Source organism: Haliotis rubra, unplaced genomic scaffold (genome assembly GCF_003918875.1).
Source record: "Haliotis rubra isolate DU_JTF1 unplaced genomic scaffold, ASM391887v1 Scf1014, whole genome shotgun sequence".
Classification (NCBI taxonomy): domain Eukaryota; kingdom Metazoa; phylum Mollusca; class Gastropoda; order Lepetellida; family Haliotidae; genus Haliotis; species Haliotis rubra.
Window position 1 is genome coordinate 89,703 of NW_025764909.1, and position 144,179 is coordinate 233,881.

At 40.9% G+C, this 144,179-nt stretch overlaps 3 protein-coding genes across 3 annotated transcripts; 2 read left to right on the top strand and 1 right to left on the bottom strand.

Moving 5' to 3' along the window:
- The first annotated feature begins 208 nt into the window (after positions 1-208).
- On the top strand, positions 209-22,867 carry LOC124269478. Its single transcript, XM_046704484.1, has 20 exons — positions 209-343; positions 1,065-1,445; positions 2,873-2,935; positions 4,440-4,493; positions 4,804-5,033; positions 5,549-5,638; positions 6,138-6,270; positions 8,434-8,642; positions 9,926-10,011; positions 11,710-11,773; positions 11,963-12,145; positions 13,007-13,230; positions 14,372-14,525; positions 15,188-15,269; positions 16,242-16,408; positions 17,907-18,172; positions 19,090-19,192; positions 20,662-20,770; positions 22,112-22,230; positions 22,633-22,867. Exons 1-20 carry the CDS (start codon positions 247-249, stop codon positions 22,801-22,803), a joined length of 2,985 nt encoding a protein of 994 aa, XP_046560440.1. The 5' UTR covers positions 209-246; the 3' UTR covers positions 22,804-22,867.
- A 24,197-nt stretch (positions 22,868-47,064) lies between these two features.
- Positions 47,065-79,471, top strand: LOC124269505 (glycerol-3-phosphate acyltransferase 1, mitochondrial-like). The gene is made up of 22 exons (XM_046704535.1): positions 47,065-47,533; positions 49,168-49,280; positions 50,803-50,916; positions 51,308-51,378; positions 53,325-53,432; positions 62,449-62,502; positions 63,546-63,695; positions 65,581-65,677; positions 65,769-65,810; positions 67,634-67,763; positions 67,909-67,991; positions 68,321-68,434; positions 68,867-69,065; positions 70,001-70,071; positions 70,538-70,686; positions 71,021-71,112; positions 71,627-71,772; positions 71,907-71,990; positions 74,559-74,681; positions 75,604-75,730; positions 78,056-78,124; positions 78,583-79,471. The coding sequence occupies exons 1-22, from the start codon at positions 47,524-47,526 to the stop codon at positions 78,780-78,782; spliced, it is 2,346 nt and encodes a 781-aa protein (XP_046560491.1). The 5' UTR covers positions 47,065-47,523; the 3' UTR covers positions 78,783-79,471.
- Positions 79,472-88,314: 8,843 nt separating this feature from the next.
- LOC124269481 (sodium-coupled monocarboxylate transporter 1-like) lies at positions 88,315-104,003 on the bottom strand. Its single transcript, XM_046704498.1, has 14 exons — positions 103,847-104,003; positions 103,357-103,408; positions 102,842-102,909; positions 100,990-101,070; positions 100,769-100,842; positions 100,031-100,168; positions 98,019-98,154; positions 96,922-97,010; positions 95,750-95,862; positions 93,746-93,816; positions 90,682-90,768; positions 89,837-90,054; positions 89,330-89,436; positions 88,315-88,790 (listed from the first exon to the last, which is right to left on the bottom strand). The coding sequence occupies exons 1-14, from the start codon at positions 103,877-103,879 to the stop codon at positions 88,594-88,596; spliced, it is 1,464 nt and encodes a 487-aa protein (XP_046560454.1). The 5' UTR covers positions 103,880-104,003; the 3' UTR covers positions 88,315-88,593.
- Positions 104,004-144,179: the final 40,176 nt, after the last annotated feature.

A 144,179-nucleotide genomic window follows, 5' to 3' on the forward strand; every position in this document is an offset into this window, starting at 1 on the left:
CTGCTAAATTCCACGCTTCTTACTTGCTCCTGTGTATTTAGCGAGGGCGGCCTTTATGTTTGCACATATGTGGTAGGTGGGGACAAATCTGTGACCGCTGGACGAGCTGCAGCCACGTGCTACGTGTACATGCCACTGCCTACCACCTTAACGCCAATCTCCCTCTGATAGAGACATGTAAACAAGCATATATATGTTGCACTAACTATGGACTAGATTTACAATAGTGCGCCAGTCCGTTTTACCATGCTTATCAGCTGCATGTGCCGTGGGTTGAGCCAGAGATTAATCCCTACTGAAATGAGACACGCAGTGGGTGTTTTGTGTGTCCTCTTGATTGCAGGTATGTAATTTGAAAACTTTAGTGAGTCCTTAATTTGAGCATATTACAGCATGGTACAACGATGAAATGACTGTAGTAGCTACATGTGTATTTACATTACTGAGATCGAAATACATACATCATGTGTTCTAGTTCTCTATCTGTTGTACTGTGTTGTACTGGTGGTACAACAGATATAGAACTAGAACACAACGTTACATTCTACTGGAACAAAGAGCCTACATTATAACGGTCCAACTTATATCTAATCTCACCTGACGGGAAGGCCCACCTCTGACAAACACCTGTTTTACAAGCATATTAGAATCGATTATAATTTATTAAAGTTTTCGTTCGAAATTGTATGAGTAATAACAGATGAACTTTTAATGATATTTGACTTGTTGATGTTGACATTATATATGCAAATTCATTTCCAATGGTGAACCATATTTACAACCATTAAAGTATTTAACAAACCAGATGTATATTTTCAAGTCCAGTTTCTTTCCCTTGATCTGACAATCACTCACGCATCTTTCCTGAAAACGGCATTTGAAAAAACCCCAACACCACCCAACAACAGAAGGTCGTACAAGCAAAATGAATGTATGAATGAAGGCCTTAGCAGCAAAATATATATGAATATATGAATAGGTAAATAGGTGAATGAGTGGGGGTGAATGACTGAATGAATGAATAAGTAATATGAATGAATAAGTAATGTTTGTACTTCTTCCAGGTGCAAACAGTGCCTCCGATCCCTGTCTTTCCTACACGACGCTGGATGGGGGTGTCAGGGACAAAGACGTCATTACTAACCCGTCCCGGGCGTCACTGTGTGACAAGTCACTGGCTCCAGGGTGGTACAGGTTTACCGGTGCCGAGGTCGCCATGGCCAAGGTCGACAAGTTCCACTGCGGCGCCGAGTCAACAATCTGGATGGATGACCAAATCCCGCCAGTCGGCACATCAGCCGACCGGAAGTTCTGCTTCAACAATCTTGGTATCTCGCCAACAGGATGCCTGTGGTCGGAACAGGTCCCTGTGAGGAACTGTGGGAAGTACCTGGTGTATCAGTTCCCCCTCAAGACCATCATGTGTCCCATGGCAATCTGTACAGGTAATTTACACCCCCTTCCCCCTCTGTTATGCCTGTTCTCATGGATCGACGCTCACAATATCAGTCACTAAATTGTTCAGACTTGATTATGTATGCCGTTATACAGCTGGAATACTGCTGGCCGTTTAACAGAAAACAAACAACACTGTGTATACCAAATGATGGATATACCTTTCTAGAAGGATCATGCTAGTTTTAGACATTTCCTGGTTTCTTACAATAACGATTCAGTGTAGGATGCCAAGCCAAAAATTCTAATAAGCACGAACCGTGGATTCGAACCCACGATCAGCTCGAGCTGCCACGACTAAGGGACACAATTCTGTATTTCTCTGAACATGAACCAGCCGTACTCCCTGGTGGTTGCGATTGCGAGTCTGGGGTCCGAACCCCCGACTTGCTGCTGCTGCTACGGGTTAGACACGCAACAGCTAGGCCACCTGTTCTACCAGTATCCTTCTTTAGATAAGTCACTACCTTCACCCAGCACATCTCCCGTATATGTTCCTCACCCAGCACATCTCCCGTATATGTTCCTCACCCAGCACATCTCCCGTATATGTTCCTCACCCAGCACATCTCCCGTATATGTTCCTCACCCAGCACATCTCCCGTATATGTTCCTCACCCAGAACATCTCCCGTATATGTTCCTCACCCAGCACATCTCCCGTATATGTTCCTCACCCGGCACATCTCCCATCCTCACCCAGCACATCGTATATGTTCCTCACCCGGCACATCTCCGTATATGTTCCTCACCCAGCACATCTCCGTATATGTTCCTCACCCAGCACATCTCCCGTATATGTTCCTCCGTATATGTTCCTCCCAGCATCTCCCATGTTCCTCACCCAGCACATCTCCGTATATGTTCCTCACCCAGCACATCTCCCGTATATGTTCCTCACCCAGCACATCTCCCGTATATGTTCCTCACCCAGCACATCTCCCGTATATGTTCCTCACCCAGCACATCTCCCGTATATGTTCCTCACCCAGCACATCTCCCGTATATGTTCCTCACCCAGCACATCTCCCGTATATGTTCCTCACCCAGCACATCTCCCGTATATGTTCCTCACCCAGCACATCTCCCGTATATGTTCCTCACCCAGCACATCTCCCGTATATGTTCCTCACCCAGCACATCTCCCGTATATGTTCCTCACCCAGCACATCTCCGTATATGTTCCTCACCCGGCATCTCCCGTATATGTTCCTCACCCAGCACATCTCCCGTATATGTTCCTCACCCAGCACATCTCCCGTATATGTTCCTCACCCAGCACATCTCCCGTATATGTTCCTCACCCAGCACATCTCCCGTATATGTTCCTCACCCAGCACATCTCCCGTATATGTTCCTCACCCAGCACATCTCCCGTATATGTTCCTCACCCAGCACATCTCCCGTATATGTTCCAGATACTTCAATACAACCATGTCCACAATATCAGGTGTCCCAGTCTGGATTCACACCATGTCAAAGCAAGTATCCATTTTAGTTCTCAAAAGATCTGTTCGCCTTTGTTTCATGAATATTGGTCAAGTTTCTTTTACCAATTCAGGCCACAAGGACGTTGTTCGAAATGCACCTTGTATTACAACCTTGCAGATATCGCTTACCTAAGTGGAAAGGAAGTGAGCTTCTGGCATGGCCTGGTTGTCAGTTAACATCCCCCAGCTGAGAAACCCAGAGACCATATACCGAAGTAAACTTGAATAATGACATGCCTTTTACCAGGATGACAAATTACCAGGAGATACAAAAGTCAGATATGCCAGTTTAAACTCTATGCTCACTTGTACTGTAAATTTAGAGACCTCGAGGCTGATTAGAAAGACGCACTTGACGACCTCCAATAAGGGTGTCCTTCAGATTTTACGCAGACAGGTAGGAGCAGAAGATGAGAAAGAAATGAAATTCAGTACTGTTTGTTCGAAATGAAATGAAATTTGGTATATTTTTATGTAGTGTGGGATGTAAAAAATCCCGCATGCGATGTTTTAGATTTGGTCTTTATTTGGCCTTTGCGTTTGCCCCAAAATAAAAGCGTTTAAGGCTATGTAAACTTAATTTCCCTTAAATCTTTGAACAAATGAAAGAGAAATTCACAGACTCTCAAAACGATGCGTACTGCTCTATAGTTCTCTCAGAATGATGCGTACTGCTCTATAGTTCTCTAGAAATGATGGGTACTGCTCTATAGTTCTCTCAAAATGACGCGTGCTGCTCTATAGTTCTCTCAAAATGAAATGACTCGCGTGCTGCTCTATAGTTCTCTAGAAATGATGCGTACTGCTCTATAGTTCTCGTAATATGACGCGTGCTGCTCTATAGTTCTCTAGAAATGATGCATACTGCTCTATAGTTGTCTAGAAATGATGCGTACTGCTCTATAGTTCTCTAGAAATGATGCGTACTGCTCTATAGTTCTCGAAATATGACGCGTGCTGCTCTATAGTTCTCTAGAAATGATGCATACTGATCTATAGTTCTCTAGAAATGATGCATACTGCTCTATAGTTCTCTAGAAATGATGCGTACTGCTCTATAGTTCTCTAGAAATGACGCGTGCTGCTCCATAGTTCTCTAGAAATGATGCATACTGATCTATAGTTCTCTAGAAATGATGCGTACTGCTCTATAGTTCTCTCAGAATGATACGTACTGCTCTATAGTTCTCTCAAAATGACGCGTGCTGCTCTATAGTTATCTTAAAATGATGCACACTGTTATATAGTTCTCTCAAAATGCTTCTTCTTTGTACTTGCCAGTGTGCGGAATCCATATGAAGACCTGTATTTATCACTGGTTCACCTTTGACCGGACCTATCTTTCATAAGATGTAGATGGTATGAAATGTCGTTCAAACTGTATGAAAATGGTCTGACCTTGACCTGCAAAGGATAATTGGGATGTTTCATTAGTTTCCCAAACAAAATTCTGGAAATGCTAAACCAGCCTTACATTTTGTGAACCTGATTACAGAAATCCCCTGTCCCGCCGGCCAAGTGTCCGCATCTGGGTTCGAACCCTGCAGAGGTAACGTATGTCATACAACCGACACAGAGGTAACAATCACACAAATATGCCGAGCCAGACATTGACAAAAATGCAGTTGTCGACTAAATTGGAGAACGTTACATAAAATAAAATATCAATAAGTAGCCCCAGGGAACGAAATTTGTGACACGCTTCAGAAATTACGTCAATATTTTTGCGTTTATTACTGCGTTAATTAATCGACATTAATCCTTAAATCGCTGTCCTAGTACCTTTGTCTGAAAGTCCAGTCTGAATGTAATTATCCTGCCTAGTAACAGACATGTAGTGACCTCCACCTCTACCTCAGTTGCCTACCCGGAAGTCACGGACAACGTGACCTTGTCCGGCCCTGAGCCGTCCCAGGGCAGTGGTTACAGACAAGCGTGCAGCTTCACGTCATCCGACACGTCCCCGGACGCGAAGTTCAAGGTCACGTGGTCTATGAACGGAGTTCCGGTGGGCACCACGATGGTGACAGGCAGCGCGAGAACGGCGTACTTCGACCTGAATCAGTGGAAGGGACATATCAATAGCAATGTGAGAGAGTATTACGACAAATGGTTTCCCATGTTTTATAATAACAGAATGAATTCAGTTTCACGCCGCTTCTAGCAATATTACAGCGGCGAACACCAGAACTGGGCTTCACACATTTCACCCATGTGGGGAATCGAGCCCGGGTCTTGACGGGCGAACGCTTTAACCACTACACCAAAATACTCGGCGCATATTGTCGCATCGGCAGTTGTGGGGGTCTATGTAACTCGGATCAAAGAAGCGGTACCAACAACTTCTACAGCTTACACACATGCAATTTGACTTACTCAAACTAATGTATGTGTCCACCACAGTTATAACATTTTCACCTAGCTCCTATTTATGTATATATGTCCAGCCTCATATGTGTATACAATATTGTACTAACTACCAACACATGTCACTGTTCTGTCTGTACATGCAACTTGTAATGGAATTAAAAAAGAGATAAAAATGAATAAAAATAACAAACCCTTAAGCTTAGAAACGTAATTAATCTGTGGCGCCGCTTTCAGCTGACCTGTAGCGTCCAGTCCTCCACCGCCAACAGCAACAACTGGAACCCCCACGCCTACACCAGCAACAGCTACTACGGTGGCATCAAGGTCTTACTATACCACTTACGGCTTTACCATCCTTGTGTTACGAATGCTGTAAACCTGGTCATCTCGAACACCGTTAACCTGGTCATCTCGAACACCGTTAACCTGGTCATCTCGAACACCGTTAACCTGGTCATCTCGAACACCGTTAACCTGGTCATCTCGAACACCGTTAACTTGACATCTCATTAACGACGATGCATTTTTGTGGTCTCGAAATCAAAAAGTACAATAAAAGTCCTTATTTCTGTGATATTTTTACCAGAAACAAAGCCGTCTCGTGCAATGTCGATACTGATTTTAAGGGCCCTTTAAACAGGCACTGACGACGTATAAAGTGTATAACTGTATATTATTATTTTATTATTCAATACAAACATCAATCATATTCAATGGCCGAGAAGCAGTCACATGTCAAGTATGAGAATGTCATGGAAGTTTCTTGAGTGCAGCTTTAAACAACATCCCCTCACATTCATTCATCATCAGCTTCTCTTTCAAGATCGAGCCTCATCCTTTGAACATTGTGGAAGGAATTGATAAGGAGATTGAGATCATCTCTACACTCCCCGTCTACTGTCAAGCCATGTCATCACAGATGTCGTGCAGCCTCCACCTGCACGTCATATCACCAGGTTCGTCATTTCAAACAGTTGCATGGGGGCGGTCTGGTAACCCAGTGGTTAAAACTTTCGCATGTCACGCCGAAGGCCCGGGTTCGGTTCCCCACATGGGTACAATGAAGCCAATTTCTGGTGTTCCCGGTTGTGATATTGCTGGAAAATTGCTAAAAGCGGTGTAAAACCAAACTCACTCACTAAAGAGATTCTTGAATCCACAAGTTTCACGTAAATATAAAACATCAGTGCATAAGAACACCTAGTCCTGACCATCTCCAGAAATAGAATCCATCAGGTGTACAGAGCAGAGAGATGACCAATGGATTTCAGTGATAACACCAGGTGTTCGCAAGAAGCGTAAGCATGTCCTGCCCGACCTGTCGCACCTGCCATTCATATTACCCGCTAAGTCAATCCCGTACTTATGATAGCCTTTATTATAAGGACGAGGGGCGGTGTGGTAGCCTAGTGGTAAAAGCGTTCGCTCGTCACGCCCAACACCCTGGTTCGATTCCTCACATGGGTACAATGTGTGAACCCCATTTCTGGTGATGTTCCCCTGCCGTGATATTTCTGGAATATTGCTAAAGGCGGCGTAAAACTAAACTCACTCACTCGCTACGAGGGTGAATGTCTGAGTGACACAGATGACAATGGTTTGTTTGACCTGGAGTCATGTGTATTTGTGTATTCGTGACCAGGCGTGGGAGGTTGGAGATAAAGATGTGTAGAATCATGTCAGTGAAAGTAACAGGTGCTGATAATACACTTGAAAAAAGAGAAATATGGGAATGTCACCAAGCAGGAATTATTAAACTGGAAATGAGGGCACTGTAATTCAAGTGAGGATTCTGGGTCAGAATTGGTACCGCGGAAATATACTAGTCGTAAGAGGCGACCAAACGGATTGTGTGGTCAGTCCCGGTTATGTTTATAGCGTGTCATAGTAAGCCGGTGGATCGCTGCTCCCTATCAATCACTGTATTGTCTGGTCCAGATTATTGCAGGGGCAACCTTTAGCTGGAATAATACTAAATGTGGCTTAAAGCAAAGAAAATGCAAAGTATTCTTGCTCAAAATGCATTTTGTTGTCCATATCTCACTTTGAGTTTGGATAGGGGCTGTAAGAAGTCTATTTTCCATCTTCGGCAGTCAGGGTCTTTTTTCTATGAAAAAATCCATTTCAACAAATCATTTGACACTATATGATAAATGTGTTTTTTAAAGTATTTATTTTAGTGTAATTTGATCTTTAGCATGGACATTGTGTGTCCGCGTGATAATTTTCATATAATATTTATTGATAACATTATAATATACAGAGTTAAACATATTATGCTTGGGTGCCTGGAGTTCAGTAGGATTTATGGAGTGAGTGAGTGTTTTTTAAGCAATATTCCACTAATATGACGGCGGGGGACACCAGAAATGGGCTTCACACATTGTACCCATGTGGGGAATCGAATCCGGGTCTTCGGCGTGACGAGCGAACGCTTTAACCTCTAGGCTATCCCATCGCCCGAGGAGTAATAGAGGTATAGCCAACTGTGTCGCCTTTTGTGAACAAAGAATATATGTTATGTCAAAGAATAAAAACAAAACATGCTTGCAAACGTGCACTCATACATATTCCAGTTATATCATAACTGTTTGTACATTGTCAAGTCTGGGCCAGTTAAATCAGTGTATGCAGTGACCCGTCGCTGGGGTTCAAACACACGCTAGTCTGACCGCCCATTCCTCTCTATGTTGGCTCTTACGACACGGAGTGCGAACCTGCCTTTCTACCCCTTATTACCAATAGGGTGAATGCAAACAATTATTATTATATGTTTATTATATAAAAATACATCACGAGAGGATTTTATTAGTCCAGGCTATCGAACATGTACTGAGGGGAAAAAATAAGAGAACATCACTTCATGGCAGGGTTCCGTTATTTATTCTCAGATTTCCTCCCACAGCGCTATTCACAGCTGGTGATGAAATCTGGAAAATATTAAAGGAGAACTTAAATTTTCCTGAGTTCCTTTGTTTCTCTCAGTATATTGTTTACGAATCCGCCGATTGAAACGCGTTGGAGGTATTCTTTTAGCATGTGTTGTTTCTAATTTAAAAAATACAGTCAAGTGCGATTAAATCCTATTAAATGCAGCACTGTACACCTCCTCCCTACAGAACTGTTCACGGTGAGTAGCTGTGACCTATCCCTTACCCCCACCGACTGGAACCCCTCCACCCACGAGGCGAGACTGACCCTGGAAGTAGCTACAAAGCTGGACCCCGCCATTAAGGCCAACTCTCAGACCACCTTGTCTCTCGAGATAATACCGGATGTATTCTCTGGCCTGGACGTGTGGAAGAACGCGACCGTCTCACCAATACAGGTTCGTTATGTACCTTCTGTATAGGTCACCCCCATGATATGACGAACTACCAACTCCTGATATGGCGAATCATTAATTCCTGATATGACTTACTGCCATGATATGACGAACCACTAACTCTTGAAATGACGAACTACCAACTCCTAATATGGCAAATCATTAACTCCTGATATGACGAACTACCAACTCCTAATATGGCAAATCACCAACTCCTGATATGACGAACTGTTAACTACTGATATGACAAATCACCAACTCCTAATATGGCAAATGACACAACTCCTGATATGACGAACTGTCATCTGATATGACGAACCACCATCTCCTGATATGGCTAAAACCAACAACATCCGAAACCAAGAACTGTCATCTCCTGATATGACGAACTGACAACTCTTGAAATGATGAACTACCAAGTGATACGGCTAAGACAAACAACATCCGAAATCACGAACTTACAACTCCTGATATGACGAACTGTCAACGGCGGAGATGTGGAACTGACAATTCGGTGAACGACCGTCGTTGTGTACGGTGTACTGACGTCCTTGTTTGAAGAAATGTCAGATCCCGACAGAATGAACAGCGACTTGATCCCGACTTAACGAACTAGTCCTGACTCAATTATTTACAGAATGCTATTTATATAGCTTGAAAATAGCGTGGCGTTAAGCATCCTATTAAGAAAATTACACCAACATTAATGCACCATAGATATTTAGGATTCGAAGAAATAAGCAATGGTTTGTCTGGTCCTAACTCAATTATGTATATGCCGACGCCAAAGTGCTTGTATATTTTGTGTAAACAAACCATTGATACCATTATAGACTTGCTCTGGGTGTTCGTTAGCATCATACCCATGTTTGCAAAATTACTCCCATACAATAGCACCCTCCACGTGCAAGAACCCTGAAGGTCCGGGTTACAATTGATCTTCAGTAACCCATGCTTGTTATGAGGCGACTAACGGGATCGGGTGGTCACGCTCGCTGACTTGGTTGACACATGTCATCGTATCCCAACTGTGTAGATCGATGCTCGTTGATCACTGGGTTGTCTGGTCCAGACTCGATTATTTACAGACCGCCGCCATATAGCTGGAATATTGCTGAGTGCGGCGTTAAACAACAACTAAATCAAACCAAACCCTCCAGGTGCAATACCCACTAACCATGCCAGATGAATCATGTGAAAGAATTCCGATGTTCCTTAACATCCTGTGAGTGGGATATATCCAGAGCAGAGAGATGTTCATATCACACGCACTTTTAACTCTACAGGTGTCGGTGACAGATACGCAGTTCAAGATATGCACCTCTGTCGGCGATCCCCACTTCCTACAGTCGTTCAACCCTGCAATTCAAGGGTAAGTATTCTAACGGCAGATTTGTCAGTTTCACAATTTAGGTTGAATTATCAACACCTACATTCCAAACACTTACATACATTCTCTCGAGCAGGACTGGAATACCCACGGGTTGCCATACAATTCAGCTGACGTGATGCATAGTATATATATATTACATTCGAAATAATATGCTACTCAAAGAAGTTAAGGTACGCCCAAATTATGGAGCTCATCTGTCATATTACTAGAGCTCCTCTGTCATATTACTAGAGCTCATCTGTCATATTACTAGAGCTCATCTGTCATATTACTGGAGCTCATCTGTCATATTACTAGAGCTCATCTGTCATATTACTAGAGCTCATCTGTCATATTACTAGAGCTCATCTGTCATATTACTGGAGCTCATCTGTCATATTACTGGAGCTCATCTGTCATATTACTAGAGCTCATCTGTCATATTACTGGAGCTCATCTGTCATATTAGAGCTCATCTGTCATATTACTGGAGCTCATCTGTCATATTACTGGAGCTCATCTGTCATATTACTGGAGCTCATCTGTCATATTACTAGAGCTCATCTGTCATATTACTGGAGCTCATCTGTCATATTACTGGAGCTCATCTGTCATATTACTGGAGCTCATCTGTCATATACTTCATCTGTCTACTAGAGCTCATCTGTCATATTACTAGAGCTCATCTGTCATATTACTAGAGAGCTCATCTGTCATATTACTAGAGCTCATCTGTCATATTACTGGAGCTCATCTGTCATATTACTAGAGCTCATCTGTCATATTACTGGAGCTCATCTGTCATATTACTGGAGCTCATCTGTCATATTACTGGAGCTCATCTGTCATATTACTAGGAGCTCATCTGTCATATTACTGGAGCTCATCTGTCATATTACTGGAGCTCATCTGTCATATTACTGGAGCTCATCTGTCATATTACTGGAGCTCATCTGTCATATTACTGGAGCTCATCTGTCATATTACTGGAGCTCATCTGTCATATTACTGGAGCTCATCTGTCATATTACTGGAGCTCATCTGTCATATTACTAGAGCTCATCTGTCATATTACTGGAGCTCATCTGTCATATTACTAGAGCTCAGCTCATCTGTCATATTACTGGAGCTCATCTGTCATATTACTAGAGTTCTGTCATATTACTAGAGCTCATCTGTCATATTACTAGAGCTCATCTGTCATATTACTGGAGCTCATCTGTCATATTACTGGAGCTCATCTGTCATATTACTAGAGCTCATCTGTCATATTACTAGAGCTCATCTGTCATATTACTAGAGCTCATCTGTCATATTACTGGAGCTCATCTGTCATATTACTAGAGCTCATCTGTCATATTACTGGAGCTCATCTGTCATATTACTGGAGCTCATCTGTCATATTACTGGAGCTCATCTGTCATATTACTGGAGCTCATCTGTCATATTACTAGAGCTCATCTGTCATATTACTAGAGCTCATCTGTCATATTACTAGAGCTCATCTGTCATATTACTAGAGCTCATCTGTCATATTACTGGAGCTCATCTGTCATACTGGAGTTCATCTGTCAGATTACTAGAGCTCATCTGTCATATTACTAGAGTTGATATGTGGTCCGTGACAGATTAGTTATAGCCCTATTACAGGATTGGACTGTCCTTTGAACAGTATACACAGAAGCTATACTGTTTTAGGTTCTACAGCCTGTACCATATCGGACACTTCAACTTGGCCGGAGACCGCAGAGCACCGATAGCGGTAACCAGTTGAGGCATTTTAACTTATGGTCATTGGAATTTTTTAAAGGGTTATTTTAGCAGTCACTAATTATTTTGTCTATTTTTGACTGATCTGCTGTTCTAAACATCGTTAATCATGGTCTAGAATAATTTGTGTCGAAGCGAATTAATCTTTGATTTCCGAAAATATGTAATATTGTTGTTATAGGTTCAGATAGAGACGAACCTCTGGCACCCGACACACCTCCCAGTCATCACAGCTATAGCAGTACAGACAGGCACTGAAACGACCATTATCGACACCGACGGGGGCAGCACGAACCCCACCGTCATCAGTAACAAACGACCGACATCGCACACACTGCAACGTTGTGGGACCAATGAGTACCAGGTAGTTTGTAGTCTATACTCATCCTCGGCAGTCAGGGGCTCTTTCTTGCACATCACCCATGGCTCAACATGTAAATTCCGTTTAACTATCACTCGTATTACTCTCTACTAGAACAACTTTGAAAGTAAAGAATACGCTTCTGGAAATGTACTGCGGAAGATAAACACGCTGTGGGTGCTCATGCGACATTGAGAAAACGAACTTGAATCATCACTGTGACAAGCGGACGCTTTAACCACAGGGTAACCCTGCCGTCTCCTGTTTTACTGGAGGTGAATTGGACATGGATTATTGCACATGTTCAGCGACGTGCATACACGTTTGTGTGTTTGTGTGTGCGTGCGCGTGTGCGCATTTATGCGTGCCTGTGTGTATGTCCACATTCTTTTACTCGTTTCCATATTGTTTAATGCTACTCTCAGCAATATTCCATCTATGTGGCAGCGGTCTGTAAATTATCGAGTCTGGACCAGACAATCCACAGATCAACATCGTGAGCATGTGTCAACCTCTTAACTCTTGAACAAGTCCTTGTTTGTCATTCTACCCGTAAAGGTCCGGGTTAGAACTGATCTTCAGTAACCCATGCTTGTCGTAAGCGGCGACTAACGGGATCGGGTGGTCAGGCTGCTGACATGGTTGACACATGTCATCGTATCCTAATTGCGAAGATCGATGCTCATGCTGCTGATCACTGGATTATCTGGTCCAGACACGATTGTTTACAGACCGCCGCCATATAGCTGGAATATTGCTGAGCGCGGCGTAAAACTAAAGTCACTCACTCACTCACTCACTCACGTATGTCATTCTGTTCCTTGTTTCATAAATCCAATACTACCTCAATCATGTTAATTGTAGATCTACACCCCCATGGGGCACAGGATCAACGTCTACCATCAGTATGACAAAGGCCACTACCTGGACGTGAAGCTCACCTTCCCCTCCGGCATTGTCTCCCTCACCGACATGGTCAACAAAACCGACATCTACCACGAAACGTGTAACATAGACACGACTACTAACGGCATGAAGACCTTGACGATCACAGGAGAGTTTAACGGCAATGTTATTGACCTATTTAGGTGAGGGGTGGGTGGGGGGAATGGTTTTGACATCGCTCTCGATTTCATAAACACCGATTTAAAAGTATTGGATCTTGGACCAAAGGGATCAAACATTGCCAGGGAGTGTAGCTGTGTCCTGTATGCGTACCAGGCACATGCGATAGTGATCCAAATCACAGATCAGCCACGATTATGTCTATTGTTTTTTCAGCAACATATCCGTCCACGTGGTCGTAACCCAAGTGGTAAACATATGAGACATGTATAACTTCGAACCCATGAAATACACAATGCCATTTTAGAAAGTGGTCAAATGTAACATATGTTATATTTGGGATTACACTTTCTTAGTAAAGTACAGATTCTAGTACTTTTGTGGGTTGAGTCCCATCCGGGATTCGAACCCACACCCTCAGAGTCAGGCACCTAATCGCCAGCACACGAAGTCAGACGCCTAGACCGCTCAGCCACCGCGGCTTATGTTTATGGAAGCCGCGGTGGATGAGCGGTCTAGGCGTCAGACTAAGTACTAGAATATGTACTTTACTAAGAAAGTGTAATCCCAAATATAACATATGTAACTTCGAACCCGTGAAGATCCAGGTTAGAATTGATCTTCAGTAACCCATGCTTGTCGTAAAAGGCGACCAACGGGATCAGGTGGTCAGGCTTGCTGACTTGGTTGACACATGTCATCGTATCCCACTTGTGTAGATCGATGCTCATGATGTTGATTACTGGATTGTTTGGTCCAGACTCGATTATTTACAGACCGCCGCCATATAGCTGGAATATTATGGAGTGCGGCGTTAAACAACAAACCAACTACAGCCCGTTTGGCTCAAAAGTGGACCCATGAATTGCAATCTAACTCAAAACTAATAAACATAAAATGCTCAATGAAACGCTGATCATAATCAAAACATCAGACCAACTCTGTGGTTTTTTTTGCAGAATATATGTCCTAAAAGTTGTTTAACAAACTATCATTAAAATATTGACACAGTTCACTATTTGTTAACTGTAACCAAGCAGCTTAGAGCTTTCCTGTAACTGTAACACTGTTGAAATTAGTGTAAAGCGAATTGACTCGCTCACAAATGACTTGCCTTGGGCAGACATACAAAGAAAAGCACCTGTTTGGGTTATATTCTCCCAGGGTGAACCCAGACAGTGACTTGTTCCACGGTAAAGACGTACACACGACGAAGATAGCGCCCCAGATCTACTGCTCCTGCCCACCCCGTAAGCCAGGACACGTGGTTGAGGTTCTGTGTCAACGAGGCTTGAAAGTCAGCGACCCTTTCATTGATGTGAGACGGTTATATATTCTTATATATATCCTAATGAAATAACTCGACAGTGTGTAGAGGCCTTTAGTGTGTGTGAGCGAGTACGATTCCAGTGTGTGAGCGATCATATTAGACTGTAATGTTTGCACGTGTGCGTGTGTGCATAGAAGTATGGATTATATAAGACTGTCAGTTAGTCTATTTATTGTTACACACCTTTCAAGCAATAGTCCAGCAATAAGACGCCGGCAAACAAAGCAGGGATTGACATCATGAGCATCGATCAATGTAAATGAGATACGGTGCCATGCATCTACCATGTCAGTTTGTTACCCCGATCCAGTCTGTTAGCTCTTACGACAAGCATGGGCTGCTGAAGACTTATTCTAACTCGGGGAATTGTCAAATTACTATTAATTTACTATTAATGCAACTTTGGATATATTTTCAAACACGAGCAAGTGAACAATAACGTAAGGCCACTAACGGGGTCGGGTAGTCGGGCTCAATGGCTGGTGGATGCGCGTCATCGTATCCCTGTTAGTAGCTCGATGCTGATGGTGTCATACAATAACCAACCAACCAAACATCCAACAAAACCCCGCCTGCACGTCTCGGACTATGCCGACTAAATCCGACTGCAATCTATGTAGTAGTGTACGTGATACTCGATGGTGTTTCAGAGGCCGACGTGTAAGGAGTTCATGCCGAAGACAATAACCGCTCCTCCAGCACAGAATCCAGCAATTACAACAACTTTCAAAGGTAATATTTAACAAAGTGAAACTAAACACCCACAAAAGCGCCAAACCACGTCACTTCGGGCTCTGCTTTTCCAAAATACTGAACTATCGTCTGTAACATATTCCGCCGTTTTCCATTTCTGTTCATTGCTGACAATGATCGTAACCTACATGCATATCCTTTCTGACTGGGGGCAGTGGGGTAGCCTACTGGTTAAAGCGTTAGCTCGTTCGATTCTAGGTTCGATTCCCCAGATGGGTACAATGTGTGAAGCCCATTTCTGGTGTCCCCCGCTGTGATATTGCTGGAATATCGCTAAAAGCGGCGTAAAACTAAACTCACTCACTCACGTTCTGACTGACAAAGTTTCACTTAATTAGAGGTAGTCATCGAGCGCTCATCCCAAACTACTTGATCCTAATACGAGATTTAACATTAGAGTAATGTTTTTATTGTCAGGTTAGTGTTCTAAACAGTAGTTAAACAAAATAACGAAGTACCAGAGTCTCATTAAAATCATATCTTCTGCTTCTGCTGCGTCACGATCTGAGGACGAAATCAGGAGGTCGCATCTGGGCAAACCGTGTAACTGCCCGTTCTAAATAAAGGATGCTTGGGTTCTGGTACTTTGACTACAATAGTATACTTTCAGATGTAATACGTGGGTATATAACAGGCACTATATATTTCTTGTATAGATTTTGGTGCAATGAATATTTTCGTGCGTCCGTCGTGACGGAAAATATACTTTTTCTGCGCACATTCATTGTTTGTGCGCTCTCAGTTCTGCAAATGTCAGTTTCTTTTCGTTTTCATGTACGAAAATGTCGTGAGAACTTTAAAGCAGATAGGTATCATATAGGAGAGAAAAAGATCTCAGTTGAAATTGCTCCAAACTGATGGTCACGCAGGGATAGAAACTTTTGTTCTCTTAACCAAACGTATTTCAGGACTGTACCTGTGCCATATCTCAACGTGATGCCCTTCTTGCAGAATACCAGCCTTTGCCGCATCCCTGGCCCACCGCGACTGGAGTCACAGAGGTCAAGGCCAGGGCAACCTGTTATGAGGCCATTGTCAACTTTACCTCGACAGAGTGCGGGTCTCATATAACAGTCAACGTCGCCGACTTCGTCAGCAGCTGTGTGGATGATGTCCAGGTACGCGACACAACAACATCGAACAACAGGAACAGGCTGTTTCTAGAACGGGTAGTTGCGGTATAGTTGGTTGGTTAACGCCGCACTAGCAATGTTCCAGCTATATGGCGGCGGTTTGTATATAATCGAGTCTGGACCAGACAATGTCACAATCCCGTGAACAACATCATGAACGTCGTTCTACACAATTGGGATACGATGACATGTGTCAACTAAGTCATCGAGTCTGACCACCCGATCCCGTTAGTCGCCTCTTACGACAAGCATGGGTTACTGAAGATCAATTCTACCCCTGATCTTCACGGCTCAGCAGTGAATGGGTAAACGGTAGGATGAGATGATAATGTGACCGTTAACCCTGTAGGTTAACCAAAGGTAGCTGGATTTGTATACTCCTTATGGAGCTGAGAATGAAAATAAGTTACGGTAACCAGGTCTGTGGTGTGACCCTTGAAGATCCCAAAACGTAGTTATAGTCACCACCTCTGAAGATCCAGACCCATACTTTAACATAGACTTACGACTGTCGTGGCGTTACGATCGCTTTGATGAACGGGTCCCTGGATCTTCAGAGGTGGTGACTACGAGGAACGGGGCTCAGGTTATAATTGTTCTTCAGCAACCAAAATTAACGGAAGAGGTGGCTAACGGGTGGTCAGGCGTGCTACCAGTTTAGTGTGATTGATGCTCATGATGTCAGTCACTGTGTTGTTCAAGACTTGATGATTCACAAACCGCCGCCATACAGCATCAATAATGCTGAGTGTGACGTTAAACAACAAACAATCAACCTCCGTGGTGTAGTGATTAGAACGTCTCTCCAGCGACCGTCGCAACGAAAGACGTTAACAGGGGGTACTTGTTTTTACCCTGCCTGGAGCAGGTCGTCAAGCAAAGTTTGGTCGGCCCTGAGTCAGTATGCCGCATCTGCATTGGGTATAGCCTCGTTGGAGTCTACCAATCTGGGATTTTGTTGCACCAGCAAAGAGGCTGTTGCAGTAATCTAGTCTTGTCATTTGAGTTCAACTCAGGAAGCCAGTTGTATGAAACTCCATGACTTGAACTCTGTCATATTTCAGTTGGATTTGGTTTGAAGCCAGACCTTTGTGTATAGTGTGAAAAGGACAGGGCCGGTTAGATGAAAACTTGCAAGCCTGACATGTTATTGTCAACACTGGAGTCTCAAGTCATTAACACACGGACAAGAGCTGTCTCAGTAAAACTTACCTGCCCACAGATAAAATATCTTACAGGACGATAATTCTTGGGTTCATCTGGATCAGATTTGATTTCTTCAGAAGAGGTTTCACTATCGCTTAGGTAGATTGGGAATTACATGTCTGTGTTTATCAATTTTAACCCCAACGTCGGGCAGGTAAGATTTGACAATCTAGCAGTCCGTGTTGAAAATAACCCGTCCCGGGCGGTCGGGTAGGCAGGTATTTCGAACGCTGGTTAAGCTGAATAAACCAAATCCCGACAATCCCAATGTTTGCAGGCTTCCGGTGGGCTCAGCTACGTGGCGTCTGCAGTCCAGGCGTTCCAGTCTAAATGCGAGACCGACATCCTCAGCAACCCGAAGAACTACATAGTTACATCGACCGGACAGCTTCAAGTACCGGAAGTCATAACTCGCCAGTGCCCTAACTTATGCAGTATGCACGGGTCATGCGTGAAAGGTGTTTGTCAGTGCGAGACTGGATGGGGATGGACCGACTGCTCTGTTAAAACGGGGGAACCTTTTGCTATCACTGGTATAACGGGGTGAGTAGAACGCTATTACTTGCTGCATCATCAACGAAAATGTTAAAGGTAACGCGGTATTATATATTTAGGTACCATTATGATCATAAATATGCAAAAACAACAGTTACTGCTTATCATACATGGGTGGAGCAGTAGCCTTAGTGCTGGGTTGCCTCCCTTAGCCGTTCCACGGCCCACGGCTTATCATGAGTTCTGTTCTTATGCCCTCACTGGTTTTGCTATATGATTTGTTTATATTCTAGTTATGGTATATGGTCAAGTCACTGTAAACTTGCATGGCTTACATAACTTCCACTTTCCTCCAAAGCTGAAGTAGCAGACTGTGTTAAAAAGCGTGACATCCAATCCGTTCACTCACTCACTCATTCACACCCCACCCACTCACTCCTCACTAACTCAATGATCTGTCAATTGAGCTAACTTATGAGTTTAGCCTTCGCGGGAATACTGTCAAAAGTTACCAAAGCTAAAACCATATTCTCCGTGACTGGTTATCTTAAAAATACAAATGTGTATTTTTTTCTATTATTCTACTCGCACTCTGTTAATAGCATTGTTACACCCAACTTACTCACACATTTATTCACATGAAGATTTCAGCATTTAACCTGCATGTTAAGCCTGTTAGCGAGATACCTCAAGGATCATTCACTGGATTTTCTTCATATTTGACATCAAGCTTTATCTGGGGAAGGCGCTGGGCCCAGTCGATTTTGGTGACCTTCACGTAATTTTCAAGGTCACTTTTAAGATTTCAGCATGTTAACCTGCATGTTAAGAATTATCAGCGACCTTCACTTTCATTACTTTTCAAGTTTAATTTCATAATTTGCGGCTGGGGATTATGACAATGCTTGTTATATATGGCCTAATCATCATAGTACTTCCTGACATCCTGGTCGTCTCCCTTCCAGCGGGGTTCGATGTGACACGTCGGTGTCCAGCGACTGTTTCAGCCCCACCCTGACTGTCAGTAACCTTGGTTACATAAATTTCTGCGTGGTGACACCTGCATCTGTAAGTATCCATTGTCAGATAATGCGGTTGTTTTATTGTTATGCTCTCTTTATAAAGGGGTTTGAGTAAGCTAGCGGTAACAGCCTTTGCTCGTCTCGCTGAATAGCAGGGTTCCATTTTCCTCGTATTCATGAATATAATGGATAGATAGATAATTATTTATTAGAGTCTCGCCTCAAAGCATATAACATATTTATAAGCGCATAAATTACATAAAAACCCATGAGCAACTCAATTTGGAGTTATGAGAGACTTTAAAAGCATAAAATGTACCAGAGCTACAGATAACTGTTTGGGTCATTGAGTTATGTATCCTAATTTTCCTTTGAGTAACTAAATAATTTGTACTCACCTCACTCAAACTCAATTGGGTATTTTGCCATTTTCCATTAATTTTAAAAATATAATAAAGTATAAATGTTAGTGTTTTTTACTTATATTTCATCTCTAATATGAGAAACGATGAGAAAGATTGCAAGTTGTCAAGTTCATGTTCTGAAATAGAACCTCTCAATATACCTCAGTTATTTTATCTATCCATCGGTACTCAAGCTAAGATTTGACATTTTCGTGTGTACACATGTGAGATCACATTTATTGAGTATTTACCAAAATTCAAGCGTACTTGTACGCAATAGACTTAACAGGAATTGAGTTTTCACATAAACATTTACGCAGATACGCAACTTATCTGTACCTGTATCTGTATCTGAATATACATATATACACAATATACAAAAATACAGAAACATAGCTATTTGTATAAAATATTACTACGAATATCTAAAATGGTATTGCAGGATTTGGCACTTAATAGAGCACATTCATTATTAGATAAAATAAACCGGATCTTATCACAGTCATTAGCTGACTAAAAGCTGGCCATAGGAAATTACATTTATCAAATAAAACTTGTCTTACTTCATTGTAAAGTGGACAATGTAACAGAACATGGCGTTCGTCTTCAATAAAATCAGTAAAATCACTCTTTCGTTCAAGGGGACCTTTTGATATATAATGTGTTTGTCTCTGGGGATAATACTAGGATATCGCGGTATTTGCACACTCTTCATAGATTTTCAAAGTACATAGTGTTATCTTCATGTGCTCCATATTCAAATCTTGACATATCCTTATTTTACTCTTAGAAAAATCAAAATCTGTTGTTAATATTTTTGTCAACCCAACCAACCTCATAAGAGATTGAGGTTATTCGCAATAAAACCAACGATCTTTCGCGAAAATATATCTTTCCATTCATGTTTAGGAGATTCAAGTGTGCATACTTTCATTTTCCACCCAAAACGTATTGGACCAATCTTGTCAAGCAGGATAACAATTCGTAATTAGAATATAGAAATATCAAATGCACTGAAGTGAGTTATCATTAGTGTCCAAAATTTTCTATTTGTACGGTCGGAGCAAATACTGACAACAATAATAACAAACCCATATACTTAATGTTGCAGTATGAACAAGGCAGGCCCAGCAAACCCCATACACCCTATACAGGGACCTACAGCCGGGAAAACGCCTTCGGCCTCACGTGTAATATGAAACCCACACCAGGCATAACAGGTGCGTAGAACCCCCGATATTGAAGTCTGTCTTACTTTCAACTTCGTTTTTTCAGGATTCGATGATCGAGTGAGTTTAGTTTAAGGCGACACCCGCAATATTCCAGATGTATGGCGGCGGTCTGTAAATAATCGAGTCTGGACCAGACAATGCAATAATCAACAGCATGAACATGGACCTATCTAGTCCAGCATATAACTAGACGACTTTGCACTATACCAAGGTGTGCTCGATGTAGGCCTTGGCTGGAATACGAGTTTATTCATATGAACTAGGACCTATCCAATTAGGATACCCAAATGACACGTGTCAACCAGGTCAGCAAGCCTGACCACCCGATCCCGTTAGTCTTCTCCTACGACAAGCATGGGTTACTGAAGATCAATTCTATCCCGTATGCTCACGGGTCGGTTTCGCAAAGAATCTTGAAGCATCACTTCCGGTTTCCCGGCCCATTAAGCTGACAGCCTGTTGACATAACTAGAACACTGTTCAGAATGGCGTTAAAGACCCTCACCCCACCTCGTTAAAGACAGCGCATAAGTCTATTTCTATCCATCCGAACCAATCAAGTCTTTTGAAAGCGCAGTAACATTCTCATAATTATGGAATTTAGTAACACAGCATTGAATACCTGGCCATCCGTACTGTTTGTTTCTCATCTCCAACCTCCTCAAATTGGAAGAGACCTTTCGGGCGGACAGAAAGTCATTAAATACATGCATATACGACGTAGATCACATTAGGGGATATATTTCAAAAGCGGAAATTAAAATATATGATGGCTTTCATTATTTCAAGTCTGGATGAAAATTCAGGGCGGGTGTGAGAAACAAGTATGGACAGCCTACATAGTTTGAAATTGGATAGGAAGAGTCTGGGGCCGGGGCTGGGTGATGAGGATGCGGACAAAGATGTGACATGCATCAGGGGTAGGAATATGATGTTAATAATAACTATTACAATACAACAAACTGCATTAAAAAATGATGCGCAACGTACATGACGAAAGAGTAAAAAAATAATAAAGATCAGCTGTTCGATTGGCATTTCTGAAGTCGGTGAGTAACACATGCAAGATTTATGAATGACCTTTCAGTTCTTTATACCGCTGTTGTAAGCAAGAGCGCTTGTGAACGGTACTAGGATCAGGCATTACATCATAATAGAATAAAGAAGTTGTAACTTGCCTTTTTGCAGTGTGTAATATGGAAATACTGTTCCGACCGGTGTTCTATCCTGCTCTCACTCTCTCGACCTAAATCGAAGCTCTCCGATCGGTCCTGTACTTCGTGACAATTACAGATCTTGCACAAATTAATGCCATGATGTACATTTCAGCCCAATCCTACACGATCAATCTGCTCACTCAGTCCAACGTCGGTGGAAACTCCATCACCTACGTCATCTACAACGGCAACTGTCAGATGTGTGATGAGCACTTCACCTGCTACCGGAGGGTAGGTCTATGTCAGTCGACACCACCCACCCCAGGGGACCCGGGCTAGCAAACTACCCATCACTACTGCTTGCCGTAAGGGGAGAGTATGAGGCAGACAGGTCGGTCAGGCTAGGGGCCGTGACTGATAGTGTGCACTCCGGCTACATGATACTTTGCTCTTAATATCAACCCAAGGTTTACCTGGCAAGACTCGATTCTCATGATTCGTGATAAGATTAATGCTAAATTCGGCGACATCCTCATCTCTCTCACACGCACGGGAGCACGCACATACACCACATTAATCGGGATTTGCAAACGTAACGCTGTTACGACTCTATCTGACCTGTAAAATAACATATATTGAAATTGAATTCTAAAAACCGTTAAAGACCTCCTCAAACAATCCGTCTATTTGCAGGCTGATGCGTGCCTTATCAAAGGTCACTGCTACAAGGCTGGCGAAACCGTTGAGATTGGTCAGCAGACATACACATGTAATCCTAAGTCGAATCTGGACGGGTGGACGCTCTTTCCCTCGGGTTCCGCGACACAACAAAACAGCACCTGTGTCTGCCAAGCGCCTGTGTAGGGACATTGCCGTTTTTTTGCAGATTATATATATTTCTGTAACAATAAACGATAAATACACTTGATCATCTGTCTTATGAATCTCTGCCTGAAGTACGTATACCGACGTCCAAGTGAATAACTATGTTATTCCTCAACTGGAGTATACGAGGTACGGAAGCTCACCTTATACCAGAAGATTCCCACTGAGGTTGTCCGAATGAATAAACGAGATATTTGCCAAAAAGTATTTTCTCCCCTATTCTGGGATAAAATAGTCATGTTTTCCCAATATTTTCTAAGCGGCCATTCTACACTTTGTTTTATCTTATAACATTATGGCGGGGCGGTGAGCCTAGTGGTTAAAGCGTCCGCTCGTCACGCCGAAGACCCGGGTTCGAATCCCCACATGGGTACAATGTGTGAAGCCTATTTCTGGTGTCTCCCGTCGTGATATTGCTGGTATATTGCTACAAGCGGCGTAAAACCATACTCGCTCACTCCAACATTGGATTGTTGAAATAAAGTCTGACTGGTAACGCTGGTAATTAAATCAAATGTTTACAGTGGCTTTTGGTCTATTACAACAATATGACAAAAGAAACTGCACACTGGCTTAATAAATTACTGAAAATCGAACTTAGATATCTTGGAATAGTAATAATGATAGTACTACTACTGCTACTTTCATCCTGAAATGATGTTCCAGAAATGTCCTGGTGAGACAAAGGTAGAACAAGAAAACCACTGGCTTCCAATTGACCAGGAGTTGCTGATATGCTTACATGTATGTGCATGTGCGATCGTGCGTATGTGTTATTTCTTTGCAGAGTGCACCGATGTGATGATTTTACGACCTCTTCAATAATATTATATCCGTCGAGACCATAGTGACATACCCTCACTTCTCATTGTCTATTATCCTTTCATCCTGAATACTGCTATGACATAATGCACCAGTCCGTCCACGCACCTTTCTCTGTAACAACTTACATAACTACATCATTGGAGAATAATCCCATGAATAAACAGGTGTTATTAAACTCACAGATCCGAACTTGAATCGTGTTTATATATTTATATGACCAAGAAAACTCTAGAGAGAGCATACTTCCTTATATAATAGCCGGGTTCGAATCCCCACATGGGTACAATGTGTGAAGCCTATTTCTGGTGTCTCCCGTCGTGATATTGCTGGTATATTGCTACAAGCGGCGTTAAACCATACTCGCTCACTCCAACATTATGGCTTGTTGAAATAAAGTCTGACTGGTAACGCTGGTAATTTTAAAATAGGCTTTATGAGTGAGTGAGTTTGGTTTTACACAACTTTTAGCAATATACCAGCAATATCACGGCGGGGGACACCAGAAATGGGCTTCACACATTGTGCACATATGGGGAATCAAACCCGGTGTAACAGGCCAGAGTATACCCCTGTCCCAGACTATACCCGGGGTTCAACTGGGCTACCCCAGACTATACCCCAGGTATAATTTGGGCTAGCCTAGTTTATACCCCGGGGTATATTCTGAACTAGGCCATAGTATACCCCCCTAGCCGAGATTATACCCCTACAGAAAACAAGTGATTAAGGATACTACTATAATTTTGTTGGGCTAGCCTATAGTTTACCCCGAGGTATAATCTTGTGGGGGGGTATTCTGGGCTGCTACACCGGGTCTTCAGCGTGACTTGCGAACGCCCTAACCACTAGGCTACCCACCACCGGCTAAATATGAAGCAAACAAGAAATGGTCATTCACTGGTGATGTATTTAATCCCGGTATAATGGCTGTGTGTCCAGTTTACAGTGCTTCTGCTACCATTTTACTATTAGACATAGATATAACGTTTTGACATCGTTTGTAATTGTGTAGCCAAATTAAGTTTTGAAGTGTTTTTTTAACAGCAATTTAGGTCAGATGCTTCCTGCAAGATACTAGGAGTGCGAAATGCATACCTACAATAACAGGGTAATAATTATGTCTAACAAACTAGAATATTATTATAGATCAATGGCTAAATTCTCTGATGTTAATGAAAACATACTTAACCCAGTATATCCCTATTGTCATGAATGTAGAATAATGATAATCTCCACCTGATTTGATAAAGGTTTCTTGTGTTTTAATTGCTCAGAATAGAAATGATCAGGATGTTGATAATATGTTTTTTTCCAACTGATAAACAACATTTCAAGTGACAAGATACATTTTATGTTTCAAATACTTTAGCAATATAGTGTTAGTGAATTGTAATATCAAGAATCTTCCAATTGCGAAGTCCAGGTTTGATCCAAATTTGAATATATCTTTTTTAACGTGTTGGATCATCAGCAGCAGCGCAAGGCGTGCTGTAATATCTTGTATATGTGACATGGGTCTGGAAACTTAACGGTTTGGAGTTTATCGCACGTGTCTAATTATCTGGCAGATTCAACCTAAACAAAAAGAAACTGTTTGATAACTAAACACGTTATCTCGTCAATGACCTTCACCTTGACATGTTATCAAATGACCTAGACCTTCGTCGAACTTCACCCAATTATCAATCACAACAATAGCCCCAATAACATACGTCACCTGTGTCAAACGTCACACAGCCTTACAATCGATCAATACCTGACCTAAATATATACATAAATTCTAGTTAAAATTGTTTGCAATCACTTCCCAAATAGATGAACAAATCACTGAATAGATAATGAATACATAATTATATCCGTAAATCTTATAATCGTAATGTGCAAGGAAGACTGACAAGACAAATATGTACATTGTATGGAAGCTTATTTTAGCGCCACAGTCTAAATATGAGTGGGTGAGATTAGTTTTACGCCGCAGTCAGCAATGCACTCTGTAAACAATCGAGTCTGGACCAGACAATCCAGTGATCAACAGCATGAACTATAGGTAGATGTATGTCTGAGAGTATCTTCTACGTAGATGTAAGTAGATGACAAGCTGGAAACCCATGCTCACTGGTGCCTGGAGTGTGTAAGGGAGGCAACTCCGCTCAACGGAAAAGTGTACTGCATGTTTAGTGTTCAATGTATTTCACATAACTACTGGTTTCATTACGTATGGGATACGCATATTTCTGGATACATGTGATATATTTCATTCGGTGCATTATTTGAATACCAATATTACACAATGCATGTAAATATTTGCAGGGTAGGGCAAGTGTCTTTATCTGTAAATTACTTGCTGAGAATTGTTCAACCATGTGCAGCATTGATAATGTGTTAAAAACACAAGGTTGAGTAGTTTTCGTTATCTGAGAAAAGTTCACCGTTGAACACTTAGATAATCCCCGGTAACCATATCTCTCCTTGTCTACTCCCATTGTAAGCATATATGCCAACGTCGGCGTTTTGACGACCGTCTGTCTTCCACACTGTCAGAACTCCCGATTCCTATATTTATAGGAATATTACGTGTGTTTGTGTGCGTGTGGCGCTCACATCACAGACTACTTCCTTCAGAATTCGTGACTAGTGTTGGTGCATATTTCCATGGGCAGCATACAAGTCGTTGAACCTACATCTGGATGTTTGTTGCTTGTAAAAATTAATGTCTGAAATCGAACGTGCTGGTGAGTACAACCCCTTTTTTTGTCCAGTTCACTAAATAGCTTGGAGAGAGAGGCGTCTCAACTGGATTTCAAGGATACATATATGAACTGATAATGGCAGTAAGTTGCGGGTGTACATTGGAGTTAAAACATCACAAGATCAACTCAACATAATAGGAGATACCGTTCGGAATATAGTCTAATTTATGTTTTGGAAATACTGCTTTAGTATTGACGTGCAGATTGTTAGGAACTGCCCTACCCTTTATTGGAGGAACAGGTATGCAAGGCGAAATACACGCTGCTAAATTGTATGTTAAAACGTGATATGGTGTTTCCATTAAAACACGTAGCTTACAGCTATTCGACATCAACCTATATGTGAACACGTGATATCAGACTTCCAGCCGACCTGGCCCTTGAAGATCCGGGATAGAATTGGTCTTCAGCAATCCTTGCTTGTCGTAAGAGGCGACTAACGGGATCGGGTGGTCAGGCTCGCTGACTTGGTTGACACAGGTCATCGGTTCCCTGATGTGTAGTTTGATGGTCATGAGGTCAAACACTGGATTGTCTAGTTCAGACTCGATTATTTACAGACTGCGGCCATATAGCTGGAATATTGGAATAGTGCGGCGTAGAAACTAAATTTTCTCACCTAGACGACCTCAGCTGACACTACAACTGCCTTTCTACTGTAACTGGAGTATCATTGGGTGTGGACAGCACCCGCAACTCATTCTTACACTTAACCATGCATGCGGAAGGTTATACTTTCCCCATTACTCGGAATATTCTGACCAGCAAAATACACCCCCTATATCTACTGACCACGTTCTTCACAGGGAAAGTCCAGCATAGCATGGCCTTCTCAGAATGGAGCCCTTGCGATCACGGACAGTTGTAGCGTGTAACCCATGTCCAAGCACCTTGGTCGCCTAGGTAAAGCCCTCTGTGGTAGGACAACTTTACATTCAACCAAAGTCACCGTGACTATCAAAACTATATGGAGGTAAGGGGTCTTCGAGGTGACGAGCGAACGCTCTAACCACTAGTCTACCCCACCACCCTTACCCTTAGGAGAATAATTCCAAACAATAAATACAAAAGAAATATTCTGATCCGACACGAAAACTATGTAATGTATTATTATTTAAAATATCAGTTTAGTTTATATTTGTGTCAACTATCGATGTGCAACAATGCATGCAAAGTAATGAGATGAGTCAGTTGTGGCACACATGTCAAAGCTGGTTATTTACAAACCCTGCCAAGTACGGACGTTTCTAGTTCCCTTCATTTTCTACTTCAAACGTTCTCGCTGTTATTATTGTATGGCTGTCATAATACAAATTTTAACATTTAGATTATTCCTACCTGCGGCTCTTTGACATTGGTCCTTCTTTGTTTCGTCGGCGTTCCAATTCAATTCTAGACATTTCGACCGAACAAGTTTGACATGCGTCACGTCTGCTTCAACATCAGCGTCTGAATTATCCGCATGAAAACTTCGTGCACTGGAAGTGTGTGCTGATTGGCTAAACTCGTAACCATGACACCATGTGACAATACTAGCGAACACCTACGTGAAATATACAACTGGTCTAGAAGCCAGACTCCCCAAATGCTGAAAATGTGGTGCAGTTCTGGCGACCAAACGGGATGTGATTTTTCACAATCAGGAATGATTTAGCTTTGATTTAAAGCCGGTTGTCATCAGCTACCGTGCGTGACTACCGTACAGAGGCCCTTTTAAGGTGCAACATGTCATGTCAGTTATGGCAATATTTTAACCGATAACTGGGTAGTTTAATTTAATAACTTTGGTTTGGAGTGACCGATTTTCATCAAAAAAATAGTTTTTGAATGCTCAGATCATGATTTAAAATTGTGGACAATAATATTACATATATGTTCATCGCAAAAATAGTTTGGTAAGGTCAAAGGTCAATTTTAATAGAAAGGGCATTTGATGAGAAAATATGAGTTGAACTTTACAAATCAAAGGTAATTGTTTCCAAAATTATGTTTTTCTAATTCAGCTATATCATTTGAAGATCATATATACCTTTGGTTTGCACTGTATGCATGAAAAAAACATTACAAGGAAACAAAAGTTGGTACTTTGTATTTAGATCAGCAAAATATTATATAATGTCTGTTCAACAGTAACAGCTCCATGCTTTACATAGTCAACGATACCAAATATGTCGATGATACTGTTGGACTATCTCTAAAATCACACAACATAACAGAAAGCTCTTAAATGTAAAATTCTATTATTCCAGATGTCTTTCTTTGCTCATCAAAGAATGATGAGTCAGCCATGTCATCATAACACAAGCATCATTTCCTTCATATCAATTCGTGTCTATTGTTCCTAATAGTCATATATTCCTAGTTGACATGGTAGCCAATGTCAACAATGTCAAGATCACGGGAACATGTTTCAAGTCCACATCCACATGCCGAAGTACACAACAGATTCAACCTCTTTGACACCTTCCTGTACATTGACTTTTACATGCACAGTTATGAAGTTGAAGAAGGTCCACGGAAACCATTTAGTCTTATTTGCAACTTTATCAATTTTACAAATTTAAGGTAATTTTACCAAACTTATGTTTTTATAATTCAGCTATATCATTTGAAGATCATACATATCTTTGGTTGGCCCTGCATGCATGAAACACAACAATTCAACTGATGTCAGATGGGGATATGTTTTGATAAGTGTCAATATTGTTTATATATGTGTCACTTCACGCTCCAGCTGCACAGACATGCTGTGAAACCCTTAAAGTTGATGGATAATAATATGACATCCTAATGAAAGGTTTACAAGTGACATTATGGTGTTCCATTTTTTCTGTTTACAATGTGAAATATTACGACTTTGGTTTTCTTTATTTATTTTACACCGGCAAAAGATATGACACACTGATCAGAAAGGCGTTATGGTATCTTACCACCAAATATACACACCCGTCATATACCTCTGAAATACACAGTATTCCCAATACATTCCTTTTGATTGTAATATAGGTGATGTAATTTCCGACTCTTTTCTAAGTTTACTTGGGTTCGAAATATGAATATTTCCTTAGGTGGGAAAACATGTGTAAATTTGCAAGTTTTCAAATGTTTTCATGGCTTAAAACCGTGTGCATCATTCCGGATATCAAGGGTATGTATTTGAACACTTTTTATATGCTCATGTTACCAGTACTAAAACAAAATGGTCACAGAAAATCTGGGTTCATATTGTGTTATTCACATTGAGGTTTGATAGTTGTTTAGGCTATGCAATATGTTATTACTCTCTCCTGGTTTATTGGGAGTTCACTGACAACGACATTACAGTTTGCAACATGTTTCGCATCCATGCATTATACATAGCAGTTCTTGATTCATGATTCAACGCATTAACGCCTTGAACATATACCTCCCATCTTTCCTCTATTTCCACTACCCCATGGATAATTGAAGAAAATAATCATCCTGATTAAGAGATCGCACAAGCAATCGTACATACAATGTACTTGGATTAACCTTTCCATATTCCATAAAATATCAAGCAAATATTCATTATCATAAATACACAACGTTTCTCGGCTACTAAGAAGCAGCCTAGAAACGTTGTGTTGTAAATAATAAAGAAGTTGTAAATCCATACCATACGTTGTTATGTTATCTTCCAACTTCTAAATGCCCATCAAGCATCTACATGTTGATCAGTTTACAGTGCAAACATTATGAAAATTTACCCATGAATAAATATAGTGATTACGATGTAGTTGTGTGGCATTTCACCAAACAGGGACACACACACGCACGCACGCACGCACGCACGCACGCACACACACACACACACACACACTGACGTAACCAGGAAAAACCGGGAGCTTATGGTACAAACAAAAAGTAGGTCTCTTCATTCGCTACTCACTGTGTTAGTGAGAAAATAATCAATTAATCCTGCTTAGGTGGATTTCATCTTGAATAGCCCCAGCCCATACAAATGCAACAAAGAATTTTAATAAACAAACGCACGCACAAAACCCAATGCCATAAAAAGGCTACAAAGCGTGCAAGTTTAATGTTGGATCTAACAACAGTTGTTTAATGTGGGAGAAATTCAGAAACATAGATATGGTCTTGAAAAAACAATTAGCATATCCGGAGCATGTTTGGGTCCATAATTACAGGATCCTGGCACGTTATACCAAGCGGAAGCCTCTGAAAATAGGAAATTTTGATAGCAATATATAACTCCGTATATACTGAATTAGCCCCAGTGAGTTCGGAGATTCAGAACTAGACTAGCTTCATTTTGGACTATTGCATTACAGAAGGGGCTGGGCCGAAAGTTTGGAGTATGAGACAGACTACTGGCATGTGTAAGGTCCCAGCGATACAGAGCGAATGTGGTTCTTACAAGGAGGGAAACGCATTTAAAAACCTTAATCCTAGTAATATTAGCATTCGTATTTCGGAAACTAAATATATAGATCTGGGCAAGCAAGAGATGTCCTTCATTTGAAACACACTCTGCTGATCACAGCTGGTGGCTTCGTTATATCTGTTCGAACAATGCAGTTGACTACAGCTGACTTGGTAATGTTCATCTAGGTGAGGTCTGTCAATATGTTAGAGCTGACGTTGTACTGTCGACGTGCATCAGCTGATGAAGATAGTGATTCACGTGAGCCAATTCCATGATGCGATAACTATTGTCAGTTCATTCACTCTCTGCTTGAAGGACAACGTAGTCATGCGACATACTGAAATCGGGAATGGAACGACAGTTCGTCTTTTAGTATCCATCTAGACGAGGTCACTCAATACTGTCAATATGTATAGACGATTCAAGGTTTTCCGCGCAAAATATAATTCTAAAGCGTCTGTCAACGTATATACCAACTTCTGTGCGTGTACGGAATAGCTGATATTAATTAAATGCAGCTTGACAATTGGCTCTCTGAGGTACGACTTATGCAGAGACCAGAAAAGATATTGGCGACATACATTCTGTTGTCAATAATAGCATTTGGAATGATCTACAATAGATATCATGATACTGACTATGCATTTATTCATTAACCATTCTGGCAGGTTCACAAATATGTTAATTGGGTCAAAATTGATCTTCAGCAACCCATGTTGTAAGAGCGAACTAATGTGATCGGGTGATCGTTCTCACTTACTTGTTTGATGCATGCCATCGTATCCCACTTGTGAAGATCGATGCTCATAGTGTCATGACCATGCTATGTGTAACTGTTTTGTGTATATCATTACATATTACTAAAACCGAGGTATGCATATTTTTATGAACGTTACAGTAGAAGCAAGATGTTTATATGAATATTGTCTAGGAATTTCTTTTTGAGTTGTCCACAAAACTAGGCACTTAATGTTTTGTATTTAAAGCAGTACGTTTCTTACGTAATAGATCTTCATCAAATATTCCTCTGTTCCTCTGTGATAAGGTTGCAAATAAGTTAAGACTAAATCGTTTCCGTGGACCTTCTTCATCATATCTGTGCATATAAACGCCAATGTACAGGAAGGTGTAACTGCAAGAGGTTGAACCTGTTGTGTGCTTCGGCATGTGGATGTGGACATGAAACATGTTCCCGTGATCTTGACAATGTTGACATTGACTAACATGTCAACTGGGAATACACTATGACTATTAAGAACAATAAATACTAATTGATATGAAGGTAATGTTGCTTGTGTTATTATGACATGACTGTGTGTATATTTGGTGGTAAGATACCATAACGCCTTTCTGATCAGTGTGTCATATCTTTTACAATGTATCAATGATTGCCGGTGTAAAATAAATAAATAAAACCAAAGTCGTAATATTTCACATTGTAAACAGAAAAAATGGAACACCATAATGTCAATTGTAAACCTTCCATTAGGATGTCATATTATTATCCATCAGCTTTAAGGGTTTCACAGCATGTCAGTGCAATACTGACACTTATCAACACATATTTCCATCTGACATCAGCTGAATTGTTGTTTCTGCTAGAATGTCAATAAACGCAAATTTGTATGATAGTTCAACAGTATCTTCGACATATTTAGAATTGTTGATACTTTGTAAAGCATGGAGATGAAATTATCTTATGTTTTGCTGATCTAAATACAAAGTACCAACCTTTATTTCCTTGTAATGTTTTTTCATGAATACAATGCCAACCAAAGGTATATATCATCTTCAAATGATATAGCTGAATCAGAAACACATAATTTTGGAAAAAATACCTTTAATTTGTAAAGTTCAACTCACATTTTCTCATCAAATGCCCTTTCTATTAAAACTGACCTTTGACCTTACCAAAATATTTTTGCGATGAGCATATATGTAATATTATTGTCCACAATTTTAAATCATGATCTGAGCATTCAAAAACTATTTTTGTTATGAAAATCGGTCAAACCAAACCAGAGTTATTAAATTAAACCATCCAGTTATCGGTTAAAATATTGCCATAACTGACATGACATGTTGCACCTTAAAAGGGCCCCTACACGGTAGTCACGCACGGTAGCTGATGACAACCGGCTTTAAATCAAAGCCAAATCATTCCTGATTGTGAAAAATCACATTCCATTCGGTCGCCAGAACTGCACCACATTTTCACCATTTGGGGGGTCTGGCTTCTAGACCAAACGCTTTTGTCCTGATTTGACACTTGTAAAGAGACGAAGCCTTGGCGGCTGGCTTGGAGTGCGCCTTGTTTCGGGGTCCTATATCTGTTATTTTTAAGGATGCGCATTCTGAATGGTTGTTTCAGTTCAACAATATCGCCGTTTACGTTTGACAACTTGAATTCTGGGTCCCGATCCACAACGCGTTCGTAACGTTACGACCTGTCGTAACTCTACAGTTTATGCTTACGAATGTCGTAGCGCTACGATCATATTGTGGATCGGGACCCAGATGACTTGATACACGAGTCAAATTTAAATATTTATGTTAGGTATAAAATACAGCGAATGATAAGAAAACCTATAACACTATAAAAATCAGGTATATACATCATTTGACTCTCATGCCTGTTTCTGTCACAGTTAAATTCTTATTTAGCCAATAATTTGTATTAATTCTTCATAATATACAACAAGAGTTTTTGTTTTAGACAGTAGAATGGTACCAAGGTACATTTGCATTTTACGCCTCTGTGGACACATACTGTATACAGGAAGACAGTGATAAGAACAGAACAGAAGATTTTCGAAGCTCTCTTAGCGCTAAGATAGTCGTAAGTGCCATACATTAACATTAACTTACGACTATCTTAGCTCTAAGACAGCTTCGAAAATCTAGGCCCAGGACCCCATTTAACAAAGCGATCGTAGCGTTAAGGTGATCGTATCTCCCATACTTTAACATAGACTTACGACAGTCGTAGCGTTAAGGTGATCGTAACTCCCATACTTTAACATAGACTTACGACAGTCGTAGCGCTACGATCGATTTGTGAAACGGGCCCCTGGTTTCTGCCTTAGTGTTCAATCTCTTTCATGATAGTATGGATGGTAGTGCGTCAGAACGCCATCTTGAGAGTACAATCAATCTCGATTCCACTGGGCAGAATATGCAAAGTTGAAGTAAAAATGACAGGAATGTATAATCGATCAGTGAGGACATACATACGTGAAAAAGGTTAACATATTCTGTTCTGACGGTAGCATCCGTCCCACCATCTGCATGATAAGTGGCTCTGTTTTGTTGACTGGCTTTACAACAGAGCTTATACCGTACGACGGAGGCCTATGAACTATCAAACCTCTACCGGACAAACAAGCGATGCACCAGGCAGTTCGGAAATAGGACAACGCATTTAATGATTTTGTTGAAATTAAAAACGATATACAGTGTAGACATATAAGACGATAGTTAGGACATGCTCACGCTTTTAGCGAAAGTGGCACTACTGATTTGGAGCGTATAACTTTCATCCGAACTTAGTCCTTAACACAATGTGTTCCGAAGTGAGTCGATGTTGATTGTTCTCTGGCATTTACGGTTTCAGTTGGTATAAACAGATATTTGACACTACAATGGGGATTATTCAGTCCCGTTATTAAGGGAAAGAGGCAGGTATGTGATATATTAAAACAACGTTACGTCTACATTGCATTGTGCAAATGTGTATCAACTGTCACTGACAACCCTAACACATAGCAGGAAGTTTTGAGTGAAAATATGAACCATGAAAAGGTCACCGATTACTTATAGTCAACAAACTACAAGGCCACACCAAACCAGTTCAGGTGCACTTATCAATTATTTATTCAGTAAGCACGACATGTAGGTTTACGGATGAAGAATGATTAAAACGGACTTTTCCCCATGTGTACGTTCAGATATATGAAGCAGTAAATATCATTTCGTTTAGTGTTGTTATAAATCTGACCCTGTCCGCCATAAATATATCGATATGTACTTTTTATAATCGCCATGATGTCTAAATTGTCAACATTATTGTCATCTGATAAATAGAATCTCACCCTCGTGTCTTCTGATATCAATTATATCAACACGAGTTGTTAAAGTAACAAATATCCGAGGCTTGACAATTGATATCAGACTGACTGACTGACTGAGTTTAGTTTTACGCCGCTTTTAGAAATATTCCAGCAATATCACGGCGGGGGACACCAGAAATGGGCTTAACACATTGTGCCCATGTGGGGAATCGAACCCGGGTCTTCGGCGTGACGAGCCAACGCTTTAACCACTAGGCTACCCCACCGCCCCATTGATATCAGAAGACACGAGGGTGAGATTCTATTTATCATCCAAAATCACTCTTCATTAATTTTCAATGAAAAATGTACATCTCTGAACACGGTACTGCCATTAGATTTGCAGTTCAGCGATGTCATAGCATTGTGACGTCATCAAGTACATGACGTCATAGCATTGTCAAGGCATTGTACAAAATCTACTGTCATATCGACATCTCCTAGGAGATATCGTTTGATCTCACACAAGCGATATCTCCTGTGGATGATAAATAGAGAATCTCACCCAAGTGTCTGCTGATATCAATTATATCAACACGAGTTGATAAAGTTACAAATATCCGAGGCTTGCCGAGGATATTTTTACTTTATCAACGAGTGTTGATATATTGATATCAGAAGACACGAGGGTGAGATTCTATTTATCATCCAAAATCACTCTTCATTAATTTTCAATGAAAAATGTACATCTCTGAACATGGTACTGCCATTAGACTTGCAGTGCAGCGATGTCATAGCATTGTGACGTCATCAAGTACATGACGTCATAGCATTGTCAGGGCATTGTACAAAATCTACTGTCAAAACGATATCTCCTAGGAGATATCGTTTGATCTCACACAAGCGATATCTCCTGTGGAACACAGTTTTGGATGATAAATATTGAATATCGCAGAACGTATCTATGTCATAGCATACTGGTGCAGCCATATACGTCAAACACAGTGCATTGTTTACTGTCACCTACGACCTTTCCATTCAACATAGTAAGTGATTGATTGATACCTAGACGCTGTGAAATCTGCATAACTATTGTAGATCCCTATAACTGGAAGAATAGCCCGTATATATGTATTCGTTAATTGAATCTCGTTTCTCAACAGACTGGTGGTATCGTTAGCAATAGCGCCCCAAATGTCGTATTTACATGTTTGATAAATAAATGATCTCTTTCGTGGTATCTTTAACTGGACAGAGCCCCGTTCCTCAAGGCGATCGTAGCGCTAAGTTGATCGTAACTCCTATACTTTAACATAGACTTACGACTGTCGTAGCGCTACGATCGGCTTGAGGAACGGGGCCCTGGTATGCAGTATAAATTGTTCGATGATACGAATTCTCACACAGACAATCAGCACTATACAAACACACAACATCTTGTTGTTTGTTTTGCTTATTGTTGTTTAACAACGCAATATTCCAGCTATATGGCGACGATCCGTGAATAATAGAGACAATCCAGTGATCAACAGCATGAGCGTAAAACAAATAGAGATATCCCTCTCATGGTTGATGCAGCATTTCTATGCTTGAGATTTAACAACCGTTTTCAGTAGCACCTGGTTTCGCACCAAGTGGGCAGTGGGATAGTATAATGGTTGAAGCGTCCGCTCGTCACGCTGAAGACCTGGGTTCGAGTCCCTACATGGTTACAATGAGTGAAGTCCATTTCTGGTGTCCCCAGCTGGAACATTGCTAAAAGCGGCGTAAAGCCATACTCGGTGGTTCGCACCCAGTAGTTCGCGTATGATGTAGCATCAGCGTGGATTCAGCGGCAACCAAGGTTCGCGCAACTCGTCAGATGGACACAATGAGGATCGGGTGATCATTGTGGCCCGTTGCTACTGTCAGACACTTGTGTATTTGATCCAGACTCGAATGCATCCACACTGCCGTAAGTCTGAACCAAGGATAACTAAGTCACTCAATACACGGATTTCATTTAATACCAATAAGACTTCCTCTTTGGTAGTAGTAGTATTTTGTTAGACCTCGGCACATCAGCCGAGAAAGCCTTAATGGATGCAGGTGTGTGAGGTTTGCCTCTTTGGTATGAACAACGGTCACAGGTGAAAAAAATTAGAAACATAATACGTGTCTCTGACAGTCCCTGGACTATGTTTTTGTCTCTTCGGCCAAGCATTGCCTTTAATGCAATTGTGGTTTAAAATGAAGACCCGTGAAGATCCGGGTTAGAATTGATCTTCAGTAACTCGTCCTTGCCGTAAGAGGCGACTAACGGGATCGGGTTGGCACATGTCATCGGTTCCCTAATGTGTAGTTTGATGGTCATGAGGTCAACCACTGGATTGGACCGCCACCATAAAGCTGGAATAGTGTTGGGTGCGGCGTAAAACTAAACTCACTCACTCACTTAAAATGAAACAAACAAGATATGGTTATTCGACGGTAATGTTTTGATACCGGTATGATAGACGATGGACCGAGTGAAGTGTTATTTTTTTAAATGTATACTTTCTTTTACACGTCAGCTTATGTAGTCCATAAATACAAAGGCATACTTCCCACAACTTTTCTTCCATACTTCATCACCTTGGAGGGGCGGTGAGGTAGCCTAATGACTAAAGCGTCAGCTCGGCACGCTGAAGACCCGGGTTCCATTCCCCACATGGATACAATGTGTGAAGCCCATTTCTGGTGTCCCAGCCGTGATATAGCTGGACTATTGCTACAAGCGGCGTAAAACCATACTCACTCATTCATCACCTTGGAGATGTGGGGTAGTCTTGTGGTTGAAGCGTTATCTTGTCCCGGGTTCGATGCCCAACAAGGTGACAATTATGCCACTCACCTCTGTGTCCCACATATTGCTACCAGCGGCATAAAACACCACTCACTCTCCCATACCCCAGAAAACATGCTGAGATTGAATCCAACCAAGTCTAGATTACATCATCATTCTCCTGGGCTCCAATGTTTATTTTCTAAGAATAATATTTCTGATAGTTAATACGATAGCTATATTTCTGACTATAAGTGTCCGTTGAACATCTTAACTACAAGGGAACACTACTGAGTATATGTATACACACATGTGAGTGGCGAACACTACTGAGTGTATGTATACACACGTGTGTGTGGCGAACACTACTGAGTGTATGTATACACACATGTGTGTGGCGAACACTACTGAGTGTATGTATACACATGTGTGTGGCGAACACTACTGAGTGTATCGTATACACACGTGTGAGTGGCGAACACTACTGAGTGTATGTATACACATGTGTGAGTGGCGAACACTACTGAGTGTATCGTATACACACGTGTGAGTGGCGAACACTACTGAGTGTATGTATACACACGTGTGTGTGGCGAACACTACTGAGTATATGTATACACATGTGTGTGGCGAACACTACTGAGTGTATGTATACACACGTGTGTGGCGAACACTACTGAGTGTATCGTATACACACGTGTGAGTGGCGAACACTACTGAGTGTATCGTATACACACGTGTGAGTGGCGAACACTACTGAGCGTATGTATACACATGTGAGTGGCGAACACTACTGAGTATATGTATACACACATGTGTGTGGCGAACACTACTGAGTGTATGTATACACATGTGTGTGTGGCGAACACTACTGAGTGTATGTATACACATGTGTGTGGCGAACACTACTGAGTGTATGTATACACATGTGTGTGTGGCGAACACTACTGAGTGTATGTATACACATGTGTGTGTGGCGAACACTACTGAGTATATGTTAGACACATGTGAGTGGCGAACACGATTTCATGGGACAATATTAACGTACTATGCATATGGATTTGGCTATCTTGATAGTTGTGATTAATTAGACACGTTCAAGTGTATATACATTCACCTTTGTGACAGGTAGGTGATAACGACACTCATTAGATCAGAAAGTAAAGGTAAACTGTGACGTAGCGAGATGACGGTCACTCCATGACACACAGACACAACACAGCACCATTATCAGGCCTAGTTATTGTCAGTTGAGTTATTAACCGTACTCTCAAAACTTTCGCGTTACCCCTCTCTTTGATTCTTTGGAACTTAACTAGCCGTTGTAACTAATAACGACCTCTCTCCCTCTTCCCCATTCTTTCTCTCTCTCTTTCTCTACCCTCTCTCTCTCTCTCTCTCTCTCTCCCCTCTCCCCTCCCTCTCTCTCTCTCTCTCTCTCTCTCTCTCTCTCTCTCTCTCTCTCTCCTCTCTCTCCCCTCTCTCTCTCTCTCTCTCTCTCTCTCTCTCTCTCTCTCTCTCTCTCTCTCTCTCCCTCTCTCCCCTATGTATGTTTTTTCTATATCCTTAAAGAGATAAATCCTTACATATGAACATTTGTAACAATGATAACAATAATCATATGTACCATTAGATGTTCATTAATTACATACATCAAGTACGAATGGAGATTGTCAGATGAATGTTTTAGGGGTACAGCTAAGGGCAGCCAGCTCAAAATGAACTTAATTTCTTAGAATATGAAAGATTGAACATCAATAGAACTGTTCACAGTAATATTACATAATATTATTAATAGTTTATTTAAAGGAATATATGTTTATAAGGTGGCCTCATTAGTGATGAATAGGAGAAAGTTGGTCCATATAAACAGGCAACAGAATTACTATTTTTGTGAAAAAAAGCACAACTCACTGTCATATCTATTTTCATCTACACTGTGCATTATTAGGATGATAAAGCTATATCTGGGCCCCATCGTATGAATACCGTATTGCATTTACTAGTTGCTGACAAAGTACTGACAAACTTTACTCTGCGCAACACACCCTGTTGCTGAAGACCACGTACCTGCAGTCCCTCGCCGACGTTCACTTCTCATATGTCTCTGTTGTTGTGATGGATTAACTCACTCGGAAATATTGCTGACGTGACTTCAACTTTTAAGTCACTTTACATTTGTAAACCATAAGAGGTGATTTGCAGAATCGAGTGACCAGGCTCACTGACTTTAGTGATGCTCATGATGTCAATCACTGGATCATCTGGTCCAGACTCGATAGCCATACAGTTGGTTCCCCGGCCCGTTATACTTAAAGACATTAAAATATGTCAGTATAATGTGTCTGAGTGGGGTATTCATGTTTAACTGCGGCATGGTATCTCAGTGGGCTAGCACTATAAAACCAGCTTAAATCTGGGCTAGTACAAGCAGCCCCACATACACATACACACGCATGCACGTCGTCATATGACCGAAACATTCTCAAGTAGGACGTTAAACCCCCATTTCACCTCACCTCACCTCACCTCACCTCACCTCACCTCACCATACAGCTGGAAAATTGCAAATATAGAGATCAAACAAATGAACAAATGTGTATATGTAAGCGTTCGTATGTGAGGGTATACGGTATGAGAGGTTTTGACAGGTGTTATCAACTGGTTAACACGTCCGATTGTCTCCAGATAATGCAGCTGATTCCCACATTGATGTAGAAAGGTCGCGTGCTGCTGCTCGACCTTCAGTGCAGGGATCACAGTAGGCTGCAAATTAATAGATGTGGACAAAGAACAGCTCGTGTAATGCTGATAGCGGCTGACATGACCTTTGACCTTGTTGACCGTCGTAGGCTCTGTCTGGTATATATACTAGTATTGCCTCTTGAACAAAAGAACACGAAAGCCATATGTCGTGTTCGACCCTAGTAACACCGTAGATTCTTTATTATCAGCCGATATGATTAACACTACCATCAATACTGCAATCGGTATCACTGTCATTCTATTTTTGTAGCATCTGTGTTTAGAATCTATCATGATTATATTTATCATAGCTGCAAAAGTGAGATTACATCTTTACTCACTGCACTAATGATACTGTTGTTTCATCTATACGTCTACAACCAAAGGTACATCATTTTACTGCAACAATCACTGCCGGCATCACTACAATCACTGCCGGCATCACTACAATCACTGCCGGCATCACTACAACCACTGCCACCATCACTACAATCACTGCCACCATCACTACAATCACTGCCATCATCACTACAATCACTACAATCACTGCCATCATCACTACAACCACGGCTGGCATCACTACAATCACTGCCACCATCACTACAATCACTGCCATCATCACTACAATCACTACAATCACTGCCATCATCACTACAATCACTGCCATCATCACTACAATCACTGCCACCATCACTACATTCACTGCCAGCATCACTACAATCACTACAATCACTGCCATCATCACTACAACCACTGCCAGCATCACTACAACCACTGCCATCATCACTACAATCACTGCCATCATCACTACAATCACTGCCGGCATCACTACAACCATTACCTCTATCACTGCAATCACTGCCATCACTACAGTCACTACCGGCATCACTACAACCACGGCTGGCATCACTACAATCACTGCCAGCATCACTACAACCACTGCCAGCATCACTACAACCACTGCCATCATCACTACATTCACTGCCATCATCACTACAACCACTGCCATCATCACTACAATCACTGCCACCATCACTACATTCACTGCCGGCATCACTACAATCACTGCCGGCATCACTACAACCCCTGCCAGCATCACTACAACCATTGCCTCTATCACTGCAATCACTGCCATCACTACAGTCACTACAGGCATCACTACAATCACTGCCATCATCACTACAATCACTGCCATCATCACTACAACCACTGCCATCATCACTACAACCACTGCCATCATCACTACAATCACTGCCATCATCACTACAACCACTGCCATCATCACTACAATCACTGCCATCATCACTACAATCACTGCCATCATCACTACAATCACTGCCATCATCACTACAATCACTGCCATCATCACTACAATCACTGCCATCATCACTACAACCACTGCCATCATCACTACAACCACTGCCATCATCACTACAATCACTGCCATCATCACTACAATCACTGCCATCATCACTACAATCACTGCCATCATCACTACAACCACTGCCATCATCACTACAATCACTGCCATCATCACTACAATCACTGCCATCATCACTACAATCACTGCCATCATCACTACAACCACTACAATCACTGCCATCATCACTACAATCACTGCCATCATCACTACAATCACTGCCATCATCACTACAACCACTACAATCACTGCCATCATCACTACAATCACTGCCATCATCACTACAATCACTGCAATCATCACTACAATCACTACAATCACTGCCATCATCACTACAACCACTACAATCACTGCCATCATCACTACAATCACTGCCATCATCACTACAATCACTGCCATCATCACTACAACCACTACAATCACTGCCATCATCACTACAATCACTGCCATCATCACTACAATCACTGCCATCATCACTACAACCACTACAATCACTGCCATCATCACTACAACCACTACAATCACTGCCATCATCACTACAATCACTGCCTGGGATCACTACAATCACTGCCATCATCACTACAATCACTGCCATCATCACTGCCATCATCACTACAATCACTGCCATCATCACTACAACCAATCACTGCCATCATCACTACAATCACTACAATCACAATCACTTCACACTGCCATCCACTACAACCACTACAATCACTGCCATCATCACTACAATCACTGCCATCATCACTACAATCACTGCCATCATCACTACAATCACTGCCATCATCACTACAACCACTACAATCACTGCCATCATCACTACAATCACTGCCAGGATCACTACAATCACTGCCAGGATCACTACAATCACTGCCATCATCACTACAACCACTACAATCACTGCCATCATCACTACAACCACTGCCATCATCACTACAATCACTGCCATCATCACTACCACTGCCATCATCACTACAATCACTGCCATCATCACTACAATCACTGCCATCATCACTACAATCACTGCCATCATCACTACAATCACTGCCATCATCACTACAACCACTACAATCACTGCCATCATCACTACAACCACTACAATCACTGCCATCATCACTACAATCACTGCCAGGATCACTACAATCACTGCCATCATCACTACAATCACTGCCATCATCACTACAACCACTACAATCACTGCCATCATCACTACAATCACTGCCATCATCACTACAATCACTGCCATCATCACTACAATCACTGCCATCATCACTACAACCACTACAATCACTGCCATCATCACTACAACCACTGCCATCATCACTACAATCACTGCCATCATCACTACAATCACTGCCATCATCACTACAACCACTGCCATCATCACTACAATCACTGCCATCATCACTACAACCACTACAATCACTGCCATCATCACTACAACCACTACAATCACTGCCATCATCACTACAATCACTGCCATCATCACTACAATCACTGCCATCATCACTACAATCACTGCCAGGATCACTACAATCACTGCCATCATCACTACAATCACTGCCATCATCACTACAATCACTGCCATCATCACTACAATCACTGCCACTACATCACTACAATCACTGCCAGTATCGCTACAATCACTGCCAGCATCACTACAATCACTGCCATCATCACTACAACCACTGCCAGCATTGCTACAGCCACTGTCCGTATCTACTACTACTACAACTACTAGTACTACTACTACTTCAACTATTACTACTACTACTACTACTACTACAGCTACTACTACAACTACTACTACTACTATTACTACTACTACTACTACTACTACTACTACTACTACTACTACAACTACTACTACTACTACTACTACTACTGCTACAACAACAACTACTACTACCATTACTACAACTACTACTACCACTACTACAACTACTACTACCACTACTACAACTACTACTACTGCTACAACAACAACTACTACTACTACCACTACTACTACTACTATTACTACTACTAATACTACCACTACTACTACCACAACAACTACAACTGCTACTACTACAACTACAACTATACTACTGCTTCTATGACCCGAAGATCTGGGTAAGAATTGGCCTTCAACAACCTAATGCTTGTCTTTCGATCAAGGGGGTCGGGTGGCCAGGCTGGATGACATGACTGATGCATTTCATCGTTTCGCGCAAATGATACTAATGATGTCCGTCACTGGATTGGTTGGTCCGACCGCGGTGGTATGGCTGGAATATGGCGGTGTGAGACGTCAAACAACAAACTACCGCTGCAACTACTACTACCTTGGTACTACTACCATGACGACTACCACCACTACCGTATCCCACCAATGTGTTTACGTGTTTCATCACACCAGAAAGCCAAAGACATATCCTGCCTTTATGTTGACTCTGTTGCGGAATTCGATGCTAATCTCGGCGGGCGGAAGCATGCAAATGTCACTCTGTCACGCACAAGAGCAGAGCAGAGTTTCTTACTTGCTGAAAGAATGCACGTATAGGGATATAGGTACAGGAAACTGACTTAAGTGCACGCTAACGATAAGATTCAGTGAGTTTAGTTTCCGCCGCTTTCAGCAATATTTCAGCAATATTATGGCAAGCGACACTAGAAATTGGCTTCAAACATTGTACCCATGTGGGGAATCGACCCTCTTTTTCGAACACTTTTACCACTGGGCTACCCCATCGCTCCTGAACGATAAGAATTCTCAGAATGTCAAGCAGGCCCCGATAGGACAACCTACCTAAGTTTTAGCCAGGTGCCTCCGCTGTTCACGCTAATATCTAGCAATATCATCTTGTATTTTTGATCAAATAACAGCATATGTCTCTCATTCTTCGTCATCCACCTGATCGAGTGAGTGAGTGAGTGAGTGAGTGAGTGTTCTGCCTATATGTATTATTCGAACTTTGGCCAGACAAACTGATAGCGCAACATCTACATTTATGCCAACTTTTTATGCCTCCATATACGCGAAAACATTTAAAAGTCATTTGTTATATAATATTCACGTGAACAATTATAATAAATTCACAGACAGCTTGCATGATTAATTATTCGCAAAGTGGAGGATTTAGATGTGAAATCTGTGGCATCGTTGAAAAAGTCAACAAAAATAATCTCACAGACTGCTTAATTCATGAAGGCAATTGTAAACATCAACAGGAATTCCGTGATATCTTCAGTGTCAACAATAATAACCTCACAGATTGTTTGTTTTATTATCAGTAGATAAACTAATCTAGGGCAACAAATCAGTGATATGGATCCGCGAAATATTACACCCCAAGCTCCGCCCTTACTAAATGAATGAATAAATAAATAGACAGAAGAAAACAGTTGTTCACCCATGAGTGAGAATAGTTTTATGACGCATTTAGCAGTAGTCAAGCAACATCACGGCGAGGGACACGGGCCGGAAACGTGCTTCACACACTGTACCCATACAGAGAATTGAACTCGGGGCATCGGCCTTAGGAGTACACGCTTTATCACAAGGCCACTCCAAAATCCCAGTTCGTTAATAATTTTCTCAGTTTGAAATATTTGTCATTTATCCTGGCATAAAGGCATTTGAGTCTTTCTATTTCATTCAGTTATAACATATGAAATATTTATCCTTTAACTGAACACCCGAGAAGATCCGGGTTATAACTGGTCTGCAGCAACCCATGCATGCTTGTCGGAAAAGGGCACTAACGGGATCGGGTGGTCAGGCTCGCTGACTAGGTGGACATTTCTCATCGTATCCCAATTGCGCAGATCGATGCTCATGCTGTTGATCACTGGATTGTCTGGTCCAGACTCGATTAATTACAGACCGCCGCCATATAGCTGGAATATTGCTGAGTGCGGCCTTAAACAACAAACCTTTAACTGAAAGAGCTGGCGAATCAGATGTGTAATGATGGAGACGTATGATTTCAAAACAAACGTGTTAGACAAAGTACATATATTTTGATGTACGAAAAACTTTGCTCATTAACATGTAATGACAGTATACAAGTTACGCCAGGCAGCTGTCACCTGCAGATCGATAAACGGAATATCAACCCGTGCGATACGTGCTAGTGAAATATATATCACAACCTACATTGTCTCTCGTCTACAGAATAGATCAATTACGTCATACTGTCTCGAGCATATGTATACATGTACGTCAGCGTTCAGGGTTGTTATCTTTGTGATTTTGAGTGACTGAGTGGGTGGATGGGTGAGTGAGTGACTGAGTGAGGTTTTAGCAATATTCCAGCAATGTATCACGGCAGGGTACAACCCCACTTCCTTAGTTCGATTTCACATTCAAACCGTGATTTGTGTCAATACATAATTAAACAGTCTATGAATAAATTATAATTGCTCAGTTGAATATTTTATAACAATGACAGAGTATGTTTTGGCGTATATGAAGGCACACAAGAGTGTATGAAGGCACACAAGAGTGTATGAAGGCACACAAGAGTGTATGAAGGCACACAAGAGTGTATGAACCCCTGGGATGTTCATCCCCTGTTGTTCCAGAGACTTGAAACAAAACACCTACTTTAGGAAAGTGGTAATCAGTTAAATACTTTTGTTCTTTTTATTCCAATAATTCACTCGTTGATTCGAATCTGTGTAATTTCATTAAAACGTTTGATCACTTGTGATTTGTCGTTCGTACCGTTAATAGATATTCTACGGTAGCCTACATTTATTGGCCCACAGGTGCGTTTATGTTATTATTGATTCATTAATCGATTATTTTAATGGTAAATTTAAGGCAAATATCCTGTATCATGAATTCTTAAATAAACAACAACACATACTCTTTTGCTTGTGAAAGTAGATATAGCTGCACCGTCAACATTCATACACAAGATAAAGGCTTGATTTACACTGATAATTAATTGATTATATAACGTATATTTTCTGTCTAAGGTTTCACAACTCAGTTCTTTCAACAGTTAAGTTACGTTATCTTATAACCCACACTTTATCAATTGTGTAATGAACATTTAATTGTCATTTTTTACTTTAAATTTTGAACAAAGACTCGACTAAGTCTAAAACGACGCCTTTTCACGCTTGCTTGTCCTATGACGGCAAGCCAATTTCTACTTGCAACGGAGTTTTCGATTGGTTGGCGTTTCCCCTTGACCAATCGTGTGTAAGATTACATGATCCTTGATAAACACATTATAATCAGCAGACAACATTATGGATACACGTGCTATCTGACGGGTGCAAACAAAGTTCATGCGATCGGACTCCTTAAATATCAGACAGTTTGAATCAACAAATTTTCTTTCGTGTTTAAGATCGACCAGGAGGGCTTCTGTGTCAGTGGATAGTTGCCTGTGCTTCTGTGTGCCGTGAGAGGGTGATGCAAAAACACGGCATTTGAGAATCATTCGTTCAATGTCAGCAAACCCATGAAGGGTGCAATTACCGGAACATTTGCCTGCAGACTGAGTCGGTATCTGTTTTTTATTTAGTGCAGGTGGCTAGAAATTAGACTTACTCGGCCGATGTTGCATGGAGAAAGCTGTGGAAATCGCTGGAGAAAACGGGTCTTGTTCTTACGAAATCCCACAGAGCGACCGATGCTTATTGATATGCCGAACATTCTGTTGGGTTAATGAACGACCAAACATTTCTCTGTGTTTATGATGAGAGGTATGTAAGTATTGATTGTTATGATGATGATGTCTATATAACAGCTGAGGGACATATAACATTACCAACAATGACAGTAGAATATCGGATTTTGTTTGCCAATCAATAACTTACAATTAGTCATGATTGGACAACATATTCAACATTTGTGGTGTATAAATACTGAACACAGGCATTTTTGAGCGCACGCACTGGATTGACCTCATTACAGTTACAGTGGAATGATTTGGGATGCACATGATCAGTGCAGTCTGTTCCCAACTTATGTGAAGTCATGCATCTAAAAATAGTCAATATCTATGTAACTTTTGAACCACATTGAATTGTATGTAAAATATCAATGTCAGTTTTGTGACAATAAGGTAAAATCCATCATTGCAATAATGTGTGTATGCGCCATGATTATGACTGATGTCAGTTAATCACTTCACTGCTTACTAGTATTCAGTTCACATACCATATTTCCTCTCATAAGAGCCTGGGTGCTTATTTTTTAACAGAGATCCAGACTTGGTTGGCACTTGCATGACTTATTAGAGACCCGATGCTTTTGTGCTTACCGGGTCTAATTACCGTAATTGTTAGTGAACTACTTTACCCTGGCGCTTATTAGAAGCCTGGCATTTATTAGAGGAAATACAGTATTCATGTAAACACCAGTCTTCAGATACTGAAATGTCTGCAGTGTTATTGACAAGTCAGTAAATGACAAATTTGAAGAGTTACAATTGCTTGGTAAAGGTTAGTTATCTCCCCTTCTGCAGGTATTAGGTAAAGTGGTGAGTTATCACTGAGTAAGCTTTTCTTTACGCAGCAGCCACCTATATCCCAGAAATATAATTATGTCCTGAAATTTTCAATTATGACACATTTTGTCAATCATCAATCATTGTCTGTTCCACATCATTGATCTGTTCCTTGTCCAGTATGTCATATGTACAGTGAGAGTCTGATACCCGGACACATTCGTTTGTGTGTAAATCGTCTGGATTTTTCGTTTTCGTACACCTCAAGGAAAATCCAAAATGTTCATGATCATCAAACTTTATTGTATAGACATTAGGGACCATTCATAATTTAGAGGGGTTGGGGGTGTCTTTTTTTTGGGGAAGAAAGAAAAAATGATGATTTCAAGGGGGGTCACCCATTTTGTTCTGGGGATCAGGGGGGCGGGCAGCAATTTTGTACATAACAAAATGTTTAAAATTATGCTTAGAAACTATGGGAAGGTGGGGGGTCATTGATTTTGTACATGACATGCAGGGGGTTCGCTTATTTTGTACATAAATTTTAGGTGTGGTCATTGACATTGTACATGCTTCTTCATAAAAATTATCATCATCCCCCCTAGCCATAAATTATGAACGGTCCCTTAAAAGCCAGCATCACAACTTTAAGCTGGTGATACATTGTTTTGCTAAATACCCTGAACTCATTCTCGACCACTGATTTTTTGTCCAGTTGTTTTTCTATAACAATTTTGCTGTCCTCGTGACATGTAAGGCGTTAGTAAGCTCCAAACAAGTTGCTTTGATACTTGTGCAAAACAAAAGTAAGTAAACAGAACTGATTAAAAATGTATGCAAACAGTTCAGTAAACCACCATCATGTTTTTGATATGTGTTATTTTACAGAGGTTGAGACTACAATGGGAAGTCGACACAATTCAGGCCCATTGACAGCCCCTGTCCAGGGGAGGAGGATGGCGAAGAGGAGACACCGTTTGAAAGGATCTTACTTTGAACAAGTGAGTATGTAAATAGAAATTATTAGCTGAGTTCGGGTTTGCAGAATGATTTTCAACCATTTTCCATTTGACTTTAATACATGTAGAAACTGCTGTCTCAGTGGTTGGAAATGACAGCCAATAGCTGTTTACTCAAGTAGGCATTGCAAATATGGTACTGGTAGCCAATAGCGGTTGGATCAAGTAGGCAGTGCTTATAGGGTGCTGATAGACAACAGATATTTGATCAAGAGGGCTGATAGCCAATACCTGTTTGATCAAGTAGGCATGGCCTATGGAGTACTGCCGCCATATAGCTGGAATATTGCTGAGTGCGGTGTAAAACTAAACTAAAAAACTATGGAGTAGTGAGAGCCAATAGCTGTTTGATCAAGTAGGCATGGTATTTGGAGTAGTAGTAGCCAATAGCTGTTTGATCAAGTACGCATGGGTATATTGAGTAGTGATAGCCAATAGCTCTTTGATCAAGCAGTCATTGCATATTGGGTACTGATAGCCAATAGCTGTTTGATCAAGTAGGCCGCCGTGATGTTGGTGGAATATTGCTAAAAGCGGCGTAAAACCAAACTCAGTCAGTCAGTCAGTTGATCAAGTAGGCATGGCACAAAAAATACTCAAACTATTTCCTACAAGGTAACTATATTTCATAAATATTGAAACATAATGGGAAATTTATTGGATTGGTTATCGCACAAATAACAGGGTATATTTTTATAAATAAACATTTTTTCGAGTAACATGTATGCACATATAAATTGCCCAACACTGGAAAACATGATAAACTGCATATTTTGCAATGAAAACATAATGTCACCATGAAACAATTAAATTAGAAAAAATGTCCCTGAAAGTCCTGTAATTTGTAAAACAACCATTATTCCTGAATGTTTAGCCATATAGTGATGGAAAATCAGTGTCACATATACATGAACTCCACTGCAACGAATGATGTAACAGAGTGCTACATGTCACTCATTCCATAACACAGATGTGTGTAACGTTTGTGAGCTTATGTGATATGTGACACACTTGGGTATCCATCACATGGACCAAATCAATTAATATTATACAGCTTCGTAAGTATAATGGTGAATAACATGTTTAGCATGGGTTCATTTCTGAATTATTTTTTTTTTCATAAACTGTCCCCCAAAGTGGAAATATTTTGAGTACCCAAAGAAAGATATCTATACTAAAGTGAATAAACTTGCCAACTTGTGATATGTGAGATGGGGCTTAGCTTAATTCCGGTACCAGATTTTGGGTGACAAGGGTATATTCAAGAACTAGTTCTGGTTCCAAATTGCGCGACCGCTAAATATGACTTTGCAAGACTGGATCAAGTGTACATTGTTTGTCACTGGTCTCATGAAGTGGTCTGACCTACTTATGGGCCCTAGTGTCCGTGGTGACCTGTTTGCATCTGATGTATCCCAACTTAGCGACTGTAAATGGAATATTTGCCCATGTGTAGCTGTTACTGTTGCATGTGACCATGGTGACAATGTCTTATGTATTCCAGTACAACACGAGCATCATAGCTGCCTTCAAGTCTGTGCCATCATTTCGCTCCGATCAGTTCAAGGTTCATCGACCGATGATGGGGCAGTGCTGCAGTTGTCTCCCTTCCAGCAAGGTCAGATATAAATGGCCATCTTTTTATGCATCATTTGACTATGTATATATATGATCGGGGCAAACTGTCTGTAAGAAGTATCAACTCAATGAAGGCTGTTTTTATAAACATAACATACATAACAAACATTGCAATAAACCATGATCAACAGTATAATTGAGTGTTAGATTTGACAGGATTCTCTCCAAGTTCAGCATGTTTTGTGAGGAGTGTGGTCAGTTTGGTTACCCTGGTTACACAAGCTGATCAAGTAGTTATGACAATAGTGATGCTTATGTATTTACAGCAGAAGAAAAATAATAATAATAATAATATTTGTTGAACTGTAACGTGCACAATGAATGACTTTTCCAGGCTCATGTGAATGTTGAGCTCTGTTTTCCTCTTACAGAAAGATCTGATTAGTGAGAGAATATGTGAAGAGGGAATCAGGGACATATTTGATGTGAGGACCGAGTTGGGGTAAGTGTGTTCACATCACTGTTGCCATGTAGCATTTGACAGTGGATGAAGCTTAATCAATTTGATATATTCAGTCTGTGATTCAGGCTTAGTCCGTGCCATAAAACGTGTAATTTTCAATAGAATTTATTTGTTATTTTGTGCACTTATTAGTGGTGTTCCGATTGTTTGAAATAATCGAAGATTGGTCGAAGTGACCAAACGACCAAGCAATCAATCACATTTTCTCATAAACGAACACATACGATTTGGGAACCACTGTAATTGAGTTTGAAATACTTGATGATTGAACATATCTAGGACATTCTCAGGGCCTGAAAACATGTTAAATTCTTAGAAAACTCACTTCACTTACTGAAAAGTCATGACTGAATATTTCTTGAAGACGCTGGGAAGTTTATGTTCACGATATATTAGTCATCACTTTAAAGTAGCAAGTTGCATCATTTTACATTAAATGTGAAATTTGCAAATGCAATTTGTTTCAGAGAACCAAATGTTTTTTTATACTTATCTGCAATAACAACCTGAAGAGGAAAATCTAATAATTGAGCCTAACCAATTTTTTTCGATGATTGCTCTTTGGTATTGAACCCATTATCAGTTGTGAGATTTCAACCAATTCCCAACACAAGGACTTACATTAACGGAGGTTACAAGACTAAACAGAATGGTACTAGACTCAAAATGCTGTGGACTAGTGACTAGAGAGTCATAGAGACATAATCTGGCAGTGTTTTGGTCTGTATTGCAAAGCATTCTCACCATGAAAGAAATTCCCGTATTTAAAGATCTGTCTGTTCCACTCAGACACTTTCCCTGTCTTGTCTTGTACAGTACTGTAGCTGTTCAAGACATCTGACTGACCAGTGACTTGCAAGCAGACCCAAGTGGAATTCCGAGTTCACAGTAGAGTTTTGTTTTGTCTGAACATGAATGAGTAGTTAACAAGCTCATTTTCATGTCAGATTTCAGAGATCAAGAACTAGCTTTTACTAGGGCTGTAACAATACATCGAACTATCGATGGATTGCCAGTGTTCACGAATAGCGTCTGACCCTCTGACAAATCCGGCAGATTTGCCAACCCGCCGGCCCCAGTGTCTGACTGTATATTTCACAATGACTTTGACTGAAGTTGTTATATGGGACATGTGACACCTGTTTGCTGTTTAAAAATCTTATGTTTGTTTATAATTTCAGTGCCAATTATAAGAAATGCTAAATCTGAAATTATTACTATTATTATAGGATACTTATATAGCGCACATATCCAGGCAACTAGTGCTTGCTCTAGGAGCTGATCTTATGTGTTTAATTTTATTCTATGGGTCCTGTGAATTTTCAGTGGGTCAGACAGACATCTGAAACTTACAGGACCCAATGTCCTGTTCCTTTGAAACACGATTCGTGAACACTGGATTGCACTTGTTGAGTCTAAGATAGAAATCAATTGATGGTAGAAACAAAACACTATCGATGCATCGATATCGATAGTTTAGTAATCGACTTACATTGATAAATGTGCAGCGCAAAATACAGGAAATACCAGATTCGTTCACTTTGATTTACAGTTATCCGCCCCTGTTATCTGTTAACTGTTTACTTGATCTGGGTTTCAAGTGTCTTGTCAGTTATTAAAAGAGACTGAAACTACTTCAACTTGTTTTCATTTCATACAAAACTATACATTGATTTGGGAAATGACTTCAAAGGAGACAATTCAAGGAAATAGTACTGCAATAGTTGGTTGCAATAGACTATTGCTATTGCAATTGTTGTTTCCCCCACAATAATAACCCCTAGTCTTTACTGTTGAAGTTGTACTGCTTCTGTAAAGACGGATGTCTATGTTGTGTTGGAGAAGACAATATTTGTTTGTATAACCATGGTAACAGTCAGAAACATGCTTGCTACATAATGTGATACATGTGATATGTTCTGCAGGTCGTGTGGATACTTTGCCAGAACTATGCCATACCTAGCCTATGCATTGAGACGAGTGAGTCAGGGAACGTTTCCTGATGTGTCCATAGCGGTACTTAACAACAAGAGGTGAGTACCTTAATGATTTGTGTCTTTATTTGCTGTTAGATGCTTCACTCTGCAACATTCCAGCCACACTGTGGCACTTAAATAATAAACAGGGATAAGAATTTTCCTTGGATCCACGGAATTCCACAGATTTGATCGCGCTGGGGTCATTCCTGGAGAAAGACCCCGACTCATTTTCCTTTTTTTGTTCACTCATACCCTTCCTCATCCCTGAATCAAGTCTTGACCAGACAATGCAGTGATTGATGTTGTGATGCTGTCCAAATGAGTTCAGCTGTGACTGTTCCCTCACATGGGGTAAAATATCTGTGACTTTGATCAGGAGATATTTAACATGACCCTGGATTACTTCCTTTTGAAAAAATATCTTAGGTTTAAACATGTGGTGGAAACTATTGAATATTAATAAATGACAGTATTATAACTTCCTTAGAAGATTCACAAATTTAATAAATTTATCCAGTGTTCGACAGTCTGATTGAAAGCACCCAGGTTTATTTTAACAGGGTTAGACAGGGTCATTTCCAGTTAGTCTGATATTCAGTTGGACTAGTGGCTTATGTAAGATAAGTAAATTTGATATAAACGATGCAGTCACTCTAAATTCTAACTATTCTTGAACATATGATTAGTGACCATGTCTATCCTTGTAAAGGTTGAAGATCTATTAGGTCAAATTCCAATAACAACATCAAAATCTAAAGGATGCAAGGACTACTTGAGGGTAAAACACTGCTGTTGTTCCCAGCCGCAACACGGAACTTGGGACTATGTAATCAGCAGCGTCCTTACGTCTGTACATACATCCTGATCCTTGTTAATGTGATATCTCATGAACTGTTGTACCCAATGTCTTCAAATTTGGTGACAGCCTACATTGGTTGATTACGCAGACACCAGTCGATTTGGGTGACCTTGACCTTGACCTTATTTTCAAGGTCACCACAACACTTTGACCACTTTTCAAATTCTTGTTAATGTGATATCTTATACACTGTTGTACCCAATGTCTTCAAATTTGATGTCAGGAATTAACATTATGGGTATCTTCAGGGTAGGAGTGGGTGGTGTATCCGGGTAGAAACTTTGGACCCGTCCCAGCCCTAACACATACTGATACTGACAGTGGATATGTGCATCTGCATCTATACATTCAAATCTGCTACATTCCTGAAATATCTTCAGAGTTGGGAGAAGATTCTGAGAACTGACCATTACTAAAAACTACATATCACACAAAAGGTAATATTCTATGTAACCAAAAGATAAAAACCGGTAAATATACCATGCAAAAAAAGTAGAGGATATTCCATTTTGCGAGCATACCACTAGCCAATGCCAATGCATATGAGAAAAAGTTATATATATATCCATACAGATGAAACATTTCTAAAGGAATGGAATACATTGTCACATTTTCCCTTAATTTCTCTTCATCATCTGTTTCCTCCTTGGCTTCATCAATTGCATTTTATCAATCTTGTAAATCCAATATCCCCTACTTTTTTTGAATGGTATATGTTATATTTCATTCTTCTTTAGCGACGAGGGGGGGACATTGCCATGTTTGTGGTAAACACTTGTTATTTTGATACTAGTCTGAAATCTACATGGTGACTTTTCTGTTTTGATTCACTTTGAGTAAAATTTCTAGGTGTGCAAATGAACTAATGCAAGGGGCACACAGTATGATTTACTATCATTTAGACACATAGTATTCCCGAGATTCCATATAACATAGGCCCCAGCATCCTGTGGGTTTGTGAGACGCACTTGGTTAATTGGGTGGTCAGGATTGCAAACACGGCTGATTTGGGGTCTTCCTACACAGACGGAATGGAACGTTCAGCTGAAAAATATCAGTTGCTGATTCGTCTTGTTCAGATTTGATTATTTACAGAAACTCAAATATTGCAGAGTGTAGCCATAATAACACACAAAACAGATAGATATACGGGAGAGGTCTCTTGCTTGGTTACTGAATGGGGCTCCCGTCCTCAATTATCTAGTGTCTCATATAGTAGGGTGAAACGGTATACTCTTGCCATGGTATGGTACGTATTGAGGTACAACGCCTTCAGTTTGGTCTGTTTCAGGTTGGTATATGATTATGAAATATATGTATGATCATAATGCCAAAAATTGACATGAGCCAAACCTTACACTGTTTAATAACATGGAAAAAAAATAACCATTATTTTGAACGAACAAAACTGTCATTTTATGACTAGATAGAAATGATGGTACCAAAACTGAAAATACCCCATTTTTGGATAATTACGGTATACTGAACCCGAAGGCAAAATACTGCGGTTCTGCTAATACCATGGTATACCGTTTCACCCCTATTACATAGTCATTCTATTGTAATATTTGCTTTCATAGGTTTGTTTTGGATGTGAAGTAGCAACCTCCCTTTCTCAAATCATTACAGTGCTGAAAATAGGACTGCCTGGCTACCTTGAGTCATGGTGTTGGATCTTGTCACTGTCTAAATATTCATTTCTTTATATTATGTTCTGACTAGGACTTCTTGACTTTCATATGTATTTTCCGACACTGCTCTTGATTGGCACAGATGTTTTCAAGTAGGGCCCGGAATAATTGATTGAAGGACTATCAAAAGCTCTGTTTGATTTGATTTAGGCTTTAGAGGAAGTATTGCTTGTGAATGGATACTGGATATTTTTCAAAATAAATTGTGAAAATATATTACAATGGATTATTGGATTGAGGGCGCTCGCAATTCTCAAAACATGTGTTTTCTATTTGACAGCATGAAAAATAATTAGGTTATTATGATCTATTTTAAGTTACATGAAATACTCAAAGTGAATTGAAATCTTCCTGTTGTTACACAGACAGCTGTGTTAGCGTGACCATGTGTTGAAGGAATGTCCCACAGTTATTCCATCATGTTGAAGTGTTGTGATGGTCAATTTGCCGTCCCCACCAGCTAGGGGAAGGACGCCCAACTGGTTGACGTGACCTTGCTATGACAATGACGTCAAAACATATCTCCATTAACACTGGTGCAACAGCTGTGAAATATTCATTTGCATGGGTTGGAATATCACTTTGAAAGAACATAAAGCATTTTTCTGTGAAAACGGTAAACAAATATATAGACATGGCATTATTGTGATTTTATCAGTTATTGATAGGGCAAAGTCTTGAATATTTTGATTTTGAAAGAATCTTCAGGACACTTGACTGTCAGTCATCCTAATATTTGAACTGCTCTGATTCTGTAGCCTTGGCTCAAATGGCAAAGTCTGAACCTCATAGGAGGTGGTTATTTTGAAAGATATAGTACAGGACACATGACTATCAGTCATCTGGTTATAATATTTGAACTGCTCTGATTCTGAAGCCTTGGCTCAAATGGCAGAGTTTCTGAACCTCACAGGAGGTGGTTATAACTGTACATACAGATATAGTACTGGTTATAACTACACATACAGCTATAGTACTGGTTATAACTACATACAGCTATGGTACTGGTTATATACACATACAGCTATGGTACTGGTTATAACTACACATACAGCTATGGTACTGGTTATAACTACATGTACATACAGCTATGGTACTGTACTGGTTATAACTACATACAGCTATAGTACTGGTTATAACTACATACAGATATAGTACAGGTTATATCTCATACAGCTATAGTACTGGTTATAACTGTACATACAGCTATAGTACTGGTTATAACTGTATATACAGCTATAGTACTGGTTATAACTCATACAGCTATAGTACTGGTTATAACTCTACATACAGATATAGTACAGGTTATAACTACATACAGCTATAGTACTGGTTATATCTCATACAGCTATAGTACTGGTTATAACTACATACAGCTATGGTACTGGTTATAGCTGCATACAGCTATAGTACTGGTTATAACTACACATACAGCTATAGTACTGGTTATAACTGCATACAGCTATGGTACTGGTTATAACTGTACATACAGATATAGTACAGGTTATAACTGCACATACAGCTATAGTACTGGTTATAACTCATACAGCTATAGTACTGGTTATAACTACATACAGATATAGTACAGGTTATAACTGTACATACAGCTATAATACTGGTTATATCTCATACAGCTATAGTACTGGTTATAACTACATACAGCTATAGTACTGGTTATAACTACACATACAGCTATAGTACTGGTTATAACTACATACAGCTATAGTACTGGTTATAACTACATACAGCTATAGTACTGGTTATAACTACATACAGCTATAGTACTGGTTATAACTACACATACAGCTATAGTACTGGTTATAACTACATACAGCTATAGTACTGGTTATAACTACATACAGCTATAGTACTGGTTATAACTACACATACAGCTATAGTACTGGTTATAACTACACATACAGCTATAGGTACTGGTTATAATTACATACAGATATAGTACTGGTTATAACTACATACAGCTATAGTACTGGTTATAACTACACATACAGCTATAGTACTGGTTATAACTACATACAGCTATGGTACTGGTTATAACTGTACATACAGATATAGTACAGGTTATAACTGCACATACAGATATAGTACAGGTTATAACTGTACATACAGATATAGTACTGGTTATATCTCATACAGCTATGGTACTGGTTATAACTGTACATACAGATATAGTACAGGTTATAACTACATACAGCTATAGTACTGGTTATATCTCACACAGCTATAGTACTGGTTATAACTGTACATACCGATATAGTACTGGTTATAGCTGCATACAGCTATGGTACTGGTTATAGCTGCATACAGCTATAGTACTGGTTATAACTACATACAGCTACAGTACTGGTTATAACTACACATACAGCTATGGTACTGGTTATAACTGCACATACATATATAGTATAGGTTATATCTCATACAGCTACAGTACTGGTTATAGCTGCATACAGCTATGGTACTGGTTATAACTACACATACAGCTATAGTACTGGTTATAACTACATACAGCTATAGTACTGGTTATAACTACATACATAGATGGTACAGGTTATATCATACAGCTATAGTACTGGTTATAACACATACAGCTATAGTACTGGTTATAACTACATACAGCTATACAGTACTGGTTATAACTGCACATACAGCTATAGTACTGGTTATAACTGCACATACAGCTATAGTACTGGTTATAACTGCACATACAGCTATAGTACTGGTTATAACTCACATACAGCTATAGTACTGGTTATAACTACATACAGCTATAGTACTGGTTATGGTTATAGTAACTGGTTATAACTACATACAGCTACAGTACTTGTTATAACTACACATACAGATACAGTACTGGTTATAACTACACATACAGCTATAGTACTGGTTATAACTGCACATACAGCTATAGTACTGGTTATAACTGCACATACAGCTATAGTACTGGTTATAACTCACATACAGCTATAGTACTGGTTATAACTACATACAGCTATAGTACTGGTTATAACTGCACATACAGCTATAGTACTGGTTATAACTACATACAGCTATAGTACTGGTTATAACTGTACATACAGCTACAGTACTGTTATAACTGCATACAACTATGGTACTGATTATAACTACATACAGCTATAGTACTGGTTATAACTGCATGCAGCTACAGTACTGGTTATAACTGCATGCAGCTACAGTACTGGTTATAACTACATACAGCTATAGTGCTGGTTATAACTGCATACAGCTATAGTACTGGTTATAACTACATACAGCTATAGTACTGGTTATAACTGCATACATCTATAGTACTGGCTATAACTGCATACAGCTGTAGTACTGGTTATAACTCATATACGGCTATAGTACTGAATGCCATTTCATTCATCATGTTAATCGTAATGGAAATTTTCATGTGAAGTTGTGTAATGCAGCTGTGGAGCAACTGCTTTGTGTGAGAGTCATTTCCTGTCCAAGCCACACATTGCTGACAACATACGGGCTGAATTGCTTTTAATTGTGACAGAAACCCATAAACCACAGACCAAAGAAAGGTGTTCACGGAGAACATTAAAATCAATGGTGTTTGTATGGGCAGCCTTCCCTGGCAGCCCTGCGTGACAATGTGTTGAAGTGGGTCAGTGACGGCTGACTGCATCATCATCATGATAGTATTACATGTTGTAAACAGCCTTACTATTGCTGCCATGTTGTGTGGAAACTGAATCTTAATGCAGGTCGTGTACTGGAGGTGGTAGTGTAAGACAGCTGGGTATTTCATGTATTAACCATAAAGACTTGCTACAACTACCGTATTTACTGTATAAAGTGCCCTGCTCCATAAGTAACCCCTGACCAAAGTCTAGACGAATCAGTAAGGCCAGACCAATTTTATTTCTTGTTTTACGGGTCTGCCGGTCATATTTTTTCAAGAATAAGAAAAAAATAGAATAATAATTTTCCCCGCTCAAAAAAATAAAATCCTGAATATTTGTCAAACATGCAAATTTACAAGAAAAGTTGTTTTTGATTGTGTTTTTCCCGATATACACTTAATAAATTGCCAAAAGTAAAATACTTTAGTATTTATATATATTTTTTTTCCCTCCTGCCTTTAAGTTTTCTGAGGACAAAAATACATAAAACAACAACTATAATTGGTCTGGCCTAAGTAATCTTTATAAGAACCCGCCACTAGTGAAAGACAGTGAACACTTCAAAACATATTTATTGTGTATATTACAGATTTGTTTAAAGACAACAGCAGGGTAGGGGGTATATAACTGCAGAAGCCATATCAGTATATGGCCTCTGATAATTGCTTAAAAAGACCTTACCAATCAGTTATAGTTACATTGGTGTTTGAACTAATTTTGTTCACTACCGCTCAATTTTTTACAATGGATTTTTGTTTATATATATATTGTCCCCAGGGATCGTGCTTAATTTGCCAAGGCATAGTAAATATTAAAATTGCACAAGTTAAATATTTTCATTGTGGTGGCACTGAGCCTAAAATTATGCAAATATTATTCACCTTGATTCATTTAATGAAAAATGTGATTATTTTGAACAACTCAAATCATTCAACTCACATATTTAGTGTCCATCTTGCTATTTATCAGTGTTACTCAATCGGCTATTTTTAAAGCCCAAGCTCATCACCATGATCACAGAAAGTCCCATTTTGGATAGCATAGTTTCTGGGTTGGCAGTAGATAATATCTGTTAAACCATGTGAGTGTCACAGATGAGAACTATGTTGAGCTTTTTCCTGTGTTGCGAAAACACTCAAGATGATCAAGTCAAACTTAAACTGAAGTCTTTTAGACAAAAGCAATCCCCACCCAAATGAAAGCCACATGCATGCTGTATTCCTCAATAACAAGTAACTGCTCTAAGGGGTGAACTCAGGGAAAGGAACAGCCAGTCAGTGGCGTTCCAGCTCCAATCAATGACTAAAACAACAGAGGGACTCTAAAAGTATGAGAATCTGTACTTTACTGAGAAAATGTAATCCCAAATATAACATATGTTGCATTGAACCACTCTCCAATAGTCCTTGTGTATTCATGATAGAGGCTTTGTGGGACCGGGCCTGGGGCAATGATGTCTGGCGTGTGTTGAAAGGGAATTGCTTTTGGACATGTTCAGGTCAGAGAGGGTGTGGCAATGATGTCTGGCGTGTGTTGAAAGGGAATTGCTTTTGGACATGTTCAGGTCAGAGAGGGTGTTGCAATGACTGCAAATAGCAGTTCTGAACTAGCTGATGGAATGTTATGTGAAAAAAATAGTCATTGTAAATGAAACCATTTGTATCATTCCACTCAACCTCTACTATTCTGTTAGAATCTGCATGGAATAAGACATTGAGACTCTGTTTTGACATTCTGCTGTTCTCATTGATATCATCTTGTTGAATACATTTCTGGGGAAATGAACACTGGAGTTGTCCAGGGTAACAGTGTCCTCCAGGGTTTTACTGCAATTGTTTGAAACAAAAACATGACATGTTGCAGGGGCGGTGGGGTAGCCTAGTGGTTAAAGCATTGGCTTGTCACGCTGAAGACCTGGGTTCAATTCCCCACATGGGTACAATGTGTGAAGCCCATTTCTGTTGCCGTGATATTGCTGGAATATTGCTAAAAGCGGCGTAAAACCATACTCACCCACTCACTCACTCGTGTTTGCCACCAAAGCACCACCTTGTTCATACCTTAGACCCCTGACAATTGTAAGTCACAGTGTTTAATTATTGCTACAATGACTTCTTACTGAATAGTGTAGGTTGTGTTACAGTCACGATGATGTTTCACTGCAGTATCCTGATGCTCCATGAGGAAGTACATGATTGTCATGTTTATGTCATCCCTCTATTGTGGTACATATACATTATATTTCATACTGACCCATGACCTTCATTAACCCATGCTCGTTGAAAGAGGCCACTAACAAGATTGGGTGGTCATCTTATCCCAGTGCACAAATTGGTTCTCATGCTTTTGGTCACTGGATCGTCTGGTCCAAACTAGATTATTTACAGACCACCGCCATACAGCTGGAATATTACTGGAGAGTGGCATTAAACAAAAACAAACATGTCATACGGTAGCAGGATACAAATCATATCGCACCCATAGTATCAAGACCCCAACATACTATTACACCTGTAATAAACATACATAAAGGTGTATATGTACAGAGCTTCAGATGAACTAATTAGTTACAGAAGGAAATGCACAGAGTAATTCATTATTTACCAAAACACTTTTTCACTCATTGGAATCGTTATGTAAGGAGGTAGTGGGTATAAAAATGATCAAAATGGTGGATCACTGGATTAAAAATATATTGAATACCTGAAGAAAACTAAGAATGTGCAATATGAAAGATATTTGAAATACCCCAAAACCCATTGACTCAAAAGCAGTATATGCAGCTGGGTTTGTCTTTTTGAAAAGTTGTCTGAGTATTTCTCCAGGTGTGTTCTGTTGTTTGTTTTCAGGGTGATGGAAGCTGTGCAGCTGACCCTTCAAGAGGCACAGGCGGGAACATGCCGGTATGTTACACTCATCTGGTTTAGGTCCTAGTTAAAGCTTGGTGGAGACTTTGGAGCAGAATTTGGCTCTGTAAACCATCCAGTGATTAATATTTGTCTATGCCAGGATACTATGGAATCAGTGTTAAATGTGAGAAAAATAGACTGAGAATGTGTTTATGTTTACCATCGTGTACTACAGGGAAAGGGAAAGTTAGGGAAATCTCCTGAGTAAAACAGATTTTCATATTTGTGTCCTAAGAGTTATTGAATTTTGTTCAAGGAATTGTGAAAATTATAGCAAGCAGTTGAAATATTCTACTGGCTAGTGAACAGTTATCACCGCTAAACAGTTATCACCAATGCATCAATATCACATGTTCACATGTGCGCAGTTCCGGTCAATTACAATTCCGGTATTTTTTCCCAACGGTATTTGACAACAATAAAGGACAGCAAAAGAAAATTCTTCACGGCAAGTAACATCAGAGAAAAATTAAAGATAAAGTTATGAACCCTATAGAGAAAAATTAACTTAGTCGGGGGGGGGGGATGTCCCACGACCTAAATAACAGGTCTGGTCAAGTTCACAAGTAATTAATTGTTTCATTCCCTATCAATCTGCTGTAAAAGAAACACTCAAATAGTCACACAATCAATTATTCGAGGTTACTGTAAGATATTAATATATATTATTTCACGAATAATATGAGAAATTCGGAATGGCGATAATTGTTACAGTTAGTTATGAGAAGACATTTATTTATACTGCCATGATTCCCTCCATTATCTAAAAACATGATCGGCGGCAGTGAACGGGCTGGACAAATCGGTGAATAGTTAATTAAGTATCATAATTAATTCTGTTTCATTAGTTTAACGAACGGCGGAGCAATTTTGTAAATACCGCTAAAATATGGTGATAACTGTTCGTTAGTCAGTATTTGTATACTAAGGCAGTCATGTGATTTTCAGCATTTACAATAATGTGATAAGTATCAGCTTTGTAACGCTTTGTGAGTTTAACTGTACAGACATGACAGCTGCCTCTGTCTTCCCACTAGATTCCCCCAGCAGCAAGAAGAGGCCTCCCCCCACCCTGTCCCGATACCAGCAGTCAGCCAAGAAGATCCTCAGCAAGATGAAGGCTTCCATATCAGCTCATTTGATCAGGTAGGTCAGCTCACTTGGTCAGGTAACAGTCTGCTCATTCGGTCAGATATGTCTCAGAATTGCTTAACCCTTACAGACTTTTGCCTTTCTGAAGTACAGTCAAGTCTCGTTAATCCGAACATTGTCTGTTGCACAGCAAATATGTCGGATTAACAAGGATATCGGATTATCGAATTCTGAGTACAGATCACGTTCATGGTCAAAAACAGGACAATCATGATTCATGTTAAGTGTGTGTGTGTGTGCGTGTGCGTGCGTGCAAGCGTTCGTTCGTCGTTCGCGTTAAGTTCGTTCGTCGATTATCGACTTTAGATCACACGTTTTACAGCTAAACAATATGTACATCTAGATACTTGTGTGTGTGAAAACTGAGAAAGTAGAACTCCAGATCTACATGTCCACTTTGATGCAAACATCAGAATAGAATGCCTATAGATCTAAGAGTAGATGTAGCAAGTATCCAAAAATCTATTTATTTTCAACCTTGTTGGTGAATTCGATGAGAACTGAGCCTTTTGCAAATACAAACTGTTTTCTTGAAGCGAACACATGCGGGGAAGCAGGCATTTTGTTGACAGTCTTGTCAGCCAATCAAACTGCTTGTTTCGATCACATGTTAATATTCTTGAGGAGTATTCATAGTTTTCAAAACCAATTCCTATTTTCATTAAACATTTACGAAATCTTCGTCAATGCTTGTATTTAAACATGGGTCTAAACAACAAAATGACCGAACAGCTGCACCCTCGGCAAGCTATAAATAGACTTGACTTCCTGTTTTACGTCAGTTATACGATGTTCAGCAGATGGCATTTATCTTACCAAACACCTTTATATTCATTTTGAATTGTTTGAAGCATGGGTTTAAATCTTTTTTGTAGCCATCGCTAGATTTTGCTGACTAGAAAAACAGATTTAGAGTGATCTCCCTTCCATCGATTTGCATTCACAAAACATCGGTAATTTCCGTACATCATACGTGATTCAATGTTATTCGAGATAAAGAATTACTACCACTAAGTAACAAATGAGTTGCCATTGATGGCGGGGTACATTGAAATGTTACTCGCTTGTAAGCGAGGTAAATTGAAAATGATAGAAGAGCGCTCAGCCAATCAGAAAGCGACATTTATGTGTGAGGTAAGATAATGCGATATGTATTGCAATATGTTGCAAGAAGTTTTATTTTAACAAAAAACTACTTACAATTATGATCGTGTTAATGCTTGATTTATGAAGCAAAAATACAACAAAATCACTATGCTTGATTAAACTTTTATAAAAACAGGAAATAATATTTGGCACAAATGAAACAAGGAAAAGAACAATGTAACATCAACACAGTGGTTACTAGTTTTTTCACTTTAAAAAAAAAAGCCCTGAGGTTTTAGACAGCAACTTGACCTGGTCAGGATATATCAGAGATCACTGGTCATTAATGAGTAAATATTTAAAACATTCAGATCCAAAACATTGCGAAACACTTGAACAAAAATTAAGAACACAACTTCAAACCAAACTTAACAATCCAGTTAAGTGTAATTTTCACCACGCTCATACCTACCACCATTGCCACAAATGCCACAAATGTCACAATCATAAACATCTTCATCACCATCATCACCACACCATGAAAAAACGGAAATATCCGAAGATTTCCGAGTGTTAGGAAGTTTTCTGAATTCATGTCAAAATAACGGTTTTCAATCAGAGTATCGCAATACGTGTCGTTTTCATGTCTGAACCGGTAAATACTGGTAACCTGGTTATATTGCACAGCCCTAGCAATCAGAACATCAGGAGCAGTTGTGCTGAATACCCTTGTAAGATGCTTAATTAATCAGATGTTAGTAACTGACTTCCAATCAGCTGGTAGGTTCAGCCTTGAATGACAACTGATCTATGTTTTTGCTTATGTGCCTTTAGGTTTACTGGATGGTTCCTGTTGAAGTTCCTCAGCCAGTTCCTGAGGACAATCCAGGTCCACAAGGGGCAGCTGGAGATGGTGCATAAGGTGGCCCAGGTACGTCTCCCCGCCGTGTGCTCACCTCTGTGCAGTGTACTGCGGTCACAGATGTAGTCTCTGTTAACTATTGCTATATCTGTATATACAGGCAGGGGAGCGTTCATCTGACAGGAGATGGTGGGGTGCCCAGGTACGTCTCCCCGCCGTGTGCTCACCTCTGTGCAGTGTACTGCGGTCACAGATGTAGTCTCTGTTAACTATTGCTATATCTGTATATACAGGCAGGGGAGCGTTCATCTGACAGGAGATGGTGGGTGCCCAGGCACGCCTCTCTCACCGCGGTGCTCACCTCTGTGCAGGGTACTCGCGTGTCACAGATGTAGTCTCTGTTAACTATTGCTATATCTGTATATACAGGCAGGGGGCCTAGGGGTGCCCAGGTAGTCATCTCACCCTCTGTGAAAACTGCAGTCACAGATGTAGTCTCTGTTAACTATTACTATATCTGACAGGAGAGGTGCCATCGATGTGTGCTCACCTCTGTACCCAGTGCTGTCACAGATGTAGTCTCTGTTAACTGTGCTATATCTGCTTATATGTTCATCTGACAGGAGATGGTGGGGTGCCCAGGGTGCCTCCCGCCGTGCGGTGCTCACCCTCTGTGCAGTGCTGCAGTCACAGATGTAGTCTCTGTTAACTATTGCTATATCTGTATATACAGGCAAGGGAGCCTCCATCTCATCGCGGCTGAGGCCTAGGTTCAATCCTTTAAGGTACAATGTGTGAGCTGGTGTCCTGCTGTGTTCTTGCTGGAACATCTGAAAGTGGCGTAAAGCCAACTCTCTTACTCCTCATCTAAATATAATGACATGGATTTTATAGATGTTTTAGAAAAAGAAAACGAAAAGTCTGAGTTTTACCTTTGGGTGCAGAGGACCAGATGCACGATCCTGTGTCCCTTTCGCCGGTGCTCACCTCTGTGCAGTGTTCACAAGTCTGCGCAGTCACAGATGTAGTCTCTGTTAACATTTATATTGCTATATCTGTATATACAGGCAGGGGAGCATCGCATTCATCTGACAGGAGATGGTGGGTGCCCAGGTACGCTTTAATTAGGTAGCTCCTCGATATCCGCAGTGCTCACCTCTGTGCAGTGTACTGCAGTCACAGATGTAGTCTCTGTTAACTATTGCTATATCTGTATATACAGGCAGGGAGCTCTGTAAATATGTTCAGATTCATTCTTCTGACAGGAGATGGTGGGTGCCCAGGCTTCACGCCTCCCTCACTGTGCTCACCTCTGTGCAGTGTACTGCGAAGTCACAGATGTAGTCTCTGTTAACTATTGCTATATCTGTATATACATTTGTTGTTGCGTAAATCGTCCGGAAAAACTGAATATCTGGATATCTGGAAACTGATGCACATTTGTGCAATAGCTTAAAATCTGGATATCTGGATTTCTGTCATCCAGACTTAGGTGTTGAAACGGTAGCGAGCATACACTTCTGGTTTAAAATCACTTCCAAAACAATGTGGTCATTTTGATTTGCCAATTACAATTCACTCAGTGTCAGATAGACCTACTAGTCACCACCAATCCTGCTGATTGGTTATTTATCCGGATTAGCAGACCTTTTCTAGTGTCAAGACGTGGGATTCACGCGCTTCACTTCACACGGTCTGCAGAGGATCAAAGCTTTGTGCAGATAAGTGAGTCAGTTTTGTGTTGATTTAGCCGGTTGGTTTGTAAAATTCACTGTCCGGAAACAGAAATCGCATATCCGTTATAGACAGTCACTTTTATGACGTGAGAGATTGTTTTTTATGAAAATTGGAAGGCGAAGTTTCCAGATATCGGGTCCTTGTATCCAGGGTCTCACTGTATATGCGGATCGAATCCGAAGGATCCAGAAACCAAACATGCGGCATTGCAGCAGTACTGTTAGTATTACGTACTGAAGAGCGATATGATGGATTGTCATGTGAATGTAAGTACTTCGTCTTCCACAGTATATGCAAGAGCTTCTAAAGAAAGGAGAAGCCTTTGAGTTCTTCATAGAAGGAGGAAGAACACGCTCAGGGAAGGCCTTGACGCCCAAAGGAGGCTTGCTGTCCATTGTTGTCGACTCATGTATTGAAGGTACATTGATGTGAATTCGTTTCCAAATGATGAAATGAAAGTAAACTACATGTATGTTATGGTTAAGAACTGACTTCATTGAAAATGTCATGAGAAGATGTATAAGAAGACATGTGACTGAACAGGATTACTTGCTACATTTCAGGTGTTATCCCTGATGCCTATGTAGTGCCAATTAGCATCAGCTACGAGAGGCTGTTAGATGGTAACTTCCACAGAGAACAGATGGTGAGTTGTCAGCATGGATCTGTCACACTGAATGATTACTGTCCTCACTTGTTATTTGTGGTTTTGAAGTAATGAAAAAAACCCAGTTGTGTACAAATTCCTCTGTACTGAAAAGAAATACAAATGTGAACATGATAAAGAAGGTGGGGATTTTAGCCACTTGTCCAAAAACCTGAGTCTGATAAAGTTGTCTTCGGTTTATGATCTTAGCAAAAAATCAGCACAATAACACTGAAATCAACTAAACATTAGAGCTGGTCAAGTACACTCAAATGTTTGTGGCATAGGCTGAAGTAGATAGCTGTAACATTGCTAAATGTATTTCATAGGGTCTTCCTAAGGTGAGCGAGTCCTTCCTTGGAGCCTGGAAGGGCATCTGGCGTGTTCTCTGTCAGAACTTTGGAAGCGTCAGGATTGATTTTGCTCAGCCCTTTTCAGTAAAGGTGAGTATTACTGACGGAGAATGTACAAAGAAGCAGGGTCTATCTCCAAACGGAAGTTGCAGTCAAATGTTTATGAAATGGGATCCTTGGTTTGAATTGACACATCAGTTAGACAGCCAAAAGCACTGACATTAATAATCGAATGGCACTGACTCGGAATGATATTTAAGTGTGTGAAATATTGTATTGTTCCAAAGTGATTTTGCTTGACTTTACCCAGACTTGCTGGGACTGCGAAAGGTTTAGCCCCTTTAATGAATTTCAGTAGAAATTGAATAACAATGTGAAAATCTGTAAACAGTATCACCTTGCTATTGGATTACTATTGGATTGGTGTAGGTTTGCAAACATTTGTTTGAGAAATGTGTTGCATTTATTTTGTTTGTGCACTATTCCCAGTTGTCCTGCATTGTTCATCATGTTTGTTCCCAGGAATACATCCAGTGCAACCCTGCCCAGCTGAACCGGCCCCTGTCCCCCATGGCGTCGTCGTCCGGTGAAAACTCCCCCGAGTCCTCCTGCCCCAGCCTCAATGGCATGACCTCCAGCTCTTCCCGAGCCAGTCTGCAGTTTGACGGCCTGGACAACAGCAGGTGCCTGGTCAAAGGCATGGGACTCCACATAGTACACAGTGAGTTGATCTCATGGATCAATCCAGGGGATTCCAGGACAGGGCAGGTGCCCTTAGTCTCCTCCACACATGTGACTGGGTTACCCTAACTCTCGTGTGGAAGTGCTATGGTTATGGGGTTACTGTTGTCCAGTCGATAGGATTGGGTGGTTAAAGTGTGTTAACCTGTTGGACCGTGGGTGAGTGGGTTACCCTAACTCTCGTGTGGAAGTGCTATGGTTATGGGGTTACTGTTGTCCAGCCGATAGGATTGGGTGGTTAAAGTGTGTTAACCTGTTGGACCGTGGGTGAGTGGGTTACCCTAACTCTCGTGTGGAAGTGCTATGGTTATGGGGTTACTGTTGTCCAGCTGATAGGATTCGGTGGTTAAAGTGTGTTAGCCTGTTCGACCGTGGGTGAGTGGGTTAGATGGCTGATTTTGTGAGCTGATGATTAGGTGCATGCGGGTTCAAGTCTGAGATAGGATTCAACCTAACAAAAGTATCAGAATCTGTACTTTACTGAGAAAGTGTTACATTTGACCACTTTCTAAATGGCATTGTGCATTAATAGCTTTAAGATGTGGGAGCCATACAGATAATTATACTTGTCTGAGGGGTACACAAAGTATGTGATCTAGGCTACCAGTTGTCCGACTTCTATTTTTGTGGAAGCAGCAGTGACTGAGTGGGTGCGATGGCTGACTTTGTGTGCTGGTGATTAGCTGCCTGATTCAGAGTGTGGGTTCACGTCCCACAATACTCAACCCAGCAAGAGGACTAGAATCTTTACTTTACAGAGAAAGTGTAATCTCAAACATAACATACGTTACAAACCAGACAGGGGTGTGTTGTAAACTAGACAAGAGTTTCACCTGTCAACATGAAGTATATACACTTGTACATGAGTGATATATAATTGCTTGTTGTTTACCATGGTACTGTTTCTACTTCCAGCTGCTGTTCACTCGACAGCTGTCACCTGTACCAATATGGTGGCATTCCTCTTCCTCTTCAAGTTTCGACAGGTGAGTGTATTGTGACACTAACAGTTGTGATTTGCGAAACTCTGGAAGTCATTTTAGTATTTTGAGTTGGCTCACATGCATATCTATTTAAGATGGTTGTAGCATTTAAGCTCAAACAGGGCCATGCTTTTTAAGGTTCTCTATCTGGTATGCTATCCCTGAATGGGTTTATGTTGTCAGGGTGTATAGTTCTTGTGACTTGTCACTGTCCTAAGTGAGTTGCTGATTTCAGGGTGTCATGGTGCTGTGGCCTGTGTATGTCTGCTTTTGTACAACTGAAATGAACGTGTTTCTGATTTCAGGGAGTCTCTCTGACCTGACCTGAATGTGTTTCTGATTTCAGGGAGTCTCTCTGACCTGACCTGAATGTGTTTCTGATTTCAGGGAGTCTCTCTGACCTGACCTGAACGTGTTTCTGATTTCAGGGAGTCTCTCTGACCTGACCTGAACGTGTTTCTGATTTCAGGGAGTCACGATGCCCCGCCTTGTGTACAGCTTCAACTGGCTGAAGCAAGAGCTGAAGATGCGTAACCGTGATGTGGCTTTCTGTGGAGAGTCTGATGCCGTTGTGGAGTATGCAGAGGCACTGCTCGGTGCCGACCTCATCACTCGGAAGTAAGCCTCACAGTCAGTCAGCAAAACAGTCTGAGAATGTCTACAGTCTACACATGCTTGAGGAATTGAGATTATCTGTCCTAAGTGGTGTAATCCCTATCCTTTGTAACAACATTCGTTCACAAGGCACAGATAATCTGTTATTCCGAGTTTCAAGTTTTCTGTATGTGTTCTTTGTCTTTTTGCGAAAGCCAATTTGTGAAATGTCAACCCAACAAAATATTTGGCAAATACGACATGACAGATTTAGATTCTGTGAATTTTAATGCTTCCTAGTAATGTCAGTGGATTGTATCCACTTTCTGTTGTAGGTGTGATGAGAAGGGTGAAGAAGTGCTCATTCCGTGCCTGACCTGCCTAACGTGTTCGAACTGACCTACTACGGCAACAATGTGATATCACCATTCCTCCTGGAGAGTGTAATAGGTAACTATAACAGAAAGTGGGGGATATTAGCACATCCTTCTGGGAGCACAGGAAGTGGATGTGCAGAGTGCTGCTTGGCGGGTGTGGCAGAAACCTGTGATCCTTGGCTCAAGCCCTGGTTGACCCTGAGTCTGTTTCTAGGATTGTCAACTGTTTACTCGTAGTTGCATAATGCTTATGCTTGGAGTCACTAGCTTGTCTGTGGCGTTGTGTGGTAGCCAAGTGGTTAAAGCATTCGCTTGTCACTCCACAGACCCGGGTTCGATTCTCTGCACGTGTACAATGTGTGAAGCCCATTTCTGGTGTTCCCTGATGTGTTATTGCTGGAACTTTGCTTAAAGATGTGTAAAACCCAACTTTCCAACTTGTGGTTTTCTCCCCTTGTTGACGTAATTAATTGGTTTTACCAGCAGATTGTGTTGACTTTCAGATAAAAGAACTGTAATTCGACTTCATTAGACAGACCTCACTGACTGTTGAAAGCTTGTACACTGAAACATTGTTTCTGTTTCAGCTAATGCCTTGATGTATGTTGGTAAATTTTCACTAACTAACACCCCTCCGGTGGAGAATGGACCAGTCCGAGTAAGCCGAGAAAGAGTGATCGGTGTTGCTGAGGAACTGTGCAAACTGCTTCAGGAAGAGTTTATTTTTGTCCCAGTGAGTGTTACATGATTTGTTCACTTGAAGCTGCACATTATATAGACTACCATTCACAAGCTGCAGACAATTTGGTGTTGACACCTTTTGTGTGGGTTGTTTCTCCTAAATTAAGTGTATGTATACTCTTTCAGCCATGTGGGAGACTGAATGAGGCCTTATCTGATATGATAGAACAGTTCATCTCACTGGAGATTCTAGCAGAGGAGCAAACAGAGGTATGGACATATCACCCTCACATAAAATGTTGAAACAGTATTGTTGTATGTTGTTATTTGCTTGACCTTAGTTGCGATGCATTTTAGCAAGAAAAGGCAGGCTGGTGAAAGTTACATTCAAAGACAATACATTTAATGCTTTCAGTTGTATTTCCAACTTTCTTATGGCTTTTAACTTTGATATGATGTGCAGTAAGCACATGGTTATTGATAGTATATAAAATATTGACAGGATAAAGTTTGTAAAAGATTGATGGACTCTATACTGCCATCCCTTTTCACTGTCTAATGTAAAACCCACTCAAATACTGATTGTTGTCAGGTTGAACTATACAGGATATGGCTGTGATCTTCTGGGACTGACTTTGTGTTGACAGTGTGCCCCATTCTGGTCGTGCAGTGTCCCCAATCCTGACAGTTCAGTGTCCCCTATCCTGACTGTTCAGTGTCCCCTATCCTGACTGTTCAGTGTCCCCTATCCTGACTGTTCAGTGTCCCTTACCCTGACTGTTCAGTGTCCCCTACCCTGACTGTTCAGTGTCCCCTACCCTGACTGTTCAGTGTCCCCTACCCTGACTGTTCAGTGTCCCTGACTATCCCCTGACTGTTCAGTGTCCCCTACCCTGACTGTTCAGTGTCCCCTATCCTGACTGTTCAGTGTCCCCTACCCTGACTGTTCAGTGTCCCCTATCCTGACTGTTCAGTGTCCCCTATCCTGACTGTTCAGTGTCCCTTACCCTGACTGTTCAGTGTCCCCTATCCTGACTGTTCAGTGTCCCCTATCCTGACTGTTCAGTGTCCCCTATCCTGACTGTTCAGTGTCCCCTATCCTGACTGTTCAGTGTCCCCTATCCTGACTGTTCAGTGTCCCCTATCCTGACTGTTCAGTGTCCCTATCCTGACTGTTCAGTGTCCCTATCCTGACTGTTCAGTGTCCCCTATCCTGACTGTTCAGTGTGTCCCTATCCTGACTGTTCAGTGTCCCCTATCCTGACTGTTCAGTCCCCTATCCTGACTGTTCCTGACTCCTGACTGTTCAGTGTCCCTATCCTGACTGTTCAGTGTCCCCTATCCTGACTGTTCAGTATCTGACCCTGTCCCCTATCTGACTGTTCAGTGTCCCCTATCCTGACTGTTCAGTGTCCCTATCCTGACTGTTCAGTGTCCCTATCCTGACTGTTCAGTGTCCCTATCCTGACTGTTCAGTGTCCCCTATCCTGACTGTTCAGTGTCCCCTATCCTGACTGTTCAGTGTCCCCTATCCTGACTGTTCAGTGTCCCCTATGTTGACTGTTCAGTGTCCCCTATCCTGACTGTTCAGTGTCCCCTATCCTGACTGTTCAGTGTCCCCTATCTTGACTGTTCAGTGTCCCCTATCGTGACTGTTCAGTGTCCCCTATCCTGACTGTTCAGTGTCCCCTATCCTGACTGTTCAGTGTCCCCTATCTTGACTGTTCAGTGTCCCCCCTATCATTGACTGTTCAGTGTCCCTATCGTGACTGTTCAGTGTCCCCTATCCTGACTGTTCAGTGTCCCTGACTGTTCAGTGTCCCCTATCTTTGACTGTTCAGTGTCCCCCCCTATCTTGACTGTTCAGTGTCCCCTATCGACTGTTCAGTGTCCCCTATCCTGACTGTTCAGTGTCCCCTATCCTGACTGTTCAGTGTCCCCTATCTGACTGTTCAGTGTCCCCCTATCTTGACTGTTCAGTGTCCCCAGTGACTGTTCAGTGTCCCCTATCGACTGACTGTTCAGTGTCCCCCTATCCTGATCAGTGTCCCCTATCCCTATCTGACTGTTCAGTGTCCCCTATGCTGACTGTTCAGTGTCCCTATGCTGACTGTTCAGTGTCCCTATCTTGACTGTTCAGTGTCCCCTATCCTGACTGTTCAGTGTCCCCTCCCTGACTGTTGTCCCCTGTTCAGACTGTCCCCCTATCCTGACTGTTCAGTGTCCCCTATCGTGACTGACTGTTCAGTGTCCCCTATGTTCTGACTGTTCAGTGTCCCTATGCTGACTGTTCAGTGTCCCTATTGACTGTTCAGTGTCCCCTATCTGACTGTTCAGTGTCCCCTATCCTGACTGTTCAGTGTCCCCTATATTGACTGTTCAGTGTCCCCTATGCTGACTGTTCAGTGTCCCCCCTATCTTGACTGTTCAGTGTCCCCTATCCTGACTGTTCAATGTCCCCTATATTGACTGTTCAGTGTCCCCTATGCTGACTGTTCAGTGTCCCCTATGCTGACTGTTCAGTGTCCCCCCTATCCTGACTGTTCAGTGTCCCCTATCGAGACTGTTCAGTGTCCCCTATCGAGACTGTTCAGTGTCCCCCCTATCTTGACTGTTCAGTGTCCCCTATCCTGATCGTTCAGTGTCCCCTATCGAGACTGTTCAGTGTCCCCTATCCTGACTGTTCAGTGTCCCCTATCGAGACTGTTCAGTGTCCCCTATCCTGATCGTTCAGTGTCCCCTATCGTGACTGTTCAGTGTCCCCTACCCTGACTGTTCAGTGTCCCCTATGCTGACTGTTCAGTGTCCCCTATCGTGATAGTTTTGTGTCTATTTCAGTATGACAATCTGTACACTACATTTGATCGTCAGTGGGCCAACCGCCTTTCAGCACAGCTGTCCTGGGCCGACGAGGAAGATGACGATTCTGATGATACATTTGTGGAGGAAAAGCCCCTCAAAGTCAGTTCACATTATCCAGTTGTAAATATTAACATGTTTGTCACATTGCCAGAAGCAGTTTAAGAAATGTGGCCACTTTGTTTTTGTGCTTATGTTTAGCCAATGGTTTTGTTTTCTATTTGATAAAATCCAGTAATCTCCCTGTCCTTTGGTGTTTACAACAAAATTTTATCTAATTTTAGGCATTCAGTTTTTATTGTGTCAGTGAAGAAGTTTGGTCAGGGCTCGATTTAAGAGATATTAACCCACTTGCACCAGGTGCAACCTAAGATAAAAACCTAGTTGCACCAGTCAAATTCCAATTGCACTGTTTTTATTGCAATATGTAACATCAGAAACATGCTATTGAATTAGTTAGATGTTTTGTTCAGAAGTTTCCCCACTCAAAACTTGACTTGCACCTGGTGCAAGTTAGACTAATAACTAGGTTGCACTTTGTAATATTGGGCTGCACCAGTGCAAGTAACAAAGCACTAAATCGAGCCCTGTTGGTGGAGATTCTAAAGCTGTTTCAAGAATAGTGTTCAGCAGCTAGTTAGGATGTGGTTCTAAAAGTTGTAATCTTCCTTGTTAGACCAGACTTCAGCATGTTGGTATTCATACTTGTTGTAACAGGCAGCTAACAGAACTAGGTGGTCAGACAGACTGACTCCATGCTGTCAATCTCTGGCTTGTCTGGTCCAGACCCCATTATTTTCACATATTTGTCGTGCAATTGATTGCGACTTTAATCAACAAACAAACAGACAGACAATAATGGATGTATGTTTGTTTTGGCAGGATAACATTTGGTTTCATGTGACTGTACTTTGTTTTGAGTCAGTGTATACTCTTATTAACTAATTAGCTGTTGGTTTATATGTAAGAAATGGTGTCAGTTGATTGGTTCTATACAGCTCTATTTGACCCTCCACTGTTTCAGCTGAACATTGAGCAGCAGAGTGTGTGTGAGAAGCTGCAGTTCTATCACCGGATCCTGGCCCCCATCCTCGAGACTTACCTGGTCACGGCCTACAGGATCTCAGGATATCTTGAGACAGAGATGCCAGGTGAGATCACTATCCTCAGTCTCCTATGGCTCTGGAACTGTTTATGTTTACACCCCCTTGCGACGATGGCAATGTCATATTGTTGAGATGAGGTGATTGGGTAGCCTAGTGGTTAAAGCGTTCACTTGTCATGTCAAAGACCCATGTTGATTCCATATATGAGTATAATATGTGCGGGGCGGTGGGGTAGCGTAGTGGTTAAAGCGTTCACTTGTCATGTCAAAGACCCATGTTGATTCCATATATGGGTATAATATGTGCAGGGTGATGGGGTAGCCTAGTGGTTAAAGCGTTCACTTGTCATGTCAAAGACCCATGTTGATTCCATATATGGGTATAATATGTGCGGGGCGGTGGGGTATCCTAGTGGTTAAAGCGTTCACTTGTCATGTCAAAGACCCATGTTGATTCCATATATGGGTATAATATGTGCGGGCGGTGGGTAGCCGTAGTGGTTAAAGCGTTCACTTGTCATGTCAAAGACCCATGTTGATTCCATATATGGGTATAATATGTGCGGGCGGTGGGGTAGCATTAGTGGTTAAAGCGTTCACTTGTCATGTCAAAGACCCATGTTGATTCCATATATGGGTATAATATGTGCGGGGTGATGGGGTAGCCTAGTGGTTAAAGCGTTCACTTGTCAGTCATGTCAGAGACCCATGTTGATTCCATAAAAGGGTATAATATGTGCGGGGCGGTGGGGTAGCCTAGTGGTTAAAGCGTTCACTTGTCATGTCAGAGACCCATGTTGATTCCATAAAAGGGTATAATATGTGCGGGGTGGTGGGGTAGCCTAGTGGTTAAAGCGTTCACTTGTCATGTCAAAGACCCATGTTGATTCCATATATGGGTATAATATGTAAAGCGGGCGGTGGGTAGCCTAGTGGTTAAAGCGTTCACTTGTCATGTCAGAGACCCATGTTGATTCCATAAAAGGGTATAATATGTGCGGGTGGTGGGGTAGCCCTAGTGGTTAAAGCGTTCACTTGTCATGTCAAAGGCCCATGTTGATTCCATATATGGGTATAATATGTGCGGGGGTGGGGTAGCCTAGTGGTTAAAGCGTTCACTTGTCATGTCAAAGACCCATGTTGATTCCATATATGGGTATAATATGTGCGGGGCGGTGGGGTAGCCTAGTGGTTAAAGCGTTCACTTGTCATGTCAAAGACCCATGTTGATTCCATATATGGGTATAATATGTGCGGGGTGATGGGGTAGCCTAGTGGTTAAAGCGTTCACTTGTCATGTCAGAGACCCATGTTGATTCCATAAAAGGGTATAATATGTGCGCGGGCGTGGGGTAGCCTAGTGGTTAAAGCGTTCACTTGTCTTGTCAAAGACCCATGTTGATTCCATATATGGGTATAATAATGTGCAGGGCGGTGGGTAGCCTAGTGGTTAAAGCGTTCACTTGTCATGTCAAAGACCCATGTTGATTCCATATATGGGTATAATATGTGCGGGGCGGTGGGGTAGCCTAGTGGTTAAAGCGTTCACTTGTCATGTCAAAGACCCATGTTGATTCCATATATGGGTATAATATGTGCGCGGTGTGGGTAGCCTAGTGGTTAAAGCGTTCACTTGTCATGTCAAAGACCCATGTTGATTCCATATATGGGTATAATATGTGCGGGGTGGTGGGGTAGCCTAGTGGTTAAAGCGTTCACTTGTCATGTCAAAGACCCATGTTGATTCCATATATGGGTATAATATGTGCGGGGCGGTGGGGTAGCCTAGTGGTTAAAGCGTTCACTTGTCATGTCAAAGACCCATGTTGATTCCATATATGGGTATAATATGTGCTCATTTCTAGTGTTTCCAGCTTTGATATCACGTACAGATCAACAAGGTTGCTGCTTAGTTTGGGTAGATGGTAGCAAGGGATGACCAACTAGGTATGGTTGGCCTGGTGTGTGTCAGTGTAGCCGGTCGGTAGGATAATGCTGAGAGGATTTTCATTCGGCAGACTTTTGATGACTGGCCAGGTTTGTCTGCCTCAGGCTGAAGTAATGATGCTCAGGCATGACATGTATCACACCTACTTGCTCAATAGGTCTGCACCATTCCACATTCTTGCCCCAAGATAAGACTCGATGAGGGTTAATTATTTTATTTTATGCTGAGAGCATTGAAGTCATATCAGGAACCAGTCTTTTGTCTAGTAGGAGGAGCATTGTTTACAGTCCGTCTTTAGTAAGTAATTTTGACTTTAGTAAAAATCTGTTCAATCTGGTAAGTTTAGCAAACTATAGTTTACATAAGAACGGAGTTTATTCGTCTACATTTGTGCTGATTCGCTTTCACTCTTGCCCTGGTCAGAGGATGACTTCATGCGGCAGCTGCTGGCACATGCTCAAGAACGTGTCACTAAGAACTCCTCCTTGTATGGTAAGTGTGGAACGGATGAGATATAAACAGGCATGTTCATTTCATGCTGGCCCTTTTCATATAAGTTGTTGACTGTATTACCTCTGAGTGATCCCTTAGCAAAGATATGCATGGTAATGTTATAATCACAGTGAATTGGATCCTTGTTTGTGAAAGGGACACAACTCCAGTCAGTAGTGCAACAAACCATGGGCCATATTTATCCAAGACTTTAATGCTGTTACGTTTCTATGCTACTGAGGAACATGTATTTAGCTGAAGAGAAGAAGGTAAAACATTCATGAATTTCAAGAATTATGTGTACTCAGCTCTTTTTGTAGGAAGCTGTGAAAATAATATCTGTATATAAATGTGATAATCATTGTAAATCTTGGCATGTGAGATCACTTTTACCTCCTAGTAACCAGTTGAGTAAAGATTCTATGACACTTCACTGATCAGACAAATTGTCTCCCCAGCTGAGAGTGCCTCAATGGACACTCTGAAGAATGCAGTGAAGGCTTACCAGAACATCAGAGTTGTGGAGTGTTACAATGCCAGCAACTTGAGGATTATCGGACTCTGTGACCATTACCAGGTCAGAGAGAGGCTTGGACATTATATTGAACTTCTGGAGACACTCAATCTCCCTTGGACCAAGGACAGTCGAACAGAGTAATCTCCCTTTGTTGAACCTCGTGAAGAGATTCCTGTTCATTTGTCACTGGAAGCGATGCCTTGTAATCAGGTACCTGATATGGCCGAGAATCTGTGATAGACATGTAGATTTCAGCTGCTTCCCTTGCACAAACGTGTGTCATGTTGTTGAGTATGTCGGACATGTACACCTTTCTTGTCGCCGTGCTGTGTGACTTGGTGTCACACTAACTGCCTCCGTGCATCACATGTGCATAATAACACCTGCTGTAGTGTCAAAATGAACTATATTTTGTGGCTTGTTTGTTTGTCATTCAACATATTGTATTTGTTTGTCTGCTGCTATGTGCAGTAATTTGTTGAAGGATATTGTACACTGTCCTGTTATGACCATAGAAGATGGGGGCCAGGACAGTGTCCAGGTAACCAACCTACTCTTACCTGGCCATACCCAGGTACCTGACCCCCTATTACCTGACCCTACACAGGTAACCCATCCCCTGTTGACCATCCTACCCAGGTACCTGACCCCCCTATTACCTGACTCTATACAGGTACCACCACCACCCCACCCCCATTGACCAGCCCTACCCAGGTACCTGACCCCCCTATTACCTGACTCTATACAGGTACCCCCACCCCCATTGACCCAGCTCCTACCCAGGTACCTGACCCCCTATCACCTGACTCTATACAGGTACCACCACCAACCCACCAACCCACCCACCCCATCGACCAACACTACCCAGGTACCTGAACCCCCCACCCCCACCCCCATTGACCAGCACTACCCAGGTACCCCCTCCCCCCCCAATCCCCACCCCCATTGACCAGCACTACCCAGGTACCTGAGCCTCTATTAACCAACCCTATCCAGGTACCAACCCCCTGTTACCTGGCCCTTCCCTACCCAACCCACTATAGATTTCAGTATTTGGGTACCAGTAGTTGGATCTTACGTCATCCCTGGCAAAAAGTATTTAGCTGCATGTATAAAACGAGTTGATGATGCAAACACTAAACCTGGCAATTTCTTCATGATGTTTAAGTCAGAAGGAAGTGTATAGACAGACAAAAATATGAATACTTCAACTTGTAGTGGGACCATGTTTTTTTTTAGTTTTCTCATTAAATAGTATATCACATGACTATCCACAGGTCTGAATAATCTTGTAGATATTTGGGTCTTCTCAGAGAGAACCACAATTGGGTCACATGTAAAAAAGCACAAGTAATATCTGTAAGTAATATATATTTGTTAAGCCTTTATTCTCTTTTACAAAATCTTAACTTATGTCACTCCGATTATCTGAAATTAAGAATGTGCAAACCAACAGTGTGCATTTATTTGATATATCTACCCACAACACATGTCATTAATTGTTGAATGTTGATGTATATCAAAGGTTTCTTGAAATTCTTCAAACTGGACCAGACTATTTTTCGTGTCTCTTTACCATTTTTACCCATTTTGGCACTTCAAGCGACAATCAAGAATAAAAGAATGTTGTGTACGGTGAGCTACAGCGCATGTGGTTCTTCATTTCTGTGTGTGTGAGTTTGTGTCCTGCACACTACTGACAAGATGAGCGTGTATTTTACATTGATGACGCCTTGGTCAGGGTTACTGTTCCTGCTGAATGTTTGTATATATATATGTTATTAGTTGATCAACTTGGGAATAATTCTATCACTATAGTCACAAATAGAGGTAATATAGTGACTTTAATTAATATACAATTTTTTGTTAGGGACCATTCATAATTTATGGCTGGGGGTTGATGATGATTTTTGTGGAGTAGCATGTACAATGCCCCTTCTAACATTGATGTACAAAGTAAGTGACCCCCTGCATGTCATGTACAAAATCAGTAACCCTCTTAGTATATGTGTACAAACTTGATGACACCCCTACCTCCCCAAGAACAAAAAAGGTGAAACCCCCATCACACACACACACCCCATCCCGTCCCTAAATTATGAATGGTCCCTTAGATATCATAAAATGATGTCTCTGTAACCATGGTAACCTTGAAAAATAGGAATTACTACACTTCTTCTGTATAGAAAGCAGTGTGAATTTAATGTGGAAGTCGTCTCAGAGAAATTGGCAGTTCAAGCAGGTTGTACTTGTGTCCCCAAAAGACCAGTTTGTTTGCTACCTCAGACTTTACGATATTACCAATAATGGCCCGGATATGTAAGGAGTTTGTTTGAGAGATTCTCACTGATCGTCATAGCAACTGTACAGTAGTGTGTGAAAAGGTCCATAGCAACATGGCTTCATTTACTAGCTTTGTCACAATTTATTGAAGACAACTTAGTGTGATATTTCAACAACAGAGACCTTATGTCTCCGCACAGGATAGGATACCCACATTTCCACATTCTCTCAGAAAAGAGACTGGGTACAATAAATGTTAGCTTACTGACTTATGGATTTTCTGTCTCTCGTGAAATAATGTTCAAAGTTCCTCACCAAGATTTGGAACTTACAAAAATTAATTCCCTTAACATGGAATCAGTCATATCTTGTTGCTGGTAGGTAGGTTGTTCTCTGTTTGGCAAATATATTAAGTGTCTTAGTTTGACAGAGGTGCTTATTGCAGTGTCCTGAAGATGACCACCCGACTGATCATCCTTATGGATGATCTTTGTTAAATTAAGTCATGACAGACCATTTGATTATAGACCCACTGAGATGAACTGTCCTTGTTATGACTTGATGAAGGCTATGCACGTTATTACTTGCATGCCTTGAACCCTTGTACAGATTGTAATGCATCCTTAACTGATTAAACTTAGTAAACACTGTCTTCCTGATCCTGATGCTGGAAGGAGATGGCACTGTGACACTTTGTGTGGTGTCTTGGCCAAGCATTACCTACATGGTTTCCAATTGTCAAAGATTTGTATTTCTTTTCAATACTGCTTCCAAGGTTTATACATCTTGCCATCCTTATTGAATGATACACACATACAGCCTTCAGGATGCTCAGTTCTCAGCTCCTAATTCGTGTGAGACTGTTCTTGTGTTCTAGCTTGACAAACTGTTCACACTGGTCCAACCTTTCTTTTTGTTCCAGCTGGTTCTAGTCTGAGCTTGACACAGTTCTGATGTTCCTAGTGGCCCCACAGATCTGGTGTTCTAGTAGGTCTGACTGTTCCTCTGGTCTGGTCAGACTGTTACGGTGTTGTAGGTTGTCCAACTGTTCTAAAGCTCTGGCTTGATATACTGTTCTAAGCAGGTCCGACTACTCTGATATCCGAACTGGTCAGACAGTTCTGATGTTATGAGCATGGCTGACTGTACTCAGATGAGCTGGATAGACAGTTCCAGCATGTCTGATTTCAGATGTTCTGGCAAGGCAGATTGATTCAGAGTACCTTATGCTTGTCATAAATGCTGACTCAATAGGTATAGAGGTTACCAAGGTTGTGTTCAAGTTCCATTGTTCAGTCTATCATTGTTAAGGGTTGATTGCTTACAGAGGAATAAATCAACATCTTGGGCAGCAGTGTCAAGTATGAAACTTAACCTAAAAGTTTACTAGCATATTCATTGTAGGACAACTAACAAAAATTCAGAATTATTTCTATTCTTCAGGATGATTTTACCATTTGGCAATCTGACTGGCTGGAACCAATATCTCTGACTGCCTTACCCCCAAACCTTTCTCTGTGACACACTGTCCCTATGTATACAGTTTATGTCTTGGGAGTCAAGGATGGCTTCCATGGTGAACTATTATGAACAAAGTTATTGAAACAATCTCCAGGGACCAGAGCTTCCAGATCAGCTAGATATGCATTTATCTGTCCTTCAGGAAATCGTGACCATGGCCATGATGAGGATGCTTATGATGGATGTAGTTGTTGAGATGTAGTTCCCAAGCTGTAGCGATATAGCCCACATCAGTTTAGATGACCGACCAGCCAACCTGGCAATGCTGCCTTCATTGATGATGTGTCTGATTGTGACTGGTACAGATCGTTATTTTTGTGTAACATGTAATAACCGGTGGATACAAGTATTTATTACTCGTCCGTGTAAGATACTGCAGTGTAATATTTTTACGGCAATATTACACTAGTGTAATAACGCTAGATGTATGATGTCATAATGGTTTACAGTTATGATGTCATAATGCTAATACATCTGTCACAATGGTATTAGACCTTGCTTGACTCGCGGAAAGCTGAGAGTCATCGTACTTTAGGCAGTTTCTATCAAATTATGTTGGAGAGTAGTAAACAGAATACTAAAACTCGCTTCCTTGAATTACCATTTTTATTAAACTAGTGAAAGATTTAGTATCAAAACGAGTGAAACCAAATCATTAACTCATTTAATAAAAATAGTATTACAAGGAAGGTTGTTTAGTATCCTCTGTGTATTAGTCTTTGTTCCAGTTTATTTCTGTTTCTATACTGATTCCCAAAGTTATCGATCATCAGTATTTAAGGGGCTATTCTGTAGTGATTAAGACAAGGCAGTATTCTCCCAAATATGTATGCTCCCAAACATTTTTGTTCCTCAAATGTTTCACAATTTATCTCAGGTTAAGATTAATGATTGCATTTCATATGATAATTTATATGTGTAATTATGGTGTATCCATCTGCATTTAGTATTATTATTTTTTTCAGTTATATTCGTAGACAGATGTATATAAACATTTTGCAGAACACATCGATGGAGATCAATTACTTTATGAGATTCGAGGACACTTGTGATAAAATAATTACTTTGACATCCAAGGACAATTCTGATAAATCTTTGATGATTCATACAGGATATATTTTTGAAAAATTTGATGATTGGAAATTTGAGTAAGTATTAATGTGTCATGATGTGTAAGGCATATCGTGTATTGTACATTAAACATGCAGTTACACATATACTTCTCTTCAAAAGTTTAGACTCACTTAAAACACTCACTATATGTTATGTACATATATATGGTTACATCGAAGATTGATTTCACCACTAACTTGGGGGGGAAACAACTGCAAACCTTATGCATCTGATTTGCACAAGGATCATGCATCAAATTGCTGAAAAGCATGTGCAAATATTGTGCATGTGAACAGCGGCGTTATGGTGTAAAGTTTTGTTAAGAATTCACAAATTTTCACTGATTTTCATCATTTACTGAACTCTTGACAATAATCTTTTCAACTTTACGAATTTGTTTTACAATACATCAGTTCATGTGTAAACAATACCTTTAAACCGTATGGCATATTTCGTAAAATTTAGTTTAGAACAGTTGCCTGAAATAAGTGGCTATATTTACACTAGTGAGTCTAAACTTTTGATGGGGAGTACATATATCATTCACATCTAACAAAGATGTCTTCCGTGATATCAGACTTAATGCTCACATGTCCATGTGCAATATGGTGGGAGGGACTGGCAGTGTTTCACAGACTAGCTGTGGCTGAGGTGTGTAAGTGACGCTTCTAGATGCTGTACTGGCACGTCTACTTGGGTGAGGCAGCTTATAGGTCAAGCAGTATTGAATGTCAAAACTTTATGAGTGTGGTGTACTTTGGTTGAAGGTATATGGGGTTTGATAGCCATTCAGAACATTTATTTTATTTTTTTTTCTTTAAATTAGGTCAGACCAATTTTATTTCTTGTTTTTTGGATCCGCCGGTTTTATTTATTCAAGAATAAGAAAAAAAATAAAAATAATTTTTCCCGCTCCAAAAATAAAATCCTCAGGTTTTTATTGTCAAAAAATGTAAACTTACAAAATAAATTTTTTAATTGTTTTTTGCCCCCATATGCACTTCATAACTTGCCCAAAATAAAACACTTTTAGTATGCAAAAGGAATATTACTTTGACTGGTGATTTTAATTTTTTCCCCTCCTGCCTTTAGGTTTTTGAGGGCAAAAATCTGTAAAACAAGAAATATAATTGGTCTGGCCTTATGATGTTAAACATGTACCTTACCCCACAACATACGCTAACTTTGTATTCAAATATTGGTGAACATCTGTGTTTGTTTGACATCATGTGAACCTCTCTCTGCTGAAGGTTGCAACAGAATTTTTTTAACTCAATCCCCAATTTTATTGAATAGGTTTTTCTGTTTCTGATATTGCAGCTTGGAAGCTTGTTATAGGATAAACTAGAACAATGTGAGGTTTGCTCAATGCCTTTGAACACTATGATAGAGAATTGGTGCATTTCATAAAAAACACTGCATTTCTAGTACCAAGATTCCTGTTACTTTGGTGTTTATTCCTAAATAGGTAAAAGGTTCTGTCAGGATGCCCCGGTACATATGTGTGTTGTGAGCCCACAGATACTAATATATACAGTGCTCACCATGATAACACTTTGATCACCTTAAAGTTGGCATTTCCTAGTGCACTATAATCCAGGTGAATATTTACAGACTGATCTCAGACAGGTTATACTGAACACTAACTGTGTGCTAGAGTGTGGATGACATTGCTGTGAAAGCTGTTCGAGATTTGCACATCGATGTAGCTGTAGTGTTAAGGGCTGTGGTGATTCACTGAAGATTCAGTGGTTCAAGACATGCTGTAAAGACTGCCTTTACCTGTATATATTACAGACATTGTTTGTTTAGTTATATCATTCAGCGTAATCATTCATAATTTGTGGCTAGGGGGTGATGATGATATTTATGGAGCAGCATGTACAATGTGAATGGCTCCCCCTGCCCAATTTATTTACCCAGTAAGTGACCCCCCTGCATGTCATGTACAAAGTCAATGACAACCCCTAGTACATGTGTACAAAATTGATGACCCCTACCTCCCCAGAACAAAATGGGTGAACCCCCCTTAATATCATCATCACCCACCTAGCCATGAATTATGAAGGGTCCCTTAGAGACATTCAATTTGGTTTGAAGCTGTGTTAAGCACAACTCTTACATTTTCTGATGGAATATAGGAATATTTGTGAAATATTTCGTTGATATGTAGAACATGTTTATGTTTGTTCACGTTTTATTTGGTATTAAATGAATTGGGAAATAATGTTTTTAGATATGCTCGAATTTACTTGTCCGTCATTGAGTGTACTATAAATGTCTTTATTGAGTAAAAACGCTTTGCAATTCAGTATTGTCTTTTGAGGTGGCAATGTTTGTGTTGCTCGTATCATCAATATTCTGTTGTATGATGGGCAGTGAATCGCGACAGCCCTCATTGATTATCACAGTAATGTGACTTAATATATTCTTTTTTTGTTGCACAAACAAATAACTTTCTTTTCATCTTTGACAAAACCATCATTGTATACCATGTGTATCAAGAGATGATGTAACTGATATTGACAATGCAATGGACACCTTCAATCATGACTAACAGTAATTAACATATTAATTACCAGAGTTTGAATGATGTACGTCCTGTGTGTTCTGATGTTAGTCCTGAGATTATGGTTCAGTGTACCTTGCTATTTATTGACTCTGTCTGTGTTTACAGGGTGTATGTATAGTACATAGGAACAGAGTCGCTCACTGTATAGTTACTGTTGTCATTAAAAGCTGATGGAAGTAGACTAGAATGTTTTGTTGTATGTTCACACCATTATTTTGTGTCTAGGTTGGTTTGTTGTTTAATGCCGCACTCACCAATATTCCTACCTGTGAAGGTCCGGGTTAGAATTGATCTTCAGTAACCCATGCTTGTCGTAAGAGGCGACTAAAAGGATCAGGTCGTCAGGCTCGCTGACTGGGTTGACACATGTCATCGTATCCCAATTGCGTAGATCGATGTTCATGCTGTTGATCCCTTGATTGTCTGGTCCAGACTCAATTTTTTGCAGACCGCCACCATATAGTGTGCGGGCGTAAAAGTCACAGGACATTGGGTCCTGTAAGTTTCAGATATCCGTCTGACCCATTGAAAATGCACAGGACCCATGGAATAAAATTAAACACACATTTCAGATTTATTATTTCTTATAATTGACATTGAAATTATTAACAAACATAAGATTTATAAACAGCAAACACGTGTCACATGTCACATAAAACAACTTCAGTCAAAGTCATTGTGAAGTATACAGTCAGACACTGGGGCCGGAGGGTTGTAGACTTCTGTCTGACCGTTGGCGAATCTGCCGGATTTGTCAGAGGGTCAGACGCCATTCGTGAACACTGACTCACTCACCAATATTCCATTACTCGTCTGTAAATCGAGTCTGGACCAGACAATCAACATCATGAGCATCAATCTACGCATTTGGGATACGATGACCTGTGTCAACCAAGTCAGCGAACCTGACCACACCTTAGTCACCTCTTACTACAAGTATGGGTTGCTGAAGACCAATTCTAACCCAGATCTTCACGGGTATTGTGTCTAGGGCTTTGGTGCTTTCCCTCACTGAAGTTTAAGAAACGCCTTCTAGGGCAGTGGTGCTGGGGTAGTCTTGTGTTTAAAGCGTCACACCAAAGGCCGGTTTGGATTCTCTACATGGGTACAATGTGTGAAGCCCATTTCTGGTGTGCCCTATTGCTGGAATATTGCTAAAAGTGGTGTAAAACCCAACTCACTGACTCACTCTTCTAGGGCAAGTGACTTTCTTTGAAATGCGCCTGCTCACCAAGCAGTAAATGGGTACCCGGTAGAATGAGATGGTAATGTGAGTTGATCTTCAGTAACCCATGTTTGTCGTAAGAGGCGATTAACGGGATCGGGTGGTCAGGCTCGCTGACTGGGTTGACACATGTCATTGTATCCCAATTGCGTAGATCGATGTTCATCCTATTGATCCCTGGATTGTCTGGTCCAGACTCGATTATTTACGGGCCGCCGCCATATACTAGTAGCTGGTATATTGTGTGCTGCGTAAAACTAAACTCACTCACTCATTCACTCACTCCAAGGAGCTGAGAATGAAAATCACCAATCCATTGACTGGGGTAGTGATAATGAGGCAATGCTTTGAGGATGTCAGTCCAAGTGTGGTGTGGGAATACAGCGCAGTATAAACGTCATCATCAATAATATTATCTAAACACCCAACATATGTTGAGGTATTATCACCAAAAAATGGAGTTGATATTTCCTTTTCAAAATATTTTATTACATTCTATTAATCATAGCGTGAAGCATGTAATTTAGATTTTTGACAAATCTTCTATACTTTTGTTTAAAACAGAAAAAAGGAATATTTTCTTCATGTAACTTTGAGTAGAAACTACAAGCAAAGAGGAAGTGGCATGTTTCAAACTTTTAGTTCAATGTCATTTCCAATGAAAGCAGATTAAATGAAATGAAGCTGAAGTGAAGTGTTGGAATGAAAACCAATACACTTTAAATTCTCCAATGAAAGAAATGAGTAAATAAACTATTCTGAGATAAGCAGGTATCGTGTGTCGTTAATATGACGTAATGTATAGTATTTTATTGTTAAACATTGTTGTAATTGTATCACAATGTCTGTTAGAATTCAGAAGAAGTGCATAACATTGTGTTGAAATGTTAATTAGTTTTGGGGAAAGTATTATAATATACTAGCAGGGAGACTCTATAAGTAGAGTATCCCTGATACTAGTAAGCAGTAATGTGGAAGTGACGATAGTTAAATATTTTGGGGATGATGTTTATTCTGGAATTTTTAGATAATCAACCATGGTCCATTTCAAAGATGTCCGCAAGGTTGTTGGACCCTTTTAATAACCAAAATAGAGATTGTATGAACAATGGTAAGTGTGACGCAAGGCATTAGGTGCAAAAAGGCCGCCAGTTATGCTCCCGGAGTGAGTGTTTCAGTTAATGGACATGGTGGTTAAAACGTCTTCCTCTTAAATCTGACTGTTTCTTGGTGCAACTTTACAGTTGATGCGACCTCAGTGCTGCTGTGTTGAAGGTAGGTACAGTTTCCTCCTGGCTGTGTTTCTGTGAAGGTATGTAAGTCTCATTCCCTGGTAAAGGTGTCAGCTGTACCCCGCTTGTACCGGATACCTTCCACAGTCGCCGGGCAAACGGGAAGAGCAGTTGCGGGTCCAGCGATTGAGGATATCTGCTTGCTGTGGGATAGATGTATACACCTCGTCAAAAGTATCGCACCACACATCTTAAAGTCAAATAAGAAAATATAATTTTCGTTTTTTTAAACTACATCTTCATATTTAATATACTACACCATCTGTGAACATAATATCACAAATACACCCTGTTCCGAGCTGCACGTGCGTGCTTGCGTTGAGCATGCTTGTTCAGGGGGGTCTGTTTAGCGTTACAAGCCCCTGTGCATTGGTGCAAAGGACTTCGATTTAACAATATAGCCGTGTATGGCCTGTTCATGTAAGTTTTATCATAAACGATAGGCACTGGGCGATCCAGGAGTGGTGGTGGGTGGGTGGTTCGACACCCCCTAAGCCCTAACTTTGACTTGGAGTTACCGAGACAATATCTATAAACGCCGGTGTGAATTCCAGATTCGACCTGGATATAGTCCGGGGCTTGCATTACGTCATCCTTTCAGCAGTGAGCGGGTACACTGTGACGTCACTGAAATCTTGTAAAGTGGTGTCAAACACAACTCATTTACTGTGTCTGGACTCACCCGTGATCAGGCTTGTGATTACTCCAACAACCATCGCTACCAAGAAGCCAATGAAGCCGTACCACATGTAGGACACATCATACAGGTGGAAGGGCACGTCAGACAATCTGTGGAACCAAGCAGAAAGTAGAGACTCATCCGAACAAGCAGTTTTGGTATCAATAGAAGAGACTGCACGACAATATTTCGGGTGTATCATGATGGCCTGTCAAAAACGGAGACAGGATCAAAAGCCTCTGACTTTGCCAAGGCTTAAGCAAACAGTAAAACAATGGACAGAATACGTTATTAACTTCGAGAGCCCCAGGTGTCATCACAACTAAATCGCCACAGATGCTGATTGTATACCAGCATTCATATAACAAAGACTTCTTATAATAATAGAAAGGTTTGTGTCGCCTTTTTGATTCCGTGTTTAACAAATTGAATTTTGACAAGACAACGTTGGCAATTAAATACTATACAAGACTAACCTGGAACCACATTGTATACATGGTTAATACTTACGTGTTGGGATGGGATATCTGAATATCATCCTGTGGGAATGTTGTATTGGGAAGTTCAAGGGTTGTGAATGTCATGGTGCTATTCGCTTGATATGATTCCACTGCGCATGCGTCTAGAGGTGCGGGGTGTAAAGGCGCGGTCGCAACTCCATGTTGTTTTTGCAGGACGCTGATTGATACAGTAACCGCCAGAGCTGAAATACCTCCACACAGAGCTCCCTACAAATGAAAATGAAACCCTTTTTAGGATGACAATTCACTTGGTCCCAGCAGCGGTGGGGTAGCTTAGTGGTTAAAACATTCGCTCGCCACGCAGAAGACCTGGGTTCAGTTCCCCACAAAGGCAAACAGTATGAATCCCATTACTGGTGTCAACCGCCGCGAGATAGCTGGAATATTGCAAAAAGCGGTGTAAAATCATACTCACTCACTGGGTCCCCAATCAATATGTCTCTCACGAAAACTCACAAACGAATTCTGGAACTGTCACTTTCCATTCCATTCCATCTTTTATCAAAATCTAACATTAATCAATTACACGAGGAAAAAAACCCAATAACATTTATTACTTGCCAAATATATTAATTTCATGGTCCTCGAACAATATTATTAATGATTTTAGAGATCCATTTAAATTCAATTTCGATTGATTGCACAGCTATGCTTTCCCTTTTGTGTTCAGTGACAGCTGTTTGGCGGATAATGTTGACTGGATATTCTTTGGCGCTGACGTTATAATAAACATGTTTTTGTCAACAATATGTGGAATCTGTTTCAGTTGTCCCATAAAGAACCATCGTCACAGTTTCAGTCATGCTCTAGAGAATCATTTAGAAATCATCTGACCACTTTGTTTGCCTTCGGGAAAACAGCTCCCAGGAAGAACATCCCCAACAAAGGACCACCTGCAGCTCCATCAACAGCCTGTATCATCTGAAACAAGGGACTCAATCTGAAGCTGGTTTGTGTAAATGAAAGGAAGCACACATAATATATGTCAAAATATAACAAATCTGAAGTGGACGTGTAAAACAGTTTAATATCTAGGAAAATGACTCCTCATTATTTAGGTAAGGCATTGTTGGTATTCATGTTCAAACCAATGATCTGAAGTAAATATCACACATACCGGGGCAAATAATGGTGTCTCTAATATTTTCCCGGTATGTGGGTGTGTCTTCTTTAGCGATTTTCAACACCGATTGCCAATTGACGCCATTTACTGCTGATGTGCTTCTTTAGAAAAATACGTGATGACGTCAACCATTGTTCATATGGTCACAAATTGATTAACATATGCCACCCAAACAATAGGAATTCACTGGAGCTTCTCTGTAGGATACCATTTCATGTTTTCTTCAATTTCTGCTTTGAAAAATTAAAGGTCACATGCAACCAAAAAATCAAACATAATTAAAACACAATTATCACTTATTCATGACTTACAATATACATTGCTGATTATGAAAAAACATATAAACAAAATTATAAGCGTAGAATCGCAAATCAAAAGTGCAATATTTTGTACTTGGGTTTACTTCCCAAGAAACGAAGCAGCCGGGATACCGAACCCAGTCAGAGCGGGTAGGTGTGCACTCAAGTGTAACGGCTGGTTCATTTGCAGATGCCCTCACGGCTCATTGTGTGTGTATATATAGAGATGTTGGGTTTTGTAAATACATGCTCATTTTTGATGTATAACATTTTATCACACATAGGGGCAAATAATGGTGTCTCTAATATTTTCCCGGTATGTGGGTGTGTCTTCTTTAGCGATTTTCAACACCGATTGCCAATTGACGCCATTTACTGCTGATGTGCTTCTTTAGAAAAATACGTGATGACGTCAACCATTGTTTATATGGTCACAAATTGATTAACATATGCCACCCAAACAATAGGAATTCACTGGAGCTTCTCTGTAGGATACCATTTCATGTTTTCTTCAATTTCTGCTTTGAAAAATTAAAGGTCACATGCAACCAAAAAATCAAACATAATTAAAACACAATTATCACTTATTCATGACTTACAATATACATTGCTGATTATGAAAAAAACATATAAACAAAATTATAAGCGTAGAATCGCAAATCAAAAGTGCAATATTTTGTACTTGGGTTTACTTCCCAAGAAACGAAGCAGCCGGGATACCGAACCCAGTCAGAGCGGGTGGGTGTGCACTCAAGTGTAACGGCTGGTTCATTTGCAGATGCCCTCACGGCTCATTGTGTGTGTATATATAGAGATGTTGGGTTTTGTAAATACATGCTCATTTTTTGCGTATAACATTTTGCAATCAACAGACATCATAACATGTCATGTGTACAAGTATCACACCTGCCTGTCTGTGTAATTGCATAATGTGACAGAGACCGAACTCGGGCCATAAATCAATGCGTTTGGCGTGTCAATGTTCATGGTGTATTGCCTGATAGGTGTTAAGTTCAAATTGCATGTGGTCAGTGATCGAAGTTGTGTATTGAATATTGTCATGAGCAGACAGGCAGGCAGACACATATAGGTGTCAATAAAACAGACATTGAGTTTTGTCTGTGACAACGACATAGCTATATCACAGTTAGAAATTCTGTCAACGCTAAATAATGACATTGCTTTTAAGTATCGAACTGAGAAAGTGACTCGGTAAGAAGAACGTGTGGTGAAATAGACAAATGAAATTATATAAACAGTTAAATCGGTAATCTACTGTCATAACATATAAAAAGCTCGCGCCTGTGAAATATCAACAAAACATTAGAAAAATAGCTCACACCAAAGCCTTCACCGAGTATTCATCGGACAACCCGCTTTCTAGCTGCGCAAACCTATTTCACTGCGCATGTGCTATGAGCACAGCCAGGCGCAGCGCAACCCAGCCGTTGAAACTACATTTCCCCCAAGCGCTGGGGGAAAATTAGTGAATCGTTGGAACTCCGATTTCGCGCGGTTTTTTTCATCGCATTATTTTTCAACTGTATAAGTTGAATTTGCATTTTGATGATTTGTTTCGGTAAGTCCATACCGATAGGTTTCAGAATCTGCAAAGTTGCGTTTTACGTTGCATGTGACCTTTAACGATTGTCTTAAAATGCCAACGAATGAATGCGGTAAATCCCCCATGAAAGGTTGGGGTTAACACTATTCGTTCACTGTTCACACATAATCCATAATTCTTCGTAGCTCATCAGTTAAATGATGTAAGTGTAATGTGTTGATTCCCAAGGTGAAACCAAAAGGTTAACCGGGAGTCCGTAAAGAAAAAAACATGAGAAAACAACACACAACAAAGAAATGTGATGTAGGTAACAATTGTATTGTAAGGTATTCGACTAGGTCCACAAGTCAATACAAATCCATTTAAAGGCATCAACCTGACAGTACAAAATAGCGTGTCAGTGCAAGTTGAAGTACAGTATCCATAGCTTATGGCTATGCCCAGTGCTCACTGCTGGTATAGTCTGTTTGGGTCAAAGTGATACCGATGAATCACGATCTAACATCAAATCGGTTCATGATCAAACATTCATTTCAACGCAGAATGTAATGAAAACATCAAACCAACTCTGGAAAAAAGTTTCATAACGTTTGTCTCCAAAATAAAAAAGTTACTGAGCAAACTATAACCATTTTGTTTTGATTTTCCGTGTGAAGTTTTACGAGGGTAAAGTAACAGTAAACTGTTGCAGGAACACCCTCAAGGGCGGAAAGCAAGGCCAGCTTAGGATGTCAACATTTAGGGGTTGTATCAAAACTCTTCCGGACTGAAATCTGAGGAAATTCCCTTGGACACGCCAGGAAGCTATGATCTCAGAAAACCTGATTCAAATAAGTGAAATTAAACACGGAAGGCAGGAAGATAACCTGTGATTAAACTCAACAATTTGTCTTCATGCTGATTTGCACCAACCTGTGTGACGGGCCCCTGGAGTGATCGAATCAGATACGCCAGTCCTATAGCCAGCAGACCGTAGAAACACACTGAAACATTCACAACACCGTGTAACAGTCTGGCTCTGAATTTCCCAAACAAATTTCAAAACACACGTCACTACGCAAATAGGAGGGAAAATGGGTTTACATTCACATAACTCATAGCTGTGAAGACACATAACTCATAGCTGTGAAGACGAGGGATTGCATTGCTTCATACTCGTCATTTTATTGTATGTGGCGACTGGAATTTCATGACAAAATGTCCCCAAACTCAAACCATAAATGCTACCTCTACTGTGAGTTATCTGACAAGCCTGCTGAGTTGTTTCTACAGTTGCTCTACTGGCGAAATTGTAGGCGAGTAGGCCATTTCGTCCTTGTTCTGTCTCAAGCAACTGGATCGGGTCAGGCATTGTAGCCCTGAGATGTCTGCCTTGGCTTCTCCATCAGACACAGGAAAATGTTCCTGGATTTTCAATTCTGTAACGACCGGCATGTATATCTATCATTTGAAAGTCCGAAGAATTAGTGAAAATTCTCCCCGTACTATAGTACTACGACGGCCAAACTAATTTAGTTTCCGTACGTTAACATCTCCACACCAAGACGTCTGTACCCTAGGATCCGAGTATTCATGTTTAAGGGCAATCCCTTGACTTTGTAATAACGGTGATGCCTTGGCGAAGACTCTGCTGCGTCTCACCAAAGTGTCTTGGTTCTTTTCGTTGGTTTGCTTACTTTGTTCTGGTTCTCAACACTTCATAAATGCTCTGCATTGACTCGGTACTGTTTCTTCTCCTCCACAATTCAGAGGTAGCCAGATAGTAGTCTCCCCTCCTTGTGTCCTGAGCACGTCAATACTGGTCACGAGGGTCTGGATTAGCTGGAAACTATGTTGCAGTCTGGGGATCACAGACATGTGTGTTCTCATGTCCACTTTCCATCTTACAGCTCAAACCTTTCCTCGAGACTCGCCAATGAAGCATAATAAGAAACTGTCTGTGGATTCATCACCGGTACACCTTGTGAAGGTGATCCTGAACCTGCCCATGCGCGGACATTAATCGTTCAGGAACACAACCCTGATCTGTTAATATAACTGTGAATCAATACCATCAAAGGTTGCTAACAGCACTATCGGATCCTTATTATAAAGTAACTATTAATCAACGTAACATACTGAACAGTACATTACATACTTTGTTATGACAATCAAATGTCAGCGTTCTCCACATATATAAGGGACCGTTCATAATTTAAGGCTAGAGTGAGTGAGTTAAAATTTATCGTCACATCGGCAATATTTCAGCCATATCGATCGTGACGAGAGAACCTTATAAAGCCTTTAAAAAAGTATGAAATATATTTAAAAGTTATAAAATCCTGTCACCCAAGGTCCTTACAACAACCAGTACATCACAGTTTATTTAAAGCTAGTGAGGGGGCATATAAAATAGTACACTGTTAAGTGACAAGACAATGTAAAGTGGGCTATAGATCGCCAGCAAATTCATGGCTGGGGGGGGGTGGGGTGTGTGTGTGTGTGTGTGTGTGTGTGTGTGTTTGATGGTGATGAATTTAGCGTCGGGGTGGGGGTGTTGTACATGCCACTCCATAAAAATCATCATCACACCTCCAAGACATAAACAATGAACGGTCCCTATGGTCGACGTGTCTCTGTCATATTAGCAGTGCATAAGTTAGTACTGCCACAATCCAACGCCCACAAAACAATATACTTATGGAAAGGCTAGTCAGTCCTTCACCTGAGTGAATTCCGAAAACGTACGGCATAAGTCAAAATAGGGAATTGCATCAGACATAATATTGAAATCTTGGTTAAAGTGGATGCTCGATTATACATTCAAGGGTGTAAACGTTAACAGTGAAGGCTGGAGCGTTTGGACTTGTGGTCGACGCGAAGTGAAAGTTGACAGTTGGAAAGGGATAATTTAAGAAGATATATAGATTATACTACCTGCCACTTTGGCAACAATGGTGGATGTCCTCTCTGAAGCTCGGCGCAGGGGGACTGCCAGAACGTCCTCCACTGTGTTGGCGGCCAAAGCATTGATTCCCGAGGACAGAGAACTGCACATATCATACAGGTAAGTGCACATGTCATACAGGTAAGTGCACATATCATACAGATAAGTGCACATATCATACAGGTAAGTGCACATGTCATACAGGTAAGTGCACATATCATACAGGTTAGTGCACATATCATACAGGTAAGTGCACATGTCATACAGATAAGTGCACATATCATACAGGTAAGTGCACATATCATACAGGTAAGTGCACATATCATACAGGTAAGTGCACATATCATACAGGGTAGCATATCATACAGGTAATGCACATGTCATACAGGTAAGTGCATCATATAAGTGCACAGGTCATAGTGCACATATCATACAGGTAAGTGCACATATCATAAGTGCACAAGTCATACAGGTAAGTGCACATATCATACAGGTTAGTGCACATATCATACAGGTAAGTGCACATGTCATACAGATAAGTGCACAAGTCATACAGGTAAGTGCACATATCATACAGGTAAGTGCACATATCATACAGATAAGTGCACATATCATACAGGTAAGTGCACATATCATACAGGTAAGTGCACATATCATACAGATAAGTGCACATATCATACAGGTAAGTGCACATGAAAACAGAAACATTCGTCATTAATTATAATATCATATGTTATATGTGGGATTACACTTTCTTAGTAAAGCACACATGGGTTGGGTCTAAATGGCATTGTGTAATCACAATTATAACATGTTTGCCATTTTCAACAACATATGCATGCATAATATCACTGGTATGTTTTTATGTCTAAAAGTTTTCAAAACGCAGTTTAATATATCATATGAAGTACAGCACCACCTTTACATGAGAGTGAGTATTCTCACACGAGGATGTGAGGCGGTTACGTTCCACATTCCGAATGAAGACACTTACATAATGAAAATATATAATATCCTTCTCCTCTCAAACTAATCTAGTCGTCGATAGTGACTTGATTGTGAGACGTGAGTATGAGTGTAGGTTGTAAACTCCGTGGTAATGCACCAGACAATCTGTAGGCTGCCACTGACGTCATCGTCTGATTCTGTACGATGACCTTACCTGAGCGCTCCGCTGAAGAGGGCAGACATGTAGAGGCCTGCCAGGCCAGGGTATGTGCTGAGGACGTCCAACACAAAGAACGGCATCATCTATACAACGACGTCATCGACTTACTATACACTGTTACTGGATGACGTTTTTAAAGAATAAATTATAGGCAATTTCATGTAAGAATATAGATATACATCCATATGATCGTCGTAAGTATGAGTTGTAAGTACGGGGCACTCAGCAATATTCCCGCTTTATGACGGCGGTCTGTAAATAATCGAGTCTGGATCAGACAATCCAGTGGTCAACAGCATGAGAATCGATCTGCGCAAATGAGAACCGATGACATGTGTCAACCAAGTCAGCGAGTTTGACCACCCGATCCCGTTAGTCGCTTCTTACGACAAGCATGGGTTACTGAAGAATTCTAACCCGGATTCTAACCCGGATCTTCACGGGTGATCGTCGTAAGAAATGCATACACTGATCCATCGGGTGTTGAACGTTAATGATGTTCATGACATCAATCACTGGTGAATTAGTTGAATATTTACTGAACGCCGATGTATAGCTTGAATATTTACTGAACGCCGTCGTATAGCTTGAATATTTACTGAACGCCGTCGTATAGCTTGAATATTTACTGAACGCCGTCGTATAGCTTGAATATTTACTGAACGCCGTCGTATAGCTTGAATATTTACTGAACGCCGTCGTATAGCTTGAATATTTACTGAACGCCGTCGTATAGCTTAAATATTGCTCAGGGTGGTGTACCACAACACATGGATTCTCTGATGTTTTAGTAGATGATCACTCTGTGGATTCAGGCAAAACAGAAGTAATACATGAGAAAATCAAATTCAGAACAAATACACAACTCGATAGCGGTATGCTTATAAAATATAATCTGACATTTAGTGAAAAGAGGGGTGTTAGACTAGTGGATACAGATGTTGCTTGGAGAAGTCAATGAGACGAGTTCAATTTCCCACATGGATTCATCAAGTACATTCTACATTCTTGTATGTCATTTCCGATAAATGTGCCATTAAATATTGCTAAAGGTGTCGTATATTCTCATATTCTCACTGGGCAGGGTGTACCTGGTTCCTGTTGGTGATGTGTCCCGCCTCATACGGATCACACTTGGTGGTGAAGTAGTAGGCGACAAGGAACAGTCCTGTGATCACCAGCAGGACACCGTACAGCAGGAGCATGGGGATGTTCAGTAGGAAGGCTCTGTAATGTCAGTCAGTCAGCGTTAAGATTTAACTTCAACCGGCAATATGTCAGCCATATCCCATAAGAGTGAGTGAGTGAGTCAAACGTTAGTGTCACACCGGCAGTATTTCAGCCATAACGTGACTATATGAGTGTTGTATATCAAAAATAAACTGAGGCAATATAAATATCTGTCAACGAAGGAAAGTAAAATATATACTATTATATCACAGATGTAAACTTAAAACTACTGACTGACTGAGTTTGGTTTTACGCCGCTTTTAGCAATATTCCAGCAACATCACCAGAAATGGGCTTCACACATTGTACCCATGTGGGGATTCGAACCCGGGTCTTCGGCGTGACGACCCAACGCTTTAACCACTAGGCTACCCCACCGCCCCTAAACTTAAAACTACCATGTAATCATATTTTTTTTTATTTCTACAGAACAATACAATATAAAACCTTGTAAATATTACCTTGTAAATTCCTTCCACAAATCCCTGTTGTCAATGTTTTTTATATTGTAAATATGACATATGTAACTTCTGGGAGAGGGCGTTCCTAAGCTGGATAACTTGTGCCCAATTCATTTCATTTACGAATAAAATATATTTAAAACAATATAAAAATGGGCTTTAGATCGCCAACAAGTGAAGGTAGATCACCATACTAGGGACCATGGGGACCTACAGTACTTTGGCTACCTGCTACCTAGCTCGGTTTACACCATCCCTTCAGCAACTGGCAACATTGAAGAATTGTAGCCAAAATTGATATGGACTTACAGTACCTCATCAGAGGGAAAATAATATCGTAAGATAAAGTTACACATTGAAAACAAATATATAATAACTAGACCAATACAGATTTACATTTAAACTAGTTTGAAAGCTATTTAACAACACAGCATAGAAACATGTTGTAGATCCCCAGTAACCGCCCTCCACCATACCGGAACATTGTGACCTATGACCCTCCTTCTAAATGCATGGTTCACCAGCAGGATCTATACCATCCAATCGGAGACTAGCGATTGTAGTCATCAATTTACATTTCTTAACATACATTAAAACTATTTTTGGAAATGATGCTTTAAAGAATGATCTCACAATAATCTCATAGAAAAAAACAATTTTACAGAAATTCAACCCTCACTGACGGTAAAGCCACAAACAATCTAATTAAATTCGTATAAACTATATCGAAATTTAATAATCAGTTTAGTTTGAATTAAATAATGATTAAATAAGAACTTATATAACTGAAAAGATTCTTGTTGTATGAAAACCTGCCTAGTATTTATCCCTTGGGATGGACACATTTACACATACCAGAAGACATCCCGATGGTGCTCTGTGAACGTTTGTAGCATTAGTGAGGTGTGGTTAGGTGAAATTGGGTTTAACGTCGTACTTGAGAATATTTCGCTCATATGACGACGTGCATGCGTGTGTATGTGTATGTGCGGCTACGTGTACTAGCCAAGACTTAAGCTGGTTTTATAGTGCTAGCCCACTGAGATACCATGCCACAGTGAAGCATGAATACCCCACTCAGACACATTATACAGACTCCGAGCCGACCAGTCCTTGTTGTACCCATTAATACCGAGCGCCAGGCAGGGACCAACAAGTACCATATTTTAACGTCTTTTGGTATGACGCGGTCGGGGATCGAACCCTCGACCTTCCATTCTCCGGGTTATAGCATTAGTATACCATTAGTAAAAGGCTAGGTAAAGAACGACATGTATCAAAAACGTGGACATTTTAAGTTGGATGGCTTTCTACGGGCCGACTTCGGCTAGAACGTATCCATTATTGTGTTAGACTATGCTTCATGGTTTAGTGTCCGCTTGTTGAGCCTTAACATCTTTATCTTTACTTACATCGAAGCTCCTTTCATTGACCGAATGGCGCACATTCTCTGCATGGTTGACTGGATGAACATGTTGACATACCAGTTGAAGAAACCTCCCAGACATATTCCCCAAACACTGTGACGAACACGGGGGTCGGGGCTTAACCTACAGAAACATTGTAATAATTCACAGAAGAGGATTATTTCTCCTTGACAAAAACATTCTTTTGATTACAGCTGTATTAGAGCTGTATGATGTTGTTTGTAAACAAATAGGGTCTGAACCAGACAATCCAGTGATTCTCACCATGCGATACGATGACAGAACATGTGTTTATGAATCAGTATTCAAGTATAAGACAAAATATTATGGATGTCACCTTCTTCTTCATTCTATAGGTCATTCACCTGACGAAAGGGCAAGGAATACCTCAGAAACGTTGTGTCAGGTGAATCACCTGACGAAAGGGCAAGGAATAGCCCAGAAAACGTTGTGTCAGGTGAATCACCTGACGAATGGGCAAGGAATAGCTCAGAAACGTTGTGTCAGGTGAATCACCTGACGAAAGGGCAAGGAATAGTTCAAAACGTTGTCTATAGAAAAAGAAGAAGTTGACATCCATAATATTTTGTCTTATACTTGAATACCAACTTCTATATGCCTCTCAAGTACCTCACTATGAAATAGTGATGATACCAGGTGTTCGCGAAAAGGTGAGATAATAATCAGCGGAAACAAACGTTTCAAGACAAATTAATTACCCACTCGTTAAACTGTATTCGTTCCTCGTGGAGGTTGATTTCCCATACTTCCTGAAGAGTCCCGATCCTGCCCATGCTCTGTTAAAAAGAAGATAACATAGTAATGCTATTTAATCCCAAAGCAGATTTGACCAACGTTAAATGTAGTTCCCAATATTATCAACAATTTGAAAGTGATCGTCATTAACACTATTTGAAAGCGGGTAGACGTGAACACGATCTCACCAGCACTATCACCAGCACCATGCCCCCAAACATGAACACAGACTGCACTACATCCGTCCACACCACGCTCTTTATGCCACCCTGAAATAGATGAGAGGAAACTGAAACCTGGTCTATGTATACATTAGCCAGAGAGGGGTAAATCTGCTCTATGTATAGGTAAGTCTGCTCTATGTATACATTAGCCAGAGAGGGGGTAAGTCTGCTCTATGTATACATTAGCCAGAGACGGGGTAAGTCTGCTCTATGTATACATTAGCCAGAGAGGGGGTAAGTCTGCTCTATGTATACATTAGCCAGAGACGGGGTAAGTCTGCTCTATGTATACATTAGCCAGAGACGGGGTAAGTCTGCTCTATGTATACATTAGCCAGAGACGGGGTAAGTCTGCTCTATGTATACATTAGCCAGAGACAAGGTAAGTCTGCTCCATGTATACATAGAGAGGTGTAGCCAGAGGGGGTAAGTCTGCTCTATGTATACATTAGCCAGAGAGGGGTAAGTCTGCTCTATGTATATACATTAGCCAGAGACGGGGTAAGTCTGCTCTATGTATACATTAGCCAGAGAGGGGGTAAGTCTGCTCTATGTATACATTAGCCAGAGAGGGGGTAAGTCTGCTCTATGTATACATTAGCCAGAGAGGGGGTAAGTCTGCTCTATGTATACATTAGCCAGAGACGGGGTAAGTCTGCTCTATGTATACATTAGCCAGAGACGGGGTAAGTCTGCTCTATGTATACATTAGCCAGAGAGGGGGTAAGTCTGCTCTATGTATACATTAGCCAGAGACGGGGTAAGTCTGCTCTATGTATACATTAGCCAGAGAGGGGGTAAGTCTGCTCTATGTATACATTAGCCAGAGACGGGGTAAGTCTGCTCTATGTATACATTAGCCAGAGACGGGGTAAGTCTGCTCTATGTATATGTACAGCCAGAGACAGAGGTAAGTCTGCTCTATGTATACATTAGCCAGAGAGGGGGTAAGTCTGCTCTATGTATACATTAGCCAGAGACGGGGTAAGTCTGCTCTATGTATACATTAGCCAGAGACGGGGTAAGTCTGCTCTATGTATTATGTAGTTAGAGGGGTGTTAAACCTGCTCCATGTATAGATTAGTAAGTAATCAACTCTGCTCCATATAAAAGTGCGCGCGCATTAAAGTGCGCGCCCATTTCATTAAGCGTGTCATTGAGGCGCATGCTATTTGAATCATGTTATCACGACCATTTTGTAGTGCATACGTTGAATAATGCAATCAAAGCGAATAAAAAGAATACGTTATCAAACTCTCCAGCAGCAATAGCCGCATCCTTATGTATGTTTGTATCCTCTGAAAAAGACGGTCACCAGTCCTAAATAACAAGATATATTTGCATTCATGGAGAAATACGGAAATTGGAGACACAAGAAAAAATACCCTTATTTGAACTCTTTGCCTGAAAGTATGAAAGATAAATTGCATTCAAACTCATGAAATTCGAGGCATTGTTCAGGAGATACGAATGTTCACCATATACCACACGAGATTATTCTCTTGAAACCAACTCTCTTCTCATTTGAGCAAACACGAAATGTAACGCTAGCACCATTGGTTCCCGAAGAAATTCATCTGAATTGAGAACATGTCGGCCTGTCGCATCCTTACCTCAGAAAACAATGAAATAGTTTCTTTTGTATATTTTAAAACTCTTTCACGACATTTACATTATCTATGCATAAATATAACTGAACAAAACAATTCATGCTGGGAATGTCCAATAATATATTGCTGAGTCAGGAAAATATAGCACCATCATTTTTCCAAATATTAACCAGCAACCTTAATAAACAAGGAAGTATTGTACTCACAATGGACGTGTAGACAGTTCCCACAAGTCCGACAATCACGATGGACATCCAGAGTGGGATACCTGCACCTTGAGAAGAATGAGCAAAACGGCCACACTGTGTTGTGACGACAGGCAGGAGCAGCTTGGTATCGACTGTCGTATTGTCGTAATTTTCACAGCTGATTTTTCCTTTGTTTTTAGATATAGGTAAGGTTTACTATTCTTTTGCCCTGAATTGCCAAACAATGTGGCAACGAGACATTGCGACAAACAAAATGTCAGATTATCGCGCGTTGTTTAATTTTGACACTTTTACTTGTTGTTAAAAGTGTGAACACGCTATAAGGTCCCTTTAAGGATTCCGTACAAGTGATTATTCAATGCCCCACAAACCTCACTATCATGTTAACCAGATTCCCTGTACTCCCGCACTAAGTCTGTTCAAGCATTGAAGTACTGATGTCATCAAGGTGAACATTAACAACTACATTTCCTTTACGAGCTGCCCTGTTAGCAGCTGCTTCAGGTACTTACATGTTTGGAGAGCCAGAGCCGGTGAGAATAACGCCACAGCCATGTATATCACCTAGATAATAGATTTATAGGATTAGAATATACCACAAAGTAGAACTCGACAAATCACTCAGAGCTTTGGATACAAAACAGTGTGGTACACATGTCCCAATGCCTGCGTTTGTAGTGAAAGAACAGATGAGAGGGGCATATCTGTTTAGACAAGAGCTTCGGTCTAGAAGATACGAGCATAGCGTTTGAATCCGTAAGTCTGTAAGTTTTGGTAGCGGAGAATAAGTATTCATGGGAAAAAAGAATATAAAACATTGATGGATTATGGATGATCAAAGTCAAGCTAAAATAGGTGAACCTTAAAATTGCATTAAACATCAAAACTCTGGCGATAAAAGATTACTTTGAAAACTTGATTAGTGCTAGAACTGGTGTCCACGTGTACAATTCTGATCTGGATAAATCCACTTTAAACGTGACAACTGTTTTAGAGTCCTACCGTTTGTAACATTCCAAAGAATGTTCCCATCATGCGCACTGCAGTTGAATCGAATCTTCTTCCAAGGTACTTGTTAAAACAGAAAATGTAGTCGTGTGATCATATAGAGCTCTTGCAAAAATATTAAACGTCCCGGATCAAGAAGATTCGACACAGATTTGGCATATGTCAAAGGATATTTCTCTCAAGAATAATAAAACATTGGTATCCAACATACGTACATATATCACAGTGCATGAATGAGATGTATGAGTGAGTGAGTTTAGTTTTACGCCGCTTCTAGCAATTTTCCAGCAATATTACGACGGGTGACACCAGAAATGGGCTTCACTCATGGTATCCATGTAGGGAACCGAACATGGGTCTTCAGCGTGACGAGCTAACACTGAAACCACTAGACTACCCCACCGCCCTGAATCAGGAGTGCAATACGCCCTTAGGAGATTACTGTCAGTCAACTCGCATGATTATTGGAGCGCACAACAGACAGGGATAATGTATGATAACATATGAATACGAAAGCTTATATTATCTTGCTGCAAGTATGTCATCGGGAAAACATTAGAGTGGTCAGAGGCAGCATAACTTCCTCATCTTTTCCTTCTTTACGTTTGTAGGTAAATAATACACATGGCGGGTTCTGCCGGTTGAGCAGTCATGCTTACTCTTTTATTGGTGTCATCACTGAGTGGTTCATTCACATGATCTCCACGGCTGTTTTACTCTTTAGGGATCGTTAATAATTTATGGCTAGGGGGTGATTACTTTTATGGAGAAGCATTCACAGCGTCACCACGAGAAGCATTTACAGTGTGAATGGCACCCCCCAAAAATTATGTACAAAGTAAATCCGCCCTATGGGAACACCTATGGGATGAACTCGATCGACGTGTACGTCAAATATGTCAAAACACGCCTCAGACACTTCCACAATTAGCCATCGCATTGCAGGGAGAGTGGGGAAGAATTCCGCAAGTGCGACTTCGTCGACTTATCCAGTCTGTGCCGAGGTGGTGCCGAGCAGTGATTGCTGCCAATGGTGGCCATACAAAGTGCTGACTTTGACACCATCTTGTGGACTCTAGTAAACAGAAACACAACAATAAAGGTTGCTGTTGTGTTGGCGAAATCCTTGCCTTGTGACGTCTGAATTTCACACACACACACACACACACACACACACACCCCCCCCCCCCCCGATTTCCGATCCATAAGTTAGTATGGGAAGCACGATGCTGTCGATATGCTGTAGTAATAGGAAGTCCGCCACATGATAAATTAAGGTTATGGAGTAAAGAACATGCCTTTACTGCTTGTTGCGCCAATGTTGAAGTGGCTTTTGTCCAGACGGCTTTTGGTGTGAAAACAAGTCCTAAATATTTATAATGTAAAACAACCGTTATCTCGGATCCTTTGAAGTGCCATTTCTCATAAATATCCTTCATTTCTATACACAACTATTTGGAATTTGTTAATATTCAAAGGAAGCCCCATCTATCACAAAAGTCACTAAAAATATGTATTTGTTGTTGGCGTCTTCGTGTACTATCTGCAGAACTTGTGACGTCACCTGCGTATCATAATGAACATATATTGGATGCATCTTCTGATATCAAAATCCCATCTTCCATCTCTGTAACTAATTCGTTGATATAGAGCGAAAGCAGTAAGGGGCTCAGCATACAGCCCTGGCGTGTTCCCGTATGACATGTGAAATAATCACTCAGTCCATGTTCATTTCTAACTCAGGAGTTTAGTTTGAACCAAAAACCAGTAAAAACGTTCTCCCGACTGTGATAAGTATACAAAAAGAACTTAGTTAAGCACCCCCTGACCTGCGCCCCCTGACCTATCTCACGATTGACTGAGCCCCGATCTTAACCCTTTGGAGCATATCTGGGACGTGATTCGTCGTCGTGTGTAACAAAGGGATCCTCCTGTACAGAACCTAGCCCAATTGGAAGCTGTTTTACACGAGGTGGTGGTGGAGGAATTGGGTTTAACCTCGTGCTTGAGAATATTTCGCTCATATGACGACGTGCATGCGTGTGTATGTGTATGTGCGGCTGCTTGTACTAGCCAAGACTGAAGTTGGTTTTATAGTGCTAGCCCACTGAGATACCATGCCGCAGTGAAGCATGAATACCCCACTCAGACACATTATACTGACTTCGAGCCGACCAGTCCTTGTTGTACCCATTAATGCCGAGCGCCAGGCAGGGACCAACAAGTACCATATTTTAACGTCTTTTGGTATGACGCGGTCGGGGATCGAACCCGCGACCTTCCGCACTCCGGGCGCACGCTCTAACCACCACACCACGGAGGCGGTTAGTTTTACACGAGGAATGGCGTAGACAATCCCTTCAGAGGATCAGGAGGCTGACAGGGGGTATGAGGAGGAGGGTGCTGGCTGTCATACAGTCACATGGAGGTTACACGCGGTATTGACCTTGAATCATGTAAGGCACGCAAAATGACATTTTGAATGTTCAGATTCACCAATAAATTCAACATTAAACATTCCAGGGCCATACTTGTACAGGCATGGTTATGTATGAAAATCGGTGTTTCCTTAAAATGATCAATTATCATAATAAAATCAACATGGATTCCAATCATTTTGTCGTTTTCTATGAGTCAAAGGATCATACGGGTCAGAAAACTCATGTTTTTCCATCCTTGTCACCACGAGAAATTTTATGTACGTTTTGAGAGCATATCATTGCAAATATACAGGGGTGCTTAATTCAGTTATTTGTGGATACTTTCGTATCATAGTGGTACATGTATATCCTTTTCTGAATCTGGCTTGATTTTCATAAATAATACTATTCGTTTGAGACCACGATTGTAAACGTCCATTGAGTATTTTTGTGAAACGTTTCCAATCACCGGTAATAAAGAAAGATAATTCTGTACATCATTTATAGATCATTTCTTGTGAAAGGTATATATTATTACCTTCCCCTATTGTTTCGGGAAATATCCACTGTCTAATATTTATTTTGTAAATGTTGAACAAATACTGGAGCAATTTCTGTTTTCGACTGGTGCAATAGTTCAGCTGTAATCCCGTCACATCCAGGTGATTTCTTCCTTTTTGAGTTCTCAATACTACTGTTAGCTTCTGACAAAGTTATTGGTACATTAAACATCTCATTTCCTGTGTTCATAATACAGTCTTCGTGGTCATCGTCGTATCTGTCAATGTAGGTTTTAACTGTATCTTCTAATGTTGTAGAGTTTTCATAAGAGAAAAATCTTAATTCTGAGGATACCCACGGAAAGGTAGCTATATAGCTATATAGAAAATCTTAATTCTGAGGATACCCACGGAAAGGTAGCTATATAGCTATATAGAACAATCTTAATTCTGAGGATACCCACGGAAAGGTAGCTATATAGCTATATAGAACAATCTTAATTCTGAGGATACCCACGGAAGGTAGCTATATAGCTATATAGAACAATCTTAATTCTGAGGATACCCACGGAAAGGTAGCTATATAGCTATATAGAACAATCTTAATTCTGAGGATACCCACGGAAAGGTAGCTATATAGCTATATAGAACAATCTTAATTCTGAGGATACCCACGGAAAAGCTATATAGCTATATAGCTATATATAGCTATATAGAACAATCTTAATTCTGAGGATACCCACGGAAGGTAGCTATATAGCTATATAGAACAATCTTAATTCTGAGGATACCCACGGAAAGGTAGCTATATAGCTATATAGAACAATCTTAATTCTGAGGATACCCACGGAAAGGTAGCTATATAGCTATATAGAACAATCTTAATTCTGAGGATACCCACGGAAAGGTAGCTATATAGCTATATAGAACAATCTTAATTCTGAGGATACCCACGGAAAGGTAGCTATATAGCTATATAGAACAATCTTAATTCTGAGGATACCCACGGAAAGGTAGCTATATAGCTATATAGAACAATCTTAATTCTGAGGATACACACGGAAAGGTAGCTATATAGCTATATAGAACAATCTTAATTCTGAGGATACCCACGGAAAGGTAGCTATATAGCTATATAGAACAATCTTAATTCTGAGGATACCCACGGAAAGGTAGCTATATAGCTATATAGAACAATCTTAATTCTGAGGATACCCACGGAAAGGTAGCTATATAGCTATATAGAACAATCTTAATTCTGAGGATACCCACGGAAAGGTAGCTATATAGCTATATAGAACAATCTTAATTCTGAGGATACCCACGGAAAGGTAGCTATATAGCTATATAGAACAATCTTAATTCTGAGGATACCCACGGAAAGGTAGCTATATAGCTATATAGAACAATCTTAATTCTGAGGATACCCACGGAAAGGTAGCTATATAGCTATATAGAACAATCTTAATTCTGAGGATACCCACGGAAAGGTAGCTATATAGCTATATAGAACAATCTTAATTCTGAGGATACCCATGGAAAGGTAGCTACCCTTTAGGTCAGCCACGATTAAGATTCGATTAAACAACAAACAAATAAACCAAAACGTGCAGGTGGTGGGATCGGAAAATGCATACAAACTATATACGATGATTAAAGGGAACCATTTGGAACCCAGAATCTGGTTTACTGTCAGTTTTAACTCGAAACTCATCAGGTGTACCTACCTCATATATACTGACAATACCTAAGGGGTACAGAAGTGGTAGACAGGTATAGACTCCGGCCACGTAGGTGAAACTCCGGCTAATAAACAGGTAGACGATCATGGTTCCATATGTGTATATCTCAGCCGGGTAGCCCATCAAGGACACTGCCGACTGCAAGGTCACAAACATGGATACAGCCACGGAGAACACTCCCATTTGCCGGTTCCCCAGAAGGTAGGTCTCTCTTGTGTTCTTGCTTCTTATAGCGAAGAACACCCCGATGCTGAACGATAAGGCCAGCATCACTCCCCATGACAATGTAATCGGGGGTGTTTAGAGTCTGCATTTTCATCTGGAACACAAAAGATGCAAATTACAAATGTAGAAGAAGTAAACGTTACTTTTAAGACGTCCATCATGATCCCGGATGTTGGGAACTTGTGACTTGTTAACACAACAATGAGTATTATGATACTTGCTTGCAAGTCCAAGGCACATTACGTTGAATAAAAAAGAAAGACACTTCAGTGTATACATATACAATGCACTAATTACCTCATTGTAACCGGCAAGTTGATAATGATGATTTGATAAACTTAGTTTTGCAGATGCAATAGCGGACTACCCTTTAACAGAAACACTGCGGACTGTCCTCTAACAGAAAAAAAGTAGCATAGTATGAAGTCGGCCAGAAAAGAACAACTGTTTAACCTGGCATGACGTAACCAGGCTGCTGATTAAACTCAGTAGACTCAGTAAGTATGTGTATGCATATGAAAAACTGAATACTAAGTGGGGATTTAAAGGTAAGTCAGTCTTCGTGTCGGAAACTGTCACAATACATGTAGTACATTCGTGGGCGTGTGGGTGTTGAGGATGCATGGAGTGTAGAGGGTGCATCGGGTGTAGAGGGTGCATGGAGTGTTGAGGATGCATGGAGTGTAGAGGGTGCATGGGGCGTATAGGGTGCATGGGGTGTAGAGGGTGCATGGGGTGTAGGGTGCATGGGGTGAGAAGGTGCGTGTTGATACAGAGGTTGAGCGTGTGGGTGTAGAGAGGGGGGTTGAGGTGTGGGGTGTAGAGGTGCAGAGGTAGAAGGTGCGTGTGGGTGTAGAGTTGTGCGTGTTGATGCAGAGGATACAGCGTGTGTGGGTGTAGAGGCTGCGTGTTGATACAGAGGTTGCGTGTGGGTGTAGAGGCTGCGTGTTGATACAGAGGTTGCGTGTGGGTGTAGAGGCTGCGTGTTGATACAGAGGTTGCGTGTGGGTGTAGAGGCTGCGTGTTGATACAGAGGTTGCGTGTGGGTGTAGAGGCTGCGTGTTGATACAGAGGTTGTGTGATACAGAGGGTTGTGTTGATACAGGGTTGCGTGTGGGTGTAGAGGTTGCGTGTTGATACAGAGGTTGCGTGTGGGTGTAGAGGCTGCGTGTTGATGTAGAGGCTGCGTGTTGATACAGAGGTTGATACAGAGGTTGCGTGGGTGTGGAGGGTGCGTGTTGATACAGAGGTTGCGTGTGGGTGTAGAGGCTGCGTGTTGATACAGAGGTTGCGTGTGGGTGTAGAGGGTGCGTGTTGATACAGAGGTTGCGTGTGGGTGTGGAGGGTGCGTGTTGATACAGAGGTTGCGTGTGGGTGTAGAGGCTGCGTGTGGGTGTAGAGGGTGCGTGTTGATACAGAGGTTGCGTGTGGGTGTAGAGGCTGCGTGTGGGTGTAGAGGCTGCGTGTGGGTGTAGAGGCTGCGTGTGGCTGTGTTGGTGCAGAGTGTGCGTGTGAGTGAAACACGATATAGCAATATTGCGATACATCCAAAACGAAATAGAGATAACACTACACGGTAAATTGAGTGTGTATAAAACTTGTTACAAACTTTGTCCCATTTCTTTGGCCAAATTTGTGACTTGATGTGACTGAAATTTGCAAAACCTGCCATATGTGTCAAACGGTTGGTTAACCAAATCAACATACCAGCCACACCATTAATTGAAACCCATTTCAGCTTTTGAAGAGCGTTTCAACAGGGTCACCATTGATTGTGTTGGTCCCTTGGATAAACTAAGTCAGGACATCAGCACATAGCGAAAATTACAGTTCAGGGCCCCGTTCCTCAAAGCGATCGTAGCGTTAAGATGATCGTTACTCCCATACTTTAACATAGACTTACAACAGTCGTAGAGCTACGATCGCTTTGAGGAACGGGGCCCTGGTCATTATCAAGGCTTTGATGAGGTTCATCTCTCTTTGGTTTGCTTACGACTATTCCAACATATCAGTGGTGTCTTTCAACAGGCTATGCATTAGTTAGACATAACTCAGGTTAGATCTGGTGCATAGCATGTGTTTCCTGGAGCTCTAGAAAGATTTCACCAGACTCTCAATATAATAAAGGACCTACATTTCCAGACGAAGAACCACTGAGATGAAGACTTTCATTTGTTGTTGTTGATATGAGGGAGTCAGTTCAGGAGTTCTTAGGTTTGAGAGCTTTTGACCTTGTCTTGGCCATACTGCACATGCTTTATGAGTGGAAACGTCTGAAAATGAGTTCGATGGCTTACATTTTATCATTTCCATCTACGTTTTCGAACAGTTGTAAGGTTTTGAAGTCCCAAGAGAAAAAGGTGTGTTACGTGTTAGTGTTTTTACCAATCTGAGGTCAACCATTACATGCTCGGTACCATGGTTCACATTTCACTGAGTCAGTGATAGAAAGTATTATGAAAGAAATGGCAATGTACCTACTCGGTGTGTTGTCACCGTAGCTCGCGTAGATAATGTGTCACATTGTGATACTAATGAGAGATGTGACTGTGATTATCGCGTAGATAATGTGTCACATTGTGACACTAATGAGAGATGTGACTGTGATTATCGCGTAGATAATGTATCACATTGTGACACTAATGAGAGATGTGACTGTGATTATCACGTAGATAATGTGTCACATTGTGATACTAATGAGAGATGTGACTGTGATTATAACGTAGATAATGTGTCACATCGTGACACTAACGAGAGATGTGAATGTGAATCCAGCTGTATGCCAGCGGTCTGTAACTAATCGAGTCTTGGCCAGACAACCCAGTGATCAACAACATGGGCGTCGATGTACGCAATTGAGATACGATGACATGTGTCACTCACAGTCTGACTACCCGATCCCGTTAATTCCACTGGCCTAGCGTGCGAAGCGTGTCACTAGCCACATTCCAGCGTCTCATGAACAAGATTACCGGCAATGTAGAGGGAGTGGTATCCTCCCATTACTCCTACATCCCATTACCCCTACAGCTTATAACAACAAAGTTCACGGTCCAATGCACTGCTAATCCCCTTCCTGTTACCTGTTACCTGGACAATGGACTAGCCCAAACACATGAACACAAGATTTAATGTTTTAATCTATGGATTTAATTACACAAATAACTTCCTGGTCGTGACCTGAATATGAGCAGCAGGTCATGTTAACCTTTTAATGTTAATTTTTGTCTTTTAAACAAGCCAAACAGAATGTGAATTTAGTAAATGCGAATTTGCACAGGCACAAGTTTTAGCTTATGTCTTAGGCCAAGGTCAGATACAATAGGTTCAAGCGAAGGTATAATTGTAACCGGGGGTGTTCAGTCATGACACACAGGTCGGGTTTTAAGTTTAAAGGATTTATTGGCGGAGTATACGTCAGAACAAACGCCCTGAAACATATACACATCAATGAGTACATAGATATGTACACACATGCATATGTAAAGATACATTACAATCACAATCATAATCACAATTAATATTTATATTCATATATATTCACACATTCAATCAAGCGGATGACGTGGTATAATGTAGTCAACTCATACATTTATCAAATACATTCAAGGATACACTACACTGACTATGAATACATATGATATACATAAAGACTAGCTTTTATAAATACACAACAATATTTATAAGCGTACCCTGTGGTTAGTACTGGGGCGCGGACTTACTGCACCAGTTGATTATATAGCAACTGCATCTAAATACAAATAAATATACAAATATAAATACTATGGAAAGACTGGGTAACATATCATGTATGACCCACACCATACCTGTGAACACTTCGTTAGACAAACACATAAATGATAAATAATACTCGTTCACTCATTCTCAAGGGTAGAAATAGGAAAGTGAAAAGCTGATGTTTAGGTGAATTAAACTGTGTATAGACTTACTGTTTTAGTTAAATTACATTTTTTGGTTATACCTATATTGATTATATAGATAATATTAAAACATGATTCTTACTATAACTGATTAAGCACTATATACAAGTACATAATGGTAAAATACAAAATGCATAACTGACCTGTAATAATGTCTGTTCAGTCCCAGTCTACAGTGGTTGTGTGCTGTGCTGGTGAAGTGCTCAACATTAGTATTTTAAACAAGGCCAATCAAGCGTAAGCTATCTTAAACAAAGGAGTGACCCAAGCTATGCACTCTAACCCCACAGCTACCCAAAGGCAGTTAAATAATATTAAAGGTGAATTAAAGACAAGTCAACGAGGAGCTAAATAGAAAGGAAGTTTATTTTATTCTGTACTTCACAGTACAAATTGGTACATTATTTCATTACAACAGTGAATATATACAAATATGTAAAATACAGATATATACATATGCAACACTGCCACACACTTCCCTCCACTGCGAAATGATGTCCTCATCATTTAATTCTACCAGTCACAATATCCAAAATTGCGTCAGATACTCGATGTGACTGATCAGAAAAACATGCGGAGTCGAAGAGAGTGTTGAGATAATTCGCTCTTGTTAGCCAGTCCGGCTGTGCTATGGCTGACAAAACATAGTCTCCCCCCTGTCATCCACCGTGGTTGTGTCCGCTGTCGACTAGACCGTCTAGGTTGAGGGACAGGTGATGCAGATGATCTTACATCAGACTGAGAGTTAGGATCTTCAGGTTGAGCCTGTGCTTCAATTACAGAAGTTTCCTCTTGAGTATCATATGTGTCCTCCTGATCTCCATCAGTGACAGTAAATGTCTGATCGCTCTGATTCTCCTGTACTCTGGATGCTTCAGGTGGCCTATCAGCTTGAGAAACAGCTGACTCTGAAGGTACCGAGGCGTTATCGGAGGCACATGCAATGTACTCATTCTCACTTCCTGATTCAGAATCAGATCCTGATTTGTTTGTCATTGCCTCTTCGGCTGGAATGGGCACTGTCGGGGTTGAAGGTCTCTGTCTCGGTTTAGGCATTGGAGCTGTACGTGTAGGTTGTCCTTTCCTAGGCCGAGGGATTGGAGGTTCTTTGCTATCAGGCTGTGGAATAGACCCAATTGGCAGTAACAGGTTTCTGTGTAATGTCCGCTTCCGTCCTTCTCCACTCTCCCTACCAACTGTATAAACCGGTATGGATGGATTTGGCTGGGCAAGCACAATATACACATCAGTCTCCCATTTGTCAGCCAACTTGTGTCGGCCATCAAAGGCCACAACCTTGACGAGTACTCTGTCACCCACGGCTAGGACAGCAGCTCTAGCCCTCTGATCGTAGTATTTCTTCTGTTTACTGCGTGATTTGGTTGCAGCATTGGAAGCTATCTCATAGGCTTGTCTGAGGCGATCCCGAAGCTCCTTGGTGTACTTGTTGATAGACTTGGACTTGATTGGTTCCATGTCTAACCCAAAAGCAACGTCCACAGGTAAACGAGGGTGCCGTCCATACATCAAAAAGAAGGGAGATAACCCAGTCGATTCATGTTGGGTGCAATTATAGGCATGGACCAATGGTGCAACATGAGCTTTCCAATTCCTCTTGTCATCGGGTTCAAGTGTACCAAGCATGTTGCATAAAGTACGGTTGAATCGTTCGCACATGCCGTTTCCCATCGGATGGTAAGGGGTAGTCTGTGACTTGTCTATCTTGAGCAACTTGCATAATTCCTGCATAAGTTTTCCGGTGAAATTACTTCCCTGGTCTGAGTGGATACGCTTGGGGATTCCATAGTGGACAACAAAGTTGTTGAAAAAGACCTCTGCTGTTGTTCTTGCAGTCATGTTCTTTGTTGGATAAGCCTGAGCATATCGGGTAAAATGATCTGTCACCACCAGAACGTGTTGCTGACCTCCCTTTGATGGTTCCAGGGTCAGGAAATCCATGCATACGAGCTCCAAGGGCTGTGATGTTTCAATGCTGACCAATGGTGATCTCCCTGCAGTTGGAGTCTTTCGTCGTAGACAAGAGACACAGGATTGTACATGTGCTTCGACATCACGGGTCATTCCAGGCCAATAAAATCGTTCACGGATCAGTGATAGTGTCCTATCCCTTCCTGGGTGTCCAACATTGTCATGGAGTGATCGTAATGCTGCTCTGCGGCACTGAATTGGAAGAACCAGCTGATCCTGTTCCTCTCCATCTTTCATGGTGACCCGATACAGTACTCCTCTCTTCAGTCTTAGCTGATTGTAGATCTTGATGAGTACTGTCATACACTCATCATCTGTACAATGTATTCTGTCACGCCTTGTCTTGTCCCTTAAGTGTCCAATGATAGTAGCCAGACTTTGGTCCTTCCCTTGAGCTCTTCTCCATTCTCTAACATTGGCTGCACATTGATCATCACTGATCACAGGATCATCATCATCATCATCATCATCTGCAAGAGTAGTTGAGACACAAAGACTCTCAATGTAGTTTGGTGAAGTAAGCGCATGGCAGATCGCTTTAACAGAGTCAGCTTGCACTTGATCCAGTTCTGAAGCATGTAATGGAGGTGATAGTCTAGAGAGAGTATCAGCATCCACATTAGCTTTCCCAGGTCGGTACTTGATGGAGAAGTTGTAATTAGAGAGGGATGCAAGCCATCTATGCCCAGTAGCATCTAATCTGGCTGATGTCAAGACGTATGTTAATGGATTGTTGTCAGTGATAACAACAAAATCATTGCCGTACAGGTAGTCGTGAAATTTCTCTGATACTGCCCACTTCAAACAGAGGAATTCAAGCTTGTGTGCAGAGTAATTTCTTTCAGATGGTTTCAGTCCTCTGCTGGCATACGCAATGACTCGTGGGTGACCATCCTGGTGTTGATAAAGGACTGCTCCTAGGCCTTGGGTACTTGCATCCGTGTGCAGCTCAAATGGTTGTTGAAAATCGGCATATCCCAGGACTGGTGGCACTGAAAGACGATCCTTGATCTCCTGGAAGGCCTGTTCCTGCGCAGCTCCCCACTCCCATTCAGCCTGGTGACTGCGCCGTCTCTTTGACTTCTTGGTTGTGGTCTTGGGCATCAGAATAGATAAAGGCCTTGCAATCTTTGAGAAACTTTCCACAAACTTCCGATAATATCCAGCGAAGCCCAAAAACTTCCTGACATCTTCTGGGTTGGTTGGTGTTGGCCAGTTTTGGATCTTATCCACTTTATCTGGGTCTGCTTCTATTCCACTTGCACTGATGATATACCCGACATATTTGACTCTTTGTTTGAAGAACTTACATTTTTGGGGTGCAAGCTTCAGTCCACATTCACGTAGGCGTGTGAGAACTCTTTCAAGGCGCTCCAAATGTTCTTCATATGTCTGGGAAAATATTATCAGATCATCCAGGTATATAAGACATATCTGGAGGTGTAAACCATCCAGGCATTGCTCCATAAGTCGTTGGTAGGTTGCCGGGGCATTGGCGAGTCCAAAGGGCATTCGATTGTATTCATAGAATCCCAATGGCCCTACTGTGAAAGCAGTCCGTTCTTTATGACACTCCTCAATCTCCACCTGATGGTAACCACTCTTCATGTCCAGTACTGTAAAATATTTCATACCCCGCAAACAATCCAGCATCTCCTCAATTCTTGGTAGAGCATAAGAATCTTTGATCGTGTGTTTATTCAACTGTCGGAAGTCAATGCACATCCTCAGTCTGCCGTCCTTCTTGCGAGCTAATACCACATTAGATGCCCAAGGGCTATGCGACTTCCGAATTACTCCAGCTGATAACAGTTGATGCAAGTGAGTCCGAACTTCATCAAACATAGAGGGGGGTATCCGACGATGTCTTTGCTTAAATGGCCGCTCATCATCTAGCTCAATTCGATGGCAAACACGGGAAGTATGTCCAAGGTCCTCATCATTCTTGGAAAACACATCTTTAAACCTGGTTATTAAATCAAGTCCCAAACCAATTTCATCAGATGAGAGTCCTTCTCGCTCCATCTCAATATTCTTCAATATAGAAGCAGAGTCCATAGCTGTTCCACAGGGTGGGTCCTGAAGCGTTACGGGTTGAAGCTCACACAACAGAGCATGTGGAGGAACAACTATGGTACGGGTTGTCACGTTGAAGAGATGAACCTCTACTACATCTGGATGACCATCATAAGAAATAACGGTTGGGGCAATGTCAATGTCGTTGCTAATACGTGACTTTGGAGTAGGCTGCATCAAAGCACAAAGTGTAGGCGTTCTAACTCCTTTGGCAACTTGTCCTCTTATTGATGCAGTGCTGTTAGATGGTATCAGGATGTTCTTGTCCTCCGCACTATTAATGAAACCTAATCTCCAGTCATTGCGTTGTAATTCACGTTCCTGTAAGCTCATGGCTCTGTAAGTAAGATACCAAGGGGTTTGTAAGGCTGCCTGTTGTAAGAACTTGACTCCATGGACTTGCCTACAGTTTTCCTTTAGACAGTTCAGTATGTTTGTTCCTAACAGGACTGGTACTTGTGCACTATATCTGGTGACAGGTACAATTAGGAAAAGACATGGTACTGGTTCTGCATTATCTGTTCCACCGCCAATGGATCTAACTCCAACTTCAATAAAACCTTTGTAGGGTAGGGTTTCTCCTCCAGCACATTCAATGTCCAACATACTGCCGAGGGACTCCAAGGGAATGTGTCGCAAATACTTGTCATAAAATGATTCAGAAATTACCGAGACGGTAGCCCCAGTGTCCAATAAGGCACGGGTCTGAACACTGTCAACTGTAATGTTTGCTTCATTAGCCTGGCCAACAAGTCCCTCTGGTAGCGTGTCCCTGGGGCGCTTTGATGAGCCTAAGGGTGACCCCTTCCCATAGGCCCTCGCCAGTTTAAAGGTCGACGAAGGTGGTCAAGCCTCACTCTACATCCAACTGCTATGTGTCCAGGGTATCCACATCTAAAGCATACCGGTTCTTGGCGGTCCTCCTGATCCCAATACGGTGGTGTAGGACAGGCTGTTGTTCCTTCGCTGTTGTGGGTGTCCTTGGCATATTTTGGGTAGTCTCCAGATGAGCTTCTTCTATCCCTATAACTTGGTCTGCTGACCCCATAACTACCAGGCTGGCAAGAATCATTCCTTGATTCATCCCTTGGCCTACGTTCTGTGTAAGGACTGTTGGTAGGAACAGAGTTACCAGGCAGATCTGAGCGATGAAATGACTGGGCTCGGCTCCTCCATCGCTGTTGGCCTCCAAAAGACTTGTCTCGTATCTGCTGGGATGTCTGATGTTGATATACATGAGCTGTGTCCTGTCGTTTCCTGATGTCCGAAACTTCCACTCGTAGCTGGTCTATTGCAGACGTCAAAGTCTCAAGATCACGCTTGGAAACTGATTCATCTTGTACGGCCATCTTAGCAGAAGCATGGCACTTCTTTGTCTCAGACGTGGTTAGTTCCCGCTTCATGTCATACTCTATTTCACGCAATGAGATTCGTAGCTCATCAAAGCTAGCTTGTGTGTCGAACTTGTGTCCGGATACAGCTTTCATTGTTGGCTTCAGGCCACTCCAGAACATGTTCCTTAGCATTTCATCCTGTTCGTTCACGGTTATAGTATGATGTTCTGTGATCTGGGATAATAAATGTTCTAGGCGGCAGCCCCAATTAGCAACATCTTCATCCTCCCTCTGGGTTGCACTATAGAATTGTGCCATAAGAGCTTCCCGACGCCTAACTGTGCCATAGATGCTCTGAAGCTTAGATAGTAAATCTGTGGTAGAAGCTGTGGATCCAAGTCTCATGGCCACTCTAGCCGCCTCCCCTTTAAGAGATCTGCGGACAGACTGATTCATAACGTCTAAGGTATAACATTTTGACTGAAATAAACAATCAACTTCATAGGACCAGAGGTCAAAAGGAGCATCCTTTCCTGTTTCATCCCCGCTAAACAGAGGTAGTTTGGGGAATTGGTGATAAGCTACTGCCTGGGCTTTGCTTTCAACTGGAGCAGGTGGTACTGTCTTGCTGTCTAGACCGGGCTCTTGCTTTAATAAGGGACCAGGTTGCTGAGCCATTCCTTGGATCCAGGCCTTGAGGTCCTCCGGTGATTGATCCTTTGGATCCATACCAAGCTTCCGGAATAGATTAGCTACAGACTCCAATTCCTCTTCCTCAAACTCCATGATCCCAGAGAACAGGATTCACGAGTAACAGTATAGTTAAAGTAGGCAGGTGAACGAATGAAAACGAAGGAAGGGAGAGGTAGAATTGAAAAAAATATCTTACATCGGTAAGCCTGTAAACAGGTTACCATGAATGTAAAGCAACGAAATAATCAACGCTAGTTTTATATCGATCGGTCATGGATGTGTAATGCACGCGTAAATGCCGACAGAAATAATATACGCGCACGGACGGATTGTGTTATTTCCTAACAATGACGTTTGGTAAGCTACAGTGAGGCGATAAGTCAGTGTCACATGCTTATTGGGTTAGTGAGTATGCGGGAGGGATTAAACAATGGTGAGTGCCAGGGTAAAGTGCTCGTCAAGTGGTCACAACCCTAACAAACTACACACAAAAATGTATCCTACCTAATCAAGATGTAAGAAAAAACTATTTGGTAACCAACTGGCCTAACTGTTTAAACAGATAATCTGAGTGCCTAAGTTAACTTAACTGTTGACTAAGTTGATTTGTCGAAATGATTATTTATAGCAGTTACACCTACTTTTAGGTAAAGTGTGCAAAAGGCAAAGTAGAGAATAATTCACACAGACCACATATTCACACTCAACTTTTCAAACTAAAGAAATAAATAAACAGCAAATTTTATCCAACTAAGTGTTTATATATCAAGGACGATAAAGTATTCACACAAACACATGTACATACATCAACATCAATTGCATTTTTATTAGGATGACGGATGGATCACAAAGTATTGTTGTGTGGTACCTTGAAAATATTAACTAAACTAAACTAAACTAAGCTAAGCTAAGCTAAGCTAAGCTAAGCTAAGCTAAGCTAAGCTAAGCTAAGCTAAGCTAAGCTAAGCTAAGCTAAGCTAAGCTAAGCTAAGCTAAACTAAACTAAACTAAACTAAACTAAACTAAACTAAACTAAACTAAACTGGTTGAACTGAAGTAAACTAAAGGTAGTACATGACGAGAACTAAGCCGGCATACACGTTTCAGCTAACAAATGCATAAAGTGTCTATGCTGTTGTTGATAGGCCTGTATGTAAATTGATATTTACACGTTTGTAATGTACACAGCTGATGAAGACAATGCCAATGTACTCAACAGTTCATGAAGTCTTGATTGTAATGCACACTGTAGACCGTGTGCTCAGCGCCAATTCAGAGATGCGTAGGTACGTACTTCGTTCAACGTTGGTGCTCACTCACTGCCAAATCCTCACTGGGGCTCCATTTGTAACCGGGGTGTTCAGTCATGACACACAGGTCGGGTTTTAAGTTTAAAGGATTTATTGGCGGAGTATACGTCAGAACAAACGCCCTGAAACATATACACATCAATGAGTACATAGATATGTACACACATGCATATGTAAAGATACATTACAATCACAATCATAATCACAATTAATATTTATATTCATATATATTCACACATTCAATCAAGCGGATGACGTGGTATAATGTAGTCAACTCATACATTTATCAAATACATTCAAGGATACACTACACTGACTATGAATACATATGATATACATAAAGACTAGCTTTTATAAATACACAACAATATTTATAAGCGTACCCTGTGGTTAGTACTGGGGCGCGGACTTACTGCACCAGTTGATTATAGCAACTGCATCTAAATACAAATAAATATACAAATATAAATACTATGGAAAGACTGGGTAACATATCATGTATGACCCACACCATACCTGTGAACACTTCGTTAGACAAACACATAAATGATAAATAATACTCGTTCACTCATTCTCAAGGGTAGAAATAGGAAAGTGAAAAGCTGATGTTTAGGTGAATTAAACTGTGTATAGACTTACTGTTTTAGTTAAATTACATTTTTTGGTTATACCTATATTGATTATATAGATAATATTAAAACATGATTTTACTATAACTGATTAAGCACTATATACAAGTACATAATGGTAAAATACAAAATGCATAACTGACCTGTAATAATGTCTGTTCAGTCCCAGTCTACAGTGGTTGTGTGCTGTGCTGGTGAAGTGCTCAACATTAGTATTTTAAACAAGGCCAATCAAGCGTAAGCTATCTTAAACAAAGGAGTGACCCAAGCTATGCACTCTAACCCCACAGCTACCCAAAGGCAGTTAAATAATATTAAAGGTGAATTAAAGACAAGTCAACGAGGAGCTAAATAGAAAGGAAGTTTATTTTATTCTGTACTTCACAGTACAAATTGGTACATTATTTCATTACAACAGTGAATATATACAAATATGTAAAATACAGATATATACATATGCAACACTGCCACACACTTCCCTCCACTGCGAAATGATGTCCTCATCATTTAATTCTACCAGTCACAATATCCAAAATTGCGTCAGATACTCGATGTGACTGATCAGAAAAACATGCGGAGTCGAAGAGAGTGTTGAGATAATTCGCTCTTGTTAGCCAGTCCGGCTGTGCTATGGCTGACAAAACATAGTCTCCCCCTGTCATCCACCGTGGTTGTGTCCGCTGTCGACTAGACCGTCTAGGTTGAGGGACAGGTGATGCAGATGATCTTACATCAGACTGAGAGTTAGGATCTTCAGGTTGAGCCTGTGCTTTAATTACAGAAGTTTCCTCTTGAGTATCATATGTGTCCTCCTGATCTCCATCAGTGACAGTAAATGTCTGATCGCTCTGATTCTCCTGTACTCTGGATGCTTCAGGTGGCCTATCAGCTTGAGAAACAGCTGACTCTGAAGGTACCGAGGCGTTATCGGAGGCACATGCAATGTACTCATTCTCACTTCCTGATTCAGAATCAGATCCTGATTTGTTTGTCATTGCCTCTTCGGCTGGAATGGGCACTGTCGAGGGGTTGAAGGTCTCTGTCTCGGTTTAGGCATTGGAAGCTGTACGTGTAGGTTGTCCTTTCCTAGGCGAGGGATTGGAGGTTCTTTGCTATCAGGCTGTGGAATAGACCCAATTGGCAGTAACAGGTTTCTGTGTAATGTCCGCTTCCGTCCTTCTCCACTCTCCTACCAACTGTATAAACCGGTATGGATGGATTTGGCTGGGCAAGCACAATATACATCAGTCTCCCATTTGTCAGCCAACTTGTGTCGGCCATCAAAGGCCACAACCTTGACGAGTACTCTGTCACCCACGGCTAGGACAGCAGCTCTAGCCCTCTGATCGTAGTATTTCTTCTGTTTACTGCGTGATTTGGTTGCAGCATTGGAAGCTATCTCATAGGCTTGTCTGAGGCGATCCCGAAGCTCCTTGGTGTACTTGTTGATAGACTTGGACTTGATTGGTTCCATGTCTAACCCAAAAGCAACGTCCACAGGTAAACGAGGGTGCCGTCCATACATCAAAAAGAAGGGAGATAACCCAGTCGATTCATGTTGGGTGCAATTATAGGCATGGACCAATGGTGCAACATGAGCTTTCCAATTCCTCTTGTCATCGGGTTCAAGTGTACCAAGCATGTTGCATAAAGTACGGTTGAATCGTTAAGCAGACATGCCGTTTCCCATCGGATGGTAAGGGGTAGTCTGTGACTTGTCTATCTTGAGCAACTTGCATAATTCCTGCATAAGTTTTCCGGTGAAATTACTTCCCTGGTCTGAGTGGATACGCTTGGGGATTCCATAGTGGACAACAAAGTTGTTGAAAAAGACCTCTGCTGTTGTTCTTGCAGTCATGTTCTTTGTTGGATAAGCCTGAGCATATCGGGTAAAATGATCTGTCACCACCAGAACGTGTTGCTGACCTCCTTTGATGGTTCCAGGGTCAGGAAATCCATGCATACGAGCTCCAAGGGCTGTGATATTTCAATGCTGACCAATGGTGATCTCCCTGCAGTTGGAGTCTTTCGTCAGTAGACAAGAGACACAGGATTGTACATGTGCTTCGACATCACGGGTCATTCCAGGCCAATAAAATCGTTCACGGATCAGTGATAGTGTCCTATCCCTTCCTGGGTGTCCAACATTGTCATGGAGTGATCGTAATGCTGCTCTGCGGCACTGAATTGGAAGAACCAGCTGATCCTGTTCCTCTCCATCTTTCATGGTGACCCGATACAGTACTCCTCTCTTCAGTCTTAGCTGATTGTAGATCTTGATGAGTACTGTCATACACTCATCATCTGTACAATGTATTCTGTCACGCCTTGTCTTGTCCCTTAAGTGTCCAATGATAGTAGCCAGACTTTGGTCCTTCCCTTGAGCTCTTCTCCATTCTCTAACATTGGCTGCACATTGATCATCACTGATCACAGGATCATCATCATCATCATCATCATCTGCAAGAGTAGTTGAGACACAAAGACTCTCAATGTAGTTTGGTGAAGTAAGCGCATGGCAGATCGCTTTAACAGAGTCAGCTTGCACTTGATCCAGTTCTGAAGCATGTAATGGAGGTGATAGTCTAGAGAGAGTATCAGCATCCACATTAGCTTTCCCAGGTCGGTACTTGATGGAGAAGTTGTAATTAGAGAGGGATGCAAGCCATCTATGCCCAGTAGCATCTAATCTGGCTGATGTCAAGACGTATGTTAATGGATTGTTGTCAGTGATAACAACAAAATCATTGCCGTACAGGTAGTCGTGAAATTTCTCTGATACTGCCCACTTCAAACAGAGGAATTCAAGCTTGTGTGCAGAGTAATTTCTTTCAGATGGTTTCAGTCCTCTGCTGGCATACGCAATGACTCGTGGGTGACCATCCTGGTGTTGATAAAGGACTGCTCCTAGGCCTTGGGTACTTGCATCCGTGTGCAGCTCAAATGGTTGTTGAAAATCGGCATATCCCAGGACTGGTGGCACTGAAAGACGATCCTTGATCTCCTGGAAGGCCTGTTCCTGCGCAGCTCCCCACTCCCATTCAGCCTGGTGACTGCGCGTCTCTTTGACTTCTTGGTTGTGGTCTTGGGCATCAGAATAGATAAAGGCCTTGCAATCTTTGAGAAACTTTCCACAAACTTCCGATAATATCCAGCGAAGCCCAAAAACTTCCTGACATCTTCTGGGTTGGTTGGTGTTGGCCAGTTTTGGATCTTATCCACTTTATCTGGGTCTGCTTCTATTCCACTTGCACTGATGATATACCCGACATATTTGACTCTTTGTTTGAAGAACTTACATTTTGGGGTGCAAGCTTCAGTCCACATTCACGTAGGCGTGTGAGAACTCTTTCAAGGCGCTCCAAATGTTCTTCATATGTCTGGGAAAATATTATCAGATCATCCAGGTATATAAGACATATCTGGAGGTGTAAACCATCCAGGCATTGCTCCATAAGTCGTTGGTAGGTTGCGGGGCATTGGCGGAGTCCAAAGGGCATTCGATTGTATTCATAGAATCCCAATGGCCCTACTGTGAAAGCAGTCCGTTCTTTATGACACTCCTCAATCTCCACCTGATGGTAACCACTCTTCATGTCCAGTACTGTAAAATATTTCATACCCCGCAAACAATCCAGCATCTCCTCAATTCTTGGTAGAGCATAAGAATCTTTGATCGTGTGTTTATTCAACTGTCGGAAGTCAATGCACATCCTCAGTCTGCCGTCCTTCTTGCGAGCTAATACCACATTAGATGCCCAAGGGCTATGCGACTTCCGAATTACTCCAGCTGATAACAGTTGATGCAAGTGAGTCCGAACTTCATCAAACATAGAGGGGGGTATCCGACGATGTCTTTGCTTAAATGGCCGCTCATCATCTAGCTCAATTCGATGGCAAACACGAGAAGTATGTCCAAGGTCCTCATCATTCTTGGAAAACACATCTTTAAACCTGGTTATTAAATCAAGTCCCAAACCAATTTCATCAGATGAGAGTCCTTCTCGCTCCATCTCAATATTCTTCAATATAGAAGCAGAGTCCATAGCTGTTCCACAGGGTGGGTCCTGAAGCGTTACGGGTTGAAGCTCACACAACAGAGCATGTGGAGGAACAACTATGGTACGGGTTGTCACGTTGAAGAGATGAACCTCTACTACATCTGGATGACCATCATAAGAAATAACGGTTGGGGCAATGTCAATGTCGTTGCTAATACGTGACTTTGGAGTAGGCTGCATCAAAGCACAAAGTGTAGGCGTTCTAACTCCTTTGGCAACTTGTCCTCTTATTGATGCAGTGCTGTTAGATGGTATCAGGATGTTCTTGTCCTCCGCACTATTAATGAAACCTAATCTCCAGTCATTGCGTTGTAATTCACGTTCCTGTAAGCTCATGGCTCTGTAAGTAAGATACCAAGGGGTTTGTAAGGCTGCCTGTTGTAAGAACTTGACTCCATGGACTTGCCTACAGTTTTCCTTTAGACAGTTCAGTATGTTTGTTCCTAACAGGACTGGTACTTGTGCACTATATCTGGTGACAGGTACAATTAGGAAAAGACATGGTACTGGTTCTGCATTATCTGTTCCACCGCCAATGGATCTAACTCCAACTTCAATAAAACCTTTGTAGGGTAGGGTTTCTCCTCCAGCACATTCAATGTCCAACATACTGCCGAGGGACTCCAAGGGAATGTGTCGCAAATACTTGTCATAAAATGATTCAGAAATTACCGAGACGGTAGCCCCAGTGTCCAATAAGGCACGGGTCTGAACACTGTCAACTGTAATGTTTGCTTCATTAGCCTGGCCAACAAGTCCCTCTGGTAGCGTGTCCCTGGGGCGCCGATGAGCCTAAGGGTGACCCTTCCCATAGGCCCTCGCCAGTTTAAAGGTCGACGAAGGTGGTCAAGCCTCACTCTACATCCAACTGCTATGTGTCCAGGGTATCCACATCTAAAGCATACCGGTTCTTGGCGGTCCTCCTGATCCCAATACGGTGGTGTAGGACGGGCTGTTGTTCCTTTCGCTGTTGTGGGTGTCCTTGGCATATTTTGGGTAGTCTCCAGATGAGCTTCTTCTATCCCTATAACTTGGTCTGCTGACCCCATAACTACCAGGCTGGCAAGAATCATTCCTTGATTCATCCCTTGGCCTACGTTCTGTGTAAGGACTGTTGGTAGGAACAGAGTTACCAGGCAGATCTGAGCGATGAAATGACTGGGCTCGGCTCCTCCATCGCTGTTGGCCTCAAAGACTTGTCTCGTATCTGCTGGGATGTCTGATGTTGATATACATGAGCTGTGTCCTGTCGTTTCCTGATGTCCGAAACTTCCACTCGTAGCTGGTCTATTGCAGACGTCAAAGTCTCAAGATCACGCTTGAAACTGATTCATCTTGTACGGCCATCTTAGCAGAAGCATGGCACTTCTTTGTCTCAGACGTGGTTAGTTCCGCTTCATGTCATACTCTATTTCACGCAATGAGATTCGTAGCTCATCAAAGCTAGCTTGTGTGTCGAACTTGTGTCCGGATACAGCTTTCATTGTTGGCTTCAGGCCACTCCAGAACATGTTCCTTAGCATTTCATCCTGTTCGTTCACGGTTATAGTATGATGTTCTGTGATCTGGGATAATAAATGTTCTAGGCGGCAGCCCAATTAGCAACATCTTCATCCTCCTCTGGGTTGCACTATAGAATTGTGCCATAAGAGCTTCCCGGCGCCTAACTGTGCCATAGATGCTCTGAAGCTTAGATAGTAAATCTGTGGTAGAAGCTGTGGATCCAAGTCTCATGGCCACTCTAGCCGCCTCCCCTTTAAGAGATCTGCGGACAGACTGATTCATAACGTCTAAGGTATAACATTTTGACTGAAATAAACAATCAACTTCATAGGACCAGAGGTCAAAAGGAGCATCCTTTCCTGTTTCATCCCCGCTAAACAGAGGTAGTTTGGGAATTGGTGATAAGCTACTGCCTGGGCTTTGCTTTCAACTGGAGCAGGTGGTACTGTCTTGCTGTCTAGACCGGGCTCTTGCTTTAATAAGGGACCAGGTTGCTGAGCCATTCCTTGGATCCAGGCCTTGAGGTCCTCCGGTGATTGATCCTTTGGATCCATACCAAGCTTCCGGAATAGATTAGCTACAGACTCCAATTCCTCTTCCTCAAACTCCATGATCCCAGAGAACAGGATTCACGAGTAACAGTATAGTTAAAGTAGGCAGGTGAACGAATGAAAACGAAGGAAGGGAGAGGTAGAATTGAAAAAAATATCTTACATCGGTAAGCCTGTAAACAGGTTACCATGAATGTAAAGCAACGAAATAATCAACGCTAGTTTTATATCGATCGGTCATGGATGTGTAATGCACGCGTAAATGCCGACAGAAATAATATACGCGCACGGACGGATTGTGTTATTTCCTAACAATGACGTTTGGTAAGCTACAGTGAGGCGATAAGTCAGTGTCACATGCTTATTGGGTTAGTGAGTATGCGGGAGGGATTAAACAATGGTGAGTGCCAGGGTAAAGTGCTCGTCAAGTGGTCACAACCCTAACAAACTACACACAAAAATGTATCCTACCTAATCAAGATGTAAGAAAAAACTATTTGGTAACCAACTGGCCTAACTGTTTAAACAGATAATCTGAGTGCCTAAAGTTAACTTAACTGTTGACTAAGTTGATTTGTCGAAATGATTATTTATAGCAGTTACACCTACTTTTAGGTAAAGTGTGCAAAAGGCAAAGTAGAGAATAATTCACACAGACCACATATTCACACTCAACTTTTCAAACTAAAGAAATAAATAAACAGCAAATTTTATCCAACTAAGTGTTTATATATCAAGGACGATAAAGTATTCACACAAACACATGTACATACATCAACATCAATTGCATTTTTATTAGGATGACGGATGGATCACAAAGTATTGTTGTGTGGTACCTTGAAAATATTAACTAAACTAAACTAAACTAAACTAAGCTAAGCTAAGCTAAGCTAAGCTAAGCTAAGCTAAGCTAAGCTAAGCTAAGCTAAACTAAACTAAACTAAACTAAACTAAACTAAACTAAACTAAACTAAACTAAACTAAACTGGTTGAACTGAAGTAAACTAAAGGTAGTACATGACGAGAACTAAGCCGGCATACACGTTTCAGCTAACAAATGCATAAAGTGTCTATGCTGTTGTTGATAGGCCTGTATGTAAATTGATATTTACACGTTTGTAATGTACACAGCTGATGAAGACAATGCCAATGTACTCAACAGTTCATGAAGTCTTGATTGTAATGCACACTGTAGACCGTGTGCTCAGCGCCAATTCAGAGATGCGTAGGTACGTACTTCGTTCAACGTTGGTGCTCACTCACTGCCAAATCCTCACTGGGGGCTCCATTTGTAACCGGGGGTGTTCAGTCATGACACACAGGTCGGGTTTTAAGTTTAAAGGATTTATTGGCGGAGTATACGTCAGAACAAACGCCCTGAAACATATACACATCAATGAGTACATAGATATGTACACACATGCATATGTAAAGATACATTACAATCACAATCATAATCACAATTAATATTTATATTCATATATATTCACACATTCAATCAAGCGGATGACGTGGTATAATGTAGTCAACTCATACATTTATCAAATACATTCAAGGATACACTACACTGACTATGAATACATATGATATACATAAAGACTAGCTTTTATAAATACACAACAATATTTATAAGCGTACCCTGTGGTTAGTACTGGGGCGCGGACTTACTGCACCAGTTGATTATAGCAACTGCATCTAAATACAAATAAATATACAAATATAAATACTATGGAAAGACTGGGTAACATATCATGTATGACCCACACCATACCTGTGAACACTTCGTTAGACAAACACATAAATGATAAATAATACTCGTTCACTCATTCTCAAGGGTAGAAATAGGAAAGTGAAAAGCTGATGTTTAGGTGAATTAAACTGTGTATAGACTTACTGTTTTAGTTAAATTACATTTTTTGGTTATACCTATATTGATTATATAGATAATATTAAAACATGATTTTACTATAACTGATTAAGCACTATATACAAGTACATAATGGTAAAATACAAAATGCATAACTGACCTGTAATAATGTCTGTTCAGTCCCAGTCTACAGTGGTTGTGTGCTGTGCTGGTGAAGTGCTCAACATTAGTATTTTAAACAAGGCCAATCAGGCGTAAGCTATCTTAAACAAAGGAGTGACCCAAGCTATGCACTCTAACCCCACAGCTACCCAAAGGCAGTTAAATAATATTAAAGGTGAATTAAAGACAAGTCAACGAGGAGCTAAATAGAAAGGAAGTTTATTTTATTCTGTACTTCACAGTACAAATTGGTACATTATTTCATTACAACAGTGAATATATACAAATATGTAAAATACAGATATATACATATGCAACACTGCCACATAATCTATTTCAAAAATACTTTTTACCCAAAACAAGAAGGTACATCTGGAATGTCTGGGACATTTCTGGTCACTACCATACATTTTTTAACTAGTTTTCACTTGTGGCAATCCCTCTCACTAATTTGACTGGCAGAAGAGTGAAAATTGTCTGGGTCCTTATTCTCGAAACGTTCGTAGCCCTAAGAATTCTTAACTTTGATCGTAGCCAATTGTTAAGAATGGGCTTAAGAAGTTCGAAGGGCCACGAACGTTTCGAGAATAGCTAGCCTGGTTATATGGACGACATTAGCATGTATATACTCCTCACCAAAAAATAAGCAACAAGTATTTTCAGTGTTACATCTTTATCAATCTCGATAGCGATTTTTGCCGACAAGTTACTGAAAGGTAAATATTTAAAGAATACATAACCTTTAGTGACTGTCAAATTGATTTATCTCATAACATTGATTGCATCCCCCGAACACAACATCCCTCAGAAACAACATGCAACATGTGTGGCATGAATGTGCTCCACTCTTCACACATGCACCCTGATCGGTGTAAACCTACCTGTAATCATTCCTCTGGTACAACAAGCGGATCCTGGCTTCAATTTTATGGATGATAATGCCCGTCCATGGATGATAATGCCTGGGAAAGAGTTGTTTACATCAACAACATCACCCATATGGCCTGGCCTGCAAGGTCACTTGATCTTAATTCCATTGAACATGCTTGGGACATGATTGGAAGTCGTGTTTACGGTGTCCTTCGTAATGCTAAACTACCTAAAGACACCTATATGAGTTAATCTGAAGCTTTTTCACTGCGTGTGAGAAACAAGAGGAACATGTTATGGAATGGAAAGAGCTGAAGAGCTAGAGTATGAAGGGACAAAATAGCTGTGAAACATATATGAAATGATCACTGAAAATCGGTGATGACACCAGGTGTTCGCAAAAAGGGTGAACATGTCCCGTCTTACCGGTAGCACTCACCACTCACAAAATATGTCTGAAAATGCAATTTTCAGGCCTGACACTACCGTGTGTTAGCGGCCTGTAATCGATATTAATATAGTTTAATTTTAGCCGCAACAAGTATAAAGAACCATGTATGAATCTGTCGTTGCAGATATGCTATATTATTCTGATGCCAACAACTCGAAATGATTCTTTTTCTCTATTAAATCTGTGGAACGAATTCCTTCTTTACCATCCGCATCCATCACTAGCTCTCAGTGGACTGAGTATTTCATTAAGGTTTACGATACTTCGTTAACAAATCAACAACACAGATGAATTTCTTTGTTTTTAACATATTCAAAGTAATTAAAAACGCAATTTCCAATTCAAAGCTTATTTACTGTAACAGATTGTATCAAAGATGCATATAACAAGGAAAAATCAATTTGACAAACATTGATGGATAATGTCATGGAAGAATCCATTACAAAGGCACAAATCAGGAACGTCTTAGAGTCACAGAACACAGCAGGGGTCAGCAAGATTCAATATCGGGTATGTCTACCCTGAACCCTGTCACATGCTTGAAGCCGCCGAGGCATGGACTGACACAAACGTTTCAAAACACGTTGTGGGATTGCTTGCCATGTCATGCTGAACGGCCAGCTGTCCACGGACGCAATGTCGAGCCAGCAATGGGAGTAACGCTGGACGAAGGACATTGTCAACATAACGTTGAGCGTTTAGGTTGCCTTGAACAACCACTAATTGTGACCGGAAGTTGACGTTCATATCACCCCATACCATGACGCCACCACTCCCAAAACGATCCCTTTCCTGAACGAAGTTACAGGCAAAACGTTCACCTCGACGTCGGGAAATGCGGTGACGTCCATCAGGAAAACTGACGTTGAATCGGGATTCGTCGGAGAACATAAATCACGCCATGGAGTGTCACCCAGGTACCCCTGATGTGCAGCCCATCGCTGTCTGGCAAGTCGATGACGATGCTGTAAAACCTTGGTAAAGTCGACGACAGCGTATACCAAAAGCAGCCAGCTGCAGGCGTCTTTGAGCTGTTTGTGGGCTGATACGACGCTTCCGTGTCCCAACTGTTCCCCTTGCTGTATCAACAGCTGTCTGGAACCTGTTGCGCAGGTGCTGAAGTCGGATGTGACGGTCTTGAGCAGCGGTTGTCACAGGTGGCGCACCAGGTCGGCGTCGATCGGCAACTGTTCCAGTGGTGTTGAAATGGTGTCTGAGACGACCAGTAGTGCATAGATGAACATGAAAGCGTCGGGCGAACGCCATTTGTGAAGCACCCTGACTCAGCATTCCAATAGCCTGGGTCCTCTTAGGCGTTAGGCGTGTCATTTGTCCCAAGTGACGAATATTCGATTTTGGAGCCGTCTGTAAAGGGCCATAGTACAGGAAATGCACGGGCAAAACGTGTGACATGGGACTGCTGAAACTCGTGGATACAGCTAAATGTTCATTACCGAGAACTGATCTTGGATTAAAACCCAGAACTCCACAAGAAGGGCCCCAGCACACGTGGCGTGGATGTGCCTTCAGGGGAAAAGTCTACGAAAATCTTTACCAGAAATATTACATAAATAAGTAATTGCGTTTTTAATGACTTTGAGTATATATTTTGCTAAAAGCTATTTTTCAACTCGCTATAATATTGATAGACATACTGACATTGATACTGACGGTATTCTGAGTAGAACCATAACGAAAGTAGAAATATATTATAAAAGTTGTACATAAACTGCTCTTTTATTCTCCTGGTTTATTAATCCAATTAAAGATGAAATACAACTACATGGTGGTATGGGGATTTTTGAAGGGAAGATCTTCTAGAATTTTATTTATTGTTACATGCCGATGATTTGGTGCTTGTTTTCTAAGTTTGCATTTGGTTTACAGAAGGAATGTGATGCACTGACATCCTTTTTTATGATGTGGTGCAAAATAAAACTGAAAGCCTTGTACACCGTAATGGTGGTAAGTTCAAAATATTGAAAAGTGGTTGTAGAATTATATTGATCTGAATATTTCAACATGCTAAATTTATTTAATAATTATATTCCAAATAGATTATCATGGTCGAAGTCTGTACGAATGTTAATGAGTGAGTGAGTGAGTTAAAATTTAACGTGACATCGGCAATATTTCAGCCATATAGTGACAAGATAAGTTGCACATACACAATAAATACAAGTAGTAAACTGACCTGTCACCGACGGACTGTAAAATAACTAGAGTATCACGAAAAGAGTAAAAACTAGCTAGCATGTATTTTTAAAAGTAGAAAAACTAACTTAGACAATGCAATGTAAAAATGGGCTGATCGCCAACAACTGAAGGTAGATCACCATACTAGGGACCTAGGGACGAATGTTAATGAAGAAAGTAAGCAAGTCACCTATTCCTATTAACCAATTGCATGTCACCTATTCCTATTAACCAACTGCAAGTCACCTATTCCTATTAACCAATTGCAAGTCACCTATTCCTATTAACCAATTGCAAGTCACCTATTCCTATTAACCAATTGCATGTCACCTATTCCTATTAACCAATTGCAAGTCACCTATTCCTATTAACCAATTGCATGTCACCTATTCCTATTAACCAATTGCAAGTCACCTATTCCTATTAACCAATTGCATGTCACCTATTCCTATTAACCAATTGCATGTCACCTATTCCTATTAACCAATTGCATGTCACCTATTCCTATTAACCAATTGCAAGTCACCTATTCCTATTAACCAATTGCAAGTCACCTATTCCTATTAACCAATTGCATGTCACCTATTCCTATTAAACAATTGCAAGTCACCTATTCCTATTAACCAATTGCATGTCACCTATTCCTATTAACCAATTGCATGTCACCTATTCCTATTAACCAATTGCAAGTCACCTATTCCTATTAACCAATTGCAAGTCACCTATTCCTATTAACCAATTGCATGTCACCTATCCCTATTAACCAATTGCAAGTCACCTATTCCTATTAACCAATTGCGTGTCACCTATTCCTATTAACCAATTGCAAGTCACCTATTCCTATTAACCAATTGCAAGTCACCTATTCCTATTAACCAATTGCAAGTCACCTATTCCTATTAACCAATTGCATGTCACCTATTCCTATTGACCAATTGCATGTCACCTATTCCTATTAACCAATTGCATTGGAAACTGATTTTTTCTCTCTCACAGTTATGTTTAAGATGTTTGATTCTCAAAATTAAGGCTTTCATTTTGTAGATTTGCAGAAATTTTGGGTTGGCACAAATGAGAAACAAATGCGCAATTTCACACATTTTGTAAATTTTGTGAATTGGTATTCAATTTTGGAGTTGGACATCGACAAAAGCAGCTGTTTAAGGTGAAACAAGATGGCCGGCGGGGTCAGTCACGTTTCACTACGCTCTGCAAAATTGTGCGATTATTCTTGTTTATGTGAAGATTTCTAACCCAGAGAAAATACCAGGATACACGTCAAAGGTATCTTTACAAATATGGAAATACTCACACTTCAATTGCCAAATTTGTGAAAGTTATAGCCCCAAAACTCTAGATTATCTACAAAAGGTCTTGGTGAGAAATTTCTGTGGATATTCAGTAGAAAGCCTCTGTTGTTGCAAAACAATGGAGACCAATCAGGAGGAGCACTCTGACAGCTTGGGTACAGACGAGAGGACAGAAGACGACAGTGAGGATATACACCTGACACAGCCGAGTGACGAGACAGACCAAGCTATCTACTTAGAGATAAAAAGGAAATTTGGGAACAAAGATAGACAGAGCTTTGTTGATAGTCTGCTTGACACCTATGATCACGATGCTAAGCACATTCATGATACCAGGGCAAGCTTGTATGATTATGCAAAAGAAAGCTGTCACGACTTCCCGGAAGGACAGCTAATCAGACGTAGACTAACCAATGGGACAACAGTGACAATGCTGGATAGATACGCCCATGACATCTACTATCTCTATCATTTCATCGAGGGCGGTGTTCCCGGTCACGTGATTCAGAATAAGGTCCTGAGCAGAGCAAATATCAAGTACCTGTCAATCACTGGTACCGGTGGTGAAGAAACAGAGGACGAACACACAAGACAACAGAACAACACTCCACAGACAAGACAACAGAAAAACACTCCACAGACAAGACACCAAGGTGACAAAGATAAACTTGATCAGTTATTGACTCATATTATACAATTAAAACAATGTGTCTCACAAAATCAGGATGCAACAAACAAAAGTCTTTCGAACTTAGAAGACAAACTAAATCAAGATCTATCTCGGAAAAGCAAAATAATTGAAGAAAAAAATAAACATATTCAGGACTTAAATCAGCGCTTACAAGATTCAGAAGCTAGAAGGGCTGAGTTAAGAGCGGAAATCAAGCTGAGTTCCCAAGACAACAAGATATTGAAAGATAAAGTCCATGACCTTGAAGATCAAATCATTCGCCTTAACTATCAGGTGGACAATAAACTCAAATCGATCAGTAGTAAGCTGGATAACGTTGGTAAGCAGAAGTCAACGTATGCGAGTATTGTTAAATCACCAGTATCATCGTACAATTCTGGCAAACAGAACACTGACACTCCAGCTTCACCTGCAACCATCACTGAATCATCCAGTAACACCCGTACCTGTGCTGTGAACAGTACTGAACAGAACTGTAATAATGGTACAACCGATACCGTGTCTACTCAACCCACCAACAGCTGTAAGGAGACTGTGTCAAATAAGAGCTCGAGCGTTAACAGAGCCAGTGACAGAAACAATATTCTCACAAACAAACAGTCTAACATGGTTGATCTCTCCGACAGGGATAAACCGAGGAAGTACTATGCAGATAATGTCCATGGTCTTGTGTTTCAAGGGGACATGGATACGACCCAAGAAGTACAGCCTCATCATCCTGTACAACATACAACACAAGCTCACCACACTCTCCAGGATCAACGCGCAGACAAACCACAGACAACTACAACGTACCAGATAAAATCCCTGGCGAAAACCTACTCTACGCTGGAAGGTGTACCAAGGATAAAGACTAAACGTGTAGTCTTATCTAACATCAAGGCCGATAAACCGTTTGACAGTGTGAAACAGCTCATTCGCGACTATGCACATGCTCGCTATGTGCGTGTGACATACACAAGACTGCTACGCAAGCGCTCATACTATGACGGAACAGATACCTACACAGTGCAGGTCAATATGGCGTGTGACGACTACACTGGTGATATGAACGATAACTTCTGGCCAGCTGACATCACATGTCGTGACTATGTACCACGACAGAGGAAACGGGACAATTATGGGCAATATAGTGATAATGGATATTCATATCAAAATGAGTAAATTTCTCCTTGTTTCCCTATATATCATGGCTTTAAGCTTAATATCATGGAATATTCGTGGCTTAACACATGATTGTCAAGATATTGTCAATAATATTCCAGATGATGTTGATATTGTTGCTGTGCAAGAACATTGGCTCAATCCAGATAATGTCCGCAGTCTCAATGATATTAATGGTTTTTCACTCATTTCATCTATATGTAACAAAACAACTTCTTCTCGAGGTGCTGGCGGCGTTGCCATACTGCGTAACAATAAGTCCACCTGAAGGCTGCGCAGAATTGCAACCAAGACAGAATTTTTTGTTGCTGCAGTTGTATATGCACATGGATATCCTGATATGTATGTAATATCTTCCCGACTACCTTCTACTAATGTTCTGCACTCTGTGTATGTAGATGCAGTTGAACAACTCTTTGATATGTATGATATCCTTAGTCAAAAGGGTGATACTTTTATACTGGGTGACCTCAATGCAGATATCTGTAAAAACATATTATCCCCCCGTGATAGTGTGATTTATAACTATATCACAGAACGGCATCTTATACATGCTGTTAGTACATTACGCAACCATGGGCCTGACCATACATTTAGAAGTAAGGACAGCAGATTTAAACCGCTCATTGATTACATACTCCTCCCGTCACACCTGACCGATCAGCTTGCCTATTGTTGTGTAAGGGATGATTGTAGCTACGCTGTATCTGATCATTACCCATGTCTTGTTACTGTATCTAGACAACAGGAACATGTACGCAAATCTGATAGCCTCTATTTTCCAAAATTGCATAAAGCTGACCAATGTGACATTAACGTATACAGCGAGGAGAGTTCCCGACTTCTCTCAGAAATTACTATCCCCTCTCATCCCCTACCTCCCCATGAAATTGAATCATACACATGTAATGTTATAAATGCTTTACAATCCGCCAGTTCCCGGTGTATTCCTTTGGGTGTTTTTAAAGCACATTTAAAGCCATACTGGAAATCAGACGGACTAAACGATTTGCATTACAATATGCGTGTAGCTAGACGCGAGTGGTTGGTTGATGGTAAACCAAGGACAGGTAACTCGCCTTTGTATATTAATTACAAATCAGCTAAGCGGGAATTTAGACGATTACATCGTAAGTCTAAACGGAAACAGCGGTCAGATTTAAGTAGCGAATTAGAAAGGTGCTCCGATGCTGATATAGGTACTTTCTTTAAATCAGTTCGCAAAATGAGGCGACAGAGTCCAGTTGTTAAAGAGCTAGTATTTGGTCATAAATGTGCAAACACAGCAGAAGATATTTGTGAACTATGGGGTGATTACTTTGCAGATCTCGCCAAACCTCATTACTCTCCATTATTTGATAGCAACTTTCTAATAACAGTTGACAGGAAGGTTAGAAATATAAGCCAGAAACAATCCTCATGCAAAAAAGATACTTTATGTAAACATATTGAAAGTGATGAAGTAAAGGAACATATCAGTAATCTCCACAAAAATAAATCTCCTGGCCCGGACTGTATTCACAATGAACATCTTATTTATGCTGGTGATGACATCGTAAATACATTAACGGCACTTTTTAACTCTATTTTAGAATCTGCATATGTCCCTAGCACTTTCAGAAGAGGTGTAATTATCCCAATATATAAAGGTAAAAAGGCGAAAAATGATCCAAAAAATTAAAGAGGAATAACTCTAACTTCTTGTATTGGTAAACTTTTTGAAAAAGTCTTATTGGCTAGACTAGAAATCTGGGTACAAGAATACATACCCTCATTTCCAGACAAGCTCCAATTTGGGTTTAGAAAGGAACATGGAGCAACCACTTCAGTCTTTACTCTAAACGAAAGCTTATCATATTATCTAAGCAGAGGTTCTCCAGTTTATACAGCCTTTATGGACAATGAGAAGGCATTTGATCGCATATGGCATAATGGACTCTTTTTAAAGCTATATCAAATGGGTATAAAGGGCAAAATGTGGCAGCTCCTATATCAAAGTTATACATCAAGCTCTGCTTTTGTGCAATATTGTGGTCTGAGATCAAATGAATATGTTATCAAGCAAGGTGTTGGGCAAGGTAAAGTCTTGTCTTCCTGGTTTTTCCTTGTTTTTATTAATGATTTGATATGTGAACTTAGAGATTTGAACAATGGCATTTGTGTAAGTGGCATTAATATCCCATGTATTCTATTGGCTGACGACACAACACTTGCTTCCACCTCTCCAAAAGGTCTCCAATCATCACTTGATACTATTTATAGCTATGCTTGTAAGTGGCGTCTAACGTATAACGGTTCTAAAAGCACTTGTGTCATTTTCTGCAAATATAAGAAACGTCTGGGTAATTATTCTTTCAAATTTGGTGACTCAGAAATACCAATAAGTGATTGTGTTAAGTATGGAGGCATTTTACTTTCGTCTGATCTATCCCCAAAATCTAGAGTATATTCATACTGCCAGAAAGCACGACAATCTGTAAATTCTCTAAAAAGTCTTGGTTTAAATGGTAAAGATCTCAACCCTACTTCTTCTGTTCAAATATGGAAAAGAATGATACTTCCAACGAGCTTTTACGGTTGTGAACTTTTACCCATGCCAGATGCATTCAGGGTTTCGGTAAGCGCTTTTCCTCTGCTTCAGTGCTAGGTAACCTTGGATTGTGGAGCATGGATGGTTATATAGATAAATGTAGACTATTATTTCTCGGCAAGCTGTGCAACAGCAAGTGTAACTCTTCATTTAAGGATATTTTCTGTGTACATTTAGCAACCTTTCAAAACAGAACAGCTGTCTTACACAGTATATGTGACACACTTATTCAAACCAGTTTAAAATACAATCTCTTCAATTATCTTAGTGACTATCTCGATTTTGGAAGGTTTCCATGTAAATCGTCATGGCGAAGAATAACTATTAATTGCATAAATAAATCTGAAACTGAACGATGGATTTCTCACGTGTGTGTAAGGCACGATATGAATGGATATCGCTTGACCCACAATTTCTTTGGTGTACATAGATTGTATTGTTTGATGTATTTTTACCCACAGTTTAAAGATATATTACAGTTTTGTGTACAAATCAGCTCAAGGGGAAAATTATCAAAACATTGTGAACTCTGCAAAAGATATTGTAATGATTATGATTGCCATATAATTTTACACTGTGAACACTATATGTACAACAGAAATAATTTCTTTTCAAAACTTATAGATCTCTCTCATGTGGATGTTTATGTACAAATAGAATTATTATCTGAAGATGAAATGTTATCACTATTTTCTGGGGGTGAACTACTAGTTACTAACGATATTGATGAAATGTCATGGAGATGTATGATTGTCCTCTTCTGTAAATACCTATATTCCTTGCTTCCTTCACTAAACTGTGCATTCTAGACCTTTCATCCTTTCTTTGTACATATATATGACTATATGAATGTGTTGTGAATATATTGCTGTGATTATGTTGCTGTAAATATTTCATGTACATGTTTATAATGATCTTCGGAATATAATCTGGAGGAAATAAAGAGATTCATTCATTCATTCCTATTAACCAATTGCAAGTCACCTATTCCTATTAACCAATTGCATGTCACCTATTCCTATTGACCAATTGCATGTCACCTATTCCTATTAACCAATTGCATTGGAAACTGATTTTTTCTCTCTCACAGTTATGTTTAAGATGTTTGATTCTCAAAATAAAGGCTTTCATTTTGTAGATTTGCAGAAATTTTGGGTTGGCACAAATGAGAAACAAATGCGCAGTTTCACACATTTTGTAAATTTTGTGAATTGGTATTCAATTTTGGAGTTGGACATCGACAAAAGCAGCTGTTTAAGGTGAGTGTGGGCGTTTTAGTATTTATTGTGACACTTCTACAAAATGTGTCAGATACTGGTGTAAACTCGTATGCATGCCAAGATAGTTATACAGTCACACAGTTTAGATCAACACGGTAGGATCACATGGGTCTCACACTATGCAGTCACACAGTTTAGATCAACATGGTAGGATCACATGGGTCTCACACTATGCAGTCACACCGTTTAGATCAACACGGTAGGATCACATGGGTCTCACACTATACAGTCACACAGTTTAGATCAACACGGTAGGATCACATGGGTCTCACACTATACAGTCACACAGTTTAGATCAACACGGTAGGATCACATGGGTCTCACACTATGCAGTCACACCGTTTAGATCAACAGATCACATAGGTCTTAGATCAACAGTCACACAGTTTAGATCAACACGGTAGGATCACATGGGTCTCACACTATACAGTCACACAGTTTAGATCAACACGGTAGGATCACATGGGTCTCACACTATACAGTCACACAGTTTAGATCAACACGGTAGGATCACATGGGTCTCACACTATACAGTCACACAGTTTAGATCAACACGGTAGGATCACATGGGTCTCACACTATACAGTCACACAGTTTAGATCAACGGTAGGATAGGATCACATGGTTAAGACCAACACGGTAGGATCACATGGGTCTCACAATATACAGTCACACAGTTTAGATCAACACGGTAGGATCACATGGGTCTCACACATCAGAAAGCCGTCTTTACTAGTATGGGTTTTGTTTTGTTTGGGAAAATGAAGGAGTAAGAACTTGTGATTTGTTCATCAGTGAATTTTCAAAAAGAATTAAAGATTGCTACGTCCAAACATGCTTTCCTAAGATCAGTGATCACCGGAATTTAGATGTTTATGTTAACACAGTTAGACTAGGTAGAATACAGAACCAAATTGGCCGAAGAGAGAATATAATTAGAAATTTGCGAATTTGTACGTTTGGATATTACACAGGAATAAATACACAGTACCATAGCAAGTAAAAGCAAGTTAGCTGCTTATCAATTGTTTCAGAATGAAATTACGGGGCGAGAAACATTAGATTCCAGCTTACTGAACGAACAGCATGTACAGTCAGCGTTTACTGTGATGTACACGAAAACAGGTTGTATTTTCTATAGGTCTCTATGCGATAAAAGGCTAATTTCGCGTAGTTTGTCAGTAATGTCATTCAAACTACTAATGTAGTAAACCGGCGTTTGCAAATCATGTTTCAATCATGATAAATAAGTATGATTTTGTCATATACGTAATGACAGTGTACGGTGTGCAATCTATCTAATCTATCTGTTACTATAAAAGATAATCATATAGCGTATGATTGTTTGTACTACCTGGCTGGTTGGACATGGTTATGCCATAATACGACAATAAACCATTGGCATTACTTTGGTGTCAGATGATCATAAATTCCATTATCCCCAATGCCCATCAGTTAATTAACGTTACAGTCAGTGGCAGCTGACTGTGTACCCCAACATGTAACCACGACTACACTTGGTACAACTCAGGCGAACTGACAAGGGGAATTGCATGGGCCAACATGTTTGTAACCGGTAAAAAAACAGTGTTTGCAAATGCTAATTGATTTTAGCTAAATGTTTTGTTTTTTTTTTGTCATGGCGTTAGTAGGTCATAATGTTGAAATGAGACAGACAAGAGAGCCACGACACAACGTAAATCAATCTTACTGGTCTTCAGCAATCCATGCTTGTCGCAAGAGGCGACTAACGGGATCGGTGGTCAAGGCACGCTGACTCAGTTGACACATGTCATCGTATCCCAGTTGCGTAGACTGATGCTCATGATGTTGATCACAGGGTTGTTTACAGACGATTATTTACAGACGCCATTCATCAATATCTGGGTATCTATCTACTGCTAACAACGACGTTATACAACAAACAGATTTTTTTTTTCAAAATCTAAATTTAAATGCCCATTTTTTTAATGCTGGGAAATGTTCGAGGAGCAAAACATTTGAGAACGGAAATATGGTCAAGATCAACAGTTCACGCAAAATTCTTCTGATTAACTTTATCAGTTCCTGTAAGACATTACATTGATTTTTCAACATTTATGTGAATAGGAAGGGACTTGTATTGAAGCCCCTAAATTATTCATGTGAATCTAAGTACAGTGGTGTATATTTTAGTAATATTTTCAGATCTTGAACAGAATATATATCATATTCCGAGTTAATCCTCCATATGAGTGGAATGAATATTGAAATATATTTAACCCAAATCTGAAGTAATTCTTCATCAGGCGGAATTTAAAGATTTTTCATATATATGCTGGCCGAGCAATAGCTAGTGCTTATTAAGATAATTCAGGATAAGTATGCTAAGTGTGAAGAGTTCGCCTTTGAAATGTCTCACTTGCATCCAAAGTACACTGTCGTGGGGCACGATTGAAAGTCCTAGAAATTCTAAGGAGTCAAGTTGTCAAACACAGTCTCCAATCCAAGGACTCTCCGCGCTCAACGTTGCTTAAAAGCACAATGTCACACATTTTCGACAATATTTTGGCCTATATTATACATATTGGGGCATATGCACTCACTTAAGCTTCCTGTTGATGCAATAAAAGACTTATTATTCCTTACGATTTGTCTGAAATCGATAATTGAAACATCGAGGCGAATAGCTTCCATAAAGAGAACACTTGCCATATATCGAAAATTGTCCCATGCGGTGTTGTCGGTGTTTGCCGAACTGGTTTCAACCACAAGTTGTGTGTAGGATATCCGTAAAGAACGCCCCAAGGATTGACTCTACGGGGTTCGCTTGAAATAATATTTGGCCGGTAGAGGGCGCGAGAGTCGATTTAATGCAACGTTGCATTGATTCATTCGAACTTTTTAATTTAATATTGTAATCTAAATACGTAATTGCTTTTGGAATACATTATATGGTAGCTTCACTAAGGGCTGATAGTTAGTATTGTTGAGAGGAATGCACTAGAGAAGTGTTGTCCGATATAATGCCTTTAACTTCAACTGGTTTGGGACCTGAGCTCTTTGCACACGCAACCACCAAGATGGTGATTTGGGACACATTGTTCAAAACTTGGTGATGGTTATTTGGAAAATGAGCTTCATATTTATTTGCACAGTGGTTTGCAGGAGGGATAATGATTTTGGTCATTTCATGTTATTTTGTAAAAATTTGATAGAAATTCATCAAAATTTAATTCTACTTAATACATTAGAAAATGACCCAATCTCAATGACTGATGTGTGTATATCTTTAATATTCCTGCAAAAAAAACCCCAATTAATTTTTTTTTATGTATTTCAATATCAAATGAATTCCAGTTACCTGAGGCACCCGCGAAGAGCCACCTCCTCGTGGTGGGTGCTGGGTAACGCTGGGCGCTCTTCAACCCCCCGTTGTGGACCCGGGGGCATATTTGGTCCATCAACCCGTTTGCCGTGGGTTGCGCCCCTGTGTCGGTGGAGGACGGGATTCTGGTGGTTGAGGGCAATAGGATCCTGGAACCGTGTTCCTGTTGCCCAACACACCACTTTGGCCCTTACTTCACCTAGACGGGTGGTAGAACTGGCCCGGTTCTATCAATCGGTTGGTCACGCCAAGCCCTGTGCATGGTGAATCTATTATTTGCACTTTTGCTTATTTTGGGCCTTGGTTATTTTTGATCCTCAATGTTCAAATTATTATGTTAACTTGCCTAGAGTCCTATGCCAGAAGGCGGTGGCTCATGGGCCAATCTGGTGATAATGACCTCCAAATGATGTATGTCTCCAATTTATTGTCATGTGCCGAACCAGCCTGACATTGAATTAGTAGATAAATACAGCTATTTGCGTCGTTGTCTCTGGAGTATAACACCCCTGTATCTCTGGTGTCAGCATCTTGGATATCCGGTGCTCTATGACACCGTCCTTGTTGACACTCCATGGTGGGTGGGGAGCAGGGTTGCTGAATACTTTTCCTTTCACGATGGCATCCCAACAAGCTGGTTCATCTCGATACGAGAAAAAGCGACGACTAGACGAACTCAATCACTCTAATGAAACAAATTCGCCAAACATTGATTCATGGGCTCGTTTCCTAGTAATTGAAGCTTCGGATTTTCTACCAATAAAACTGAACCCATTTGCCATATCCAAAGCTATCCTTGGGATATGTGGTGAGGTTAAAAATGTCACCCGGCTCCGTTGTGGTTCACTTCTGGTGGAGTGCGCACGGAAACAGCAATCTCTAAATCTTTTGTCTGTCAAAACATTTGCCAATGTGGAGGTTGCTGTGTCCGTGCACAGGACTCTCAATTCTTCTCGTGGCATTATACGAGACAGGGCTCACTGTCTCTCTGACTTGTCCGAGGAGGACATAGCTGCAGAGCTTGAAGATAAAGCTGTAACGGCGGTGAAGCGTTTTACGATCCAAAAAGAAGGGAAAATAATAAATAACAACACTTATCTCTTGACTTTTGCCAGATCATCTCTTCCCAAGTCGATCAAGGCAGGTTACTTTAACATCGGGGTGGATGTGTATATCCCCAATCCACTCCGGTGTTATAAGTGTCAGCATTTTGGTCATGGGACCTACTCATGCCTTAATTCTGCAGTTTGTCACCGTTGTGGGGACAATCATGATGGTGCAGATTGTCAGAATGATTTCAAATGCTCTAACTGCAATGGCCTACACTCTGCTTCATCCAGGTCCTACCCCGTGTATCAAAGGGAATCACAAATTATGAAGATAAAATGTGAAAAGAATATTCCAT

Excerpts from the sequence above, each read along its gene's own strand:
- LOC124269505 (XM_046704535.1), top strand. Across the intron at positions 49,281-50,802 it reads AAGGATCTTACTTTGAACAA|TACAACACGAGCATCATAGC; the intron begins GTGAGTATGTAA and ends TATGTATTCCAG. Across the intron at positions 70,072-70,537 it reads TCCTCTTCAAGTTTCGACAG|GGAGTCACGATGCCCCGCCT; the intron begins GTGAGTGTATTG and ends TTCTGATTTCAG.
- LOC124269481 (XM_046704498.1), bottom strand. The coding sequence starts at position 103,879 with ATGATGGGAACATTCTTTGGAATGTTACAAACG. Across the intron at positions 102,910-103,356 it reads GGCTCTGGCTCTCCAAACAT|GTGCAGGTATCCCACTCTGG; the intron begins GTAAGTACCTGA and ends ATTCTTCTCAAG. Across the intron at positions 93,817-95,749 it reads CATTGTTGCCAAAGTGGCAG|TGTGTTTCTACGGTCTGCTG; the intron begins GTAGTATAATCT and ends TGAATGTTTCAG.
- LOC124269478 (XM_046704484.1), top strand. The coding sequence starts at position 247 with ATGCTTATCAGCTGCATGTGCCGTGGGTTGAGCCAGAGATTAATCCCT. Across the intron at positions 6,271-8,433 it reads CCTGCACGTCATATCACCAG|AACTGTTCACGGTGAGTAGC; the intron begins GTTCGTCATTTC and ends TCCTCCCTACAG. Across the intron at positions 12,146-13,006 it reads GTGGGACCAATGAGTACCAG|ATCTACACCCCCATGGGGCA; the intron begins GTAGTTTGTAGT and ends TGTTAATTGTAG.